This window comes from Tympanuchus pallidicinctus, unplaced genomic scaffold, assembly GCF_026119805.1.
Source record: "Tympanuchus pallidicinctus isolate F22 unplaced genomic scaffold, pur_lepc_1.0 scaffold6, whole genome shotgun sequence".
Lineage (NCBI taxonomy): Eukaryota > Metazoa > Chordata > Aves > Galliformes > Phasianidae > Tympanuchus > Tympanuchus pallidicinctus.
This window is the reverse complement of record NW_026294780.1, coordinates 15,654,950-15,777,285: the sequence shown is the minus strand read 5'-3', so window position 1 is coordinate 15,777,285 and position 122,336 is coordinate 15,654,950. Positions and strand designations below refer to the sequence as shown.

Below are 122,336 nucleotides of genomic sequence, written 5' to 3'. Positions count from 1 at the left end.
CTTGGGGTAAAGTTGCTGTTGCAAGCTATTGTCTCCAGAAAGAGAAATCAGAAAGTGCTGTCCCCGAGGGCTCCTTGTGTGTGTGCCATGATGATGGCTGCAAAGTGCTTGGCCCTTGAGAGAAGGGGTAGACAGATGAGCAAAAACTGGCACGTTAAGGTCTCCTTGCTCAAACAGCTCACATTTAAAAATACCTTATTAGCATTCTCCCACGGACGTAAAAGTGGCGCAGGGAATGGTTAAACATCAGCACGATACAGAGGTGCTTACCTCTGTACAGCTATGTGCTTTGACATTTCAAGAGCAACCAAAACATTTCCCAGTGCAAATGGAACAAGAAAGGTGGAAACAGGATCCCTTGCTAAAAGAAGTTATTAGAACTAATACCCTGCCAAGCAGGGAGGACAGCTAAGAGAAAGAGAACACAGCTAAGACAGCCTGCTTTCTGCCTTTCTTTGTAAGCACGATAACACTTTATACTTGCTTAATGCTTTGCTTTGATCAAATTAAACTGTTTTACTCCCATGTTGAGTCTGGCCTGATAATGAGCTGATCTTGCAGTGAGCTGGGAGGTGGTGGTGTTCCTTTCAGGAAGAGCAAACTGCAGGATGAGTGGCTCGAGGCATAGGAGCACTATGTGGCAGTCAGCATGGGTGTTGGAGACCATCAAGAGCAGCACACATGTTTTCATGGAGTTACTGTCTAAGAGTAAGAGCTAGTAATGCCAGGTAATGACCAGAGGAGAAATATTTCATCTGACAAAAACCTTTTTCTTTTTTCTTTGCTGGTTTCCCATGGCTGAGAAGAATACACTTGATGCTGAAAGGGAAAATAAATGGGTGCCTCTGCTGCTAGCAGTGAGAGTTCTAGGGAATGCTCCACTTGTCCAAGTGCACGTGTGTGCACTGCCTTCATCCGTGCACTCTGTGCAGCTGCTGCTTGACTCTATCCAGCCAAGGGGGGCTGGAGGCAACCTGCGACCCCTCCAGAAGTCTGATGGAGAGCGATGCACCAGGGTCGGATCATTTATCCTCTCCTCAAATCTGAACACGTTGGTTTTTATCACTAAAGGATTTGGACCATGCACATGCCTGAGAAGTGTTTGTAACACTCTGATGCGATGATGGTTAATGGTCTGACCTCACCGACATGGATATCCAATATTGACTGTGATGCATTCGAAGTATTTTCCTCAAACATTTTTCTTCATCCTTGTTTGTAGCTGTATTCAAAGCCCTGGAGACAGCTAAAATACCACGGCTTTGGATTTTCCTGCCTTATGTCAGATAGCTTTTTGCATGTCAGTGCTAACAAACTACTGCACTGTGACTTCTGAACCTCAGCTTTAAAAATGTGACAAATCAGACTGTTGTGGTTTTGCGTGGGATAGAGTTAGGTTTGGGATTTCTGATGAAAACAGCGGTGCTAGCATACCAGTGCTTTAGTTGTTGCAGAGAAGTGTTGCACAGACCACGAACTTCTCTACTTCTTGTAGCAAGGCCCCTTCCTTGCCAGCAAGGAGCTGAGGATGCCAAGCAGCAAGTGACAAAGCCAGGGCAGCTGGCCCAGGCTGGCCAAGGAGATATTTCATACCATATTCTGTTATGCTCGGCAATAAGGAATGTAGGGAAAGAAGAAGGAAAGAAGGAAGTTGGGGATGTCAGCAGTGATGGTGAAGAAATTGCTGTTCATGATGTACTGTTTCTTTAGAGATGGCTGAAGCAGTGAATTAATTCCTTGTTTGGCTTTGCTTGCATGCCTTGCTTTTGCTATACTAGTAAACTGCCTTCCTCTCATCCCACAAGTTGCCTTTCTGTCTCTCTTCTCATCCCACCTGGGAGGTGAGCGAGGAGCTGCTTGGAGCCGAGCGCTTGCAGACAAAACCTCAACTGTGTGGCTGCTTCTGGAGATGGACTCGTGTTACAATATTAGTGTCATGTAATTCTTTCTAGGTCAGCCTAGAATGGCATTTGTGCACTTGTAATATAGGAATGGCTGACTGAAAATGAAGTCCTGGGCTTTTGCACAACTTGGCACAGTCTTCTGGGCCTGAATGTCAAGTCTGGCTAAATAAGTCTTCAGGGATCAGAGCTGAGCTTTCAGTCATCAGAAACTTCTTCTAGTGTCAACATCCTGTAGGATTTCATTTCCTAGGTATTTTTGAATGATTGTGCTTTGCTAACGTGATCATTCTCCTCCCAAAGGTTTCTGAAGAGGTAATTCCATCACGACCAACATTGTTGGGTTTTTCAGTTTGATGACCTTTGACTCGCAAGCAGTGCTGGTTCACAGGTATGGGCCACACCACAAAGTACTTCAGGATCCACTTAAAATCCAACTCTAAGCCAACCTTGTAACTCCATCCAGCCTATTCAGATTAGAAAATCTTACTAATTCCTTCTGGATTGCAAATTCTGAATACATTTGGATATATTATGGTATATGTGACCACTTCCTAGGGGACACTGGGCTGGATGGCGTTATCTGATTTACTCACTGGGAATTGTGAACATATTCTGTCACATTCTTCCATGTCACTGTTCATTTCAAAACACCCTGAACTAGTGGCACTAGGAAGAGTAATTACTGTTCTGTGTTTCCAGGTGTGTTACATCAGTCTTAATAATTAGATGCTTGATTTAAGATTAACATATTGTGAAACACGCTTGTATTAAGATATCATTTGCAGCAAATGAGCTGTCAAGCGTGACAACACTTCTCCTCACAGTGTTGGAAGGCCAATCTTTTTTCTTCTCCAAGAAGGCTTGCTATATCACCATCTTCACCACCGCAGCACATTTTGGGTGGTCTCCTGTGCAGCCAGGAGTTGGATGTGATTATCCTTATGGGTTCCTTCCAGTTTGGGAAATTCTGTGATTCTGTGATTCAGCACTGAAGTTTTCTGACATTGTTGAAGGGTTGCATAAGGAAATGTGTAGGCTGAATGGAACAGATAGTAATGGGATGAGTAAAATCGGATAGAATGACTCTTCTTATAAAAAGGGATATGCCAGTGCCTGCATAGGTTTAACTTGGATTAAAAATAAAATAGCTGGGTTGGTCTCTCTTTTCAATGGGATCCCCAAGCACAGAGTTATTTTACTCGTAAGAATAAGTACATTTCAAAGATGGAGAACAGATTACTTGCTCTTTCTGTTTGGAGGAGAGTTTTCTATTTGCATGACTGAACTCGCAGCATCCACAGAAGCCTGCTGATCCAAAGGTGTGACAGTTTTGCATGGAGAGAGATGAGTACCTGCAAAAAGCAGAGAGCTGAACTGGAGGCTCACACACAGCTGAGCCAGCAGAGCTACTCACAGCTGGTCCTGGCTGCTGGTCATGCTGGCCTACTGCTGGCCTTGCATAGCCAGTGCAAGGGCCCTCTCCTGTGCCCATTTACCTCCCGAAAGGCTCTCAGAGGAGCCCAGCATGTGATGTAGTCAGCAGAGGTGATGGAAGGAGATGGGGAGGGAGCTGGCCCTGCCTGGCAGCAACTGGCTGTTATGCTGGCTCATGCCATCACATGAAACCTTACCCTAAGACAGCTGCAAGAGGAGAAACAGCACAGATGGGAACCTGGAGAGAAAAAGGCAAAGCAGCTCCTTCTGCCTCAGTATGATTTTTCTGATGTGGCAGTGGCAGTAGGAAGCCAGCTCTGGTGAGAAGAGAGCAGGAAGAACAGCAGCACCATGCCTTGGGTTGAGCACTGTACAGATGAAGCAGCAGAGTAACGGCCCACGTGACATCTCTAGCAGTGTATCTTTTCAAGAAGAAGCCTCTTAAATGGAGAAGGAAGTGCAAATAAGTCCTCTGGGCTACCAGACAACTCAGGAAAACAGCTCACAGGATATCACAAGAGTTCTGGGGCAGGTTCCCAGCTGCTCTGCAGGAAGTAACATTGCATAGGAACAAGTTTTGGTAGCAAGGGGTGCCTTGAAGGTGCCCAAGGAAGAGTCACCTTTTACCTCACTAAGTCATGTTTTTCATGGGAAGAGAGAAATGGGGCTCTCAAAGTAGCCTTTGACAAACTGCTTCACATCAGAAAGAGAACTACTTTACAGTTTCTTTTAAGCAAAACAAGTTAAGCCTTTCTGTCTCTCTCCTTATCCCACCTGGGAGGTGAGTGAGGAGCTGCTTGGAGCTGAGCGCTGGAAAAGGTGATGAAGAGAGAGAGTTTAACTTTTGTTTAAAAGCACCTGTGCTGAGTACATAGAACAGCAGTACACAGTACAACAGCATAGAATTCACCAGGGAGTCGAGGGCTGGCCAGTGACACTGTTAAAGTTGGGTTAAGGGACATAATCTTCGTCAGATCCAGAAATTCCTGACAGTTTGAGGCACAGTGATTCTCCACTGACTTCTTACACATTCACTCTCGGTCCCCATCCTCCTGGTATTTCTGCAGCTGATATTGATCTATTTAAGATATATAAAGCAAATAATTGTATTTAATAGCCCTGGTTGTGAGCTCCTAAAATGTCAGAATGTGAATCTACAATGTTACCTTCCCATGAACAATTTAAGATGTCTGTGTGCAATAGAACAGTGAGGGTAATTTTCAGCTGGAAGGGATCAATCTAACGGTGTATTCTACATCTCTGCACATTACAGAGATGGTTTTCCTCTGAGTAAATTCCAATTTATATACAGGGAGCTCTGAAAAATCTCAGCACTTTTTCTCCACGGCTCATTTAGAAAGTTTTCCTTAATCCTGGAAAGAGCCTTTATAACATGACCCAGGGCTTGCACACCTATCACTTACAGCCAAGTGCTGTTGTCTTGGCACGTGGGCCTGGAGCTCCTCCAGTGCCAAAGGCCTCAGTGTATGGAAAATTCACCAGGTGTGGCTGGCACTAGAACAACAAAAAGCAGCCTGACAGATGGGGCTGATGGGGGGAAAAAAGCACTTTTAACTGGATTTGTCTGAATGCAGCCTGCCTCAACAAAGATTATTATCGCTAACTAGGCAGAGCCACTAACAGTTCTCACATTTGGAAACACGGTTTCTCAATGAAAGGGGAAATTAAATGGGACTCCATCAGAGAGCTTCAGATAAACAGAAAAGAGGGCAGTCCAAAAACCAGCAAGTTATCATCAGAGAATAGATTAGTAGATTAGGTAATTTTATTATCTATTAATAGAACATTAATAAGTGTTACATAGCTCTGTAGTTTGCTCTTCCTCTAGAAGTCTCTGATCTACCCTTCTTGAGGACCTAGCTTTCCTCCTGCTTCCAGCTCTGTTTTCACATGGGAGATAAGGGTCTGCAACTACCAAACCCTTTCAGCCACCAGAGCTCCCCAGATGATGCTGAAACACATAAAGAAGGACGTGGGGGTCTTGTTGGCTGCAGTCCCTGTGGGAGGAGACAGTCTGGCCGAGCTCTCATGGGGGTTTATAGAATTGTAGGGTCACAGAATATCCTGAGTTGGAAGAACCCCACAGGGATCATCGAATCCAACTCCTGGTTCAATTCAGAACCACCCAACATTCAGACTCTGCGCCTGAGAGCAGTATCCAAACATTTCTTGAACTCAGGCACTGGGCTCCGTGCCCACAGCCCTGTGCATTCTGCTCCATGCCCACTGCCCTGTGTTGCAGCCCCTTTCCCTAACCCCAGCTCTCCTTCCCTGACAGCTCCATGCCATTTCCTTGGGCCCTGTTGCTGTCACACAGAGCAGGCACTGCATCTAGCTAGTGTTTAAAGACAACATGAACACTCAGCCCAGGATTTTAAAGCATGGCAGGATGCTTGAGCACAGCAAACTCAAGAGCAAACCGTAGAGAGGAGGTACAAGATGGATCTGGTGATCAGGCACAGCTAAGGCCCTGGTGGCTGTGGCACAGTTGTTGGCACTCTCTAGCAACTTGGAGCCACCCTGGCAACAGGGAGACACCTGAGGCAACCCAGAGCTTTAGTCTTGTGCTGCTTGGTCTGATAGCTCCAAGAGCTGTGGCTGTGCACATACTATCTATCCTGTGACCATGGGGATGGAGGTCTTCTCACACAGTTCTTCTCTACATCATCCTGCTGTACAAAAACTGAGAAGTGTGTTAAAAAGAGCTATCTTGAGTGGATTGTACATTTTTATAACTCACTGTTGACAGGACCCTCCGTAGAGATGTGAAGACAACCTTAGCGGAAGTGAGAATCAGGCAGCTTCAACAGCAGCAAGCTGCAATCAGTATTCACTTTACAGCCACGGGCTCCTGGGGTGTCTGGGCTCAAACACTGAACGCCTGCCCATTGCTGCTACCACAGAAAGCAGGGGATTGAAAAAAAGAAAAAAAAAAGCTGCTGATTACAGGTAATGCTGGGAGAAATCCCTCAGGTTGAATTCTGCACAGCTCAGCCTGAGGGATTCTACCAAGTGATCCCACACAAAATCACTGCACGCTTTCAGGCCAGGCACCCAGCTTTGAACAAGCTTTCAGGCAGTGACTTTCTTTCTCCAACTGGATGAAGGAACAAAGCCATAAACAGGCAGAGGAGAAAATTACTGCTCTGGCAATAGCCTCTCATGTAACGAAGCTGGTGGGAAGAAGTGAGGCAAAAAAAAATCTACCTGTAGTCGGAGATAACAGCTGCCAATAAAAGCTTCAGGCTTCTTTCATTTCAAGGCCCAGGACATCGAGTCTGCATACTGAGAATAATGACACGGAATTGCAGAATGATGTGGATTGGAAGAACTTTAAGATTGACCTGCTCCAACCCTCCTACCATGCGCAGGGACATATTTCAGCATATCTGGCTGCACAGAACCCCATCCAACCTGGCCTTGAATGCTTTCAGCCGTGGGGCATCTGAGTAAATAATTTCTTCCTCCTGTCTAAACCTGTCCTCTTTTAGTGGTATGACCCCTTGTCACACCATACATGCTCTGGTATGGTCCCTCCCCATCTTACCTGTGGGCCCCCTTTATGTGTCAGAAAGTCTCCCTGAAGCCTCCTTTTCTCCCGGCTACAGAATCCCACTTCTCTCAGCCTCTTCATAGGAGAGGTGCTCCAGCCATATGATCATCTTCATGCCCCTCCTCTGTACCTTTCCCAATAGCTCTACGTCTTTCATGTGCTGGGGGAACTTGCTCCATGAGTTTCCAAGGCAGTAAATTGTGGCTGACCCCCATGTAGTTCCCCGGATTGTCCTAATGGATTTCAAAAAATATTATTGTATGTTACAACCTGTTCCAAACCCTGCTACATACAAGCAGTTATCTGCATACCTGGCATAGTCCATGTACAGTCGTTCTACCTCTGTCCTATGGTCACCTTCTTGATCATCCCAGTTCACCTACAATTTGAGGGGCAGGATGATAACTGCCTATATCTCTGTGAAGGGCAATTCCCTTCAGATGTCTGCCTGCTGGGAATCCCAGTTCTTTGCACCTGTTGCAAAAACCAAGACCCGCTCCTGAAAACCTCTCCAGGTCTCAGCAACAATGATCAAGAAAAAGTGACTCTGTAGTTCCTGTCATTGCCTTCTCCTGAAAATAAGTATAGAATCTTTCAATCCTCAGTGTGAAAAAAATATTATTGGTTTTGTCACGGAAATTAATATTCATGGTGTTTTTTGGAGGAACTCACATAGCTTTGGTTTCACAGTGGGTTGAAGTCGAATGTAATTTCATCTGCTTCTGCTCTGACACAGTGAATGCATCCCTGCCTTGCCTCCGGCTTATGAAGACAAGGTTCTACAGCTTCCCTGGACACCTCTGCAGACATGGATGGTATCACCCAGTCAGCAACACGTCCTGTAAAATACAATCTGTAGGTGATATGACACCTTGGCAATCCACCTGTAGCAGTTCTTCAACATACTCCTGCACGGCATGCCATAGTTCTGGTTTTACAGGGTGTTGCTGCTGTCTCTGCTGATAATAGCCTCCAGACCTTTCATCAAAACCTGCAGAAGTCTCATGTATTTTGTATTTATCTTTTCAGGAAATGTGATGTTCTGTTTCTTTTGAACCTGTTTAGCTGTAACTTCTTTAAGTATTTTATGGCCCAGAAAGGATTACTGCTAATACATAAGTCCAGTTGTTTACTTTGCTGTTGTGCTCCATCTTCCACCCCTCACAAGGCCCTCTCTTCCCTTGGTAAAGGTTTCTTTGCATTGATTCCCAAGGCTCAGCACAACAGAGTTCTCATGACATCTTCTGTATCTCGAGATATATAAACGTGTTTAGGTATGTATGACAAAGACTGAGAGTAGTATCAGTAACTCCAGTTTAAAATATACTGCTTTTGCTTTCTTGAAGCTGTCTCCAGTCCAAGCAAAAGAGGTTCAGCAGATAAAAAGCTGAGACAAATTACAAAATAAATCAAATCCTGATAGAGCGTGGAAATCTCTGCATCTACGCAATCAAATTTCTGTCCTGTAGTGACAGTATGCCAAAAATGATATCACTGTGATCAAAGTTTTTAAGTAATTGTGACCACAGATTAGAATGGATTAAAGTTCAAGGTGTGCTACATTCATTTCCTTCCAATGGCCGTGTCCTTGGAGGGCAAACCAAACCAAACAAACCAAAGCATTAGAACTCAGGGGACCTTTCTGAAACAGTTACTCATTATCTTTTAGATGTTGAATAAAATCACCTTGCGGAACATGCATCTAACAACTCATCTTTCACTGATACGGCTCTCAATAAATTGTCTGCTCCCAGAGTTATAAGACTGAGGAAGTTATTATGAGAACGGAGCATTTCATTTCAGATGAGACCACGCGAATCTCAAGGAGAGTGGAGGCCAGCAGAAGGAGAAAGTCCCCTGATGTACATCTAATAATTAACACAGCAGAACATTCTTTCCCATGAGCAGGTAAATCACTTACACACAGTTCACTTGGGTTTCTCACCCTTATCTCCAAGGGTAGATGGAGATTTTTTTTTATTTTTATTTTTATTTTTTTTGCAAGTTTGATTTTTATTTTGGAAAAAAAAAAAATTGAATCAGTGAAGTGTATGATGTGGAGTGCAGGATGTATAGCACGGGAGGGACAACAGTCAGTGAAACTGCATTAATTCTCCCACAAAGTGAGAGCACAAGAGATGACTCCATCTGTCTCCACCAAGTTCTACACTTGAAAGATCCAAGTTTATTTTAAGCATATATATGTGTTTACATCTGCTGAGTCAGCAGCCCCTAGATGTGTTATTTGGGCCCTACCAGCCAAATGCTGCTGTCTTTGTATCATAATCCCTTTCCCAAGAAGTGGGGAGCAGAGGTTCAGGCCTACCTCATCCAGCACCCCTGTGGAGAGCATCTCACCAGTATGAAGCCAGCGGTATCTGCAGCTCCTGCAGCTCCACGGGTCTCCTGCAAGCCTTTTGCCCCAGCTGATGGCAGCATATGAAGGCTGAATTATTAAAGTCAGCTGTTGAAAATTAAAAGCAACATCTCTTCCAGCAGTGCTTCAATAAGGCCTGTAAAGCTGCCTATAGGGTGACCATGGTTATGGGCTGAAGGAGCAACGTGACACCCACCAAAAAGCAGAAGCCCTCCTGCTCTGGCCACCGATCCAGCTCCTCTGGTTCCAATGGGCTTGTCAGCTCTTTTTGACTACCACCACCAATGAATGCTTACCAGGAAATCTAGCCACTCTGAGCTGATGAGAAAGCCTCAGTCCTGCCTCTCAGCACTTCACAGAGATGCTTCGTCTCTATTGTGCCATTCCTTTTGCTTGCTAGATCTGGAACTTCAGTAGTACCTGGGAAAATAAACTAAGAAGCCACGTGTAGTGTTATGAGCTCACTTTGTTTCGATGTTGCACTGAGTGCAGGAAATTCTTAACTCTTTTGGACCGTGGCCAGCACAAGGAGCATTATTTCTAGAGACTGAATAGGCTATGAAGCAAGTAAGTGTCCTGTGTGTAGGCTGGATGTGGCTCTGGACAGCGTGGTCTGGTGACTGGTGACCATGCACACAGCAGGGGGGTTGAAACTTGATCATCTTTGAGGTCCTTTTCAACCCAGGCCATTCTATGAGTCTACATTTCTAAGCCTAACTCAAACAGAATGGATCCCAGTAATAATCACATTTTCTTTGAAACACTCCTGCTACTGTGAACTTTCTCATATCACAAACCATTCACAATATTTTGACAATTCTAAAAGATTAAGTAAAAATACTCTATGAAAAGTTAGACTAGTGGAGCAGTCCAATTCAATTGTACTCATTCTGTATGAAGACACAGTTAATAAGCAGCTGTGCTCAATTAGTAAGAAACCTATTTAAACCTAATGATATGCACGGCCAGGGTTGGTGCTGCTTAATGGAGACAGTGCTTAACTGAGAGGCTTTCAGGTGACAGAACGGTTGGAAGTGACACGTTGCTCTGCCTCATGTTTCAGCCTGACGGAGCCTGTATCTGTCCCACTAGGAGCATTCTGCAGCTGGCACTGTGCATGAAGTGCACCCTCGCTGCCTGCCTTCACCTTCCAGCTGTGCCTTCAGCACCAGCCCTCCCGCAGAACAAATCTGCTCCTCGAGGATGGAGACAACTCAAGTGTGAGGTCTGCTGCCATCTCCCTCTGCTGAAGTGTTGAAGTTGGGATTTTCATTAGTCAGAAGGATTTTATCACCAGCTCAAGTGCTCGGTAACACTATCTGGGCTTCCCTGAGACATCCATCCAGAGCAGCAGTGGATACAGCTGCATGAATGCTTTCAGCAAGAAGTTAAAAAAGTTTAGGATTCCTATTGCTATGACTTCCCCTTCAAGGAACAGCTGCTGTATTTTATATATTAGAAATTAATGCTGTAATACTGGTAGCTGAGGCAGAAGCCTCAGCTCAGTTCCTAGAAGCAAGTGTCCCTCCTGTTTGAGCCTTCTGCTGGCAGTCACAGTGAGAAATGGTCACTGAGAGCAGCCCCTGAATTGAACTACAGCAAGGAACTGTGCTCACAGATTGAAACCAGACCTCCAAATGGTACGGCGTGGGTCCTGTCAGCTATCGCGATCAAGGTTGTGGATGCCCCATCTCTGGAGGCATTCAAGGCCAGGCTGGATGGCTCTGGGCAGCCTGGTCCGGGGGTTGGACTCTGCACATAGCAGGGGGGTTGAAACTGGATGATCATCGTGATCCTTTTCAACCCAGGCCGTTCTATGATTCTATTATTATGGTTCTGTGAATGCAGCCTTTAATAAGGTCAGTCGTGGAGATGGAAAATGAGAAGGTTATCAGCAGATAACAGCAATCCTAAAGTGCATTGGAAACAGGAGATGGGCTGAGTGGTCGTTTGATCAATGCAAAGGTGACTGGGTCTGACAGACTGTAGTGTCCTGAGCCACGTATGTGTGCACACACCCCTAGTGTACCTAGTGAGAAATACAACATAACTTCTGCTCATCACTGCGAGTCTGCCTGCCAGCTGGGGGGTATCCATGAGGTGAACCTCTCATGATGGTACCTTTCCTGAACATCTTCAGAAAACACTCAGCCTCATCGAATGCTTTATGTCTGCCTGCGTCCAAAACTCTTTCTCCTGCTTCCAATAGGAAGCTCAGCTCGAATACATAAGGGAAAAAAAATATTACTTTAGCATTATGGTCTCAACATCCAGGAAGCAAAACAATTACGGATTTTAAGAAAGCATCGTGTTCCCAAAATCCCAACCCCAGTCTCTCACACTCTTACACAGCTGCATTCTGACCCGGTAGATGTCGCAGCCTCTCTGTCCGCGTTTTGCTGCCACTGCCTTTCCACCGTCGGCCCCTTCTGCACTTACAGCCAAGGCCCGCAGGGGGACGAAGAGCCGAGATCCTGCACAGAGGAAGCGGCGTGACAGCTCCGCCGCAAAGCTGCGGCACACACCAGGGCACCCATCCCACAGCGTCGCACCTTTATTACAGCTGATGGATTTTCACGGGAGGTGACGGTGAGAAATAAAAACACCTTCCCTGGAGCAGCTGCAACACTATTTTGAAAACGCTGTAATGCAAAAGAACTTTCTGCCAATAACACAAGCATGGCATAATTTACATCCACCGTGTAAAGGCATGAAAACAACTGAGCAAGACCAGCTCTGTGCAATTGATTTTCAGATAAATGGCCAGGTCTGGGAGCGACTGCAAGCACAAGAAAGAGTAGCTGAGCAGAAGGTTAAGCGCTGCTTTGACTCTCCAATGCTCTTGTTAGTCTGTAAAGATTGATTATCAGAACTGTAATTTGGTTACCACTACAACAGCTTCAGGTTTCCTAGCAGCAGCTTGCTGGAGCTGCGAAGGTTAAAGACAAATTATGCTTTTTTTTAATAAACTCTTCAAATGATAGTTAAACACGATTGCTAAGAAGCAAACTGTCAAAGTTGTTTCATTTATTTCTTAATATCACCGCTGTACAATTTTCATACATAACAGCAGGAAATGCACATTGGTTACACAATGGCATTTGGCTGCACTTCCAAGTATAATACATTAAGTGCAATTCCACTTAAAAATGTACATTTATACAACTTAAACAAATTAAGGATTGCTACACTACTATCGGTGACAGTATAAAGCTTCATTTATGTTAAGTCATTACTAAACCACTTCCTGGTTAAATATAAAACATATTCAATCATTTTAAAATTGTTCTCGTGGTACTCGGCCAGAATATAAAATATCTGCCGTGTAAAATTGAACCACTGGCTTTTCTTTTCAATAATCCCCTAAGCCTATTAAAATGTTTGCTGTCGAACTGTTATACTGGCACTTCGTAGCAGGAACCAAATTGTACCCTCCTTCAGTTTGACCTTGCACTGCTCATCACCGAAAGAAATGACATGTGTAATATACTGCAGCTTTATTCAGATACAACCAGAGGGCTCAACTATTTTAACAATTCTGCTCAAATGTTAAGTAACATTCTTCCATAAGGAAAAAGAAATTACATTTCAGAAATATTCGCCGTCAACATTGTAATGGTTGCTGTGCTACAAGCACTGGGAGGAAAAAAAAAAAAAAAAAAAAAAAAAGTGATTTATTCATTTATCTTTTAAGACCCACCTGGATATTTAGTTTGAACTCTTATAACTTCACTTTTGGAATACATTGGTCCACAGACCATATTCTTGTTACAGCTTACCAAGTGAAAAACAAAACTGCTTTTATTGCCGTCCCTGTAACAGGAATGGTTCAGTTTTAAACCTCCTTTAAAAATATACATTTTACAATCCTTTCACCTCAACAAAGGTGACACTGACAATAAATACACTGGTTTGGTGGTTTTCTTTTTCTTTTCCACGAAAAGTCTAGAAACTACCTGTTGTAGGCCCTTTCTTTTTTAGATTTCTCCAACGCCTTGTCCATAGTTTTCTCATTTTCTCCTCTACATTTGGGGCAGTACCACTTGCCCTTCGGTTTGTGATTGAGTCCCACACACGAAAAGTGAAACCACTCAATGGGGCACTCATCATTATCGCATCCTATCATTTCTCCATAAGAGACTTGGTTGCATAAGCAGTATGTTGGCTCGTTAGGATCAATGGGGAGGTCTGGGGGAGAAGCTTCCCGCTCCGCTTTAGCCTTGGATCGTTTCTTCTTCTTGGACGTTTTTGCTTTCTTCTCCTTTGGAGTTCCTGAAGTGATGTCATCGTGGTCATGATTATTTGAAGCATTTTCTCGATTCTCATTATTTCTTTGCCTCCTCGACCTCTTGTTGTTGGGCTTCTCAGATTGAGCGATTGTCTCATTCTTTGACTTATCCTGGCTGGCTTTCCCACTGTTTCCAGTGGTGTCATTAGTCTCTTGGCAAGTCTCAAACAGTTCCACATGGCTGTCCACTTGCCTGGATCTGTTCTCGACCAGCTCTACCATCTGACTGACGATTTGGATCTTCTCATCTCCCAGCTCCTGACTCCGAATCAGTGCCCTCTGAATGCAGTGCAGCATTCTTCTCTTCTGCACAGCGTCATTCTCTCGTTTGAACTTTTCATAGTAGTCATCCAAGTCCTTCAGAATCTCTGCAAAGAAAAAATAAAACCAGTAAGGATCTCAGATAAAGAATATGATGAAACAAAGCCTTCTTGTATTTTTCCTCCCATTCAGCAACACCTTTTCTAAAACACACAGCTGATCAGTTGAGAGCAGCCCTGCAGAGAAGGACCTGAGCGGTCCTGATGGATGAAAAACTTAACATGAGCCAGCAGTGTGCTCTTGCAGCTTGGAAAACAAATGGTATCCTGGGCTCCATCAGAAGAGGGGTGGCCAGCAGGGACAGGGAGGTGATTGTCCTTCTCTACCCTGCTCTTGTGAGGCCCCATCTGGAGTACTGTGTCCAGGTCTGGAGCCCCCAGTACAAGAAAGACAGAGAGCTGCTGGAGAAGGTCCAGAGGAGAGTCGCAAAGATGATCAGGGGACTGGAGCACCTCCCCTACGAAGACAGGCTGAGGGAGCTGGGCTTGTTCAGCCTGGAGAAAAGAAGGCTGCAGGGTGACCTCATTGCAGCCTTTCAGTACCTAAAGGGAGCCTACAGACAGGAGGGGAATCAACTCTTTGAAAGGGTGATAACTGCAGGACAAGGGGAAATGGTTTCAAGTTGAGGGAGGGAAGATTTAGGTTGGATGCTATGGGGAAGTTCTTTACAGAGAGAGTGGTGAGGTGCTGGAACAGGCTGCCCAGAGAGGTTGTGGATGCCCCGTCCCTGGAGGTGTTCAAGGCCAGGTTGGATGGGGCCCGGGGCAGTCTGGTTAAATGGGGAGGTTGATGGCCCTGCATGTGGCAGGGGGACTGGAGCTTCATGATCCTTGAGGTCCCTTCCAACCTCGGCCATTCTGTGATTCTGTGATCAGTGATGAATTCCCTGAAGATGAAATCTGCCCAAGGACTCATGACTCCTTTGGACTGCTTTTGTCCAGTAGGTCCCTCAGGAAGAGAATGCAAGTGTGGATTTAAGGAAAAAAAGAAAAAAAAGATGAAACAACCTAGTGCTTTTTGACAATTCTTTTCTTTAAGCTCATCAATAATTTAAGAAAATAATAATAATGACAGAAAGTATAGCAACAAAAATTCTGACATCAACTGCCGAATTGAAGGGGGAGGTAACAGAATACTTCCTAGGACATTTTCTGTATAATGACATATGTTTGTAGTGAGTGACTGAGAGTGGAACAGAGAGAAAGCATAAACCAGCACAGAAGTTAGCCCACGAGTTACTTAATAATTGCTATCTCACTTGACAGCTGATGCAGAACTCCAAATGCACCGAGCAAGGCATTCAGTTACAGCAAGCGCCATTCGATACTGCTCTGTTACTGCTGAGCATATGAGGCCAATTAGATGCTAATAATGACACAACAACTACAATAACCAAGAAGTCTAGGTTCTTTCAGCCCTGTGTATTCTGCAAAACACCTGTAACTTACTTTTCTAAACACAGAAACATATTTTTCACTAAATATTTACTGTAAAAAAAGAGACAAGAGTTAGGAGATCATTGTGACAATTTCTAGGGTATATCTACAAACTTGCTTTAAGCAGAGCTTTTGGAGTTCTGCTGTGGTACTCACACACACTCAGCCATCCTAACTCACGAGGACTTGGCTTCACAGACACCTCTGTCATCGTTCTGCTCACAGCTTTCCTTTTTCCCAGGTGAGTCCATTCTGGCTCAGATGAGCAAGATGCACACAAATATGGAATCTCACCCCAGCTCACTGAGTGGAAATCATCAACCCATACGCAAACGTCTTTGCTAAAGCTGTAGAGAATTATTTCTTAAAGTGTTTTGCTGTTGTTGGGGGTGGTGTTTTGGTTTAAGAGATCTCGATGCTGTCCATTTCTGCGCTGACATTGCCGTTTTGCCACCCCTGGGCACTTGAACAAATCCATTCCGAAGACGCATGCTGACACGTGAAGCACACACAGGCTTTATACGGCCCTGTTAGTCACCGGCGTGACTAGCACCGGCATCTCACGCTGTTACCAGCTACCTCCAACAAGGAGCTTGGCTCTCACTACTCCAGCTAACGCTCCGCCCCTCCCGAGCTCAACAAGTCGGAACGTGCAGCACTCTGCAAGCGGCGGAACCTAGCAGCACTAATTCCCAGCGGCTGCAGGTCCCCCAAACGCGTCCGTTCCCAGCGCCGGAGCCGCAGAGGCACCCCGGGATGAACGGCAGCGCTGTCCGCGCCCCGGATGTGACGGAGCAGCTATTGTTCTCCGGCAGGAAACCGGCGGCGGTTCCCCGGTTCGCAGCGCAACAGCCGGAGCAGAGGAAGCGGGGTAGGAGGAGCCCGGAGAGGAGCGGAGGCGGCCCTCCGGCCATTCCGCCTATCAGAGAGGGCGACGAGGAAAGCCCGCCCCTGCTGTCGCCCCGCGCCCAATTGAAAGCCGGAAGAATCAAAGAGTAAAAAAAGCACAGAGCCAATCACAGCGCGCAGAGCTGCCTCGCGCCCGCCCCTCCAGAGCTGCCGCGCCACTCACGAACGGGAGGAGGCGGGTCCAGCGCTTCCCCCTCCCGCGACGCCGCCGGCCTCCGGACGCCCAAGGTTGGCCTGCCCGCTGCTGGCGCTGCAGCCAATGGCAGCCCAGAGGCCGGGGCAGGTCGAGATATTCAAATCAACGCCACAGAAAAGTTGCTTCTCGAAACGTCACGCGGGGGCGGGGCGAAAGGCGGGATGACCCGCCCCGCGGCCCAATCAGGGAGAGGAGGCGAGCCGCGGACGGCCCGTGGGGAAGGCGCCCACCAATCAGCACGCCCGGGGGCGGGGCGAGCGGCGCTATGCTAACGAGGGATGGTTATAAAAGCCACACCGACGCCAAATCCCCACCACAGCGCGGAGGCACCCGCTGGTCGTACGGTTTCGGAGCGCGCCACAACCGCGCCGATCGCCTTGCCCCGCCACTGCCGTCTCCCCACCCGCTGCCCAGCCCCCGCGGAAGTTTCCCCCGTCCCTTTCCCTCCCGTGGGGCCGCCTGGCGATATGCCCGCCGAGCACCGCAGGGCTCGCTCCCCGCCTCCCCGGGAGCCTCGAGCAGCGGGGCACAAGGGCTGAGCGAGTGGGGTGCTCCCCACCCCGCGCCCCGGCTGTCAGCGCTGCCGGCTACGGCCTCCCCTCCCCCTTCCCTTCCCGAACGCACACCGGCGGGCGAGTGACAAAGCTACCCCCAGCTCAGCCCGGCCCGACCCTGCCCTCCCTCCGCCCGTGGGGCAGAGGCACAGCGTGCCCCAAGGGAAGGAGAGGGGTACCCCGGCGCTGAGCACATCCGTGAGCGTGGCCGCCCCCCCCCGTACACACACACACATACACACACGCATACACACCACGCACCCGCCGGTCCCAGCCCCCCCCCGCCCCGCTCAGCGGGGCCGCCTCACCGGGCGCAGCGAAGAAAGCACACCCTGCCCCCCGCTCTGCTTAACCCCCCTCCGCTCTCTCCCGCCCGCCCCCCCACGAGCCGCCTCTCTCCCCTAGTCCAGCCATCATGAATACTGTACATTCCTCTATGTTGTGCCGTAATCTCTCCCTCGCCGTCCGCGCGGCACTTTCCTCCGTAGCCCCGAAGCCTCCCCCCGACGCCCCGCGGCGGCGGAGGGCCCCCCTTTGTGCCCCGCACGCCCCGCTCCCTGCCCCCGCCTTCTCGGCCGGCGATTCGCACGGCGAAGCGGAGTCCTCGCTCCGTATGAGGAGCCGGGGACCTTTTGTTCCGCCCCGTGACAAGAGGCAGCGCTGCGGCTCGGCCCCCCGGCACACGGCTGCCATCCCCGCGGCGCGGGGGGCACGAACAGCCGAGCCCCGGCTGCGGGGAGAAGAAAGGCAGAGACAGCCCTCCCCCAGCTCCGCACCGCACACACGCACGCAGAGAGAGCGCTTACCTTGGTATTTGGCGTCGATTTCCCTCATCAAGGAGACATTTCTCTGCAGATCGAAGGGCAGAGACTCGATGGAGTCCAGATAATCCTCCACGTAGTTCACGAGGTGCAGCTGCTCTCCGTTTGCAGGACTCAACATTTTCATCCGGCAAAGAGGAGAGGAAAAAAAAAAAAAAAAAAAAAAAAAAAGGGGGAAAAAAAACCCTCCTCCTCCTTCCCCACGCCTCTCTCCGCCGCCGTCCGTGCCCCGTTCCCCCGGCAGCTACATGGGAGCCCGCTGCCAGGCACAGCCGAGCTCGCAGCCCCCTCCGGTCCCTACAGCCCAAGCAGCTGACTGAATGGCTGTCGCGGTGGGGAACTCACGGAGGAGGTGGTAGGAACAATCAGCGGGATTTGTGCGTGCGGAGGGAGGGGGGGAGGAGGAGAAGGAGGAGGAGGGAGGGGGCTCGGGCCAGCCCCTCCGAAACAAGCCGCCAGCAGAATGTGCCCCGCCGGGCGCTGTCAGAGCCAGCCCGGCCCGGCCCCCGTTCCGCCGCCCGAACGCAGCCTCCCCGCCGCCGCACGCCGTGCTCGATCCAACGTGGAGGAGCCGAATCCCAGTTTCAAACACTTGGGAAACACTCAGCCCCGCCACGAACAGCGCATGCGCGGCCCTCCCCGCGCTGTGTACACACACGGACGGACGGACACACGGACGCGGGCGCACACACCGCGCGCGCACGCTCCCCTCCCCCGCCCGGAACCGCGGCGGGGCTCGGCGCCGCCCCGCGCTCCTCGTCCCTCCTCCTCCTCCGCCCCTTACTCACGTTTGGGGGGAGGAAGGCGGTGTGGGCGCGGGGAGAGGGAGGCGGAGGCTCCGGAGAAGTCGTGCCCGGAGGAGAGCGGCTCCTCCTGGGCTCTGAGGGCGCGCGGGGCCTGAAGGGGAGCGGAGTGCTTTGGGGCACGGGCGGCGAGAACAGAGCCGAGGAGTGGCTCCGGCCGCCGGGGCGCCGGGAACCACGCGGCGCCACCGCCCCGCTCCGGGGGCAGGGCCGGGCCGGGCCCGGCGGAGGGCAGCGCGGCCTCCCGCCTCTCAGCGGGCGGGCGCATCGATCACCCCCGCGGCCGCGCCGGCCAATCGCGCGCTCCCTCGTGGCCCGCCCCGCGGCTGCTCGGCCAATCGGAGCCGAGTGGGAGGGAGGGCACAGCGGTGACAACACCGCCCTCCCGGGATACCGGAGGGGCGGGAACACGCGCAGAGGGGTGTGGAAGAAGGAAGGGGGAAAAAAAAAAAAGGAAAAAAAAAAGAAGCGGGGCGGAGTGCGCATGCGCAATGCCCGCTGCGCGAGTAGAAAATGGAGCCGCGTTGTGGCGGGGCAGGGCAGGACTATGTTTCCCGGCAGGCTCAGCGGCGAGAGAAGGGTCAGTGACAGGCGGTGGTATTCTGCTCCTCTCTGGGCCTGAGGCGCTGGCGTACAGCTGCCGTGTTCCACAGCCCTAGCGGGCTGAAGCGGTGGAAAGAGCCGGGAGCGAAGCACACTCCCGCCCGACGCGCCGCCGCCCTGGCCGAGACAGCCGAAAGAGCCGCGGGTGGCCGCGCGCATCCGGTGCCGCCCCTTCGAGGAGGGGCTCCGAGGTGCAGGGGCTGCGCCTCAGCGCTCCCGCCCTGTGAAATGCAGCGGCGCGGGGCCGTGCGCCTCGCTCTTCGCTAAGTACAGAACGCAACGCGCTTTTCTCACTGCGCGTGCCGCGGGACGACGTCACCGCCGCTGCGGAGCGCTTTAATCTCCTTTTTATTTCAGTGGTCACGGCCCGTTGCCAGGACGACGGCCTCGCTGCCAGGAGGAGGGCTGCGGGCGGGCGGGCGCTGAAGGGATGGATGGGAGGCGGCTGCGTCTCTGCTCGGGGGGGAATGTGCTCGTGTTTACCTGGAATTTCCTCTCGCGGCGTGCCCGCGGTCGCCCGAAGATCTCCGGTTTCTGTTTGGAGGGGCGGGGAGGGTCTGGAAAAACGAACCCGGCTCTCGCAAAGCAAAACAAACGCTCGCCGTCTTATTTTCTTAAAACGTCACCGGCAATCCCCTAATTGAGGGGACTGACTCATGGCTTCTAAGCCCGGACCTGCTGGTGCGGTTGTGCGTTAGGCGCTGCCGTTCTGCTGACTATCGTGTGGGGCACGGGAAGGGCCTCTTCGCTCGGCTGCCGTCGGCGCAGCGCCCAAGGATTGTGTTTCTAAGGTCTGTGAGGGTTGCAGACCGTGTACCCCTTCCTGCTGGCAGGCCTGCCCCGGCAGAGGTTGGAGCTGGGTGGTCTTTAAGGTCCCTCCCGACCCAAGTGCACTACGATTCTATTATTTCACGGGGCAGCTTCTTGTTTCCTGAAGATGCGTTTAAGTTCTTGGTTCTTCCCCTGGTTTTCTGTTTCTTTGAATTGCTGTGCTTGCTGTAGCAGACGTTGCTCATCTGAGCTCTTACGTAAGTTACTATGAGTACTACAGCATCCAGGCAGCGCTCCAAGCTGGCGCTCCTGGGCCAGCGTGTTCTGAGTTACAGCGGCATTGAGAGAGTGCAGTGGCAGCAGCAGCCTGCAGGCACCGCAGCTGAATCGCTGGCTCCACCTGGGCAGTCGCTCTTGCCTTGAAGAAGCTGAGCTGCTGTCAGCGATTAAAGGTGGTTAACAGACCCCGGTAGCATAAGAACCAGAGCAGATAGCTGTAACGTGCTAGAAACCAGACGTTTAACAAAAATATAGGTGAATCCCAAGGAGAGCCATTCTTACAAGAAGGGCCACAGCCATCCTAGACACACAGGACTAATTAGACATAGGTAGCTCTGAAAGTAATGTCTCCTGTTTATTTCCATGGAAACTACTACAGGTGCAAAGAGCACAATAACGCTATTTGATAGAGCAAATACTCAGCTACAAATCGCCGTTTGATTTTAACAATCACTACTGTTAGCTGTGCCCTTTTGCCGTACAAATAAGAAATCAGTTCATAAAAGTTACCTGTTAATTTGTTAAACAAGAAATTCTATCCCTTGTTATAGGGAGGTGTAACTTCCAAGTGTAGCTGTGGTCTGCCAAGCTTCAGTGACGTGCTCAAAAGCAGATGGGTGTGGATGTGTTGAGGATGGAGAACTGTCACCTGCTGCAGGGGTGCTGTTTGCTCAGTCTTCTTCCATTTGCCCTTTGGTGTGGGCCAGAAGAGTGACAGAAAAAGCATTGCTGGGCTTTGCACCAGTCTTGCAGCAAGGGTAGGGCTGAGTTCTGAGAGTGTTTAGTAACTCCTTTCACACTTCCTTCTCTATGTTTTACATTGGCCTTTTCTCTGTGAACTGAAGTAGGAAGATGAGATGGAGGACTTTGAGTGGAGTTTCAGTTCTTCTTTATTAGAGGCACGCTCCTTACAGTGACAGAGCACGCACAAGCATAGGGGATGACTGCCATGTGTCAGAGAAGGAAGAGAGTTGTGGGCTTTTGTGTTCTTCCTATTTTCTGTGCCTCATGGGAGGATGGTGTATCTAATGCTCTTGCTCCCAAGCTCCTCTGCTCTGATTGTACGAAGGCTTTTCCTATTTAGAAACCCGATTTTAAGTTTTTTGGAAGTTTATTGGAGCCGTGACCTCACTGAAGATCTGAGCTCTTTGCAATGAAAATCAGAGGAACATGTAACCAGATCAACAGCTCATACAGCTACCGTGTAACATACTTTGTGTATATGATTCATGTAACATGAATATTCCAGAAATTGTCTCTGGATCATCAGCATAACATTCTGAATTATTAATGTAAGTAGCATAAAATCTCAAACATTCAAACATGAATGTAGATATTGAGGATGTGTAAGGACTTCTACCTCTTTTCTCCACCTTAATTGAGTATTGCTGCATGAAATACTGTGCAATTGCTACAGCTGTGTCCCTTTTTATTAGAAAACAGTGTCTTCTGATCATTGGTCATCATACTTCATAGGCACAGACAATTCAGATGATTTATTCCTTCTGATGAACTGTTGTTTTTTCTCCATTTAATAGCTTTATCCCTTTCTTCTACAGTTACATATGGGTGTTTTTTGTTGTTTCATCTAGTCCGTTTTTTTAGGAGACTGAATTCATACTCACCTTGGAGGTTACAATGGCATTTTACAGCTCTATTATTTTTGCTTACAGCTGAAGGTTTGGAAACAAAACAGCAGAAGTTTAACATGCGAGATGAGCAGGGTTGAGTTTTGCAAGTATTAAGACCAACAGAGAAGTCACACTTCAGACTGTCATCCAATAGGTGCTGTCTGTGAGAGATATCTGCTTTCGTCAAGAAGTGGTGTGGAATTGATGGAACTGTAACATCTGGGTCACTGAGTCGGTCTCTCTGCTCTTTCCGGGAAGAACTGACCTAACCCAGGCCTTTTGTTCTTTAAAAAGTATTGTAATAGAAGAACAAGGATTAAGCCCTGCTTAGGAAGAAAGGTATTTCACTGGATGCAGCTGCTCATCTCTTTGCCCTGGGACTGTCAGTCTCACTGCCTCACATGCGTTTTCTGGCTGCTGCCATTCACATCTGCTGCGCTTTGTGAGCTCAAACAGCACTGCATGAAGGGTGCCCTGTGAATTCTGACTACAACCAGTGACTGCGCTGCAAGGTAGAAGAAAATTCAGATACAACATGGATCAAGGAGCTCCAGAATCCCATCATGATTTCCAGAGATGTACCTCAGCAGCTGGAAGCATCAGACAGACACCAATCTGTCCTCCGGCTGAGCTCATACACGCTCTTGGGAGATGGTGACTGCGGTTTACTACAGAGCTCTAAGCAGCTCAGCCCACTGCAGTGGATTTAACTCATCTTCCCCTATGGTTGGTAGTTTGTCTTCACAGCCTTTTCCCCCCCCTTTATTTTCTCAGGATCAGTTTCCTTACCAGGTTTCTGGGCTAGAATCATTCTAGAAGGGCCACAGATACCAGCAACGTGTTCCTGTGAACACATGCCAGAGAAACGCACCTTATTTAGTATTGATTTGGGCTCTCTGACTGTACAGAACAAAGCACACAACGGAGTTAATGACAGCTCCTAACAAGATGTGCTGAACGGTGAAGATGTCTAAACCAGCTTGCTATGGAAAATGAAATAAGGGGCTTTTGAAGCTTCTTGTGAAATGTACCAAGCAAACATTTCCAAGGTCCCTTTGAGCTTCATCCACCAAGATGCAAAACAGTAGGATAGGTTTCTTATTTGATCAAGAAGTTAGGATTGTTCAATGAGAAGTATTATGGAAAGGAATTGCATGTTAAAGAGAGAAACCATTTGTCTGTGGTAGGGCTCTGTATCTGATACTGTGTGACTAAGTGAGGTACGGGCGGACTGTATGAAGAGAGAAATCACTATGATAATTTAAAAAAAAAAATCATAGAATACTCTGAGTTGTAAGGAATGTACAGGGATCACCAAATCCAACCCCTGGCTCCATACAGGGCCACCCAGCAATCAGACCACATGTGTGAGAGAGGTGTCACCCTTTGAATTCCAGCAGCTCAAGGCTGTGCCCACAGCCCTGGGCATTCTGTTCCCTACCCACCGCCCTCTGGTACAGAACCTTCTCTTAACTCCCAGCTGCCCCTCTCCTGACAGCTCCGTGCCGTTCTCTCGGGAAAGCTGAATGCTGTTGTTAAACACGAGAAACACCCACGAAAGCCGTCCCCGACAGATTCAACAGGACGTGACGTCTGTGAGGCAGGCAGCTCACCAGAGCCAGTGCCCAGCGTGTTCATCCTGGCGGGCCCTTCAGGACGCTCCAGCAGGCAGCAGGTGGGGTAACCAGCTTCTACATTCAGCACGGACCGCCGGGACTCTTGAAAGCGGCAGCAGCCGAAGCAGCTCAGGGGCTGGAGAGCGGCAGGCAAAATGCGGCATACAGTTGCTAAGTTCTCCCTTGTTTCCCCGGTACCTGCGCGGTTAAAACAAGCAGTAGCTTAAAAAGTCTTCGAGCAACCGCGCGTGCGTTCCATCGAACTTTTATTCACTCCGATTCTGCAGTTCAGAACTTCCACAGCGGATCCGGGCGGTGTAAGCCCAGCCTCTCTCAGCTCTCAGACCCAAGAACGCCGGCAGCGGGACCGCCCCGCGAGGCGCGGCGCCGCTGGCCCCTCCTCTTCCTGCGCCGCGGCTGTGGCTGCCCAGCTCGCCGGCTGTCTCCCTGCACGGGGAGCGCGGCTGTCGCGGCTGTTCGTGGCCGTCTCCTCTCGCCCCCTCCCTCCCGTCCCCTCGGCGAGGCGGGGCAGGCGGTGCGGCCATGCTGCTCGGCGCGGCGTTCCGACGGTGCCGGGCCGGTGGCGTCGTGGCGCGGCGTCGGCGGAGCGGGGAGGCGCGGCGGAGGGAATGGGTGCCGCCGGCGGGCCGAGCGTGCGGCGTGGTGGCGTACAACAGCCGGAGCCGCAGCAAAGAGCCGCTGGTGCTGGCCAAGGACGGCGTGGCCACCTGGTAACGGGGCGCCCGGGGGCTGCGGGGTGCCGCCTTCGGCCCGGCGCGGCGTGACGGGCGCCGTGTGTGCTCTCTCGGCAGGTACAGCTGCGGGCCCACCGTGTACGACCACGCGCACCTCGGGCACGCCTGGTGAGTGCGGGGGGCTGCGGGTATCCTGGGCGGGTAGCGGAGGAGACCCTCCTTTTGTGTCGGTGTGATTTTGACAGAGTGGGTTGTTCGAGTCTCGATATGGCAGCTGTTAGTTCTTTCATCTTCGTCTTACTCTCTTCTGCTAGTACTGCTCGGGCGTGTGTGATGCTCCTTTAACGGAGTATCACTAATGAAACTTCGTTTTGAGGAAGGAGAGCTTGCACAGCAGGATGGTGGAGCAGCTAAGAATCATAGAATCACTCAGGTTGGAAAAGACCTTAAAGATCCAGACCAACCTCTACCTAACCATACTACCCTAACTCTAACAACCCTCTAAATCATGTCCCTGAGCACCACATCCAAACGGTTTTTAAACACACCCAGGGATGGTGGCTCAACCACCTCCCTGGGGAGCCTATTCACTTAGCAGGGCAGAGGACCACACGTTTTGGTCTCACATCATTCTGCCGGTTTTGGTCAGCGGTTCTCCATCTTATTCTGATTGAAGGCAAGCCCTACCCATATCTTTATATCCTGTGCCCAAACTACCACTTCCAAGCTTCAGTTACTGTTGTATGAAAGAACAGGTGGGGCTGAATGTCACACCCAAAGCAGTGTGTCATGCAGATAAGCAGCAGCGTTACTATTCTGTTGCTGCCTCTTTAGTGCCTTCATGGGTTGTTTCCTAGAGTGAGGTGCCTGCACTGAAGATCATCCTCTTTTTTGATCAGGTGAACCCTTCAATGAGAGAGGCATTAGCCATTCCTTCCAGTGTCTGCAGTCATGCATATGTCAGTTTTGGCATTTTGTTGCTCAGCTGCTTTGTTCTAGATGGCAGAACATACTTTATTATTATTACTATTATTATTGCTGCTATTGTTATTATCAGAGGGGCAGCTTTGCTCTCTATGACAGTGACAGGGCACAAGGGAATGGCATGGAGCTGTCAGGGGAGGGGCAGCTGGGGATTAGGAAAGCATTCTTCACCAGAGGTTGTGGGCATGGAACCAGGCTGCCCAGGGCAGTGGGCACGACTCCAAACTGCCAGAGTTCAAGGAGTGTTTGGACACTGTTCTCAGCCATGTGGTCTGATAGTTGAGTGGTCCTATGTAAAGCCAGACTTGATGATCCTTGTGGGTTCCTTACAACTCAGAATATTCTATGATTCTGTATTATATTTTTAATTTTTTTTTTTTTTTTTTTTTACCAATTGCTAGGCCCACCTGTAGAGCTGTAAGGATATTGCTTTGGTTGGCACAGCTGAGAGGAATGCTGCTGCTGAGAGTCTACAGATCAGGAAGCATACTGGGAATAAATATGAAGTCAAGTGGAGCGATAGCTCTTGCTGTGGTGTCCTTCCTACAGAAGTCCCTCATTGTGCTGCACCTTTGCAGCATCTTATCTCATCACAAGAATTCTAAAAGTGAAGGCATGAAGCCATCTGGACTTCTGCAAGGCCTTTGACAAGGTCCCCTCCACATCCTTATTTCTAAATTGGAGAGAAATTGATTTGAAGAGTGAACTGCTTGATGAATAAGGAATTGGTTGGAAGATCACAGCCATGGGATTGTGGTCATTGGCTCTATTTCTGGGTTGGGGCTGGTAACAAACATTGTTCCCCAGGGGTCTGTCCTGGGTCTGGTACTGCTTAACATCTTTATCAGTAACATAGATAATGGGATCAAGTTCACCATCAGCAAGTGTGAACGGATCACGCTGAGCTGTGCGGTTGATACAGCAGAAGGAAGGGATGCCATCCAGAAGGAACTTGATAAACTCAAAAGATGAGCCCTTGTGAACCTAATGAGGTTTAACAAAGTAAAGTGCAAGGTTTTGCATTTGGGTCGAGGTAGTTCCACATATGTATACGAGCTGGAAGAAGAGCTCCTTAAGAGTAGCCCTGCTGAGAAGAACTTTAAGGTTGTGGTTGAAGAAAAACTGAAAGTGAGCCGGCAGTGTGTGCTTGCAGCCCGGAAGGCCAATGGTGTTCTGGGTTTTATCAGAAGAGGAATGGTCAACAAGGACAGGAAGGTGATTGTCCTCATGAGGCCTCAGCTTTGGGAATACCACAAGGCTGGGACTCCCAACACAGGAAAGATGTGGAGCTTTTGGAGAGGGTCCAGAAGAGGGCCACGAGGATGATCCAAGGGCTGGAGCACCCCTCCTGTGAAGACAGGCTGAAGGAACTGGGCTTGTTCAGCCTGGAAAAGAGAAGGCTGAAAGGAGACCTCATTGTGACCTTCCAATTTTTAAAGGAAGTCTATGAACAGGAGGGAAATAAACTTTTTACACGTGTAGATAGTGATACGACAAGGGGGAATGGTTTTTAAACTAAAGGGAGATTTAGATTAGATGTCAGGAGGAAGTTCTTTACTGAGAGAGTTGTGAGGTGCTAGAACAGGTTTTCCAGAGAGACTGTGGGTGCCCCATCCCTGGAAGTGTTTAAGGCCAGGTTGGATGGAGGAGCCATGGGCCATCTGATCTAGTACTTGGTCGAGTGGCTGGCAGCCCTGCCTGTGGCAGGGGGGTTGGAACTCAATAATCCTTGAGGTGCCTTCCAACCGTTGCCACTGTATGATTCTATGATAAATCCTGCATGCTGTTCTTCCTGGTGTGGCACCCCCAAAAAATCATAGGGAATTGAAAGGGACTTGTAAGGTCATCTAGTCCAATTGATCAAGGTGCTCAGAGCTCCCTTTGGCCTGGCCTACAGTGTCTTCAGAGATGGAGTGTCCACTACATTTCTGGGCAACCTGTGCCAATGCCTTGCCACCCTTACTGTGAAAAAACTTCTTCCTTATCTGCCCTCTTTTATTCTGAAACTGTTTCCCTATGTCCTGTCATAACAGACCCCACTAAAGAGTCTGGCCCTAACTTTCTTTTAGCCTCCCTTTAGATACTGAAAGTCTGCCATTACATCTTCCCAGAGCCTTTTCTTCCCCAGCTCTCTCAGCCTGTCCTCATAGGGAAGGTGTTCTATCCCTTGGATCATTTTTGTGGCCTTCCTCTGCACACACTCCAACAGGTCCACGTCTGTCCTGTATTGAACTCCACATCTGAGTACCGTATTCCAGGCGAGGTCTCACCGGTGCAGAGTAGAGATGCAGGATCACCTCCCTCGACCTACTCACCATGCTTCTTCTGATACAGCCCACGGTGTGGTTAGCTTTCTGGGCTGCTGGAGCACCTACTTCATTTGAACTGCTTTCTTCTTTGCAGTTTGATGCTGAAGTTGCAAGGAGCCTGCTTTCTGAGATTTACTTGGGCTATTGCAGTGCTTCTTCCATCGATTAAGTTAGAAGATCAGAGGGGAGAGAACAGCACAGAGATTGTATGTGCTCTGGAAATTAAATCTGCAGCACTGTTAAATCTGATTTTAAGCTTTTTGATTCTGCTATTGTCCCTTTGAAAGAGATCCAAAGAATAATTTAATATTCTTCTGGAATAGTGTCATGACATGAGATGAATATTGCTCCCGGTGAGCTGGTATTCATTAATACCAGCTGTCTCCCTGGTAGCATGTGGCACATTCCAAAAGGCCTTTTTCTAATATGGACACTGTGCAAACAACATCAGAAATGTATTTTTCTTCATTAAGATACTGCACATGCTGAAATCATCACAGAATTGTTTGGCTTGGAAGGAACCTTAGAAGACCATCCCGTTCCAACCCCCATGAGCAGGGACACCTCTCCATCCAATTCTATGGTTTGAACACCTCTGGGGATGGGGCATCCACAGCTTCTCTACATAGCTTGTTCTGGTGCCTCATAACCCTAGTCTTGGAGAGTTTCTTCCTTGTATCTAATCTAAACCTACTGTCTGTTAGTTTAAAGCTCCTTGTCCTATCTTTACACTCCCTGATGCTCCCTCCCCATCTTTCCTGTAGGCTTTTTCTGGAAGGCTGCAGTGAAGTCTCCCTAGAGTCTTCTTCAGGCTGACCAACGCTAGCTCCCTCAACCTCTCTTTGTAGGAGAGGTGGTGCAGCCCTCTGATCAGGCTTTTTGTCCTCCTCTGGACCTACTCCAGCAGGTCCGTGTCTCTTAATGCTAACTGATCTCTGCAGCTGAGGAAAAGGGTACAGATCCACTGATGGTGTTTTCCTACATGTATTTGCTTTGACAGATGCTGGGGGTGCATCCCAGCCAGGGCAGTGGGTGCCATGGAGAGCTGCAGGTCTTGAGGTTTCCTTTACTCCATCCTGCAGGTGCAGTGCACTTGGGTTTCTTCAAAGCCAGAGGAGGCTGAGATTTCTCCTGGTCTCGCAGAATGGACTGAGAGCCTGCAGTCACCTTTTCTTATTTCTCACAGAAGCTGGGCTTTACCCAATTGAAATGTGTTTTGAGAATTCAGAATGCAGAGCCCATGACAACAGAAGGCACCACTTGTATGTGGGTCTGTCTGTCCACACTGAATATTCATTGTTGTCATGTAGAGCCTGAATGGTGCTGAAAATTTATTCTTGAGTCTAAATAAAATAACCTCCCAGAGCAACTCTTCTTTGCTGTCAGAAAAGATCTGTGGTGATGTGTTAATGAACTATAGCTGTGCTTGTATCTGTAGCTACCACTCATCTGTGAGCAATGTTGGAGTGAGTTGGTTTGTTTCCCCATACTGTGGGCTGCGGGCTTTGAGAAGCTGGTAGCATACAGACTAGGATGGTTTTCTTTTTAGGATCAGCTTATATGTCATGTTGTGTTCTTTGGAAGAGTCTCTTGCTTAAGAGGCAGTTTCAAAAGTACCCCGTTGTTATCATAAAAAGATGCAGGAGAATGGGGAAAATTTGCTGTAATGTGTCACTAATGCCAGAAGAGGGTAGAGCAGTTCAACTGAAATTTACTTGACTTCTGTGAGGATTGGAATTAATTTTGGAAAAGCATTTTATGTACTTGAGACCTTCTTTTGCAAGTATTTGGGGTATCTGTACAGCTGTCATTTTTTTCCAGCATTTTATTCATATTTACTGCATCTCTAAAAGCTCCTCTTTCTCTTTTCCAGCTCCTATGTTAGGTTTGATATAATCCGAAGGATATTGACTCGTTTTTTTGAAACTGAAGTTATCATGGTGATGGGGATTACAGACATAGATGACAAGATCATAAAAAGAGCCAATGAGGTAGGTATATAATGCTACAGCTTTAGACCCAAACGTTTGGTACGTCCTACTGCTAGTTATATAGGGAAATGTTCGACATTTGTTTGTTTGTTGTTTTAGTTTTTTAATTTAATTTTAATTTAGATAAGAAATTTTGGGATTTCTAGCCCTCTGTCTGCAGCTGAGGCAGTGGGCCTCACAGCCTCATGCCTTGTCTGGAAGGCAGTGGAAAATAAAAAGTCGTGATGTCCCTTTACTAGAATTGAAATGAACTGAAACTTTCAGCCAGCTGAGTTCTGTTTTCTGTGTCACTGATTGTTAAAGACAGCATGTAAGTGATGAACACAAGGTTGAGAGCAGTTCCTAAAAGGTGCCGAGCACCATCTAGCTACAAAGTCAGCACCTTCTTTGGGTAAGCCTTGACAAGGCTGGGGCTCGGTGGCAAGATCAATACAAAAATTGTGAATTAAAAAAATAAATCAACACAATCCAACTTTTCACTGAATTCTTAGTTATTGGCCTAATAAAAGGCTTTATGGCTGTAAGTAGCCCCTAGTTGGTTTTTAATCAGATCTTTTGTAACAGCTGAGCTTGTGAATGACTATTCCAATTTCTTTTTTTAATGTTTTTTGGACTGTAAAATGCCACAAATGTGTTCTGCTTTATAAACTTGTTTTAAATAAACATTATATTGGTTTTTGAAATCTGGATTGTGAATGAAGTGAACTGTAATTACAGTTGCAAGTCTTATGCTTCAGCCAGATAATTTGACAGGTATCACTTTATTTATTCCTTACATAAATGATTACTCTTGCAGTACTAAATTGAAAAGAATGCTAGCACTGCTCTCTTTTAAGAAATATATTTGTTCCCTTAGAAACTTCATTTGCAGGTTTTATTTTTAAGACCACTACTGTCTAACAACAACAAAAAGCCACAACCTTTTTAAATCTATATGCATGTATTTTACATTTTTTTTCTTTGTCAGAACCCTATGGGATTTTATTTTGAAGGTAATACGTTCAGTTATTCCATTCCTTGGCTCTATGAGGAAATCTTCTGTGTGGATATTTTTTCTTTTTGAAATACTTGCCCTTTTGTGCACATTTTGTTTGGGACCTCTGTATCTGAAACATTACGACACCAGAATCAGTGTATCTGACTGTGTTGTCCATCCTCTGGTGGGACTCATCTATACAGAATCTGAAAGTTGGGCATCTGCTCTGTGAGGAGAGTGCTCCGTTCCCCCCGTGGTCCTTTGAGGAAGAGATAAATTGGATGCCCATTTGGATGGGAGGGATTTCCTTGTCTCCCAGTGAATGTCTTTCTGTTGATCAAAGAAGCATCTGAGTTGCTTGTTGAGTTGAACCACATCACAGGAAGAGTTCTCTGTCTGGTCTGCAGGTAGAAGCATGGCTTTGCCTCAGTGCTGAAGCATCTTCCTCCTTCCATTGCTGGATGAGCATCATATCTGTCTTTTACCAGAACTCCCACCTAGACCAGCTTGTTCAGATATGATACCCACCCCTTAAAGATCCTCTAGTAAAAAGTTTGGATTTCTTGTGTTAATGATTTGATTATGTGTAAGCTGGAGAGAGTGGCAGTCTGTTGGCTCCTCCTTGGTAGGTTTTAGTCAGAGAAGATGTAAAAGCTTGGATTTGAGATGCTCTCATATAGAATCATAGAATGGTTTGGATTGGAAGGGACCTTTAAAATCATGTAGCTCCAACTCCCTGCTATAGGCAGGGACACCTCCCACTAGAACAGGTCACTCAAAGCCCCATCCAGCCTGGCCTTGAATGCTTCCAGGGAAGGCGAATCCACAGCCTCGCTGTCGCAGTGTGTCACGACCTGCCCAGTAAAGAATTTGTTCCTAATATCTACTCTAAATCCACCCTCTTCAAGTTTAAAACCATTTCCTCTGTGTTTTTTTTACTTACAAAAAGTCCCTCCTCAGCATTCCTGTAGGCCCCTTCAGGTACTGGAAATCTGCTGTGAGGTCCCCCCAGAGCCTTCTCATCTCCAGGCTGAAGAGCCCCAGCTCTCTTGGCATGTCCTTGTAGGTGAGGTGCTCCAGCCCTCTGATCATCTTCATGGCTCTCCTCTGGACCTGCTCCAACAGCTCCCTTACTTTCTTGCACTGGGGGTTCCAGAACTGGACGCAGTACTCCAGGTGGGGTCTCACGAGAGCATATATCCTATCATATCATGCTTTTGTTTGCTGGGACGGGATTTGCCATCACGTGTCTTTCAAGTCCGGGCCTATTCTGAACGTTTGAGACAAGTGTCTTGTCATGTTTAAATTGCCCCTTTCCTTTTGGATTGCGTTTCTGTGAGCACTCCTGTTTCTGTCAGTCAGTCCGTGAATGAGCAATGTGGAGGTGTTTGAGAAGTACCTGGAAAAATATGGAACTGGCTCTCAGTTAATTTTCCTGATTGTACTGAAATATGTGAGTAATGATCAGCTGAAATATCTTATTTTTCTTAATTGCTGCAAATTAATATCTTGACTCATCCTACAAGTCTCTGGTCTGCCTTTCTGACACGTTGGTGGTATCGGTGTCCCTTGACAATAGGTGGAATGCATTTTATATCCATGTGCTGTAGTATATCTTGTCACTGGAAATGGAAGATGACCCTCTTAAGAGGAGGGAAAGAATTAATTGTTTTAATATTTGGTTGCTTTCTCTTAAAAGACATCTTAATATTTTGGCAATTTGGAAGCCTAGATGAAACACTGCTCTTAAGTTATAAAAGCTGGCATCGCCTCCTCATGAATATTAGTTAGATTAATAAGCCTCTCTACCTCGTTACCTTGGGGGCTCTGCCAATTAGCTGTTAACTGTCTGATAAAAGATTGTGGTACTTTATGTTGTTATTTTGATTTACTGATCTTTTTTTTCAGATGAATATATCGCCAGTAGCTCTTGCTCGTATGTATGAAGAAGACTTTAAACAAGACATGGCATCGTTAAAGGTACAGATACGTGAGCTGCTGCATTTTAGAATCTTTCCAAGCACTTATTTTGGTCAGGAATCTGAATTTGACAGTTTGATCTGAGGGGAAAAAAAACAATTGGTTGCTTGTCTTATGAAGTGTTGTTCAGTGACTGGGTAGTGTTTTACTTTTTCATTCTTCTGAGAAGACAAAGGCTTTGTATTGCACATCTTTTGTGTTAAGAATGGGAAAGGAAGCAAACCTTGGGTATTCAGAGAGGGGGAATAAACAAGTTAAATTTATAAAGGAACACAGACTTTCTGCTCTGTGTAATAAGATATTGATTCATAGATAATATGTGTTTACTGTCATGCAGAAATATCCAGACCTAAAGTATATAAAGCATCTAATATTCATTCTTTGATTGCAGATGACTTTGCTTCTTGTCCAGAAGCAGGGAGTAAGCCTCTGGTGAAAGCTAGCAGATTTATTTATTTATTATATCTGTCTCTTCCTCAATTTCTTTTTAATATTATCTGCATCTTAAGTACTTCTTGTGACCTTCTTATGATATTCACAGGGGTTTTTTGTTTGTTTGTTTGTTTTGCTAAGATAAAGATTAGAACAGATGTTCTTTAAAGTCAGTTTCATAATTTGGAGTGGCTTGTCAGCAGTGCATTACGTGTGGGTTGATGAACTGTTACAATTTCTTTACTTAAGGTCCTTCCTCCGACAGTATATATGAGAGTGACTGAAAACATTCCTCAGATAATTTCCTTCATAAAGACAATAATTGCTAACGGGCAGGCTTATGCAACTTCACAAGGTAAGATTTGTAGCAAGGCAACTCGCATGCATGGAAAGCAAGCACTCAAAGGGATCCTGTTTTGGGGTCAGATGAGATATGCTGTACCAGATTTTCCTTATGTTGGTTATCGTGGTGTGAGCAACTTGCTCATTACAATGCAACTGTGCAGAACAACTCTTGAGTCAATATCTAAACAAGAAGTAATTCAATACTGAACATAAATGTTTATTGTAATAAGCTGCTGTTTCAGCTCCTGTGGGGAAGTCCTGGCCTAGGTTTTTGAGGGAGCTGGGGGTTAGTTCTGTTAGCTCTGAGCAGGATTTGGACATCTCCTATGTACTGTAAAAGTCATACCTGCAAACAGCATGTGGGAAATTTTTAGTAGAGCTGATGCTTGTAGAAGAGTGTTAAGTGTATTGTAACAGGAACAGTATAGGTAATGCTTCAGTTGTGGGATGGATCACTTGTCCTGGGAAGAACCCAGGAGGATCTCCAGAAAACAATGTTATCTTCAATGCAAAATGAGTAAATTAGGTTACTGGAAAGCTAATAATAGGGAGATGTGGGCTGCTACTGCTGTAGCATTTCTGAATTTCAAATGGAAGTCCAAGGGTGTTTTATTCTGCTTTTGTGGAAATGTTGTCTCCATTGTATCAACAGTGAACATTCCCCATCTTTACTGTGAAGCTAAATATTTCTTTTCTATTAGGCAATGTTTATTTTGATGTCAAGTCTTGGGGAGAAAGGTATGGAGTATTAACTGATGTTTCTGCTGATACACAAAGTGAAGCAGGTAAGTTCTTGGTAGCAATTTGTGTTAATGCTTTGTCTGAATTCATGATGTATTGATATATAAACCTTCATTCAACAGTCTGAAGCAGTTTTTTAACTTGTATATAGACAGCTTTTTCAGTTAATCAGAACATCATTGTTTTAGTAGTTACTTACTGGGGTGTTGCCAGTGGAAGAGGAAGCTTAGTGGTGTCTTTTTATGCTTGTTTTTCTCTCCATTTTTGTTCCAGTACCTTAAAACAATTGTGATTCTGAATTTTATTTAAATCCTTGGAGCAATACGTACAGACTGAGTAGTGAGGTGATGCTCTCAGCCCACACACTGGGCAGCAGTGAGGATTGGCAGGGAGAAACATCACCTGCCTTGTTACAGTTGTGCAGTTGCGTCCTACTGGTGTGCACTAACCAGATGCATCCACATCTTTCATTGCTTACCATCACTGTCAAGCAGAATGATTGTATGAGCTCTCTTGGTGGGCTGTGGTAACATACACCTGTACCCTTGGTTGTATTCTATTTTTGCTGCAGTTTTGCTGAGCAGGATTGCTGATCCTCTCTGTAGTTTCTGTAAATCAGCTATGGTCAAGTCTCTGTGTAGGAGAATTTAAGACAGATCTTCTGCATGCTTTGTGTGCTGAAGTTCACTGTGTCTTCATTGGAAATGTTCTGTTTGCAATTCCTGAGAATGCCCAGGAGGTGATATTCAAGTGAGCTGCAGCCGGAAGCTTTTTTACAGCTTTGCTTTGGAGTTGTATCATTAAAGCACACAAAGGGGTTGTGTTATAGAGCAGTTCCTGACAAGCTGAAAACATCTCCCTGACTAGCTGCAGGCACCTAGTAGCATAGGGGTCCCCAGTGAGTATGGCTAGGGACGTGCTGTGTTTCACTGCGCTGTTAAACCTGCTGCCTTCACAGGGTTTCTGCATACAGTATTAACAAGAGTGTAGTTGGGCAGAGGATACTAGCAGTAGGTTGTGGAGTTTCTTCCCTTGAGGGTGCTCACAGTTCCACAGGATGTGACCCTGAGTCTCCTGCACTGAGCAGGTGGTTGCACAAGACATTCTCCAGAGGTGCCCCTGAGCCTCAACCGCTCATGTTTTACCTTGTTTCCCTTCAATTCACTTGCTACTAAATTTACTCCAATCTCTGAAGATTCTGTGCCTGTTACTGAGTTTATAACCGAGTAGACAAAGAGTGATTTTTTTTTGGTAGAAATATACTGAAAAAAATCAAGAGAGACATGGAGTCAACAGGCACAAATCAGCCAGGGCTTGGCAAGATAGTGAAAGAGCCAAGGTGAAGATTCACTAGATAAAACTTGGGCTGTGTTTCTATCCTTTATTTCTTATCAATTTTGAATAATAAAGCAGGTGTAATGGATTTTTGTAAAGTGCTTTACTTAATATTGCATGACATTCTGAATTAAAACTGATTCTATGTAATATCAATAAAGTGCAATTAGAATAGATTGAGAAAAGTGAACATCTGAGCTCCAAAAATATATTGGTGCTGGAATGATACAGGGATGAGATTAGACCATGTCATGCACAGTGTTTTTGTTAGTGATCTGGTAGAAGCAGAGGAAAGAAGTAAATCTAACTTCTATCTGCTAATAAAACAGATGAACAATGTTGAGTATTGAAGGATTTTTTTTAATTCTGCTGCTGCAGTGTAACCTGTTTGTCCTAGGAAACTGGTTGATAAGTAAGCGAATGAGTGATACAAGAGTGGAGAAGGCCAAAAGGATTGGAAGGATTGGATGTATTGAAGACTCTTACATCCAGATGCTTATCCATCTTCTTAGCCTGCAGAAATCAGATTCAACATAATATATAATTTTTTTTTAAACAGGACGAGAAGACTGGAAACCCAGTATAAGCAGGAAAAGAAAAAAGATGGAGGAAAAGCTGGGCAAAGAGAATAAAATCTGAGTGGTTCTCTAAGCATGCAATTCTACTTTCATTTGTTCACTGTGTCTTTCTGAGGCATGTCCCATTAACCACTCTCTTTTCTGTGGCAGTTGATACGGATAAGCGGCACGATAGAGATTTTGCCCTGTGGAAAACTGCCAAACCTCAAGAGTTATCCTGGAGTTCTCCCTGGGGAAAGGGAAGACCTGGGTGGCACATTGAATGCTCCACGATATCAAGGTCAGATTTCTTGTATTTAAAATCCATTGTCGTTTCTTGTTTTCAGTTACAGTGCAATGGTAGCAGCAGTGCTGCTTTTTTCTTCTCATCAGTAGAAAGAAGCAATTTTAATCTATTTGCTGCAGTTTGGGGGATTTTGAGTGTGGCACAAATCTTCCTCCTCCACCTTGATGGAGCAGCATCTGGTTTTCTTTTGTCACTTTTCTCTCAAAAGCATTTAAAATAAGCCATGCAGGATCACATAATTGATTAGGGAGTCTTTTAGCTTCAACTGAGTAACCAGCATTTTCATAAAAGTTACAGTGTGTCTTTCATCTGTCTTCCACTTCTTGCAATCCATAGCGAACCTGGTCAAGTCTGTGGTGCAGTATGAGGAGGACAGGGCCTGGAATTCCATCCCAGCTCCACTGAACATAGAAGATTTTGCTGGCCTCGTCTTAGCAGCAGTTGTGGATGTGTGTGCTAATTACATCTCTCATTACACAGCTTTCTTTAAAAGTCAGCTGCAGTTTTACATATTCTGTTTTCTTTGTGGCAGTATATTCTGTGAGCATGATGCAAATTGTGCATGGTAGCAGTTTGTTTAGAGCTGGTTTAAATTAATTTGCTCTTAATTTGGAATTTTGCTTTATTTACTCCACAGGATAGTAGTACTTTGTTTAGTGCAGTTCTAATTTATGACCGATTAATTTGTGTTTAGAAAAGACTCTTTAACTCTTTTCATCCTGAAAGATTGATGATGGTACTTAGTTTTCATTACTCTCAAGTCTTCTTTGGAAGCTAATAAGAAATTATTGAGACCTGAGCTGGTTTCTCTTGAATGTTTGGAACCTAAGCTGAAAGCATGTGGAACAACTGCTTTAGTTTTCTCTTCCACAGGCTGTGCTGGTATACCTAAGGTTGTTAGTAATTACTGCTTGATAGTGAAAAGCATTTAGAAAAAGAGATTTTATGTCACTAAACAATTTCTGCACTATGGAACAGCGCTTAAAGCAACTGAAGTACACAGAAGTGTGCTGCATTTGAAGTGCAGCCTGTGACACAAGTGCACTCCAGATAAGAAATAACAACCCTTTACAAAATTGCGTATCTGCTATTGTGATGCTACTTAAAGTATCTGTCTCCTTCTGTAAAAACTTACCTTTGCTGTGTCTGGATGGAGCTCTCGCCGTGGAAATAGATGTAGAGTCATGCAGAGAGTGTAAGTGTAGTAATCTGGGACTGTGGAAAATGGGAAGCTTAGACTTTTAAGTTATGTAAAGTGTTTTGCTGTCACAGTCGGCTGTCAGGTTCTAATTTTAAGCAATAACTACTTGTCTGTTTTTGCCGAAGATCTCTAAGCACTTGGAGCTAGGTGAATTAATTTTGAAATATCTTTGACGTGCATGTGTAGGAAGGTGACAGAGGAGCAATGGTCACTGGTGTGGTCCTGCAGAAGGGAACCATCTGATGTGACTTTGATCTGGTCTCCTTTTTGGAGCTTCACTGACAATGGGATGCGCTGTGCTTCCACAGGCAAGATGAGGTCTCCAGAAGTCCGTGCTTAATCTGATTTTCAAGCAGGCAGAAAGAAGCAGAGAGGCACGGGCTTTCAAAATGGCTACAGGAACACTGTCTTCCTCTTCTGATTTTCTTACCTTCTTCTGCCCCAACTGAGGTGGTTTAAAAGTGTATCAAACTGTACAGATTTATGTCTATAAATCCCTGAAAGAACAGCGCACAGAGAACATAGCCAGGCTCCTTTCAGTGAGACCCCATGCCAAGACAAGAGGCTGTGGACACAAACTGGAATGTAGAGGCTCACTCTGAACACCAGGGGTACTTCTGCACTGTGCAGATGATGGAGTGCTGCAGAGGCTGCACAGAGGCTGTGATGTCTGCTCTGAGGGTCTCTAGCAGCCGCCTGGCCGTGGCCCTGGGCATCCTGCTCTGGATGGCCTGACAGGTACAAAATAGAAGAATGGTAATACCAAATCTGAGGAAGCAGTTGTCACTGCAGTTGTTTTGCCTGCAGATGAAGGCAGCTGTCTGATACCGTAGCAGGACAAGGAAAGGAGATGTCCTGCTTATCATTCTTTAATCTAAATTAGAAAAAATAATCATTCCTGCCGAGGAAAACTCACTGTGGGCAGATATGGTCGTGCTCATACACATAGTTCTGCTGCAATTTTGATTTCCAAGATCTGATCCAAGATCTATCCAAGAAAAGTTCTTTCTTGACATTACATTGCAGTCATTAAATAACATATTTATATTGCTTCATCTTTTTTTTTTCTTTTTTACCACAAGTTTTTGTAGTGTTCTACTTACCGATCAGGAAAATATTGTTACAGTGCAGTGTTTGGAAAGCAGCTGGACATCCATACCGGTGGGATAGATCTCGCATTTCCTCATCATGAAAATGAAATTGCGCAGTGCGAGGTGTATCATCAGTGTGAGCAGTGGGGGAATTATTTTTTGCATTCTGGTAAGTAAAGTATTCATCACCTGATGATATGGACATGAGGCATGTAGAGCTCTAGGGAACTTTATTTTATTTTTGTAGTTTTGCCATTTCTGTGGCATGAAACATGAGGGAAACTTTACAAATAGATGCTGTACTACAGTGGCCGGGTTCTGTCCTCACTAAACAAAGAAGCATAAATGAGAGTGAATCTTGGAATTGTACAGTGAACGCCTTTATTTATGAAATAGTTACGGTGAAATAGTGAAATATCATCCAAATCAGTCTCCAAGTTATAACAGTGTGTGCATTACCCACATACAGTATTTACTCCCAATGAAAAGTGTGGAAAGAGGAGTTCTTCCTGCAAAGTCTCTTTCATTTGAATTTCTCCAGAATTTTTATGCTTATGGTAGAGTTTCTTTTCAAATTTCATTTTGGTTATAACAGTCCTGCAGAAAGGGAGTGGAAATAATTGAGCTTTTCTGCATGTTCTTCTGAAAGTAGAAATTCCTGCTGTCTTAGAGATAGAACCTTCAGTATCTGGAGACGGATGAATGAAGGTGCCAGATAGACAGGTAACTGATCATAATATTTTAAAAGCTTTGAAACTGGAATAAACCACTCCAGTTCTCCAATCTGTCTCAGTACCAGTTGCTTGTGGGCGTGAAAGGAAGTTTTTAAGTAGAGTGCTGAGCTAAATAGTAAGTCTGGTAAAAGGCTTTAATAATGATAGGGAAAAGACATCGTACTACTGGAGGATGAGAACAGAGTGGATGCAAAGCTGCACGAACCAACGAACCAACCAAGCTCACAGCAGTGATCCTGCAGACAAGCATCTCGGTTGAGATGTTTTGCATGGTTTGAAATGTGGGGAAAACCTAACATATTCTCTAGTGACTAATAACTGCAAGTTTTGAACGTGTGATTCACATATCTGTAACTATGTAAATTATCCTGAGAAGCTCTTATAAATATATTCCTCTCTAAATACTCCAGTAGCATTATATTGAGTGATGAGTAAGACACAGAATTAATAATACTGAGGACTGAGTGAGTCAGACACTTTGGTTGAGTCTGCTCAGGCACAATTGAAGAAGTTGCTGCTGGGAAGGTAGAAGGAGGTATGTAACACTTATGGGCTACATCTAGACCGAGTCACTCACCCCTCCCAGAATCACAGAATGGCCTGGGATAGAAAGGACCTCAAGCATCATGAATCTCCAACCCCCCCACCACAGGGAGGGCCACCAACCTCCATCTACATTTATTACTAGACCAGGCTGCCCGGGGCCCCATCCAACCCAACCCATCCAGCCCTCGGTGTTGTGGAAGAGCAGAGGCAGTGAGGCATGTCACCGTAGTCCCTTAACCCTCCTCACTGGTGCCCAACTCTCTGCCTATCCTATAGAGAGTGACTGACTCAACTTGACCTTGGTCTTGGTGTATTCTCTACATATCTGTCGTCTTCCCCCAGAAGTGACCTCACTGCTCACACCTGACTAAATTATGCCAAATTGTCTTTTACTCACTCAATCTTTGGCATTATGATATTGCTTGGTGTTGTGTAAAACTGTTCCCTGCCACCTCATATGATGTCCTTCAGTGAAGATTCTGCTGCAAAGTGCTCTGAACTACATCATTTTATGATCATGCTGGTGTTGTTGTTCTGCTAGAAACCTTGAAGTTCATACTTCCTGTTGTAGTTGCAGTGGTTCTGGATGGTTTTCAAAGTACTGAAGGCAATAGAAAATCAACTGCAGTCTATGTTTTCTCTTCTTACTGAGCAATACTTTGTGCAACATCTCTTGTTGAAGTTTTTGGGTTACTTGTTTGAGCACAAGTTGTGCAGCCTATGGTACACTCTGGGAATTAGTCTGGCTTTTTTTTTTTGTGTGTGTGTGTGTGTGTGTGTGTGTGTGTGTGTAAATATGTATCTGTTTGTACAGTTTGGGATGAATTTTAAATTCTAGTTTCAGTTCCCAATGCAGAGCCTGTTACAAGTCAACAGAAATTGTCCAGAGGCTGGTGCATCCTCCAGGGTGTGCTTTACTCCTGCCGTGCTGGGGATTTCTCTGTGCTTCTACTGAGATGCACTGCCAGCTGAAGCCTTCTGCTAAACAAAGCAGTCAGTCCGAGTTGTTGAGCTTGGACTCATCACTACAGGGGGAGTATTCTTTGAAACACACTGAAGAGGATTGAAGATTTCTCAGAAAAGAAAAAACAGAAAACGTTGATTGCAAGAGCAGTTTGAATGCTGAGGTTCTGTAGGAGCTGACGGATTGCGTTCATTAATTCAAAAAAGTTTTGCTGGAGGACGATAGCATGAATTATTTAAGGCAAACGAACCAGCTTCAGAAACAGTTTATTCTGGTAACAGACTTCAGAATTTTAGCAGGCACAGAATTGGAGGAGCAATCCCCATTAGAGGCAGAAAATCCCCTGCACCGGGGATAAATCTTCTTATAAGGACTTTATTTTTAGACTGCTTGTACTCTGGGAAAAGCTCCAAGCCAAAGTTATGAAAATCCTTATATTTTGTGATTCTTTAATGAAATCATTCTCTTTAAGTACTGAAACACTTGAAGAGGAGTGTTATTTCAAATTCAGATGTTACTGATACTTTCCTAGGAAATCATGGCCAAGTCCTTTGAAATTTGGCTGCCAAAAGTTAAGTCAGTCAATATTTAGGCAGCTTTAGAGAAGGAAAAAAAAAAAAAAAAGAAAAATCACACCCAAGCTATTCCTTTTCCCTTCACAAAAGTGTCTGTTGATTTTTACTGGAGTCATTAGAGCTGCAGGTGTGCAGTATTTCTGGCAGTCCACATGTTTTTGCTTAGGGCCCTAAGTTGAACTGTGTAATGAAAATGCCCTCGCCTGGTAGCAGCCAGGGCAAACACGATGGAAATGAGGTTTTGATTGACTTGTGCATTTTTCTTGTAGCTGGTTCTGGATCTATGGATCCCCTGATCTTTTGCTACCCTTGACAGAGGGTATATTTCTCTTCTATCTGATGAACTCCCCAAGGCAGCAGACGAGGAGTCGGTTCTGATGGAAGGCCTTCATGGGGGCTGGTCAGAGTCATGCCTACATGAAGGTGTGGTGAGCAGCATTAGCATGCAGCCCTTGTTGCCATGCAGACGTGCTCCTTGTTGCCTGGAGTGCTCTGGAGATGCCAGACTTTGGAGGCTGTGGCTGACAGCCCTGTGTCCTTGGTGGGGGCACAGCTGAGAGCTGAACAGGGAAACACAATTTAAGGGTAGAAGATCTGGATGGCCACCTTGCGTTGCCCGGATGTTCCCCACAGCCTTCACTAGCTCCTCTTTGAGCAGACTCCCAGATAGCATTTTTGACTTTATTTCCCAAATACAATATTCCTCACAGGCTTTTTTTGTACGTCTTCAAGCTGCTGTCAGATTTTTAGATGTAAGTATTAGAAGGAACACTTGTGCTTTCAGAAAGCAGCTTCTGAGAAGCAACTTGTAAAAACTACCCTTTGCTTTTCAAAAACTTGCTCTGTGCTATCTTTTAAAACAGAACTTTAGGAAACGCAGATCTGAGTGTCTTCCTTATCCTGTCTAATCCATTGTGATGACCAGCTATTTGCACAGTTTTGGTAGATTAAGTTTTGGAATTGGCAATGTGCAGAAAATTGTACGCACAAGGTATTTTGTATCAATATAATACAGTTTTGGAATTTTAAAAAAAAAAAAGGTAGTGTGATAGCCACCAGCAATTATTACATATTAGAAAAATGTCTGGGTCTCCAGGGTATTGTGCTATCACTGGGCTACCTTTGAAAGCCTTAAAATGTTTCTGGAAAGTGAGGGGTGAGGTACTTTTCAGTGAAGAATGAAGGATTCTTCCTTGCTTGTTTTTTTGTGTTTTTTTAAAAAAATTTTTAAAAATCTATTATCAGTTCAATTAATGAGGACTTTGTTATTTCTTTATTAATGTTTCTATTCATACCCTGGTTCTTCATTGAATAACATTTTCTTCTGTTTTATACTCCACCCAGCTAGAGCTGAGAGTGGGGAGATGTGCAGGACTGCTAGCAACAGTTATGAACAATAACTTGTGCATTGCATTGAGATGGTTGGCATGCATCTGCTGCCTCCTGTGACTCCAGTGTCTCAGTGCAGAGATTTTTCTTGTTCAGTGTCCATTCAGAAGCACACTAACTTATCCTGATGCATTTGTTTTGTTCTAGGGCATTTACACGTTAAAGGAAGTCAAGAAAAAATGTCTAAGTCGTTAAAAAACTACATAACAATCAAGGTAATCTATATGTGTGTGTTGGAGAAATGTGTATCCATAATATCTAAATACTAACCACAGTCTTATTTTGAGAAAAGATGTGAGCATGTGCTTATACTGCAGGGAAAGTGAAGCAGAGTGGTTTTTTTTTCTAGTGCTAGTGCACCTATTTGAATGCAGGAAGCCTGCTCTCACAGAATCACAGAATCACCCGGGTTGGAAGGGACCTCAAGGATCATGTAGTTCCAACCCCCCTGCCTAGCAGGGCCACCAAACATACACATTCAGATCAGGTTGCCCAGGACCCCGTCCAACCTGGCCTTGAACACGTCCAAGGAGGGGCATCCACAACCTCCCTGGGCAGCCTGTTCCAGGGCCTAACCACTCTCCTTGTAAAGAACTTCCCCCTAACATCCAACCTAAATCTTCCCTCCTTCAACTTGGATCCATTTCCCCTAGTCCTGCTGTTATCAGCCCTTTTGAAGAGTTTACTCCCCTCCTGGGAGTTTAGTCCTGGTTTACTCCCCTCCTGCTCTCACTCAGGGATTGTTCCTAACTTGGATCTGGCTGAGCTGAGAGCACGTGGGACCATAAATACTGGTCTCCTGTCTCCTTTATTATATTTTTCTTGTTGTCGCTTCCTTGCTGATGCATGGAGAGCTTTAATTGCCACCGGGCCGCGTGACTATGTCCTCTTCTGGTGTGTCAGAGAGAGGGAACCCTTAACCAGAGAGAGTTCAGTGATTCAGCAGCTTCTGGGTTATCTTTTTTTCCATGAAAGTCCATGAAGAGGTTGAGCTCAAGTTTGTGGTGCAGCACGGAGCAGGGTTTCTGTGTCACCACATCTGTGATGCACTGTACGTAACACCAACATGGCTCCAGTAATAGCTGGCACCTATTGTTAGAAGCAGGTAATTTTCTTCCTTGAGACAAAGCTTTAGAGGCAGTTTCAGCACATATGTTCCCCTCTGGCCCTTGGAAAACTAGTTACAATCCTTTTAAATTGGCGTGAGCTGCTTTATTCTTAATTCTCCTCATCTTGTCTTGTCTATACAGTTAAGCCCTGTCTCCCCCAGCAATATTGTCCGTTGCTCACAGTTTTCACAGCACTTTCCTGTGTCTGAGCAGACGGTGTAGGCAGGACAGAGAAGTGACCATTAATGCAACACACACAATGAAAAAAAAGTATGGAAATGTTCCCCTCTATTTTTGCAGTGGCGTTTCTTTGCATAGAGGAAAGTGCTGTGCAGGAAGCAATTGTAGCAATGTGCTTCACAACAAAAAATTCAACATCAGCTCTCTTCCCATGCTGGTCTCGTCTTTTAATTTCACAATTAGACATGGTTAGCAAGTATTAATCCTCTCCCGCAAGTAACTTGCAGCCCAGCGAACCGCGTTTCTTCCCATGCGGCCTTCCTGCATCCTGGGCATTGAGCCCTGCGTGGAACTTTGTGAGTGTGCTCTGAACAATTCGCGGCCTCCGATGGTGCCGCCGGCTTTTCCTTTGTTGGGGTGGCAGAGGAGCACAGAGCACATTCCTGGCAGGCACTGAGGCATGGCTCGCCTTTCCTGCTGCCGCGCTGATGCTCTCTGTCCAGCTGCGCTATTTTTCTTCCCCCTTCTCCCTTTCTGTGTGTTTCTTTCTCGTGTTTTAGTCTTGTTTTCTTTAATGGCTGTTAATTCTGACCTTCAAAATCAAGTGCTTAGTGGTGATACACAGCCAAGCCACCCGCTTTGGGAGATCTATGGTACTTTCTCCATGTTCTGTTTTTAATGAAATACAGAACTGATTTCTAGAAATTCCCTCCCGAATTCAAAGTTTTCCTCATTAGAATTTATTTTCTTGTTTTAGTATTATTGTTTTCCTTCCACATATTAGCATTCAGGAGATTGAAGTGCTGGAGCAGATCCAAAGAAGGGCAATAAGGCTGCTGATGGGCTTGGAGAATATGCCTTATGAGACTGAAGGAACTGGGGCTGTTCAGTCTGGGGAAAAGGAGCTGAGGGGAGACTTTATTGCTCTCTTCCAATATCTGAAAGGTGCTTACAGAGAGAGCGGGGCTGGTCTCTTCTCACTGGTGACAGGACGAGGGGAAGTGGCCTCAAGTTGTGCCAGTAAGTTTAGATTGGATATCAGGAAAAACTTCTTTGCAGAAAGGGTTGTTAAGCACTGGAATTGGCTCCCCAGGGAGGTGGTGGAGTCACCATCTCTGGATGTGTTTAAAAACCATTTGGATGTGGTGCTCAGGGACATGATTTAGCAGAGGGCTGTTAGAGTTAGGGTAGGATGGTTAGCTTGTGGTTGGACTCCATGATCTTTAAGGTCTTTTCCAACCTGAGCGATTCTGTGATAAAGCTTCTGAGAGTGCCAAGCACATCAAGTTACACAGTTGATTTTAAAAACAGCCATTTACTATTGCAATCTGTTTCTTGATTTAGCTTGCCCTGATTGCCTCTGTTGCTTCTATTTCCACTTGAGAGATTGCACAGTGCTGATATGCTGCCCTCCATGCTCAGGCTTTTTGATGTTTGGGCTGCTAGCAGAAGCTAAATTTCAAAAACTACACCTTTAAGCAAATGGCATTTCCACATTTTCTTACTTGCACTGACTTCACCCTATGATTTTGTATTGGCAGTGGTGCTTCAGTGTTACAAACTTCCTATCACTGATTTTCAAATTAAAAATCAGGAAAGCAGTGGCAGTTAATCGTCCACCTTGTCCAACCTTCTTGCTGAGAGCGGAGCTGCTGAGTGATTGAATGTCTTATCAGTGTACCTTCCACGCATTTAAATAGCTCTTTGTAGGGGTAATAAATTATTTTTAAATAAGTAGATAAGCAGTAGGGTGAAATTAATGAGGTTTCGCAGCCAGCATAGATAAATTCCAGCAATATATATATGTATATTAAAAAAGAGTTATTTTTATTCACTCAGTTTTCTTTCACATGCTCCAGAAAAGTTGCCCTCTTGTTCCAGTCTTTCATAAGCTTTGCAAAACTTGGTAGCTGTCCTTTCCTGCGAGGTCACATCCTAGTTTTGGTCTGATAGCTTTGGTTTGTTTTCTGCAGAAGTCTTTATTTAATGCACAGTTGATCATAATTACAAAATATTTATCAATGCCGTATATTCATGCTTGGGATTTCATGTATATTGCTGTCTTCTACCTATGTATACTCATCTGTGTTACATGTACGTGGCAGTAGACTTCAGTTTAGACGTTAGACCAGATCACTAATTTAAAGTTTTAATCCTGTCTTCAAGTATGATTATGGGCTTTTTGTAAAGCCTGTCTGCCTGAAATGTGCTGTAAAACTAGTGTGACAGGATTGAATAGCAGACTGAGAAACGGGTTGCTGTGATGCTAATGATATCATCTTTTTAGGAATTTCTGAAGAAATTCTCCTCGGATCAGTTCAGGATGTTCTGTTTGCGCAGCAGATACAGCTCAGGTAAGAAGAAGGTGCGTGTGGTTCATCGCACTGCTCCCAGCCTGGATTTCCAGGGGTGTTTTGGAGCTCTCACCTTGTGGCTGGAAATGTTCCCTGCCCAGAGAAGCAATGGCAGCACAGTCCCTGGAAGTGTTCAAGGCCAGGTTGGGTGAGCCCCTGGGCAGCCTGATCTTGTGCCTTACATAATGGTTGGCTGCCATGCCCAGGGCAGGGAATTGGAAGTGGATGATCTTTGATGTTCCTTCCAACCCAAGCCCTTCTGTGATTCCCTGTGGGATTACTCCTAAGCCAACATTTAGAAAAGCATCTTTACCAAGGGCAGTGCTTAACTGTTTGTCTAAATACCTTCCTTCCTCATGGGAGGAAATAAAGTGTGCATGCTCCAGTGGTGCTGGGCTGCAGCTGGGGGCATGTGGGAGTCTCGTGTGAGTGTGTTACTGAAACAAAGGATGAAGGAAAAAGGCTTAGGACTTACAGCACTATCACACATGTATTTATTCTGTAAGCAGGAGCTGATGTCTGGGTTGCCTCCAAGGTGAAGAATGACACTGAGCCCTGGGAGGGCCCGCACATCCTTCTCTGCTGCTCCTGAACTGCTTGCATCTGGACGCGTATGAGAAGGATGTGACAATTCTAAGTGGTTAAATGTCTTCCTGTGATAAAAGCAGAGGGCTACCTTGTAAATCCAGGCAGATTTGATAACAGGAAGTGGTGGTGGTGTATTGGAATACAGTGCCAATATGCTGCTCGGTAGATAAGAATTGCTGGAAGGTCTGCAGTCCTTGTCAGGATATGATGCTGATGGCACGACCTATGTCAGATAAGCAGGCAGAGTCAGGTACTTGTTATGCAGTTCGTCAGCAAATGTCCATGCCATCAGCTCAGTTCTGCTCAAAGATAAGTTTACTTCGTTCCACCTTGTCTTGCTGTCTGCTTCCAGAGTGATTTTATCAGAAATGAGATCCCAAGCACCTCCTCTTTGTTCTTGAAAAGGTTTCTGTAGCCTAAACCTATTTGTGATGTTTCCTGCCATCCCAGACTTTGAAGGAGGATGTGTTATCCTTACTTGAGAATGGGCTTGGGGAGCTGGGTGCTATTAACAGTCTCATCAGGGTGAGCTCATGAAAGGCTTTTAGGAGCACTCTGGTGAGACCAGTGTCCAAGAGCACTTCTCTGGAACGTGGAGGTGGTGTCCACCAGAATAAAGCTCCTCTGTGGAGATCAGACTGTGTTCCCTGGGGCTGGGCAGGCACCTACACGGTGTCACTTTGTACTGCAGACATTGGCATTACTGAGCAGTAGAAGCACACAGCTTAGAGACGTGGCCAATGAAAATGGTTTGACATTGACGTGGCCTGTGGAAAGAATTGTGCTGCAGTTTGGTATTGCAGCAGTGGGCACATAAGTGGGGTTGGCTCCTCTTCTCAAGGGAACAGGTAGAAAATGCTGGGTGGCTCTTCCACGTGTGCTTCTTCCACATGTGCTCCCTGCCTCCATCTCACCCTGTGTATCGATTTCCGCAGCGTGTTGGGGAGAAACAAGAAACAAGAAACAAGATGTTTACAGAAGAGCCAATGTGCTCAGCTGCTGATGCTGCTTTCATCAATGGTTTCTGGCCTCTGTGCTGTACTTACTGATTTATTCATTCTGAGGGCATCAGTCGCCCGCTCAGTACCCTGTGTTGTGGCAGCATGAAGCTGGATGCCTCACCTGTGCAGGAAAGCTGGAAAAGTCAGATGGAAAGGGCCTTGGTGCTAGACTGTGCTCTCCTCCTGGTGCCTGTGGGTGTCCCCTTCTTGGCGTAAATCATAGTTGGGTCCACGTAAGGCTGTTGGGAAATGGCCTTTCCTGAATGCAGCACAGTAAAAGCGCGTGGTGCCCTCAGCTGCTGCTGGGTGCAGCTGGTGGGGAGAGATGCTGTCCCTGCAACCCTGAGTCACTGGGTTTCCTCTTGCGTTCCATCACGTGTGGCTTTGCTCTCACTGTTGCTCATGGGCTGTGAAGCTGCTGTAAGCATTGGGGTTTGACCTCCAAAACCCTCTGCTGTTCTCTGGAACAGGCTTAAGAGATTTTCTGAGCTTGAATGGTGGTGTGCAGTGTGTGTGCAGTGCGTGGCGGTTCAGGAGAATGCCCTGAATCAGCAAAGAAGAATGGATTTAATCAAAGCTTCATCAGAATAAACTTCCATCAAGTATTCCCCTCAGAGCCCTGTAACCAGGGCGATGGGTTGAGTAATCATAGCGGATATCAATGATCTCTTTCAGTACCTCACCGTTCTCTGAAAGTCAGTACCTCAGCCTTTTAGAAAGCTTCATAAAGCTGAATTTTAAGACCAGCGTTAGTGGGACAGTAATGCAGATTTTTAATTGCACACAAGTGGAAAATCTGACAAACGCAGCGCAGGGTTATGCCTCAGCTCTCCTGGGCTGAATCCCACGGGAAGTGGGTCCGAACAGCTATGCCCCCCCAGGTATGGAGAACTGAAGTGATGTTACACTGTTTATGGCCCCTCAGTGGAAGTGACTGATGCTGACGTGGTGCTGTTGGAAGGAGCACATTTAGCACACTCAGCTCCCACAAAGCCTGCTGAGCTGACTGGCATCAGGCAGTGTGCTAGCAGTCCAGGTCAGCAGGGCTTAAAGGTCGGTGTGTGAGCTGGGTGTGATGGATCCCAGCATCCCAGCACAGGTGGGCCCTCATGAGTGCCACCGGTCTGTATTTTCTTTGGGAGTCACTTTAGCAAATGGGTACAGCTGGCTCAGCTTCGGCACTGTAGTTGGATTCTGCACTAGATATTTGATCCAGATTGCCAAGTCCTAGATTTGTTGGTGCTGGTGAAGCAGTCCTCTAACTGTGAGTGCCTGTATCCCTCACAAGGTCTGTGGCTGAGGGTTAGGTGCCCTTGGAGATCTCCAAAGACAGGTCTTGTCTGCCTAATTAGAACAGGAGTTTGGGGGGAGATCAAAGCTGTGTCCTCCTGGCTTAAATCTGGGGGGGATGATCAGAAATACATCACATCCAACACTTCAGTAGAGGAAAACGCTTTAAATCAGGTCGCTTCCAATCAGTGAGCTTCCAAACAGTATTCAAAACAGTCTGATTCTTTTTCAGTATGTTATACGTTGTCATATATAGGAATTGTCTTTTATGTTGATCTACATAATTTACTTATTGCAACTTAAGGATGGTGTCTAATTAGAAGTGCAGGTAATTTTAAGAAAAGCTTGCTGTGACAAAGAGTAACAAACATTTTTGCTGGATTGACTGTGTCAGAATATTGTGCCTAGGTGTGACAGCTACATCCTCTGTGTCATAATGCTCAGAGGTTTTGTTTTTCTTTTCTTAGCTGTAGAATTTAGTGATGAGACCATGAATGATGCCAAGAACATTCTCCAGGCAATCTCCTCGTTTATTAGAGACGCAAATGCTTATATAAAAGGACAGCTGGTGTGTGACCCTGTTAGAGAAGATGTACTGTGGGAAAGGTAAGCGTGCTTCTTTTATCTGAAGACTGTGATTATTTGCAATGATTTGCAAATTGCTGACAGGCTTAGAGGGCTGAACTCTGTAGCTTACTGAGTTCTATCGAAGAAGCAGGACAAGATGAAGGACTGAGAAGCAATCTTCCCTGCCACCCCTCATCTGGCTTTTTTCCTTCTCTTCCTTGCCAGCTGTTTTTGCTTGTAGTTTTCTATGCTTGCTTTATTGTGTCTGTGAAATCCTTGTTACTTATCTAGTATGCCTGACCTAATGTAGGTGTTTTTGCACCTCCTGACTGATGTAGAAGGAAAATCTGTGACTGAAGTTGTAAGGCTACTCAGGATGTCAGAAGGAATGTGTGTTAGTGACTGGACAGCTGGGAAGTAATGTGCCTTGGGCACGTGAGCTTGTAGTCAGACGTGCTGACAGCTTGGTGTGGGGCAGAGGGCAGAAGGATTGCTCAGAAACTGGCCGAGACAGATGTCATAAGGAAAGAAGTTATGGTTGTTGGGACCCTGACAGTGACAAGGAGAATATCTTTGGAATCTCTTACGAAAACTGGATTATCTCCCAGGAGAGAAAGATGTGGTTTCTGCAGGGTGTGAAACTGAGGAGTGTGGTGCTCTGGAAGCAGAGTAGGAAAGGCAGTGAATGCTCTGAAGCGACACATGTACAGGCAGCTCTGAGGCATGTTTTGAGAGGGAAGGGTGGTCTGTGCTGTAGAAGGGAGAGAGCTTCTTGGTGGTGCATGCATGTAGTTATTGAAGAGCTTGTGGCTGCACTGTGGCTCACGGGAAGCACTGAAGCATGCTACAAGAAGGGGAGGCTGAATTAACTGCTTGTAGTGTTTGACAGCTTCAGCTGGAGGCTATGGGACACTTGGTGGGGGATAAGGCTTTGAGGTGTGAGGCATGTAAGGAAATCAGAATAGATTGTCAGTGGAAAACGTAAGAGGGCAACGCTTGTGTATTTTTAAATACAAAGCCAACCAAGGTGGTACAAGGTTCATACTTTTGGTAAGAGGTAGATACTGAACAGAGAAGGGCAAAGTCACAGGGAAGAGCTTAGGGTGGGATGGGTTTAGGGTAGCAGCAATCTGATACCTGAGAGAGGCAGGCACTCCAGGCAAAACCACCCTGCAACAGGCAAAACAGGGAAAAGAGGAACCTCAGAAGAGCTGGAGTAGCTGGAGGTCCCCAGGTAACTGTGCTCCTTGGGCATTATTGTGAAACGGCCCCTGGGGTCAGTGCCTATCAGTGTGCAGTTCATCTGGCTTCCTACCAGAGAAAGCTGCCAGCACTGTTTGCAGCCCTGGTTAAGCTCTCCTGTCAAGTGCTGGAGCGAGGCGTGGGACGGGGCTTTGGAAGGAAAATGTGCCAGTAGCACAAAAAGTGGGCTGCTGGGGGGAAAAAGGGCTTAGCAAATAGTTGATGTGCTTAATATCAAGTGAATTTTCCATGTGGTTTTAAATGATTAGGCAAGCATTGCTCTACTGTTGCTGATTCCTTTGGTTAGTGATGTGTTAACTGAACAGGTTTAACACTTTGGATTTTGACAGGCTTCAAGTTTCTCCCTTTGCAGATGCAGAATGTGCTCTTTCCTGACCAGTGCAGCATCTCCCAGAGCAGCAAAGAAGGAAATGGCAGTGTCCTTTCAGTGACTCCATCTGGCTGAATAGCTGATGAATTCAGCATACTGCTGGCATCTTGTTTGTCTTATCTTAAATGTTGCCTCTCCTCTTTGCAGGCTGGCCAGCACAAAGGTAAACGTGAAGGCTGCGTTTGCAGATGACTTTGACACCTCCAGGGCTGTTGCAGCAATTATGGACCTCATTCACCATGGCAACAGACAGCTTAAGGCTGTTACTAAGGTAACCCATTAGGATACAGAGATCAGAAAATGACAGCTGTCCACTGTCCCACTGTTTAACGCAGACAGATTAGTTTATCGTTCACATAAAAAAAAGGCAGAAACAAAGCTCCATAAATTGTTGACCTTAATGGTACCCATTTGTCCTGACCGTGTAGCAGGAATTGTATATGGCTGTTGTTTATGCCTCGCTGTGGACAAAGTGTGTCTCTTTTGCTGCCCTCTATTATTTATACCTGAGGTTTTTGAAAGGCCTGAAGCTGTGGTGCCACGCTGCTAATTGCAATGCAGGCTTTATGGCCTTACCGCGCTTCTTTGCCTACTGTCCGTGCATAGAAATTGACCTGAGGGGGAGCAGGAGGTGGCTGTTCTGGGGGGCTGTGGCAGGCAGGCACAGCGAGCTGCAGGTGCATGCTGGTGCTTGAGCTCAGCTCTGAGCCCTCTGGAACGAGTCTGGGAGCAGCCCCACTCCTGAGGCTTCGCCTCCTAGGCAAGGGGCGCGGGCACTTTTCCTCCTTAACAACTGGGAGTGAATTCATGTGAACGCAGCTCGTTCCTCTTTAATCTTCTTATAATCCTTATCTCAGTTGGTACATTCCTGCCCCTTTTCCTCAGCGCTTCACATCAGCTCCTTCCAGTTCAGATCCTTTGCAATTTTCAGTTTGTGGTTCATCTCAGATCCTCCTGGAGATCCTGGATAAAGCCCAGTATCAGCTACTAATTTGGTTGTTTGTGTCTTTATTCTTTTTCTAGGCAAGCGTTAGTCCCTTAAATCTCTTCTCAATCTGTCACTTAATCTTGATCTTTTTTTCTTGAAAACTGAAATAAATGTGGAGGAAATAAATGAAGACCTCTGTTCTTAAATACACTGCTGGTGCTAGCAGGGTATGGCACAGCACCACAAGCAATCTCAGAGCAGTCTTGTTTAGATCAGTAAGACACTCAGCGAAGGTGGTGTGGTGTTGGTTTTTTTTTTTTTGTCATCTATTTTTTAGAATGCCCTTGAACCTGTAGTTCTGTTTTCATTTGGTTCTCGTGCGTGGAGCCCTTTGCACAGAGCACGTTTTCAGGCCTCATTCACTGTGCACACACCACATGCTGTGGTTTCATGCATCTCTTCCTCACTGTGCCTGCTGGTAACAGCCCCCCTGCATCCATGTGCATCTTTCCCCTTGGTGTTGTGTTGGGAGGTGGCTGAAGGTGCTTTCAGAGCTGGGTGGGTTTTACTGGTAGGGGTGGGACTGTGCCATTAGCAGTGGTTTCCCCTGTGGGCTTGGCTGTCGAGAGCTGAGTTCTGTAATGAGTATTGACCAGGCAATCTCTTCTGAGTGTTTCCTAACAGGATGTTGGATCTCCCAGAAGCTCGGTTGTGTACGGGAGCATTACCTCCTATATAGAAAGCTTCTTTAATGCCCTTGGGATGTCCTTTGAAGAAAGGCAGGTACGAAAATCCTCTTTGGGATGTGCTGGTGTGTAGTAACAGTGTCAGCATTATGCTCTGTGGAGCACTTGCTAAAAGCCTCAGAGGTAGCAGAGCTGTTTATGGCTTCAGTAAGCCTTCCTGCATTGCTTGTGGTTTCTGCTGTGGTGTGTTAGGAAAGCATCTGAGCAGGCAGAAAAGGATGAAGCCCTGAGGGAGCCTGTTTCTTCCTGTGGGTGTCCCTGTGTGACTTCTGCAGCTGTTGTGCTGTAGTAACGCATGCTTGAGGAATGAAATGAGGAAGTGGGCACTTGAAAGCCTTTACCTGAAAGCCTGTTATGTATGTGTTATGTACCTGGCTCTTCCTCTTTTTCTGATGATTGCATCCAGGACCTTTGCTGGAAATACCTCACGTATCTCCTGGTGCTTGGAATGGAGAGGGAGAACGGCTCATTCCTTCAGACTGAGCTGTCTGTAAGCGAGTGTCGCTGGATGTTTATTTTCACTGAACTCAAAGCACCTTAATGCTTTCCTTCTTTGTGTGCTGCATTGGTTTCTCTGGGTATCAGGGCCAGCAGACAGAGTTGGTGTGAGGTCGCCAGGTAGAAGAGAGGGCTCCCTGAGGTGGCTGCTGCCATGCTGACAAATGAGTGGAGAGGGAGCAGCACTTGGGTTGGGGGACTTGCATGCAGCCTGGGGGTCTGTCCTGCTCTTCAGATGCAATTCATTGGAGCTGGTGAGCCATGTAGTCTAACATAACTCCCTGTGCTTCTGCAGTAATCCCATTTCATACAGTCATCTGGGTGCAAGCTACCTTTCTCTATGGGTTAGAGAAGGAGCCTGGACAGCCACAGGCAGGTAGGGTGAATGCATTTTTGCACTTACGATGGATTTGACCAGACAGAAGTCTCAGTAGATGTTTCTCTTAGGCAGCCCTCCCAGTTACTGCTGGGCTTCTGGCCCATGCATGGAAGGCATCATTGCCTGTTTGGAGCTTGTCATAGAACCACAGAATATCCTGAGTTGAAAGGGAACCACGAGGACCTTTGAGTCCAACTCCTGGTTCCACACAGGTCCACCCAAAAGTTCTCCCAAGGATTCAGTGTTCCAGGAGTAACAGCAGGAATCATCCTCCATATGGGCCCCTTGAATTGATTGGTACTACAGAAGAAGAAAATTAAGCTCGGCTCTCAGAGCTCATGTGATGTTTTACATGGAAGATGAACTGATCTGATATTCAGAGCTGTCCTCCTTGGGGAGGATCCTGCCTTTGTGCCATGGATCAGTGCTTCCATGAACATCGGCAGCAGTGCCTGTGGAAGCATGCTGCTCAGCCCCACTCACCATTCATCTTTACTCTCCTTCACTTCTGCATTCAAGCATTTACTGTGCTCTTCTCCGTGCCCTCGGTTCGTGGCTCTTAAATTTAAATTTTTCAGTCCCATAAACTTCTTCTTCAGAATGTTTATCAGGAAGAAATTCTTTACTGTGAGAGTGGCGAGACACTGGAACAGGCTGCCCAGAGAGGCTGTGGATGCCCCCTCCCTGGAAACATTCAAGGCCAGGCTGGATGGGGCTTTCAGCAACCTGTTCTAATAGGAGGAGTCCCTGCCTATAGCAGGAGGTTGGAACTAGGTGATCTTAAAGGTGCCTTCCAACCCAAATCACTCCATGATTCTATGTTTATTTCTTTTGAAAGTTTGCTGTCTTTCACAACAGTGCAGAGCACTGAACATTCAAGCTCCAGCCCTCAAATAGCTCTCTTCAATTCCTCCCCTCCAGTTGTTCCCAGCCTCTGTAGCACCTCCTCCTCATCCCACCCTGCTGCTCTTTGATGACATGCTGTCCCTTCTGGCTTTAATTACTCAGCTGCAGTCCTGCTCCCAGCCAAGTATCACTGCAGCCACCTTGCCCTCCGGCACTGCTATGCTGTACTAAGAGTAGAAGTAAAATGTAATAAAAAAATGTGACAGCAAAAGAGGGGGAGATTTAGATGGGTTATAAGGAAATTTCCTTACAATAAAGGTGGTGAGGCACTGGCACAGGTTGCCCAGAGAGATGGTGGATGCCCCATCATTGGACATTCATAGTCAGGCTGGACCAGGCCCTGAGCACCCTGATCAAGCTGTAGGTGTCCCTGTTCACTGTAGGGAGTTGGGTTGGATGGCCTTTAAGGCTCCTTTCCAACTCAAGTGTTTCTATGATTCTTTGATTTAAAAATGCCTCATTTTCCTTGGTTGTATTCCTTGAGGAAGGCTGGGGTTCATACGCAGGGTAGGAGGCTGGTGTGCGTGCTCACTCCCGGGGAGCTCATAGCTGTGGGGCTGGGCTTCTGTTGTGCTGAGAGTTGCTGCCAGGCCCTGCTGCTATTCATTGTTCAATGTCCTGTAAGAGATGCGTGCTTTGGGCAGCAAAAATTCCTGTGGCAAGGAGTTTTACAGCTGGGTTATGCAGCATGCTACATTCACACGGGTACCTCTGCTCCGAGAGGAACTCTTGCATGTTTGGGAACACATGGAGCTACTTGAAAGTATGACCGTGCCATAACTTTGGGCGGTGACGTGCTGGCACAGCTGCCCAGAGAAGCTGTGGTGCCCCATCCCTGGAGGCACTCAGGGCCAGGTTGGATGGGGCTCTGGGCAGCTGAGCTGGTGGGGGGCAGCCCTGCTCACAGCCCAGTGTTGGGGTGGATGTGCTGTGAGGTCCCTTCCAGCCCAAAGTGTTGGGTGACTGTGATTCTTTACACTTCTGTCCAGTGCGAGGAACGGGCTGCCGTGTTTCAGTTACATCACTGTAATGGAAGGCACACATCCAGGAGAGGTGGCGAGGCTGCTGAATTGTCATTGACTTTGAAATCGTTCTCAGGTGTTTTTAAAATGACACGCTTGGTTCGTAGGTGGCAGCGGGAGGAAGAAATACAGCTCTGCTCTCCAATGTGATGGATGAGCTTGTGAGCTTCCGCACAAAGGTTCGTAACTACGCTCTTGTGCTGCCGGAAGCCGCAGAGACTGTGCAAATGGAGGAAGGTGCCGTGGGAGCAAAAGGACCAAAACAAGGACAGAAAGAGAAGAGAAGGCAGTTGATGCAGGAGAGAAAACCCCTCCTGGAGGCCTGCGACAGCCTGCGTGGGGACCTGGCTGCCTTTGGAATCCACATCAAGGTAAAAGACAGCTGCTCCCCGCGTGAGATGGGCCTTGGTTTGTCAGGCAGCATCCGGTTGTGCCCTTTCACAGCTCCCATCGCCGTGCTACAGCAGCAGTAGCAGGAGGCAGCTAATGGCCTGTCCTGATCCTCAGTCGTGTGTCCCCGTGCAAGCTGTAGCTCCTTCTGCAGCTGCCAAGGGAGTGTTGTTCTGCTGCTGAAAATCCCAGTGTTCAGAAATCCTGAAATTGTCCCAGTTCAATGCAGCAGAAGGGCTGAGAGCGATGTGTGCTGTTTTAAAAAGACTGAAGAGGAACAGGAAAGTAAACTGAGGTGACTGGTGGAAATAGTGCCTTCCCTCTACCTACACACCCATATCAAAAGGGTAGGTCCTCACCGGAGGCTCTGTTCCTCACTCTTGAGTTGTACATACTTTCCCTGGTTCCTGTACCACTTCTCTCTCTGTGGTGCATTCTGTTCTTAGTCTGTTCCTAATACCAGTCTTCTCCTGTTGCATTACCCTGACTGTGCTCAAGAGAAGTCCCCTCATAGGGTTGCTACCTCCTCCTGGTTTCAAGATGCTGCATTGCTGCTTCAGGGGGTGCTGCTGCTTCCAGCTCTGTTCTCACCTCAGCTTCAGGCTTTTTATATGCAGAATCGTGCCTGCTTTGCTCAGCAGTTCACTCTGCTCCTTGCACATGAGCCGTGCTCAGTGTCCTTGCGTTGTTTTACCACTGGGCAGGTACAAAGCAGGATCACGTCAGGGGGTGACCACAGGCATCCCTGGTAATTGCTGAGCGTGAGAGGTGATGTCAGTGCTGCCATTAAAAGCAGGCGGGAGCTGTGGTCAGCTCAGCATCTCAGATGGAAGCCAGCGTGCTGCTAAGTGCTGGGCTGAGGGACAGGGCACCCCGGTGCTGAACTGCAGCTGTGAAAGCAGAGGGAGCTGTGGGAAGCTGGAATATTTGCTTCCCTGTATGTACACAACTGCCTTCTGCTGAACCTCCGTTCTGTAGGGCTCTTCCGAGACTGCTGGAGGTGCAGCACAAGGGGTTCCTCTGTGTGCTGAGACTGACCCAGCACCCCCTGAGGGGTTTGGGCAGGCAGGGAGGGCTCAGCTGCTGCAGGCTGTAGTAGCAGCTCAGGGGGTGCTTATAAGTGAATTCAGTGAAAGTCAGATTTGAAGAAAGGGCGATTTCTTCAACTGATCGAGTTTATGATTTCTGCATGCTGTCTTTCATGTCGCTCAGTGCACGTGAGGTTTGTCTGAATTACAGAGCTTCAAGCAACCAGATGGAAATATCCATCAACCTGCTGCTACCGAGGGCGTTCCTGGGGGATGGCACCACCACCTCTGTTCCCTGTTTGATTAATGGCTTTGCTGCACAAGGGCGATGTAGTAAAATAAATAAGGAAATAAATTTGAACCCTCTCAGAACTGCACATGGTGCATTGTGTGGCACCCAGACCGAGTGTGAGGCAGATACAGACCCTTTGTGATCCCAGCTGCTAGGCCTGACCCACTGCTTGTTCTTGCAGGACAGAAGCACAGCTTCGACGTGGGAAATGGCAGAAGGCGGGCGAGCAGAGCAGCAGGCTGAGGAGAAAAGCTGAGCCTTCAGCGCTGGGCTTGCGCTTTAACTGCTGCGTTGTGAATGCTGCTACTATCCTAATAAAGTAGAAGGCGTCATCTTTTCAGTTGGCACAGTGTGATTTCCGGGGCTCAGGGTGCGTCTGTCAGCACTGGAAAGAGGGAGGTGGTGCATGCAGTGCACTCCTGGTCCCATTAGTGAGCCCCCACAGAGCAAGCAGCCGGCACGCAGCGCAGGGGGGAGTGGGAGGCGCTGTGGCAGCCTCACCCAGGGCTGCAGGGTGGCTCTGTGCAGGGCAGCTTGGATCAGCATTCAGTACTGAAACCCAAGGGGCTGTCAGGCGTGGTTTGACGACAGCCATAGAGGCAGTTACTGTGTGAGAGAGAGCAAATGCCTCTTTCCTTTGGCTGCGTGTGCTTTAAAGATAGGGGTGAGGCGGCTGTCGCTCTGTGCTGCCATGACCTGGAAGCAACAGCTTTGGGGGGAGACAAAGGTGCTCAGAACACAGGGAAGCACACAGCGTGAAGTTGCTATATTTTTATTTCCTACTGAAAGGAATTGCTACATTTCCAGAATGTTTAAAAATTGTAACAATCGTTATTTGAGTACATCGGTGAATAACAAAGTTACAGCTCTTGTGAAGACTTAAAAACCAACATGGCAGGTTGAGGTCTGTACTGACGGAGGTCCATCGGCTTGGCCTACAAATGCCATTTTGCTATAATGCCATTTTGCTATAATGCCATTTTGATACCCTGCCACTGATGTTCTAGATAAAACCTTTTGCTCAGTGTTCTACAGGAAATCCAGTAGCTGTTTTAAATCAGTTTGCTGATTATTATTATTTTTTTTTTAAAGGAGTTGGGCTTCTCCACTGAAGGGGAAAAATCATGGTACCTTGGTTTCCCCCAGCGTGGTGGGAGGGTAGAAAACTGCTTAAAGTGAACACCAGAAATCCATCTCTTGTGAGTAGACAGGCTCTAATTTAAGAAGTTCTGTGAACCCTCATAGACCAAAGAGAGCAAACATTTAAAAACCCATTTTACAAAATAGGTAACTGGGTTAAAAAGAAAAACAACACATTGGGGTGAGGTAGTAGTCACAGTGCATACAGAAGTAGTAATGCTAAGGGCCAGAGGGGCGACAGGCAGAGCAGCCAGGTGCTTTCTGTGGGAAGCTATTGCAAGCTATGAGGACACGATCTGCCCCGTGTGCGTGTCACTGTGCTCCACTCCAGAGCTGGAAAACAGTGGTTGCAATGAATATTTAACACCTGTTTTAACTACAAGGCACACCACTGTGTGCTTGTTCCTGCGTTTCAGTGAGTATATACAGCTGGAGCTGGAGTGGAGGTTCAGTGGTAGCACCATTCCCTGCCAGCTCTCTGCGAGTGCTCAGGATGAACTTGCTCCTCTCTCCATATCGGGGCAATCCTCGCAAGCTTTGACTGAATACTCCAACAATATGAAAAATGATTGTTATGCAGAATGCCATTCAACTTCCCCTTTATATCCAACACTGAATACCTCAAATGGGAAGGAACCCACAGGGATCATCAAGTCCAACTCCTGGCGCCACGCAGGAGTTTCCAGCATTCAAACCCTATGTCAGAGCGGAACTGTTGTGCCACTGAGCCAGCCAGGCATGTCCCTAACAAACAGGGGCAGACCCAGCTTGGCCATGTCTCTGCACAGCTGCCTCACACAGAGCTTTGGCCCCTGCCAGCAATTTTCTGTTCCTGTGGCTCCCAGTGCACACAGCTGCCTGCCTTAGCTCTGACATGCAGGGACATACAGGTTCGTATTCCTGTTGGCTGACAGACACTGGCCTACATGGTACATCTGTGCTCACGTTCTCAGAGCTCCAGTGCAGCAGCACTTGGGGTCCTACAAAGCTTTGCCATTACACCCAAGAGCCTGAGCCACGTCGGTTCACGGCACGGCGTTCCTCCCCTGCGTAGCACCTCTCTGAATGAGAACGTGGCACAATTCTTCGTGCCCAGTTCCGGATGACTGAGACCAGCTAAAGGACTAGAAAGGAGTTCCTCTCTCAGGTAAGCATAAATGCTGTTTAATACTAACATACCTACAGTATATCCTTACTGTGCAATGGGGGAATCTTCCCAAAGCCCAGACCTTGAAGGAAGGATGTCCAGTCAAAATGAATGCTGCCTCTGGGACTGGGAATGGAAAAGGCAACTAGTTACATTCAACATCTAAAGCAACGCTCATGCATTCCCTTTCCAAGGAGGCTGACTTTCTGCTTCTTAAAGTGACTATACTACATGGCAAAACATGAAGTGCAATCGTTAGAGTCCAGACAGAGGGTCTAAGGATGAACTCAGGACAACCGTGGTGCAATCTAGGAAATTCGGTTGAGCTGGTGGAAGAATTTCATTCTTACCTAAGTCTTAAGTGCATTGTTTTGCTGTTCATATTTCAGTTATTGCTCAATAACTATCAAAAAGAACAGAGGAATACTTTCAGCTTAGTTTTATTATATTATAACAGATCTGCAACTACAGCTTATTTCAGCCAAAACATTTCTGTATTCCAAACTCTTAAAAAATATCTACATTAATCATATTTTTCTATTCTGAAAAATAAAAAAAAAATCTACCTAGCATACCGATGCTGCTACAGCACTTGCAGGGTGCATTACTTAAATTCTACTGTAAATGCAATGATTCTTGCAGTCGTCGGTCTTCCTTCTCTTCTCGGCTGCTCTGACCTCAGGTTTCAAAAAGTTTGCTAAAAGCTGTTCCAACTTCTGAAACCATGTCAGAGGCTGTCATTGAACGTCCGAATTTTTGGAAGGCCTGGTTGTTGCACTGCCTCGTCAGAGAGCAAGCTCCAAATGCAGCCACGAGGAAGGGATTTTGACTAAAAGGAAAGAAATCAAATTACAAACCATAGCTGAACGTTCTGCTTCTAAAGCAGTCTTGTGTAAGACTGATCCGGCCAGCGCAAGTAACCCTATAATGGACCAGGGAGCTCCTCAGTGATGGAGCTAGAGCACAACAAGCCCTTATGCAGCCACACTGGTGTAAAAAAGTGCTTAAAAATGAGATGGCAACCCAGCCCTCACCTTAGCTGGCCCCTAAAAAATACCATACTTTTATTTCTCGCCCTTGGGTGTAACACTGGAGTTCCTTTCCCCATTAGCAGAGGGGACTCTGCTCTCAGGGACAGCGTTGGGGTCATGGACAATCAGGTGGCAGTCAGTGAGAAGATGTATAAATGCCTCATGAACTGCACAGAAGGTCATTATGTATCATTAGATCAGCTTAACAAGAGCTCTCTAACACCTGAAAGCCCCAACAGAAACTCTCTTGAAGCTCCCTATGTTGATGAGCTACCTAACAGTGTATCTGTGCCTGCCACTCAAGCACTGATCCTCCCCCAAAGAAGGCAGCACAGATATGAGGCCCAGCAGCCTGCACACAGTTCTTATGTTCCCTAGCACCAGGTTCATGCCTATGGTATTCCAAAGCCATCACCTCTTACTTACTAGAACCCTGTGTGCTGTACCAGAGTGTCTGCAGAACATGTGCTGGCTGTGCTCATCTCCCCAACAATCCGGTGCATGGCACGCACACAAATGAACTCATCCTTTTCATTATGTAAAATGAAGTTACTCTTTTACTGACAGCTGCAACTTCAGACACACCAACAACCCTGGTTTTGTTCTCCATTCTGGATATGTTACGATTTATGTGATGGAAACAAGGAGGTGATGCTCATTACATTTGATATTTAGCACACTAACTAGAAAAGATGAAAAGTGGAGCAGGGATCTGGCATTTGCTGCAGTCAGCCACGCTCAGTGGGGCACCCAGCAAGGCAGAATTCAGCCTTAAGCTTCAAAACTGTGCTCAGCCCTGAATACCCTTTCTCCAAATACCCGAGACTGAAAAAATACAGAAAGAACTGGAAAGATACCTAGAAAATGAGAGAGACTGCTGTGTGAGGACATGCTGCAAATACAATCTTTGCAAGAGATGATAAGATGGTAATACCAACATTTGCTCAGCAAATTAAGTGAAACACTCCACATCTTTTTCTCATGCAAGCTACCATTTCATATACTACCAAAGGGTACATTACTACTGCTGCTACAACACCAGATGGGATGTACAATCACACTAACGACATATTTGAGAAGTACTTGGGGAAATCTTTTTGCTTAGTGGATTAACAAACACAATAAATTATTGAAAATAAGGGTGAACTAAGCGTTTTTTTTTTAAACGAGTATTTAGACTAAGAAAAAGCCTGATGCTTCATTACTTCAGACTGCAGTCTACATTCTTAGCTCACTACATTCTGGGAAGAAGCACTGTTGTTCCCTAACAACTGCTTGTCATCCTTTACATTTCACTTAGAGCAGCTTCTTTCACAGACCCCAAAACTCTACACACCAAGCAGTCAGATGGGAATTGATGCAACTCAGCAGACAAACCAGCAGCCAGCTGCAGGTGAACGTCTGCTTTATGTATGAGCAAACAGGGCAGCTGCTTGGCCTTAAAGCTGTCACCCTCTTGGAACCTGTATTTTGTTTTTGAGTTTCAACCCACCTGCTCCACTACCTTACTTTAGTGAATGCAAGGTAATTCACCAAGTTACAAAAGCAAAACTACATCAAGCTTAGCTCTGAGCTACACAGATGTTACTGAGAGTGACCACTACTTGCTTACCCTTCACACTTCCTGCTTACATTCAGCTGTTTTGGAAACACACCCTCCATATGTAAGTGTCTGTGGGAACTGAGCCAAGATCACACTCTTCTTCTGCCTCCAACTTGGGACATGCTTGTCTTGTGATGTACCTCAGCTCCACAGCACACTTGCAAAACTGCATGGATGCTTCAGACCCGGTGACTCCTCCAATTTTATTTGGACATGTCTAGAGCAGGACTACAGCAGCGGCCACAGGGGAACGCAGACTCACAACAGTGAAGACATTATTAACAACATCCATACCCGTTTGTTTTTTCTGCTCCAGCCAGAAATGCCCAGTGCGCTAAGACTCCGAGGGAACCAGAAAGGAGGTCTCCTTGTCCTCCACATCTCCGGCTGCTTCCTTCGTGACTGCACACAAGCACTGTGAACGAGCAAACCCAAACCAGTCAGGTGCATTTCTTCTTCTATACACCGTGATATTGCTGCGGCTGTGGGAGCGAAGCTCTGGGGGAACTCACAGGCAGCAGCGTACGCTGAAATACGCTATTTGTTAACAACAACAAAATGAAATTGTGTTAATATTTAAAAACAACAACAACAAACCACTTTCCAGTTACTTTTCACTCCTTGGCAGTGACGTGGCACAACGCTGTTGCTGTTTCCATTCCGCTCAGCCTGCAGAGAACGCTGCCGCCCAGCAGTTTAGTGCTCCATGTTTCCATACACACCAATGCCACCATTATATGCACACACACCCCACAGTGGCCCAGATCTCCCCACTGCATGTGTGCATCTCTGCAGAGCCTCAGCCCTTCAGAGTTCACAACAGTAAACCAAGGCGTTTCACATGGAGTAAGTGCAAAATGGAACTCAATGCTGAAGCCACCTGCGCACATCAGAAAGCAAGTTTACTGTAAACAGTCTTTTCTTTAGGCTTTGCAGAAATCAAAGGCAAAAAGAGATCTCTGCCGGTCAGCAGCGTCCTGAGAGTCCATGCATGTCTCTGTCAGCAGCGTCGCTGTGGGTAGGTCTGTCAGATAGCAGCTGCTGCCTTTCTGGTCTTGGTACACCAAGGTCCTTGGTCAAGCTGATCTCTGTGGAGCTTTAACTAGGAGGGACACGCAGATGGTTTCACTGAATGTAAGACCCTTGCTCTCCACTCTCAGCAAGTCCAAAAGTAGGAAGCCAGTTATTAGCATACTCCTAGGCAAGCAAAGCACACAAGGCAATACGAAGCAAGGCACGGCTTGTGCCAACAGCTTTCACCTTGGGATTCTCCAAGGTGTGTGACAGAGCAGCCTAGGAGTTTTGAAGGGATTACCATTCCTATTTTTTGGAGTAACCGTGTCTTTCAGATAATGGGAAAAATCTGCCTGCGCACAAACCGAAGGCCTTGCAGGTAAACCTTAAACAGCAAGATTAAAAAAAACCTACTTAACACAAGCAAACCTTCCCAGTTCATTTGCACAGCTCATTTCTTTGTTACTCAGTGCAGCGGAGAATTGTACTTCGCTTCCATTGCTTCCCAACTCTTCCAGCAGTAATTGCTGGGCTCACGAGGCCGGGCAGCTGTGCGTTTTTGCTGCCACTGGGAGGGCAAAGATTCATTAGTCACCACCAACACAGCAGACACTGCTGCAGCGCTCCCAGCACTTAATTTTCCCAATTGCTCTTCTCCCTCCCTTTCCCTGGCCCCCAAATTAAGATTCCGGAGGTGTTTCTCAGTGAGCAGTAGTTAATGTCAAATTTCACAAGTGTAATACTCTTCTGAGGGTGGTATTTGAAAAAGGTATGCCCTCTTAGGTGGATTTTTTTATTTATTTTTTTTTTAAATGCAGTGCTTTGGAGAAATTACCTCTAATTCTGTTACTTTGAAGATGGTATCTCACAGGATTTTCACTTTGAGGTCTTGAACTCCTGGCAGGAGGCAGGATGGAAATCCTCTGTTCAAAAGCTTTGAGGCCTTCTGACTGACAGCTGAGCACAAGCCCCTGCTTATTAGCTGTATGTCACCATCTGCCACTATTCTGCAGCCCCACAACCTTACAGTCAGTTTTGAGCTGTGCAGGGAAGTAAGATCTGCTCAAACTAGGCCAATTATAATACCCCGCTACAAAAAAAGAAGTGCTCTTTTGTTTGTAAGTCTCAAATATGTGCAGAGTACCTCACAGGCAGCAACAAAGGCAGACCTTTGTACTCTGCACAGAGATGGTGGAAAACAAATCCAAGCGATAGCTTCAAAGCAGCAGAATTACAGGAAATTCACTGAGTGAGGGGGAAAGGTATAACGCCCGGCCAGTTCTCGCACAGAGGCTCCACTCCTCAAAGAACATCCCTAAATAAAAGGACGATGAACATTACAACAGGCAGTGTGAAAAGGAATGAAAAGCTCCTGTGAACAACAGTCGCTGTTGAGAGCTTTTGAAACAAAAGAAGGAATCCCACAGCAGCGATGTGACAGCCTGGCGTGCCGCCCAACCCGCACAGGACAAAGTCTTCCAGATGCTTTTCTCAATCTTCTCCTACCACAGTAAGAACACCCTGCTGCCTTCCTCACCCCTGCCAACCCAACACCCCAACTGAATGTGCCCCACTGCCTGCACAGAGCAGCTCTTCAGCCACCACGTGGGTGCCCTCCTGACACCGCCGCACCGAGCCGTGCCAAGTGGTGCTGATGCTACCAGAGCTCTGTTAGATCACGAGGAGTGGTGTGGGTTGGAAGGGAGCTTTAAGATCACCCAGTTCCAACCCCACTGCTGCAGGCAGGGACGCCTCCCACTAGACCAGGTTGCTCAAAGCCCCATCCAGCCTGGATGGACACGAGTGGACGAGGTAAATAGAAAAACAAGACCTTCAGAGGCAAAAACAGGCAGCCGAAGTCAGCTGGATCGAGGTGCCCTGCTCTGTTTTTGAATAGCTCCTGGCAACCAGATCTGATGTCATTATTTCACAGGGCGATGATCTGAAAAACTAACTCAGTATAATTAATGGCAGACTTTTAATGAAAACCAATTTATGCCAGGCAACCTTCCGAAAAAAAAAGTCAACCTGACTCCCTAGCACTACGGAGCACACAGACTCGTAGTAAGCAGCTGAAATAAAAATGCTGTAACTGACAAAATCTCTGAGTGAAATAAGGCAAGAAAGATCGACTACAGCCAGAACAACCACAGCCCCGCTGCAACAATTTCAACACCATTTCAACAATTAAACAGCACGTAAACATTGCCACAGCTGCATGCAGCAAATACAACACCCTGGCACACAGAGTCACACAGGTTTCTTGCCTACAGAAGTCCATTAAAACAATTTGTAACAACAGGAACAAGAAATGAAGGCTGTCACACTGACAGAATATTGGAAAGTAGAAATTCTCAAGCTTTATGTACTAAACAATTCAACACTGAGCCCCACATTTCCTGGACAAGTACAGGAAAATTATTTAGTGGCTCTCTGCCTAACATATATCAGGCCATGGAATAAGTTACCCTCAGTCCCTTTTCAGCATGCCTTGAAGATGAACAATAGCATTTTGGGAAGCATTCAGACCATGGCCTCATGCTACCTTTATCTCTACCAGCAAGCTTTGAACCAAAGGAGCTCACAGCCCAAACTGTGCAGGCAGATCAAAACCCAAAAGCATGACACATTTATTGCTATTCTATGTTTAATTCAAAACAAAACAACGAACACACAAACAAACAAACAGTCTGTGCTGTAAATGAAAATAGCTGTCATGACAGCTTAAAAAAGAAAACAAAACTAGAATTTAGTAGCTTTGCTGATATCAAGCACTGTGGGCTGAGTGGGAGGCATGAACTTTGATATAGCTATCTATACACAAGCAGCTTCTAATTCCCTCCAGGCATGAGGCACCTACAGCATCTCCACAATCTCCACAATGCCAGCACCTCACCACCCTCTGAGCAAAATATTTCTTCCTAACATCTAAACTAAAACTCCCTTCTTCTAGTCTAAAGCCATTCCTCCTTATCCTATCACTATCAGACCATGCAAAGTTGGTCCCCTCCCTCCTGCTTATAAGCTCCCTTAAACCCCTCAACTGATGTGGAAAAATGTAAGTTGGCTTTTATATAAAGGGTGCTTATACTTTCATATTCACTAATCACACTGCTAAAACTTAGCTAGGTCCTTGAGTGTGAGATATTAGGTACTACAGGTAACGTGTGTTAAAAGAAAACAAATTTTGTATTTCTTTCCTTGGATGGGTGCAGGAGCCAGGGAATGGATGTTATAATAGACAAGTAATGACAGGGAGGCAGCAGGCTGAGCTGAGCATGTAGTTGACAACAGAGTGGGACCATGGATGGTAACCAAGAGCCCTGTTTTGCCTGGACTGCAGAAGCAGGAGTGGAGTTGAAGGCAGTGCCTTTCAGTTACAATCTAGGCAGAATCTACTGGGCAGCCAGAGACTGACAGGCACCAAACAGCTTCTTTTCTAGCCATGTAGGGAATAAATGGCAGAAACTCTTAAGTAGTGTTTGGGGATTCAGGGCAAGAGATATTTTTCACCCCATATCAGTAAACCTTACTCCCTGTCACATGCTCTGCTTTTCTTGTCCATGCTGTTGGGCAACAGGAGAGTTTTGGTATAGGCTCCAGGTAGGAGAAGACAAGAGGCAGCAACTGGCTGGTTACAGTGAGCCCTGCTTTGGGAAAGGAGGAGAGAACACACGCAGGTGCTGGCAAAAGTATAGGAAAAACTCATCACAGCATTAAATCAGAATGAAACAAAAACCAAAAATCCCCAAACAATCAACAAAATAAATTCTCTACTTCAAGGACCCAGCCAAATTTTAAACTTGCTAGGAAATAAGATGGGTATAACCACACTTTATTATTGCCCAGTTCTCCAGTGAATAATAAAAAGAAAGCCTTAGAGAGCTGTGCCATAGTGAATAAAAGCTGACTTACCTTTTCCCCATAGGCTGAGTACTCATTCCTACCCTGGTCAGTGATGGCACTGATATCACCTACTAAGAGCATGGTGAAGCTCATCTTTGTAGAGCAGGGAATCAACAAGTGTAGACCAAGCTATAATGTGAAATTGCAAAAGGAAAGAGAAAAAGAGTATATAAAACTTAATTTAAAATCTTGCCAATTACGTTTACAGGGCAGTTGGCAGCTCACAACTGAAACTGAGACATTTTAGGAGAGCCTCATTTGTAGTGGAGGATCGTTACTGATTTTACAGAGGCCACAGTATGTGATTCAGTTCTGATTTTAAGGCTTCAAAGAACCTCTTGAATCATCTGATGTGATTTGTATAAAACAACCTTAAAGGTGTCCTGACATTTTACAGTTTGGGAATCTATCAGCATTCTTGATATGCTATGCTATTCCCATAGCTAATTTCTTTGACTCTTAATAAAATCTGCCTTACTTGTGAGTTTGTTTAAACTTCAGCTTCCAATCAGAGCTTATTGTGCTGGTTTGTTCTGATTACAGTTATCTGCTAACAGCAACCCTTCACCAACAACGCCTGTACTTCCAGCTCACTATCAAAGCACTTTATGACAAAGGTAAATTGTCAAATGTATTTCCTACAGACACATGAATAAAAGTACACTGAAAAAAAAACACTACAGTCAGATCTAAGCTAAAAAGTATTCACCAAGCCCTTGTTTTCCATGCTGCAAAGCCCTGCCTCCTCAAAAAGCTTTCCTTCCACACCAGCCAAGCACTGCACACCACAGTTACATGCCTAAGTTTGCAATTTCTACTTTTTCTGGAGAGCAGTGGCACTTAATTCTTCAGAAAGTATGCATGCATTATCTGCCCAAAGGAGCACGTTTAAAAGTGATGCTAGACATCACAGTATTGGTGTGCTAGGCACAGGAGCTCAAGCACGAAAGGCCTAAAAACAGATAAGGCTGAAGCATGATAGACAGAAGATGATATGAAAAATAAAAGGCAAAAGGAGAACACAGATGTTTTCATAATATTTGGTTGTGCTCAGGGGACACTGCCTGATCCAGTGGTCTGCATTTCCCTCACACTGGAATCATCACGTATGTCGTCTCAGCTGAAAAATAACGACATCAGATCAAAAGGACAGACAGATGAAAAAAGCAGTGAGTTAAGAATGGAAAACCTGGGAGAGCATTCGAGGTCAGCGACACAACAGCATGCCCTGTGCTGCATTGGAGGAGCCCTTCAGAAATCAACCAACGGCATTTCTCACACCCAGAGAACGTTTTTGTTAAAAGGAAGCTGAAGTCTTTTCTGCAAAATTCTCAGGAGCTCTTTACCAGCAACACAAAACCTAAACACAGTGTTTGCAGTAGACACTATAATCTGTATTCAACTTGACAACTGCTTTCTCGTGGCTCAGCAGTGCTACCTGTGACGTCTGCAATTCAGGAGAGAGAAAGCCATCAATCATACAACCAGTGTAAGAACACGAACGCGGCCTATAGCTGCAAAGGCACAGAGTTGTTTTTATTTCAAATTAAAAAGCTGCTTTGCTAAGAGAAATAAAATCAGAATGTTAGACAAAGGAAAAGGTGGGGGGAAAAATAACAGTGAAAGCCTCAAAAAGACATGAGACACCAGATTTGTGCCAAGCCTGACCATTCAAAATTGAAATTGCAGACTTTTAGTTGCTTCCTCCCTTTTTTGAACCTTGCACGACAAGAGACAACAGATACTGAGTGTCTCCTCTCTGCAGCAAGCGCTGAGAATATACTTCTCTCAAGAAGAGCAACTCAAAAGATCAGAGACGTACGAGGCAGTGGGCTTCGTCAAAAGCGTCACCCAGTTTTCCCAACAGTCATCACAAAAGCAACAAGCCTGCACAAAAAGTAACATGGTTGACAGAAAAACCACAGGAAGATTTGCTGCAGTACTCTAAAGGTCTCTAACTGACCTAAACTGGAGCCATGGTATTTCTTCCTCTGGCATGGATCATTCTCCCTTAGGCGTGGACTGATAGTCCAAGGCTGCAAATCAAGTCTGCCGTTGGTGCAAATATGACAGCAGACCTTATGTAAGGCAGTTTGGGTGCTGCATGACCCAAAGTCCTTCACCACACAGCCATAACTACACTATTTCCAATCTCAGCTTGCTTCAAAGTCTGCTACAGTACCTGTGCTAATGGGGCTATGTGGAAGGTGGCTCTGCACAAACCAACTGTGGTACTATGCGTGTTTTTCTGGTTATAAAAGACTCCCATTGCTCCTAATAATAAAAAAGGATATGCAAAAAGATTCTGAAAACATCAGTATTTATCAGAGTTCATTTATCAGCATTTCAAGTAATTAGGGGCAGGGCTGCTGCTTGTTATGTATGTGAAATAATGCCATGCATTCAAAATGGGATGAAGACACTCATGAATTCATTTTACACTTATCCCAGTAAACAATCTTAACATAAGACAAGCAGCTAATTTTATTAAGTACACTTAAACTGTATTAGTAAGTGACAGTTTTCAAAAGTTGTAATGATGATCTAGAGCTAAATTAAAGAAAAGTTGTCAGGGCTAATATATAACTCATACAGGTACATACTAATCTACAACCCCACAGAGGACAATAACAAGCAACTAAGCAGTCCATGAACCTCAGGACATCCTCTTTTCAGACACATCAATACATGGTGTAACAGCATTATTCTGCATGGATTTAGCAGTGACACCTGCACTTAGACCATCCCAGTGAAGGACTTTTAAACAGCTTATAAAAATAATGAACGGGGGGTTGAAACTTGGTGATCCTTGGGGTCCTTTCCAACCCAAGCCTTTCTATGATTCTGTGAATGAGTTTCTTAATATGCATTTAATGTAAGACACTGGTTACAGCATTTACATTCAAAATAATATCAGCAACTTTTTTTCAGCAAGTAAATTGCTCTTTTTAAAACACCAACTTACATAAGGCACCTAAAGGTAATCTGCAAAGACAGCCTTTCCCTCCTTTCTCAATTGTCAGAATACAACCAACCAGTTATTATACAGTCAGCCACTGGCCTTCAACTGAAAACAAACGAACAAAAATCACACTGCTGAGAGCAAAAGGTTTCACTTACCTTTCTCTCCATCTGAAATAAGATCTCGTTCTCCCTTTTGAACAACTGTCAAATTCCCCAAGGCTTGGCTGAGTCTTAAAACACATCCATGATGATCACTACTGTCTACGGGGTCTCTAAGCTATAACACAAGAATTCCACACACAGTACGTATTTTATTACTAGAACAAAACATTCTAACACACACGCTAGCTACTTCAGCATGTGTGGGGAAAAGAAAAAGCATCATCATCAGTCTTTCCAGGTATTTTTACTCCATACCCATTGCAGTGCCAGAAATACCTAAGAAATGGTCTCCCGTGAAGGAGAGCTCTGTTTAAGAATATGTATTGCTGATGCAATTATGCCCCAGAATGAAAACCCAGACAATGCTTATCTTGCATATAAAACCAGCATGGGATGTTTAGCCCAGTAATTGGGTGCTTAAAGCCTTTGAGACTAAACTTGTGTGTACTTAAGTATCAAAGAAGGGAAATAGCTCACCATGGCCTCATACAGTCTGCTAAACTCCATATAGTTAGGAGTAAGAATAGCTCGCTGGTACCCTTGAATAAGAGAAGGCTGCTGGGAAATAAGCCACAATCCATCCTGCAAGAAACAGCAAGAAAAACATTTTCTGAATGGATTCTTAAATGTCAAAGCCACTGAATCGATCAAAAATATACTTACAGCATCGATAATGATAGGAATTCCTTTCAGTTTTGATTTTTCTATAATAGCCTGCAAAAAAAAAAAAATGCAGGTAACTTTAAGACACTTGCATTTTCTTCCTGTCTAAAAGGTAGGTGCTGTACTGTAAGTCTGGTCATATAACATGCTTTTTAACAGCAAAATAAATTTTATTATGTTCTTTAAAGTAAAAGAAGGCATTTTCATATCCCTTGGTAATTTTACAGTGGCATCATTCCCTCCCTAGTTCAAGCAGTACAAGAAGGCTCCTACACACAACTGACACAGCGGTACTGATAAGCAAAGAACACAATGCCTAACTCACTCCTCTGATGTAGGAGACTCAGGATGCCAACTTAAGTCACATATAGGAAATGTACACCTCCAAGTAACAAAGGAGAGAAAAAACCAAATGAGTAACGTCAATTAATTAATTTCCAGGGTACTATATGTACCTCTGTTCTTACAGTCAAAATAAACACAGCCCACAGTGCTTCCTGTAAATTGCTAATGATGGAATACACATAGCCTCATTCACTCCTACACAATTCTAATTTTTCCAGTTGCAGTAGCAATGTTTCCCTTCTGTATTTAAATAGATGACCAGAACACAGCAGCGTGCTTCCAACCAACGTTACTTCTGCTCGTTTGGGCACAGTTTTCATGTAAGCGTGAGACTGAAACACGACCCACTGCAACAAGCCTGAGGGCTTCTCTCAGTACACAGCTGCAGCTGCGTTAGGAGCCACTACAGAATATAAACCTCTCCATTACATGTACACACTTGCACAGGTCTCAGCTTGGGCTGCATTTCACAGACTACCAGCTGTAACCCCCTCCTGGGATTCCAGGAGAATGCCACAGGTCCTCTTTTATATTCAGCTGCTTGTATAACTCTGAATAGCAAATTTCATGCAACTCATATCATGCAGCTACTACAAAAATATTCAAATTTACAAATAAGTGTATTCAGCAGCTGTGTGAGGAACACACAGCATAGCTGTGGCATAACTGAACACGAGGTAGACTCTCTCAGAAAGATTTAAAAAAACTTACGAGATAAAAGAATCACAGAATGGCCTGGGCTGAAAAGGACCACAGTGATCATCTAGTTTCAACCCCCTGCTACGTGCAGGGTCACCAACCAGCAGACCAGGCTGCCCAGAGCCACATCCAGCCTGGCCTTGAATGCCTCCAGGGATGGGGCATCCACAACCTCACTGGGCACTCAAAGCCAGGATGGATTGGACTTTGAGCAACCTATAGTGGGAGGTGTCTCTGCCTATAGCAAAGGGTTGGAACTAGGTGATCTTTAAGGTCCCTTCCAACCCAAACCATTCTATGATTCTTTATTCATTAAAATTATCCCATCACAGAAACTGTACTGCTTTGTGCCTGCTGTTTTAACTTAATTTAAATTACATTTGATTTGACTCAATGGTTACATTAAGGCAGTGCTGCAGATCTAGCACCCAGGTTTGTATTTTCTTCTGTGTAAATGAATGTTACACATCCACAAGTCCAATTACCTTTGAACTATAGGCTCTTCTTAGTAGATATTATATAGCACTGAACTCCAAGAGGTTAATAAGATAATGTGTAAGAAGAAACATCCCCCAGAATTTTTGATGACATGGATACCATTCACTGAAACCTCATTTTTTTAACCAGTTTTAATTAGAAAGAATATTTTTTGTTCATTAGCAGCTTCCTCAAATTTCTTCAGTACACTTAAAATGACTAGTGTCTCACTTCCAATTAAGATGAATCCTCAGTTTATTCTGGTTTCAGCATACCAATCTTTCTTAATGCTTCATTTTTCAGAATAGAATAAACATTTCTCCTAACCAAGTCTGATGGAAGACATCACACCTCAGAAGTCAGTACCTTTCCAAACAATTCTCTTAACTTTATTTTCATTAATCCAATGAATTAATTTTGCCAAAGTGTTTTCTGCTTCTGAAACAATTAAGGTTTGGCTGTTGCTGTTACTGTCTGGTCCCCTGACTACTAGCTAGAATTTCTCTTTACTATATATATATAACAACAGGTTAAATCAATGAATTCTTAAGGTTCACTGTTCACCTCAAGAATTTACGCTTAAGGGAAAAAAAAGGTGGAATTTACAAGCACAGGAGGTACAGGTAAATAGCTTCTGGAAGGCCAGGTCACTGGCACACCCCAGAGAAATAAGACATTTCTTTCTAACAACATTTTGAACTCCCATTTCTCTAACATGCTCTCCACAATCTAAGTGAGGCATTTGACCTCTGCTCTGAAGAAAAATTCCATCTTGTTAAGTAAAATCTACTGGCCAAGCAACTTCTGCTGTGTACTGAGCCTCTGAGGGATCAATTTCTGATCTTACATTGAAGCAATCTTTGTTTTCTCTTTCTCCCTTTATAAATCAAACAGGGGATACAAAGTCCATTCCCTTATTTAGAAAGCTTTTTTTAATTCAAAAAAGAAGAAAAATCCAAAAGTAATTATTTTCCTTTCTTCCTGTTCCATAAATCCAGCCAGAAGCTGCCTGTTGACAGACACAGAACCTCACAGAGGAAGCTGTGGGGAGAAAAGGGATAATGTGGTAACCATAAAAATCAGAAATAAGAGAGCTCTCATAACATAATCACCTCCTGAAGGGCACGATATTCATTGGAGAACCTCTGCTTCTTATCGATTGTGGACGGGATTCATCTCACCTGCTGCCATTTAAAGGTCAAAAGGCTCAGTACAGGAGTGCATCTGGCTTAGACATTGCATTTAGGGTGGTATGGATCACCTGCAGATGTATCTGTCCCTCCTCAGTTCTCATAGAGAGAGCAGAGAAAACTTACTACTGTATTTTCAGGAATCAAGAATTAAGTGAGACGACCCCCCCCTCCACCTTTTCAACACTCCATTACTGCAAATGCAGCATACAAGAGTTATTTTAATAAGAGGTGCTTACAGCAACAATGGCTACATCCTCTATGGGGAGTGTTTTATTTCTGGAAGCAGAAAAATGAATTTTCATCTGAAAATGCACCTCCATGTTAAGCATGGGCTTTCCTGTGTTAATACTTAGAGTGATGAGAAGAACCTTCATTGTGATTGTATAATAAATACAGCTCAGGATAACTTCACTTTCCACCAAAATCTATTTAATGTTGTCTAGTAGGACTCCTCCTAAGAGCAAGAACTAGCTGCTCATTTCTGTCCCAAGCAATAATCACTTACATGGGAAAGGACTTAGAATATTGCTAATTAAAACAACTAAGAAATTTTGCTAATAAAACACCCAAATTCCAAACTTAAGGTAGGTCTGCACACAATTAGACACCAGCACATACAGCTATGAATGATGAAACTAAACACTGCCTTTTGAAACGACCCGAGATTCACACACCTCCTGAAGGTGCTGTAAGGGACAATCTTCCACACGGTTAGCATTTGCTAGTGGCCAGAAATACCTGACATTTAGGAATGCCTAAAATAGTGTCCTTTGGTGAGTACAATTTTTAGTGGAGGTCCTAAAAGGAAGGGAACCAGAGAGGATAAAATTATACTCAATCTACTCCCACTCTACTCTTGAAACACACAATTCCCTGAAAAATCTTTCTCCTGTGACTAGCCATCTGGGACTTGTATGCCAGCAACCTACTCAGTAAGAACTGAGAAACAAGCTGTGTTACAGCAGGAGCCAGTGCTCTACCTGGATAAAGGTAACCCCTTACTGTAACTGGGAAAATCTACAGAGTAAGGGCAAAGAATCTCCATGTTTATCCCCTGAAACACAACGCATTAATTTCAGTAGAAATCTCTGTTCTCTGTTCCAGCTTTCAAATGGCAACTATAAAACAGACTGCCAACAGAAATAGAAAGCCAAATTTCAATTCTTTGTTGAAAAACGGAACAAAACTCACTGAAACAGGACAAGGGGAAATGGCTTTAAGCTGGAAGAGGGTAGATTTAAACTAGATATTAGGAAGAAATTCTTTACTGTGAGGGTGGTAGCACACTGGAACAGGTTGCCCAGGGAGGCTGTGGAAGCCTCCACCCTGGAGGTGTTCAATGCCAGACTGGAGGGGGCTTTGAGCAACCTGGTCTAATGGGAGGTGTCCCTGCCTATAGCAGGGGATTGAAACCAGGTGATCTTAAAGGTTTCTTCCAACCCAAACCATTCCATGATTCTGTGAAAACCAGAACCAAAAATACATGAAATCAAGATCATCCATGCTGGAAAGGACCCAATGAGGAAGAAGCTTGGAGAAACAAATGGGCAGGATACTACTGAAAGAAGAGAAGGTAAAAAAAGGAAAAAACCCAGCCCACTGAATGATTTATCCAGTCTACAGCCTGTGACCTTTGCATTGAAACACGATGGTCACCAATGTCTCAGTAATAAAGACATGCAGGACTCTTGCACAGATTCACCATTCTAATCAAAAAAAGGGAGTGGACTGATATGAATGAGTATAAGACACTGTCTGCAAGAAACAAGAACTAGGAGCAGAATGGAGGGAACATTTCCATTCCCTCCATGGGGAAGGAATGGACTGCTGTGGAGCTCCTGGGGACAACTGGAGGACCAGACTGCCAAGGAAGTCTTCAGAGAGCATGAATCCCAAGGCACAAGGAACAGACACCAGGCAGCATGCTCAAGGGAACATCCACAGCTTCTTACAGCCGGTCAGAACACCTCCCACCTGCTTCATGGATCAGCAATAGCACACGTGTTCTACTTACTCTGCCTTTGTTCAACAACCTGGCTCTCAATGGGATCACAGAAAAGACCATCACGTACTGTTCTGCCCACATCTGACTTAAGTGTACTTTCCTGCTTTTTAAATTAGATGTGCATGGGCAGAAAGAATATCTGCAATGATATTTGAAATATTAGTAGTAGTAAACTTGTGGTTTTCCTGATGAACTGGTTTAGCTACACAATAACCTTGGCGTTCAGTATTTGAAAGGGAAAAATAAGGAAATTGAGGTCAATGGTTTCAATAAAAGATTAAATCTTAATGAAACAAACAGAAAACCACTGTAGCAGCATATGAAGCAGCAACATTTATCTCACAATTGTAATTAATTTTCTCTAAAGATACATCACACTCTCATCGTTTTACCTTGCAAAGGAAAGATACTGTGGGCAAGGTTTCCTTTACTGACACCAGCAATAAACAGTGCATTTGTTAGGTCCCTTAAAAAGAGCCATGTCCCAGACCATTCCTGGCAAAATTCCTTAACCTGTGTGTTTGAAGACAGTTCAAAACTCAGCATACCATAATACTGGATAGCACTGACCACAAAATCATCCTAACACCCCAGTAAGCAGTATACCCTTGCTATAATCTCTATAAAAAGTGCATTCTATTTCAATCTGAAAATGCCAAGTATGCAACTAAATTTTCTGCTAGATATTCCAAAGTAAAGACAAAATATCTTCAGTGGGCTACTGAGCAGATGAGGTCTTTTAAACAACAGTTTGCATGTCTACAACTCGTCAGCAACCAGACTTCTGTGAATAAAGTCTTCACTTGTCCAAATAGGTAACTGTCAGATTCCCTTGGCATCTGGGCACTACGTACCTTGCAACCAAGTCTATTTTCATGTACCTGGAAATCCAGTCAGCTGAGGCCTGCAAAGTTCATCAGCATTACAGAATTATTTGAGTTGGAAGGGACCTTTAAAGCTCATCTAATCCAACTCCCCTGCAATGAACAAGGGCATCTACACACCCACAGCTCAATCAGGTTGCTCAGAGCCCTGCCCAGCCTGACCGTGGATGCCTCCAAGGATGAGGCACCCAGATTTCTGGGCAACCTGTTCCAGTGCCTCACCAACCTTATTGTAATAAACCTTCTTCTCATATTCAGTTTAAACATCCTTTCTTTTAGTTGGAAATCATTTTCTTTTGTCCTATCACCAGAGACCATGCTTTAACAGTCCCCTTCCTTATAGCCCCTCTCTAGATACTGAAAGGCAATTATCAGGTCTCCCTGGAGCCTTCTCCAGCCTGAGCAGCCCCAGCTCTCTCAGCCTGTCCTCACAGGGGAGGTGTTCCATTCCACAGATCATTTCTGTGTCCTCATCTAGATGTGCCCCAATAGGTCTGTGCTGAGGACTCCACATCCAGATGCAGTACTCTGGGTGAGGTTTCAGCACAGAGTAGAGGAGCAGGTTCACCTCCCTTATCCTGCTGGCCATGCTTCTTTTGTATATGGTTGGCTTTCTGGGCTGTGAGGGCACATTGCTGGGTTGTGTCCAGCTTGCCACCCTCTAGTATCCCTAAGTCCTTTTCAGCAGGGCTGTGCTCTATCCTCACATCCCCCAGCTTGCACTGATTTGGAGAGTGGGGGTGAGTTCCCACAATCCAGGTGCAAGACCTTGCACTTAGATTTGTTGAACCTCATGAAATTCTCCTGGGCCCACTGTTTAAGCCTGTCTAGATCTCTCTGGATGGCATCCCATCCCTCAGGCTTGTCGACTGCATTGCACAGCTTGGTGTCATTCGGGAACTTGCTGTACTCGATTCCCGCTGTCGATGTCATTGACAAAAATATTAAAGAGCATTGGTCCCAGTACTGACCCGAGGGTCAGTTATTCTACCCTGCAGTTCTCTGGCAGGGTAATCAAAGAGGCTGATAGAATCATTCTCCAAAAGCACAGATACTAGTTCAGAAATATTGGCGACACCGAGGTGACTGACATTACAGTTAAGCTCCACTGTTCATCATGTGCTACTAACCCAAAAACAGTGGGCTGACCTGGGCTCTCATCTGACTAAGCTGGAGTAGCCAGACTTGAGGCAGCACACTCCCTACCAGCTCCTGCAGATGGGCACTAAAACCATTAGGAAGTATTTCTGTGTTCCTTGCTTTGAGTCTGGAAAAATGCAGAGTTAGCACAGACTCAGCTTCATAGAGGTCAGGAGGCAGCTCTGTGGTAGAGATGCTTGGAAAATGGGCTTAGCAAGCACAAGTTTGTTGTCTTAAACAGCTTCAGGCAGGCAAATATTCCAAGTCCAGGCTGTGCTCAAGGCTACAGCCACAGCTGCTGGGGATGGCGGGGTAGGCAAGGAAAGGAACATCCCTAAACAGCATAGCTTTCACAGAATCACAGAATGGCCAGGGTTGGAAAGGACCTCAAGGATCATGAATCTCCAACCCCCTTCCACAGGCAGGGCCACCAACCTCCCCATTTAATTCTAGACCAGGCTGCCCAGGGCCCCATCCAATCTGGCCTTGAACACCTCCAGGGACGGGGCATCCACAGCCTCTCTGTTCAGCCTGTTCCAGCACCTCACCACTCTCTCTGTAAAGAACTTCCCTCTGACGTCCAACCAAAATCTCCCCTCCCTTAACTTAAAACCATTTCCCCTCGTCCTGCAGTTATCAACCCTTTCATAGCTTTAATACAGAAGGTTTAAAAAATATGTGAAAACTGAAGTTCCACTGCTTCGCATCGGAGCCACCTTCCAAGTTAACTGCTTTTTTAAGCTACTAGTGGAAACATGCAGTTAACTTCAAAAGGTCCTGCTCTGGTCTCTGTTAGTTCCCACACAGTAATCCAAGAACTCGCCCTCCTTCCAAAATTGAGCAATGTCAATCGAAGTCTTGCTTTGTGGGCAATTTATATATATCAGCTGCCCAACTGCCTCAGTTTTACTTATATACTCCTGTATGCATAACTATAATTAGCTCATTAATCACTCCCAGCTCTCGAACCTTACATATGAGATGATTAACTACTGATTACCACTCACACTACCTGAATGAAATAAACATTTAACAGAGAAAAATATCCCTTCCCTGACACAAATAGCATCTTTATCCATACTTTATGTGGCATTGAATGTACCTGGGTCTTTTGTCTTTTAATGATACTATAATGATACTAATGATGGATAATGATACTAATCATGTGCTGGGCCCTTCTATCCAAAACTGCAGGTACACAGGAAAATATTTTATTTAAACCAGGCAGATGGTGAGAACAACTTTCCTAAAGAGTACCCTGCTACCTCATCTAATGCTTTGGGAAATGTTAGAAGCTGCTGTTCAAACTAACAGGACTGAAAGTGCCGTAGATGGCAGTTATCAAAACAGTTCTGTTCTACATAAAGAGAAAAATAAGAAACAATGATCTACTTGTAGGTTCTCTGTTTGAATTTATAGCAGATCATCTGCTGACTTGGAGGAGGAACTGCAGCTTAATGTTTGCCTCAATCATATGCTAAAGTTTAAAAGCGATGTAATTGAAAATAACATCTGAACAGAAGAAGCAAAAGCCTCCAAAATGCTATTCCAGTTATGCAGAAAAAAGAACACTCCTTTTTAATCACCTCCCCCCCCATCAAATTGATGCACAACTAGAAACCACTTGGGATGCTATACTTAAGTATTCCCATCCCTAAACTCATACAAATCCGGCTTAAACGATAATCTTGTTTACTCCAATCTTAAGTAAGAATTCTGAATCAGAATGAACAAATGTACTAAGTTTTCACATGCTGTCTCACCCACTGAACACTTACAGTCAGAAAGCAAACTCCATAAGGTTTCCAACTTACGGTTGGTTATGTTAATGTTCAATTTGGCTTAAGATATTCCTGGTGAGTTGCTGGCATTTTGCCTTAAAATGAAACAAATAGACTTAATTTGAACTCCGTAAGTTATCACTGCCAATTTCCATTTTTTGGAAATTCCAATTTTTCTTTTACAGTTTCTTGCTGAATACTGCTCAGAAAGAGCTGAGAAGGCATTCAATGCCAACGCTTTCCTTATGAACATCTTAAGCTTCAAAATCAAGTTAGACAACAATATAAGCCTGCACACAGAAAGCAAATAAACAACCCACTTAACCGTGAATGACTTTCATCAAGACCCATTACATATATTAGAGAATAAATCCTGCTTTCAAGCTGCATAAACCTGTATTTAAGGTTCTGTTAGCATATTTTCAAACACTGTTCTTCTAATCAAGACATCTGTGTTGAAGCTACTGAATACTAATAGTTCTGAGCATAAGCAGCAATACTGCTTAGCATAACCAACAGCATTTATCTGCCTAGGGCTGGTGTTCCCAAGTTGTACCTGCACCAGTATAACTCCCACAGAAACACAACTCTATCATATCCCTGCACCTGTCTCATCCTAAGTGAAGATCTCCTCAGTCTAAATCCTGAAGCTGCGGGGCCTGAGGCGGGAAATGAATCCCACCAACAAAACAGAAAGGCAGAAAGGCTGATACTTCATTTGAGGTGGGACTGGGAATCCACTAAAAGAAATGGGATCTATGGAGGTGATCCGTGACAATGGCCCAAACTTCAGTTACTCCCAGCAAGAGGTACTTAAAGCCAAGAAAATTCCATGCAACCTTAACTAAAGATTCAAGAGAAAATGAGTTTTCTGAAGTGTATATTCCAGCAGATAGAGATCTTCAGTAGAAAAAGCTCTTTGAATAACTGGTGTGGGAGCCTCAGGAGGGTAGCATTGGGGAAGGTGAGAAGGCTGGTGTTAACTATCAACACCAGCGGTCAGAAATGGCAGCCAGGAAAGGCCTCAGTCAGGAGAAGAACCTCAGCTGGTATTCCACACATTTTATTGGAACTAAAACAAAGCTTGAGCATTGAGTAAGAGGAATGAGCGTGCAGTTTGAGAACCCAGTCGATTTTACCTTGTAACGTGAGTTACACAGAGCTACTTTGCTATCAGCCATTACCTCTCATACAGAATGAAAGTAAGCCTGCTCTGCTGAGAACAGCAATTTAGCTTTGCTGCTGTAAGATGAAACACAGAAAGGCTGAGTCCAGGATTCAGTGCTACTAGTTCAGGAAAAGAGGCAATGAGCCCAGTGACAACAGAAAATGATTTTAACATCAGACATGCTTCAATTAGGATAAGGCTCTTCATAAGGACGAATGCTTTTCTCTACCTGATACCAACAATAACTGCTATTCCAACAGCAATTCTGTATCAGTCCACTTGAGAACAGAGCCAGTAACTACCCAATAAGAGATTCACCAAACTCAGAAGCAGAAAATTTGTCAGGAATATCACTCTCATGACAGAATGAGAAAGGGAAAGATACAAAAAGAGGCTGGAAAGTGATAAGCACATAGCGAAGCCCATAAACACGTAACTGCCAGGCAGCAGGCAGATGCAGAACATCCGAAAGCATGAGGAATCATTGATTGCTCTTCCCAAGGACTACACAAGGAAGATAAAACTCCTTTCCAAAGTCTTCTTAGGAGCTGCATTCATCATCCTGCAGCATAGGAACTTGGTTCTCTCACAAATCTGAGGAACTGCTCTTCAGGTGGGAATTGCCCTGGTTCAATTCAACTCATGCTACAAGAAAAACCAGATCACTGTAAGAGCAGAAGTGCAAACATCCCTGAAATGGTTGAATGAAAGTCCTTGTGGTGGGCAGATAAGATAGGGGCACAGTACTCCATGTGAAATAAAAGGAAAATAGCCAATAACTTTAGAAACATGCTGCCTTTAAGCATTGACAGGCAACAGTATGAGCAACCTTGGCCTTGCTTGAAAGACAGCTAAACTGTCTCAACAGAGTCTAAACCAGCACCAGCTGCATACCAAGGGCAGTGAACACAAGGAAGCAGTGGTACTTTTGTCTCCAGCCTATATCAGAGACATTGAAGGGGAAAAAGAGATAGCCTGATGTTGCCTACAAGGAAGCTGGCTGCGGAAGACAAGCTCTACAAAGGATGTGACAAAGGCACTTTGGAAGACTGAAGCAGAACAGGGAACAGAGACAATTCAATCTGCATGCTCCAGAGCTGAGAAGTGGAGGAGAAATGATCCTTTGTTCCTTCCTCTTTCAGTGGAATAGCTTGGACTGCTTATTTGCTCCAGGAGTCAGAGGTCAAGTCTAGAGCTTCTATATCTGCATGGAATCCAGCTTGACAAGTATTTGGACCCAACAAAAGATTTAACTGCTACATTTTTTTTTGTGAAACTGCAGACTGATCCTGCAAACCCATACCTAGGAAGCATGAGATCTCACTCAGGCAGCTGAGGAGTAGTATGTAAAAGTTTTAGCACAGGCTCATAAAAGAGAGTGGGATATAACTTTTTGAGTAGCTTCTCGTAACAGGTCTTGTAAATAGAACTATAACCAAAATCAGTCAACAGTAGGAAAAAAAAACTAGGAGTATGCCTTCAAAGAGTATCACTACACTCAGGAAAAGCATAAAAGAAAACTGATCATAAAATGCTCCTTTTCCAAAAGGTTGTTGAAAGGACTTGAAACACCATGCCCATTGAGGGCATTAACACAGTAGCCTTTCTGTGTCAGAAAGGAGACTGAGAAAGGAGGGGACAAACTTGTTAGTAGTCTGTTATGATAGAACAAGTGGAAATAGTTTCAAACTAAAGCAGGGGAAATTTAGACTGGATATAAAAACAAAACTTTTTACAATAAGTGTTGCAAAGCATTGGAACAGGTTGCCCAGAGACATGGTCAATGCACTCCCCCTAGGCCAGGCTGGACCAGGCCCTGAGCAACTTGATCAAGCTGTAGGTGTCCCTGTTCACTGCAGGGGAGTAGGAAAAGATCTTTAAAGTCCCTTTAATCTCAAACAGTTCCATGATTCCATAAGTGAGAAGGAAGTAGGTATATCATAAAGATACAGAATCACAGAATGGCCCAGGTTGGAAAGGACCTCAAGGATCATGAAGCTCCAACCCCCTGCCACATGCAGGGCCACCAACCTCCCCATTTAATACTAGACCAGGCTGCCCAGGGCCCCATCCAATCTGGCCTTGAGCACCTCCAGCATCCACAACCTCTCTGGGCAGCCTGTTCCAGCACCTCTCTGTAAAGAATTTCCCCCTGACATCCCACCTAAATCTTCCCTCACTCAACTTGAAACCATTTCCCCTTGTCCTGCTGTTATCACCCTTCCCAAGAGTTGATTCCCCTCCTGTTTGTAGGCTCCCTTTAGCTACTGAAAGGCTGCAATGAGGTCACCCTGCAGCCCTCTTTTCTCCAGGCTGAACAAGCCCAGCTCCCTCAGCCTGTCTTCGTAGGGGAGGTGCTCCAGTCCTCTGATCATCTTTGCGGCTCTCCTCTGGACTACCTCCAACAGCCCTCTGTTTTCCTTGTACTGGTGGCTCCAGACCTAGATGCAGTACTCCAGATGGGGCCTCGCAAGAGCAGAGTAGAGAAGGACAATCACCTCCCTGTCCCTGCTGGCCAGTTCAGAGGTCCACCTTTCAAGTCTGTTGAGGTCCCTTTGAATGGCATCCCTTCTTTCCACCATGTCAACGTGATCCTCGTGGTTCCCTTCCAACTCAGGATATTCCATGGTGCTGTGATTACAAAGGCCTGCTGTGCTGTGGCCATTCACCTGTATGAATGAACCGCCAAGTGGTTCTGAACTGCAGCTCTTCCCCTCTGAAAGCACCCCTCTTCTATTGGAGCCCAGGATACCATTTGCTTTCCAAGCTGCAAAAGCACACTGCTGGCTCATGCTGAATTTTTCATCCACCAGGACCCCAGATTCTCTGCAGGGTGCCTCTCAAGGGCTGCTCCTTCCAGCCTGTATAAATGCCTGGGATTCCTCTGGCCCAAGTACAAAACCTTGTACTTTGCTGTGTTCATCCTCATCAGGTTCACCCAGGCCCACCTTTCAAGTTCATTGAGGTCAACCTGTGTCCAGATCTGGGGCCCCCACAAAAGAAGGATGCAGAGCTGTTGGAGCAAGTCCAGAGAAGGGCCATTAATGTGATCAAAGGGCTCTCTTACAATGAAAGATTGTGGGAGTTGTGTTTGTTTAACTTGAAGAAGAGAAGGCTCAAGGAAGACCTCATTGCAGCCTTCCAGTACTTAAAGGGAGCTTATGAGCAGGAAGGGAAGAGACATTTTATACAGTCTAAGTGATAGAACAAGGGGGAATGGCTTTAAACTAAAAGAGGGGAAAAACAGATTAACTATTAGGTGGAAATTCTTTACTCAGAGTGCAGTGAGGCACTGCCACAGCTGCCCAGAGAAGCTGTGGTGTCTGAAGGCACTCAAGGCCAGGTTGGATGGGGCCCTGGGCAGCCTGAGCTGGTGGGGGGCAGCTCTTCCACAATGGGGGGTATGGAGCTTGTCAAGGAAGGCAATCCTCCCCCTCTACTCTGCCCTGGTCAGGCCTCACCTGGAGTACTGTATCTAGTTTCGGAATTCCCAGTACAAAAAGTGACGGGGATCTCCCGGAGAGAGTCCAGCAGAGGGCCAGAAAGATGTTAAAGGGCCTGTAGCATCTCCCCTATGATGAACGGCTGAGCAACCTGGGTCTGTTTAGCATTTAGAAAAGACTCAGAGGTGACCTTATTAATGTTAATAAATATCTTAAGAGTGAGCATCAAAGGGACATGGCCAACCTCTTTTCAGCGCTCTGTGGGGACAGGACAAGGGGAAATGGCCATAAACTGGAGCATAGGAAGTTCCACAGCAACATGCAAAGGAACTTCTTCACAGAGAGGGTGATGGAGCACTGGAACACACTACCCAGGGCGGCTGTGGATTTTCCTCTGGAGATATTCAAGACCCAGATAGAAACAGCATCAGTCAGCTGATGGACCACTAAGCCTCATCACTTCAATGAAGAAAGAGGAATAGAGGAAACCTCTCATTGTCACTGCCACTCTGATACAATACCCTGAAACAAAAGCAGACACTAATCTACATCTCAGCAATGTACTCAAATGACAGCATGCTGAGGTTAGCTTAAAGGAAGAGAGAGAACTACACTTTCAGCCAGCGTCTTAGAAAAGTTTAATATAGCAATGCTATCATCACTTGCTTGGTTTTTGGAAGGTGAAGAGTGATACAAAGCTTAACACTCACTGCAGAAACAAGAGGGAGACAGCCTTTCCTCAGCACAGAGAAACACTAGTCTTTCTTAAGCACACAACCAGTGTTCATTTGCCCCCAGTTATACACATCTACTAAAGCTTTTGGTTGAATGAAGAATTTAGGAGATAATGGTTGTGGGATTCAAACAAGCAAAAAAAAACCAGACGTAACTGGATAACTAACAAACATTTACATAATTAAAGCAAAGACAAAGAAGTTGAGCTTCAATGTGGCTTGAAATCAACAAGGTCAGACCTACAGCTCACAAAAACATGACCCTAGATTTCAGTATGAAGGAACTTCCAAATGGCCGGTCTTCATCAGCTGTATTTGTTTTGTTGACTGCAAGTAAGCTCAAGAAGCATACTCAAGCTGAAGTAAAAGCATGACTATAATTTACTAAGAAAGTAAAAATTGTTTTTAGCAATAGGGAAGAACATCTTTAATAAAGAAAAGGAATCTTCCAGATACTTCTGTAATGCAGATAAGAACATGACAGATGTTTTTAAAATCCGGATGGAATTTTTACACTGAAGAAACTTAAGTATTTTAGATATTCTAAACAAAGTGTTATTTTCTTTTATTTAAAGTCACTTTTCTTTAGAAAGAAAAGTAAAAATAAAAAATGAAAAACATCGCTCAAATCTTTTTGCTGGAGAAAGAATTCCTCATAAAGTTCTAAAAATCTCTGATGAAAGTTTTCATGTAGGATCAAATTTGCTTCATTGTCAGCTGTATTAAATTCCTTTATTGCCACTCTGAATCCATGTTTTTTATTAGTTTTGTACCTGTGTCATACAAGACATACTTTTTGAAAGGAGAAGGTTAAAAGGAGTGAAGAACATTCAAAGGCAACTTTCTCTAACATAAGCTTAGCAAAAATGACCTCCTCTACTGTAAGGGATTCTACATGTCTTGGATAGCTTGGATTTACAGCTTCTTACGCTTTGTAAATCCACTGTTTAACTTCCAACACTTCTGTAAATTCTATTAATTCCACTTGTTAGTACCACTGATTAATTCAGTGTAACGTCTCAGACTTTTTAAAATTAATATCAACCTTATTTTGTTTGAACTGAAACATGCAAAGATGTGTTGGGAGTAGCACAGGACATCTGGAAGGCTGTGTGGGTGCCTACTGCTTAATGCACAGAGCTATCTAAGCTCCTGTTTTCAGTCCAACATGAAGACTTGAGAGAAAATAGGATTACTTCTTTATCCAGAGTAGAACTCTGAAACATTTTATAATTAAGACTATTATTTCTTATTGCAAGGGGACACAATCTCTGTTCTCTGGTACTCCTCCTAGCACATGCTGCCAAATATAGCTCCTAAAATTAGGAACTCAAATTCATACTGAGGTTCTTACAGTAACAGGTGCTCAGCACCTAAGGAAACACAGAGCCCTTAACCTAGAGATCCCAATATCTATTCCTAATTAGAAACTTTAACAATGAAAACAAAAGCAAATCAAAACAACCACATGGGTCTCTGAACTTAAAACTTCCCTCTGAATTTTAATAATGCAGACCATAATTAACAGCTGCAATTTTCCGTCAACAATACCCAGTTAAACTCTTTCTTTTAAATTATAATTGCTACAATAAATACTAACCATTCATTTACAAACAAACAAACAAAAACCAACAACACAAAAATAAAAATCAAACAAAAGGAACCAATTTTATGTCGATTTCTTAAGAAAGTGGGTGAGAATGAACTGTGGAAAATATTACAGAGACTCCTTTCAATTATGGAAATATATTGCAACAATTTTGTTTAACCTGTGAGTTAGTAGCCTTGATCACAAACATCGGTGTAATCAAGCAAAAGATGCAAAATTGGTTAATAAAATTCAACAGGAAGACAAAGTATAAAAACTCAGTAAACACATTACCTTAGCATTCTCAAGTAAAGCTTCGTCTCTGCCTAAGCCAGGTCCTATGACAACTGAGTGCAGTCGTGGTAACCACTTATCCACCTCATGCACAGCGTTGGGACTATCACTAAACAGAATTAGGAAGAAAAAAAAAGAAGATATGTTAAAAAAAAAAAAAAAAACACCTCCATTTTAGTATTCTCAGAATCTGAATTCCAGGTGCAAAACAGAAAGAGAGATCTCTTGTCCTGAGCATCAAGCAACTGTATCCTCCAAACTACCAAATATTTGTTGCCCAGGAAATATGGAACGATTGTCCAAATAGCTAAAATGAAACATTAGTTCCTTCTCAATTCGTTCCTTAAGGGATACCACCTAAAAATGAGGAAATAATTACAAGTGTTCCCTATAGCTATTACAAAACAGAAAAAAAAGGCAGGAAACTGACATTTCCTACAGTCTGACACAGTTTCACGCTTCCTACTTAACACTCCTTCAAGGAGATTACACCTCGCAGAGAAGATCCACAATATTTGTAGATACATTCTGTAAATTGCTGGAAATTATGCAATTATTGATTATTCTGCATGGTAGAATGATGAAGCTACTCATAAGCTTTTTTTGTCAGTTGCTTTATGAGCATTTGTTCCAACTGAGCAACCAAACTGTCCCAGAAGAAACAAGCTACTCACTGACAGTTGATACTGAAGGTTTCGGCAGCATTTTGATTTTGTCTATGTATGAAAAAATGAAGAGAACACCCACTGCCAAATGCCACTGTTATAATACAGCGTTCAGTATTTCATCAGAACCATTTATTTTGTTCTGATCGGTTCTGTTGTGTAAATAGGTCAGAATATTATGAAAGCACAGCTGGGCAGTGCCAGTTAACTCTCACCAGCAATACGGAGGGGAAGTTTAGCCTCCCCTTCCACCTCTGACCAATGATAGATGACAATTTTAACCGAAGCACGAGAGGCAAAAGCTTGCTGTAAGCTAAGCAAGGAGGTACTCCACGACAGCATGACTCCGACCATCTTGAGCTCACAATAATCTGACGAAGCTCAATTACTAGGGATAAAAGCCCTCGCATGTTTTTCATAACCGGCAGCTGTACCGATGGGCCATACCACTTGGGAACAAGTGTTTAGCTCCGCTCTGGCAGAATCAGCAAATTCCACAGCGATTTCTGCAAGTGCCAGGCAGGAGCCCAGAGCGGCCGCAGCTGCGGTGGGCGAGGCGGCGCGCTCAAGGCCGCAGGGCTGTGGTGCCTCGCGCCTGGCCGCGGCCCAGCAGCCCCTTCACCAACAATAGCCGTCTCAGAAATGCCGGCCGTGCCGCCTCCCCAGAGGCACCCGGTGCTGACACCACAGAACAGCTCTGTCAAAACAATGCTGCTGGCTGGAACTGATGGCCCACCGCAGGGGCGACGGGGATGGCGGGGCACGTGATGACAGCCGTGTCCATGAAGCAGCTTCCCCGCTATGGGAAGTTGGATTTCTGATGGAGCCACGCAGCTCCTCCTTCTCCAAGGGCCGAGGGAACAGCAGCAGTACAGCACATCCCTACAGCCACCTATCAGCTTACAATCTCAGTATGGGCTGGAAGTAACGTTTTTCTACACGTGTTAGAGCATTAAAACCAAATTAAACCCAATTCTAATAAACTGTCACCATTTCTGAATGCAGACACGATTTTCACATATTAAATGTGAACAGAAAATGATCATAGCTGTAGAAAAAGACCTGATCTGTGGCAAAACGCTGCTTCGCTGATAAGGATGTTTAAAAGGATTGGATTCGAAATACATTTGGGTAGCAGAAGCCAAATACACCAAATAAATGTTATTTCAAACAGAGCCGAGATTGCACCAAAACTTCCCCTGCTCTTTCACAGACCTCTCATGCAAATAATCTCAAGGTAGAAAGTTTGCTGATTGTTTATATTCCAACTTGAAATAAAAGCATTCTGACTCCAGCCCAGTGGATTACATACACTCTTCAAAACAAAGCCATCTCTTGGGAAATGAACAGTCCAACATTAAGCTGCTCCTGTTCACTTTGCCTCTGGTAATAATAAAAACCTACTGTAGAGCTTTTCATCTTCAAAGCATTTTACAAACATTACGTTTCACATAACTCCTTTGCAATTTCACATCAAGAGGCAACCCACGGCATACAAAGGGCCAAAAGATTTAAAATGGTGATAATGACTATTGCATTGCAAAATCAGCTATAAAAACATACTGAAAAACAGCTGATGGATTTCTATTCTTTATAAAAGAAAGCAGAACAAAAATTGCCTCTTAGTAGCATCACACCAACTTCACTTTAAGATCCAAGATGTTCACAACAGCTGCAATTATGCAGCTAAGGACACCCTGTACACTATCATGTCTCTATGGCTTTTCTCAAAGCAGAGGGGCTTATCATGCCAGCTTGTAGGAACTGCTTGTTCCTACACACAGGCATCAAAGCAGCAACATTTTCAAGCTGATACAGTAAAAATGATCAGCATTCTTGATCATTTTTCTTTGGGAAGATAATGAAGAAGTATCCTCTCCAGCTTTCCTGACCATGGGATTTAGCACAAACAGAAACTCTTTTTACTCTTAACAGCTACAATCTACACACAAAATTCAGACATGCCCCAGTTGGGGCATACAGAAGTCAACTGGCCTCTGCATTGCAAGGCTTCAGAGCAGTGTGAACACCCAAAGCTGCCTACTATGGTGTCTGGACTGTAGTAATTCCTCAGAGTGCAAGAAGTTGTTTAGGAGAGGATGTTTGGCATAGGGCAGAACCTTGCCTCATATTGTTCAGATAATTTGACAGTACAGGTAATAATTTTCAGGTCTCTGGGAATACATATGCTTTGGCCCTGTTCAGTTTACTACTAGAGACAAAGCCAATGTGTACTCTTCAACAACAACAACAGAAATATCAAAGGCATCAAAATATTTGCAGACATACCAGCACACAAGTCAGGTTCTCAGCTGTTCTCTATGCACTTTGCTCACACAAATAACTGTTCGCTTCCCTTGTCTCTTCATGCCAATTTTTCTGCCTGATTACTAACCTGATTTCAAACTGCTCTATTTCATTATCGCCCCCACTGCCAAAGATGTGCACACACAAATTAGCACCATATTTTTTTAAAGTATCTAAAAAGGTATGAGGTATGAAGGTGATGTCCTCTTGATCAAAAGAGATGTGATCTTCAAAATTGGATAGACCAAGATCCAGTAAACAAGAATCAGAGTTGTTTTCAGAAGCACAGAGCCATAAGATAAAGTAACACAGCTTTCTTACAAAACAGGAATCACAAATGCAATACCTCTACTTTGAAGAACAAAGCTAATATTAATATAAAATGGAGTCAGAAGATCTTTTACAAGGTCACAAGAAAATAGTATTTGCATTTTTTACAAGTGTAAAAAAACTTGGAAAAAGAGATGTTACCTTCCCAGATCAAGACTCTGATTGACCAGAAATTAGGGATATCAAAGAATCACAAAATGGTGGAGGTAGGAAGAGACCTAAGGAGGTCATTTAGTCCACCCCCCTGCTCTAGAAGGACCACCCAGTACAGGATACCCATGTCCATATCCAAACACTTTCTGGAGATTACCCTGGGAGATTCCACAAACTCTGTGGGTAATCAATGCCAGTCACTCACACAGCACAGAAAACTTTCCTGGTGTTTACATGGAACCACTTGTGTTCCAGTTTGTGCCCATTGCCTCCTGTCCTGTTTATTTTCCAGTTTTCTCTTGCTCTTTATTTTCCAAAGTAAAGTAAGATTTTTTTGGAAGGAGATGGGGTAGGAGATTGGGAAACAATCTGGCTTTCCCATGATTTAAAAATATACTCTCACACCATGGATATACACAATGGGAATAATTTGTGAAGCTGAATGCAAGCAATAACACTTGTAAACATGAAAAATGAACAACAGTACCATTGTGCAGATGTGTGCAATAAAGATTATTGTGAGAGACCACAGTTATAGATTTGGAGGCAATGACTGCATCTTTAAAGAATTACTTAATTTGCAGCTAACCAGTGTTAAGTGAAATATTATCAGACACTATTTTACAGGAAATCTAGATGATGACAGCTCATTGTTGCTCAACCAAGAAACTAACCAACGCCCTCCTAAAACCCATAAAGCTTCCTCAAAGTTTTAGCTTGCATGGAAAGCAGCTGATAAAGCTTTGCCTGCATATGGAAAAGGACAACTATAGAATAAACAAGTAAATAAGTGTATGCAACAAAAGAAGCTTGCTTAAGCCTCCCAATTCCTGTTAAGTCTAGTAGGAAGGGAAGAGTCTAAAGTTAACGTCAAATCCTATCCCATTTAATATCTTTATTGATGACATGGACAAGGGAAATGAGTGCACCCTCAGTAAGTTTGCAGATGACATCAAGTAGGCAGGAAGTGTTGACCAACCTGGGGACAGGATGGCCCTACAGAGAGATATCAACAGGCTGGATCAATGGGCTGAGGCCAACGGGATGAAGTTCAACAAGACCAAGTGCTGGCTCCTGCACTTTGGCCATAACAGTCCCAAGCAAAGCTACACAGTAGTGCAAAGACTGTATGGAAGAAATGGACCTGAGGGTGTTGGTCAATGCTTGGCTAAACATGAGCTAGCAGTGTGCCCAGACAGCCAAGAAAGCTAACAGCATCCTGGCTTGTACCAGAATTACTGTAGTCAGCAGGAACAGGGAAGTGATCGTCCCTCTGTACCCGGCACTGGTGAAGATGCACCTCAAGTACTGTTCAATTGTACAATTCAATTGCACCTCAAGTTCAATTTTTGGCCTCTCCTTACAAGAAAGACATTGAGGCCCTGGAGCATGTCCAGAGAACGGCAATGAAACTGGTGAGGGGTCTGGAGCACAAGTCTTTCAGGGAACGGCTGAGGGAGCTGGGATTAGTTTAGTCTGGAAAAGAGGACGCTCACGGTAGACCTTATGGCTCTGCACAAATGCCTGAAAGAAGGTTGAGGAGAGGTGGAGGTCGGCCTCTTCTGCCACATATCTAGCAACAGGACTAGAGGGAATGGCCTCAAGTTGTGCCAGGTTGGATGTTAGGAAAAATTTCTTCTGCAAGACATAGGTCAAGCACTGGAATGGGCTGGCCAGAGAGGTGTTTGAGTCACTGTCCCTGGAGGTGTGTTCAAGTAACATCTGGATGTTGTACTAAACGACGTGGTTTAGTATGGAAACACTGGTGGTAGGAGAATAGTTGGACTAGATGACCTTGGAAGTCTTTTCCAATCTTGGTGATTCTATGATTCTAAGTGTCAGAAAGATAACCTCCTATCAAACAATCAACTTTACAACATTGTCTATTAGTCAAAGCAGAGGTAAAGAAGCAAATACGCAGTTTCACAGTGGAACACTGAAAAAGGACTTCAAGCATGTTTCTCTGATCAAACTTCCCTGGCTATTAGTGACATGTAGGAGAGAGAGACAGAGCCTTGCTCACTGAGAAGAGACTGCAAAGAGACAAAACAGCTTTACTCTTTGCCTTCCTTGAACATTACGTAGACAGGTCCCAGGCACAGGTTTAAGAATAATATATGTTTCACTCATTTATCTGTCTTTCAGAATGTAATTTTAATGGAAAACTCTGAAAAAACAATAGTTTCTCTTCAAATTAAACAATACCTAATCTCTGAAGAAGCAAGGACAAATTTTCTTTGTGAATTATTGGTAACTTTAGATAACTTCTGTCAAACCAATATTAGTACATGCTGACAGAAATCCTCTTGGCTTTCCACACAAGCTATTTTTATGTACAAGAACAGCAGAGGTTTAGTTGCTGTGCTTATGACAGTAATTGCTGGATTTGGCAGTGCATAGTCTCAGTGTTATCTCCTGTCTGGATGCACAGCAATACAACTTTCTATACTGCTTAGTTTTGAACTCTAGTAAGCAGAACAACTGCTTTAAGTCAAGATTTCTGCCCTTCAGAACTGTTCTACATTTCACTATCACACAATAAAAACTGATATAAGACAGTTTTATAGATCTTTATCTTTGTGAAGCCTCGATGTAGACATTTCCAAAAAATACCCATAGAGCTTGAAAACAGATGGTGACTATAGACCTAAGATTCCCCACAGTTTTTAAACATCTTCCACAGCAGTCTGTAATCAATATTCAGTAGTCACTATCTATGTGAAAGTCTGCTCTAAGCTGGTCACTGTCCAGAACTGAACACTTGACAGCTTGAGCCTGAAACATAACTCTGCTCCCCAGCTGCCAAAACAAACAAAATTCTGCCGTATGCCATATTTTACTCAAAGAGTGGCTTTCAGCAAATGATCAAAAGCCATCATGGCAATAGCTTTAAATTATCACAGAAAGCTCTAAACACAGCAGCATTTCCTAACCGACAAGAAGGACAGTTACTGTCATTGCTTTCTAGAAGCGGGAAAAGGAACAACATGAAAAGCTGCAGCCTTGTCAGATTTTACACAGAAACAAGAAACTGTGTAGCAAATTCAGCACAGGTGTAAGTGGGAGCTATGGAAGTAATAGATAACTAGGAATGACAGCACAGACAGAGACAGCAGGACTGCAGCTCTTCACTTTTGTTTCAGGCAGGTGGAAGCACCTCGTTAATCAGAGATCTGCTTCCGACTTCATAAAAACACACATAATCTCCTACTAGAGAAGGCCAAGGGATACAAACAAAATTTCTGCAAACTGATCAATACAGCACCTGAATGGAGAACACATTTTTAAAAACCTTCTTCTTATCAGCACGCAGGTATAGCGATTGAGGCCAACTCCAAATCCATTAAAATGCATCACTGCAAAAGTCAGTCAGGTAAACTCAAAGACATTTTAAGTGGGCAGTTTCAAAAGCCAATCTAGAATCTTATCTTCAAAGATGAGAACAAGTCTCTGATCTGAGGATGGAAATTTTTGGTTTTGCTTGTCCAACCGCTGCAGGTAGTTATATTAATGTGAATCAAACACTAGACCTGCTGACATTTAGATCCTGTCATGTTATATAGTACATCAAAAGAGTGAAAGACAGGACACAATGTGTAGCTCTAGAATGTAGGCAGTTCTCTCAGAGAGCTAATTATTAACTATTGTGGTAAACTTTGGGTGAGGTGAGGCCATTACTAGAAAATAGGCAAATAAGACAGGGATAGAGATTATTCCACAAAGGTTAGGTCAAAGAATTATAGGCAAAACCAAAGAGAGCATAACATTAATTCCATACTCATAGAGTATACGATCATAAGCCTTTGTCAATGCTTAAATCGTTGTTCTTGTAAATTTACTCCAAAATTCCAGAAGTCCAAACTTTACATGTAGCAACTCTTAGTCCCTTGAGTACAGCTAAAAATAACAGCTCGTTCTAGAAAATCTTGTTGATCCATGGCCAACTCATAGCTTTCCCCCCAAGCACCTCAATGAGGTGGAGCAAATCTCAGAGATGACAGCATCGTGAAGTTGGCTGGATGCATTTTGAGACAAAAAAAGATATTTAGTGAATTAAATACATTAAAATTCCAAAAAGAAACTTTAGAAGACAAAACTATCATTTTCACCTACCAGGCTGCTGAAGGATACTTACACAGTGTTTAATCTGCAAGTATTGCACAGACGGTAGTTATTTTCTTGCCACATTCTGACTAAATGACAGGGAACAAAATGGAAAAAAAAAATCCCTCCTAACGAGGGAGGGATTGAATCATAATAAAATTAATTATTCCTCTTCAGTCATCGGATAAACTAACTTAGACACCAAAATGTACATATGACAGGTTTCATTAGAACATCAGCAACATAGCAGCAAGAACAGCAATCCAGCAGCCAGAAGGAGCAGGGCCTCCCACACTCATGGCAAAAGAATGCTCTCAATCTGCATATTCCACAGCCTTGCTCCATGTTCCACCTTCAAGGTAGAGAGAGTGTGAATGACCTATCAATGTACGCATTTGCAAAAAATGCATTAGTTACCATATCATACTATTCTTATTGATAAAACCCCAAACGTATTCCACAGCTGCTACTCAGTCACCAAAGACTCTCATACAGGCACGAGATCTTCCACTTCACCAGGTATATTGTCAGTGCACTATAGGCAACAGACCCAACCACAGCCTCCTTTTTTAGGAACCTCAACTCACTACACAAACGGGGTCGCTTCTCTTATTCAGACCAGAGCATCTCAGATCCTGTGAGAAAGAGCCCCAGAGGAGAAGAAGCTATCACTTAAATCTGCTTCTGGAGATTTCTCACACAGACATGGCAACGGCACTCAAGGGCAACCCTCCAGCCTTGTAAAGATACCACAGTTATTTTACAATCTTCTTTTAGATGTATCCTAATCTTCAAAGCAGTTATAGTATGTTCTGGTCTAGATCACATACCAGTGTGTGTTACAGCAGTCCCCCTCAAAAGTAAATAACAACCAAATGTCTTGACTCAGCTGTTTTCACATTTTAGAGTTCACAGAAGCAGTCCTGACATATTAATATTTCCTTAACTGCCTTTGTAAGTAGAATCTGTCAAAATCTCTCCCAAATGGAATGACTGCCATCCAATCAAATCTGTGATTTTATAAGTCACAGCATGCAGCTGAGTTGACAAGGTAACCTTCCTCAAAACGAAACAACATTGCCCCTAGAAAAACAAATACACACTTTTTTTTCCTTTCCTTTTTTTTTTTTTTTTTAATGTTGGCTGATAAAGTGCCAAGTTTCTATCACTTTGATATCACTCTTTAGTTTACATTTGAATGCTAAGGTACAGATTATAGTTGAACCAACACCTAGAAGGCTAGAGTACTTCAAATCAGCTGTGGACACACAAGAGAACAAGTCTCAGTCAAAACATGTTTTGGTAACTGTCAGATAGAAAAATGAATAAGACCCTAAAAGCTTCCAATAATAAATAAAGAAAATGCCAGGCATACCTTTCTTCACTCAAACTCAAGGAAGACTGAATACCAAAGAAATCTAATGCTGATGTCAAATCACAGCAGCATGGCAAGCATTCAGAAGGATGATTGTATTCCAGGACCTAACTGGAATATAATCTGTCTACACAAGTATGCTTCTCTTTTTTATTTATGAAGAAGCAGCAAGAATAGAGTCACCACAGTGACACCACAAATCTTTAACTTCACCTCTATCTGTAAGTTTTCACCTAGGATGAGAATCCTTGCAACAATAGTGAAGAAAGAGACAGAGTATGAGGTGAACTCATCTCCTTTCTTCTATTCACTTGGCAGCGTAAAGGAAAGAAGCAGCAGCTTTTCTTCCCAGGAACACTGGACAGAAAACACAGGTCTGTAAACAAGTTTTGTTCACAGTGCTGCATGACATGATTAGAAGCAGCTTAAGTATACTCCTCTGAGTCAGCATACATGAAAACTGACCTTTATCTCACCCTAAGTGCTTTGGAAAGAAAAAACAAACAAACAAACAAATACACAACTTTCTCATGTGATTCCTAGCCAGGCTGCTGTCTAAATGTGGTTTCAGATAAACATCACACAGTTTATGCATGCTTTTATCACTGCAGGTATGTAAGGATCCAGCAACCAAGACATTCAGGAGGAGTCTTTCTGGTAATCAGAGCAACCTGTGCTCTCTCTCTGACTTGCTTCAGTGACAAAAACCCTTTTGCTTCTTCCAGCAGACTACTCAAAATTGAGTTTAGCCCCACTGTGTTTAATAGCTATTCTTAACTAACAAAACTGAAAGCTATGAGCCTCCTTCCACAAACAAACAATGTTTTTGACTCTCCTTTCCACATTTTGAATGAGAAAGGGCCAAAGAAAAACTCTGTACAATTACAAAAAAGTTTTCCTAAGAGGCAATCTAACAGAACAGATTTATTTCATCTTTTCAAATATAGCCAACTGGGTTCATATAGCTCATTCAACTCGGTGATCACTGGCCTATCAAGAGAGGGAAAGCTAACTCAAGACAAGTATTGAAGAAGTCTCCTCAACATGAACTAAGCCAAAGAATCGACACGCCTGCAATAAACCTTGGCTTTCATATTTCAGTATTATCTTGTCTTTGCATAAAGTTCATAGTAAGAGTGTGATTAAAACAAAAACAAAACAAACAGAATAATGTAGCACAAAATATGGGTGGTAGTAGGAAGAACAAGGTAGGTACGATTAAAACACAGTACAGTCCATTCTCCAAAGGACCTTCACACCTTTCTAATTTTTAGTTCTCCACATGTAAGCAAAAAGTCAGACAGCAAAAAAACTGAACTGGATAGCTGGTTAAATTGTTATTGATGCCTTTGATAGAATCCCTGAATAAGAAGGAAATATCACTGTAGATAATATTGACAATTCACTGCTCCTAGAAACACAGCGAACATTAATCAACTCAGGCAGTGAGGACACACAGAGCCAGGTGTTAAAGCTTTATCTTCCCAAATCCCAGGCTGCAAAGTGCAGTTCTGGCTCTTTCACCTTCACACGCAGGAACACTAAATGAAGTCACAAGATAAATTACAAGACAAACTTGCATCATAGGGTGTCTCTAGCACAAGACGTTACACTTTAAATGAATCTGGGATGATCCACAGCCGTGGCCACAGGGAATTACCCTGGCAATTCTGCAGGAGGGATGGTTATTTTCATAACTCTCCTTCTACAATCCTACTCAATCCTTCACACATAATGTTCTTGACATCCTTGAAGTGACAGGCATTTGCCAAGGACCTGAAACAGACTAGCACAACATCTAGCTCTCACACACCTCTGCTAGTCCTGCCACCAGAGATCAGCTGCAGCAGCTCTAATGAGCCAGAAGAGCCTCTACATTCAGGGGGCAGCAAGAAAAAGATGTTCCTTCCTGAAGTTGATCCCCCTTGAGGTGATGGCTGTACAGAAAGGTAGCAGCAGCCGGGTTGCCGAGGAGATGATAAAATGTCAGACTTCTGGCTGTACAAAATGGCAGTTGAACCCTGGCAAAATGCCAAGCTGTTCAAACAGTGAATTGCGAAGTACACGGGGCCATCATTACCATTAGCATAAGAAGAGAGTGGTACAACAGCCACCTAGCTACTCTGGAGGGTCACGGAGAAATTATAACAAAGCAAAGTTTTAGGGAAGGACACAAAAGAAAACAATGTCATAGCTCAGTGGTTTTTACCCAGAGTTTCTCACTGCATGAAGCGTGGCTCCGGAGAAAGTACAAAGACTTGATTAGGCTCTGAATCAAGAGCGGCCAGCAATGCTAGCAGGACTCAAACTGCTTCTCTACATCGAAAAGATCATATAAAAACGTGACACCAGAGACAAAGTATTTTACAGGAAAAACAAGCTGTACTGTAAGTTTGACTAACGCCTGGGTTCAGCACAGTTAGTCAAGATCTCTTCCTTTCTCGCTGAAGAAGACTGCTTTCAAAAGAGATTAAAAAAAAGAGATGTTTTAACAAATAAATTCTGAACATTCTGATATTTGGGTTTTTTTTTTCATTTTCAATATCGTATAAGCAAAGTTTACAGAGCCACAGATTCACACAATTAACCAGCTGCCAGGGTGAAATTAATCTGAGTTGCAATAAAAGTAAAACACATTATCATTGATTTTCAGTCTTAATACAATATGGATATGAAAATTGCAAGATTCATCATAGTTTGTACAGCTTTTCTATGAATTCCTGTAGATGAAGTTTAACTCAGAAGTTCTCTTTGCAAATAGAAGGATTAAAGTCTACACTGGAATCTGAATTCCACAGACAACACAGAGAACCTACATAGTAAAAAATCTCCATTCAGTAGGCACAATTCAGTTCCCCATGAACAGAAATTTTGCTGTTCAGATATTTCTACTGTTCATGGTCACATCTGTTTATGATTACGCTTTCTCTTCTTCATATAAAACTCTTCTATTACCACAGATATCAAGAACCCTAAAACTGCTCCCCTGAAGGCAAGATCAACCCTTTCCATAGAACGCAGCCATATGTTGTACTCCAAGTGGCACTCACCAAGACAAGCAAAGTGAAAAGCTAAGACTCCCATGGAGATTTTCTGTCTTTTTGTTAATCTACGGTATCAGACAAAACACCACGTTATGTAACCACTGTAACACCTCACTGAAACAATTCATCCACTTCAAGTTCATCCATTCCAGACACATTTCAAAACTCAAAGTCAGGGGAGCACAAATGGATCTTCCCTATTAAGACAGTTGGTTATTAAACTTTTCACCTTCTTGTTAATAAATCTTTTCCCTCTACTCCCAGCATCAGCTGTGTATCTAATAATGCAAGACACTTAAGAAGAGAAGTGAGTAAGTGTAAACTAATGTAAACTAATCAAGTGTCAGACTGAAATGTTCAAACCACTACTCCTGACTCATTTAAACAAAACAGAAGTCACTTACAGAACTGGATGAACAATCAGCTCGGGACTATATGATTTGATTACTGTTGCTGCATCTTTGGTACAAAACACATGGGATAAATCTGCACCCTAAAAAGAAAAATTGCAAAAATAATTATCAATTATACAGCAACAACTTCAGAATTCCAACGCTTAGTCAGCAAATAATTCTCCTCTTTTTCTATTTCTCAGTAAAGGGAACTTTTCTCATTTTTTCTACTTTGACTTAGCATAACATGCAACATTTTAGAGAAAACTTATATTTGCATCTAAACTCCAAAATATTTTCTTCTGTTTCTCACCAGTAGGATGACTGATTATGAATCTTTGCTCACCCAAACAATAGTTCTCATTTGCAGATTAGTAAAGATTAAAACATCACACACACAATCAGAAAAAAAGGCAAGAGAACAGAGTTGAACAAGAGACAAGCTACACTAAGAAAGGAAAATAATAAGGTACTATACTTGCAAAACACAGCTATGACAATCTCTGAGTACTATTCCAGTCCTACCATTTTCACTCAATGGGCCCAATCCATACCAGATAAAGTCTGGCACAATTTCAACAACTTCCCTTCAGCTAAACGAAGCCAAGGGGCTTAGTCTCAAGCTTCCATTAACAACTCAAAAAAGTCACAAATACACTTTAAAAATATGTAAATGTGTAGGAAACCTAATCTGCTATGTCTTCCATGTTGAAATTTCCCAAGGTTAATATAGCGTCTCCTCTGCTTTACTGCTTGTACATTTAACATTAAAAGCTACTAAGCAATTCATAAATATGATCCTATGATTCCTTATGTGAAGCTGCAATGAGCTGAGACCAAGTTACTCAAAGAGAGGACTCCCATAATGTACTTCTGCATCTGCACATAGAATAAAGGCTGAGTAGATTCTAATATTTCATAGAAGATTAATAAATGCTATAATTTCAGTTACAATTTTTGAGAGACTGCAAGTCTGGGGGCGGGGGGATGTAGATTGTGGTAGGAAGAAATACCAAGTAAGTACTGAATTGGTACTTATTCAAACAAACCTACAAAAGGAGCACAGTGAATGGAAAGTACTGATCACAGAGCTCTGAAAAATACACATATTATGTAAGCGTGTTTCGGGTACATTTGAATAATCACCACAGTATTCATGTAGTGTGCAGCAAGTTTATATCTTTAGTCGTTTAATTTGTCACTAAAATAAGGAAGTTGACACTTCTAGGAAAAAAGCCTGGAAAATACTTCTGCTAAAGATTATTAATTTACAATGTAAATTAAGTTGATATGTTGAATTCAACCAACAATGTTTAGACTTTCAGCACCAAAGAATTTTACAAGCCTAAAGCTGCACATTGCCCCATCCCTGGAGGCATTCAAGGCCAGGCTGGATGTGGCTCTGGGCAGCCTGGTCTGGTGGTTGGTGACCCTGCACATAGCAGGGGAGTTGAAACTAGATGATCTCTGAGGTTCTTTTCAACCCAGGCCATTCTATGATTCTATGATTTCAAAAGAAGGTTACTTCATTCAATGCTTACCAAGAATTCTGACTGCAACACTGAAAATGCAGCTGTAAACACTAACCTAAAGTTATTTGAGAAACTACTTCAGCAAGTTTTCAGATTTGCTATCCAAGCTTCTGATAAAACAGTTTTCTCTCTAAAACCTTCCATTTTCTTGTGTATCTCTACCTATACGTTACACAGAGAAAATATTTACAGGAAACAGCAAATGACACATCCATACCAAGTACTTCTACAAATCCAAAACAGAGGATTTTCTTTGTTAAATAGAAGACCTTTTAGAACTCCAATTTCAAGCACAGCACAGACCGAATGCTTTTACAAAATGGCACTTAGCCAACATAAATGATGAGAAGTTCATTTTGTATTGATATAGAAGAAGAACACATACCACTTTGAGAGCTGTAATGGCAGCAAAATATGGTGCTCCTGTGTATCTAGAATGAAATGAAAAACAATTTAGATTACGAAACACATTCATGATGTTAGACAAACTGGAAATCAGTCTGCTTTAAAGAAGACTCAAATGTGAGGGCAAATTAAAAAGCTTTCTCTTATGTTTGCTTTCAAAGACAGATAAAAATCCTGCTATGCTGAACCCAATCTCAAACTCTGCTTTAATTTCAAAGAAGCTACTTCAGTCACCTGATCTCTTCACAGAAATATTGATAAAGACCACGATGTAAAAAAGCAAATTCTTTTCAGACAATCCACTTAAAAAGTTTGAAAACAGACAAATAAAAGAGAACAATAATCAAGCATTGTTTGCAAGCCAAGCCTGAGATCCATGACCTAGATCACTCCCATCTGGTTTCAGATGCTTAACCAAATTGCCTAAACCTGATTCCAGTTGACCTGAATTCTCTTTATGAAGACTGAAGAGCAAGGTACAGGCAGACTCACTCTAAGAGGTGTCTGCTTTGGCCAAGAGGTAAGAACCCAAGCCTAGCAGACCAAAAGGAAAATGAATTCCAATCTAGCCAATGCAGCACCTTCTGCTCTTTATATAATGGCAGATCTTCAAGGGCAGATCTCTTTCACAGAAGAAAGATGCCACCTCTATTTTGAAAGGGGAAAATTAACAACAGGAAGGCATAGTAGCTTGTTCAGAGTATTGTACACATTACTGAAAGTGGCCAAGAAGCAGAACAGAGGTTTTATTTCTAGATCAATATAACCGATTTTTTTTTTTTCCTGAAGCATGCTATTTCTATTGCTCGAGAACATAAATCAGGATATTAATAAAATCTAGTAAACAACATAATTCATCAAAATAATAAGCACATAGTAAGATGATCTCAGCAACCTTCTATTCCTGACTTGAGAGATCTAGTTCCCAAGATACCAAAATACAACAAAGACCAACTGTCTTATTCTAGTCCATTTACTTGTATAACCTCGTCATGCAATGGGCAAAGACATTAATATTGAATGCCGTGTTACCACAGTCAAAAATGACTGAGAAGGTAGAAACAGGCACAAACTGCACTCTAAATTTCAGCCACGTTCACAACTGAAAGTTTGTGTCATAACCTCTGGACAACATGACCATTCACAAGAAAGATCATGATGATGGACTAGTAAACTATATTCGTGTTTTAAATAAAAGGCAAGCTTAAATGGCTTCCACAAGTTGTAATGACATCTTCAAGCTCTTGGAAACAACACTCCAATTTCTGATTAACTTACTCTCTACATCCTCCAACAATGCCTATACGTCCATCTTGACCTTTATGCCTCTTCCCAGTTAGAGGAGGAATAACGTTGCGCACCAGTTGAAAAATATTCTCCATATCCTTTAGAGTGTGATTTCGATGCAGTGAAAAAGATCTCTCTATAACTGAAAAAAGAAGTATTACTTTAAAATATGCTCTTTCTTAAGCATCAGCATTTAAGTACTCAAACAGTAACAAAGTCACTCAAAGATTCACAAACTGACATCCTTGTAAAAACCCAAAGATTCACCACCTAAAGGCCTTTAAAACACCGAGCAACTAGGGAAGGTGATCATTTTTTTACATGCATTTCAAGTCTGATGCAGTGAGTATTCCCACCGCTCACAGTCTTAGGGCTCAAGAACAGAAAGAAACAACCCCCCCAGTAAGCTGCAGAACATTCACAAGGCTACCTTCTTAGTTCAGTCTCAGATCATTTCCACAATTCAGCTCAACTGAAACAGGTACACTTGGTGAGCACTTAACACACCTGGACATGAGACGAGTACTCAACAACCAAACCCTCATCCCATATAGATACCCTAGTTTATTTCCATTTCCCCTCACAGACTTCCACCTCTTCGCAGATTTGGGGCCTATCTCACTGCTTTATTTTGGCAGGTGGATACGGAGCATAACAGAAGCCATTCTGCAAAACTCTAATTCAATTGCACTAGCTGCAAGCATTACAAAACCCACAATTTTTAGCTAGAATGCAGCTATTGATCTCTGATGCAAAGTTACATGTGAAACTACATACTAAACCAACCACACATTCAGAAGGCTGTGCATTCAAATTGCTGTTTCAGTAGACTGCAAAAATACAGAAGAAAAACATATTTCAACAATTCTACTACATAACTAAAGAGTATTAAACAGTCAACCCAAGGCACGGCAAATTCAAAGACCAGTACTTAAATGGACAATATATTAGCCATAAACTGAAAAAATAAAATTCTTGTATTTTGACACAACTCCCCATATCTGCACGAAGTCTGCTCAGAATTGCTGTTCATATGATTGGAAAGCTGCTCCTACACTTTAGTCAGGTTTCTTTTCTCACAAAACCTCTAAGAAGCTTTCAAGGAACTGCTAAATATTAACAGAGAATTAAGTAATAATAACTTGCACTATAGTCCACAGCTTCCAGCTGTGTAACATTTTGTAAGCCCAGCCCCAAAAACTGGAGAAGAAAAAAACTGTACCAGAAAATGAAAGAACAATGTACTAAGCAAGAAAAACTGCATCTGCGCACTATGAGCAGAAAGCATCTTTTCCTCCATCCTCTGGAGAATCTAAACCTAAACCAGACAAGCTAATCTTCAGTAATAGAATGCTTTAGTGTTCCACAACGATAAATACTCCTGGCTGATCTTTTGCTTCTAAAATCCTTCTATAATACAGGCATTCCTCTCCTATTGAGATAAAAAAAACAAAAAATTAAATCCACCCTGTTTTGGACCACGGCCAAAATAGCATTGCAGCAGCCCAGAGTAAAACAAAACACTCATCTCCTCTGGAAATAGGGCAGATTATTTTCTTTGAATCACGCTTCATACATTAACTGGCTTTCAACCACACGAGAAACATACCTATCTTCCACCTCAGGAGGACTTCACAAAGTCCTCTGTTTGTTTCCTGCTGGTTCTTGTAAACGCAAGCAATGTAACAAACAGACAGAAAACAAAATTGCCAGAAAGGAATTTTCAATAGAGTCCCACTTACACACTGAGGCACACTTAGCTATAAACAACTGAAACCCTAATTCCTTAAAGGATGTACTGCCTGAAGTGCTTCATTTTTAGCACTCCACTGCAAACACTTTGTTACACCCTCAACGTTCAAAAAGATTCAAAGTTTCTCTTAATAGAGTGGGATATATGCAATGCAAGTAAGCAATGCACAGTGCAGTATAGCTGTACACCCACATAAGGAAATCCAGTAAAAGACACTAAATTGTAGTTTCAAGCCTTTACAGATAATAAAACTCCTCCAACTTCTGGCAAAAAGCATTTCTTAAAAACAGAGGTAAACCCCTGCAGATACACACCAGTGTAGAACGTCCAATGATTCCCTCAGAGATTTTCTAAAGCACTTCAGGTTTCCTTCCACAGGAAACATTTACACACAGAATCCATACACTTGCTGTAATTTATCTAGAAAAGCCTTCAGACATTGAGAAATTCTGCAAACCACCTATCTAATCAGAAAACACCTACCCTAACCCCCTAGGAGGCCTGAACATTCAGTTCCCAACCCACCTACAAGGACACACAGCATATTTAACACAGAACGGTAAAGGTTCCAAGATCCTCTCAGGAATCAGTGTGCACCTTTTAGGATCCAAAGCATGGGGTTATTATTCAATGCTGTGAGTTTGGGTGTTGTACAGTGTCTCCGTCAAGCGGTGTGAAGTTCAGAATTAAACCCAAAGAGACCTGTTTTCACACAGCAAGCTACAACCACCGAGCCCAAGGCTCACTCTGGTTTCAGCATCAGCCAAATATCAGCCTTCCTCCTGCCCACACAGCATACCTCCACATAAGGAGACTACATAAATGACACAGAGCCACGGCTCTAGGAAGTCTGGTAATAAACGCTAGGATCTGATTGTCAACTTCTGGCCCACGCGTGTTACAGAAGAAAAGGTCTGTGCAATTAATTCAAGAGCGTTTGCTTTGTCTTTCTCTATAAAATCAATTTCAGACCCCCAAAGAATTTATAAGTGAACTGATAAGAGAATAAAAGGCAATGCCAACGTTTCCATATCATGCCACATCTGCTGCAGTAACGTGATATTTACTGAGGAGACCGGTAATTTTTATTTAATGAAATTAGTTTTCAAGAAGCTGGATTTTAACATTTGACTTTTTTGGAGTGCAGGCAAAATGCCACTCCATTCCCAACGTGGACAAAACGTACGCACATCCTTAACTTCACACACTGAGTCAGGCCTGTTAGCTTCAGCAACAGCAGAACTTCTGCTACAACACACTTCCCCTTCCCACCTGCCTTCTATACATAAAACTTCCTTAACTTCATTTCACGAAGATGTGAACGTAGAAAGAGCCCAACATTTATGGAGTTTGAAAAGCATTAATTCAGTCGAGGAAATCTGTTGTAATAACTAACATACCTATATTAAAAAAATCAGTACAATGATACAAACAACGTTTTAATTGCATTTGACATCAGACAGACACCTTCACCACAATATTAAATAATTCCAACTACCTTTTATTTGCAAAAGCTACTTACTAACAGGGCTTTCACACAGAACTTTAAAAAAGACTCGCTTTTATTTATGCTATAGAAGGAAGTACCTATCGGCGGAGAAAGTGCTGCTGTCATAGCATTATAATTAAAGTTATCCCCATAAGAACGATGGTTTGCTCTCTGAGGTGGACTCGTTGGTATAGACTGTGCCCTTTGTGATACCGTCGAAGAAATTCCTGACAACATCTGTCCCAACATCTGCAGCATCTGGAGCTCTCGAGCGTGCTCAGCTTCACGACGTTTGTCCTCAATTTTGAGCCTCTGCTCTTCGTATCTATAAAATTTTTCTTCTGTATCCACGCTCTGCTGCAGGAATTTCTCCATCATTTTATCCAACGTTAAATTTGCATGGCGCTTTTTTGATCTTTTGGGCTGACTGAGAGGCGGGGTAACCGTCGGAGCGCTCATTTCTTTAAAGCCTGAAACAAGAGGAGAGAGAATTATTTTTCTGAAGGACTAAGAAGAAAGAAGCAAAAAAATCTCCTTATGAAACGTAGACCTAATTTGCCACAAGGTTATTACTCTTTCAATGCAAACTGCCATTATTTCAGACGTTTTTATTTCAGAGTACCTGAGCAAAAATACCCACGGCCTTCTATAAAGTTACAAAGGCAGCACAAAAATCATGCAGACATCTTTTAATTGTTGTAGTACTGAACTTCAACAATAGCAGCCTTTTTGATCTTCTAAAAAGGTTTAAGTGAAGGCTATTAAATAGTATAGGCTCATTTGTGTATTGCAGGTAATTACATTAATCTAAATTGAGTTTCAGTCTGTTGGCATTCTGGATTTGCATTTCAAAAGCACACGAGTGTAAACAACTCTTTGATGGGGTTTATGTGTAAAAAGAAGGTTGGTTAAACGTCAACCAATTGGCTGATGCCTCAGTGATGTCAACCACCAAAGACAGGTTCATGTTTGTATTAAAGCCCAGCGTTAATCTAGATTTAAAACAAACAAACAGCGCTCCCGCCCCCCCCCCAACGCCCCCTCCCTGAACAAGGATCTGCGGGGAAAGGACAAGGAGGAAGAGGCAGGCACTGCTTAAAGGCTGATGGCTGCGCGCCTGCTGAAGTTGGAGCAGCGCTGATAGAAGAACTCAAGCAATTCGTTACATAAAAGCTCCCCCCTTGCCTTCTGCCCCATCTGCAACAATAAGCAGATTTTTCAGTGGGATCTCCATCATCACCGTAACCCAAAGGGAACGGGGAAAACCCTTGGGTGAGAAGGACAGCCGCGTCCACGCACAGCGCTACCAGCAGCGTCCTCAGCTCTGCGCCAGCGTTCCCTCGGTTCCCCGCCGCTGAACACCAATAGAACCTCCCGGCACTGCCTCCTTCCCCTCCCCTCCCCTCCCGCGGGGCCGAGGCTGCCGAGGACGTGCAAGGTGCAGGGCCGGGGCCGCACCGATAGGGCTGAGGGGGGGGCCGCTCGCTACTCACCGTCTCCGGGAGGCACCGGGATGGCGAAGGGGGGGCACTCCACCTTGATGGGGCGCTCGGCGTACGAGGAGCACTCCCCGGAGTCCTCGGCGAAGTTGTCGCGGGGGGACTCGAGCCCGGCGTCCTCGTCCGCCTCGGGGTCGTTCTCGCGGCCGTTGTGCAGCGCGCCCGGGCTGGGCGGCCCTCCGAGGGGCTGCGGACCGTCGGGCAGAGGGGGCGGCGGCTCGGGTGCTCCGTCGGGCCCCCCCCGGCAGCTGAGGATTCGGTCCATCTCGTCGTAGTACTTGCAAATCTTGCGGGCGTGCCCGTTCTTCTTCAGCCCGTCCCGGGCCTGGTAGTACTGCCGTTTGAGGCCCTTGATGCGGATGCGGCACTGCTCCGGGGTGCGCTCGAAGCCCAGCTCGGCCAGGCGGCACGCCACGTCCCGGTACACATGGCTGTTCCGAAAGTTGCCGTCCAGCGCCGACTGCACGTCCGCCTCGCCCCAGATCTCCAGCAGCGCCCGCGTCTCCAGGTCCGACCACAAGAAGCCCCGCGTGTTCGTGATCATCCTCGGCCGGCCGGGGTCACTGCAATGGCCGCGCACCGGGAAAGGAGGAGGAGGAGGAGGGAGGGACGGAGAGAGGAGGTGCCGGGGGGGCGGCGGGAGGGAGCGGGAGGGGAGGTTAATACCCGCGCTGCGCGCTCCCAGGGGGCGCCTACGGCAGCCCCGGCCGCGGTGCGGCGGGAGGCGGCGGGGAGCCGGGCCCCGGGCCCCGCATCCCAGCGCGGGCCGCCCGCCCGCCAAACTTTCCAGCGGGCACCTGCAGAAATGGAACGGAAAAAAAAAAAAAAAAAAAAGAGCCACCAACCAACCGAGCCCGACACGCACAAAGCCTCCCCCGCAGCTCTCGCCCTGCCTCGGCGAGAAGACGAAGATGCGGGCACGACCCGCCGCCCCCCGGGCAGGACGAGCCGCCCCGCTCGGCGCTCAGCTCCGCGCGGCCGCTCCCCTGCCGCGGGCAGCCCTGGGGGCGGCAGGACGGCGGCGCGGGCGGCACGCGGAGGCCCGGCTCATGGCAGCGCCCTCCTCCTTCCCTCCTTCCTCCCCCTCCTCCTCCCCTCCCTCCCGCCGCAGTGGAGCGCGATCCCTACACACACACACACACACACACACGCACGGCGCTGCAGCTCGGCGGCCGGAGAGGCCCTGCGGAACGAGGCAGCCCCTCGCTGGGGCTCGGCGCCCCTCGCGGCAGGTGCGAGCGGGGGGACACGCGGGGTCTGCTGCGCCGCGCCCTTTCCGCCCGCTTCCCTGGCGCGCACCGGCGGAAGGCTCCGCTCCCCCCCGGGCTCTCCCAGGCCCCGGCCCCCGCCTCGCGGGCGGGTCCCACCCCCTCCTCGCTGGAGCTCCGCCGCGGAGATGTCTGTACCTTCGTCACTCCGCAGCCAGAGAGCTGCGGCCAAAGCCAGCGCGGCCGCCGCGCCGACCGCGGCCCGTCCGCACATCCCGCCGTGGGAGGCCCCTCCGCTTACCTGGCCGCAACGCGAGGCTCACGCCACCCCCAGCCGAGCGCGCGGCCCAACGCCGCACCCAGCTCATCGGCGCGGCTTCCGGCTCCGCGCCGCGGCGGGGCCGGGCCGGACCGGGCAGGGCAGCGCGGGGCCGGCCTACGCGGGCGCGGCAGCCCGGCTCCGCTCCGCGCCTCCCCGCGGCGCCCCGCGGCCATGCTCCCCCTCCCCCCCGGCGGCAGCCAATGGCGGCCGCGCTGAGAGACGGGGCTCCCCGCGCCGCCGGCGGCCTGCGCCTCCGCAGCCCTGACGCGGGAGAGGTGCCCGGCGATGCGCCCGGCCCGGCCCGGCGGCCCTCGGGTTGCCTCTGCGGCCCTTGTAATTGAATTTAAAAGGTTTAGAAATTACCATTCGTATTTATTGCTCCCAGCTTTTAAAAGCGCTTCTCATCCCTCATCTCACCCTGCTTTTTGGAGCAAACCTCTGATTTAGGAGCGTGATTAATCTCTGAGGTGCTATTTATATCTCAAATACATCACTTTAAAGCAGTGTTCTTGTACCATTTTTCTTTAAAACACACCAGAGGCAGTGGGAATGCCAGCTAGTGTTCATCAGTGGTCCTGCAACACCTGCTTTATCTACGCAGAAAATCAAAACACAAGAAAAACTGATGGGATTGTATGCATGAGACACCTGAAAGCTCAAAACAATTCTAATCTCTGCCTGATGGTTCTGGGTAATTTGAGCAAGACTTGTTAATAACTCAGAAAAGCTTCTAGCATAGTTAGAAACGTGGAATCATTGAATCATTAGGGTTGGAAAAGACCTCTCAGATGATCAAATTCAATCACTACCCCATCCCTGCCATGCCCACTAACCATGTCTCTTTGCCACGTCCGCATAGTTCTTCAATACCTCCGGGGATGGTGACTAGACTACCCACCCACCTCCTTGGGCAGCCTGTGCCAGTGCATCACCACTCCTGAGAAGAAATTCTTGATGTCCAACATGAACCAATCGTGGTTCAACTTAGGACCCTTTCTTCTCATCCTGTCACTGTTACCTGAGAGGAAAGGCTGACCCCTATCTCACTACAACCTCCTTTCAGGCTGCTGCTTTTTTTTTAATAAGCTGAAAACAGACAACATTTCATAGAATTGTATCATATCACAAATGGCTTGGGCTGGAAGGGACCTTGGAGCCCACCAGAGCAGGCTGCCCAAACAACATTGTCCTTTGCATTATTATTTACATATACATGATGTGGTCAAACAGATCTTGTCAGGTTTACTTGGACCAAACTTGAGCAGTAGTGATTTGTACCCTTAAGTTTTGGAGGCATCACTCACAAAAGCCACGCTGTCTGCAAACTGCAAGACAGACAACCTGAGCTTTAGTTGCCCATACTGAACAGTAACTCGGGGACCAGGGCAGCAGCGTGGCTGCCTGACAAGCGCACTGTCAAGTATTAATTTGTCTGCTGAAAAGTTTCTCTTCATTAGGTCCTGCTTATCTGATATGATTTTGAAAGCAACACCAGGTCAGTGAAATTTGCTTTGTATGCAGTCAACACAAGTAATTGGTTATCTGGCTGTATGGCAGCCCAGAAGATGTATGTTTAGCATCTGCAAAAATTCTAGCCTAGAAAAGAATTACCAGATTGTAGAACACCACATTACTTACACTCATGTTTGGATTCCAACTGGAAGGAGGAAGTCCATGTCAATTTCCAGTAACTCTAGCACTGATTCAAAGGCTGGTAGAACAGTGGTATGAACAGTGCAGATGGGTTTTGATCCCACCAAGTATCAGAATTTCCATCAAAAATGTATTTTGTGCCCCACAAAAGAGAGAGAAAATGTAATGGTGTACTTTTTACTGAGCTTGCTGTTCTGACAGATCTGTCCCTTTGTCTCCTCTCATATGGAGGGAGGGAATGACTGTGCAGTTTCCTCTCATACGTGGACAAAATCATTGCTCTGCTGCATGTTCCATTGCTGGTCCCTACCTGTTGTTGAGTATTGTGCCTTCTTCTCTAGCTCTGGATGTCAGCTTTCAGTTCTAGCATTTAACCCCTTTTCTAGCACACTGTCAACACAGGAGATCCTCCTCATTAATGGAATAATTACTGCAAAGAAAGCCTGCCCATCAATGGCTTACCTGAGAGTTTCCTGCTGCTGTCAAGGTAGGCAGACAATTGGAGGCTTGACTTAGTAGTGGATGGCTGCAGTTACTGACAGCACATGCTTGCTGGGAACAGGATGTTCACACGTAGAGGAGGTGAGGAGTGGGCTGTAATCTAGATGTAGAAACCCCAAAAGAGTGACTGCTCTGGACCACTGTTCTTTCTCTTCTATGGTTTCCTGCTGAATCTTCACTCATTCATTACTTTCTACTTCTGATCACTTTGTACACACTCAGTGCTTACGTTTTGGTCTTTGCCATTCACTTGGGTTGTGCAATCCTGCCTGTCCCAGCCATTCCAAGGGGAACGTGAACAGCAGGTGGCAACAGCAGAGCTTGCTACATCCTTTTATTGCATTCTCCCTTCAAATAATTGTCAACCCTCACTGGAATCACCATTTTAGATCAGAAAACATATCCTCATTAGAAACTGCTACAGAAGGTTTAAACTTTCCTGTGGGGTGAGGGAATGGAAGAATACTCAGAAGTAGCTTGAAGCTGCCCGTGAAATATAACCTGAGACATTTTTGTTGTTGTTGGAACGGGAATGTGGGAACACTTTTCAGCTTAAAAAGATGAAAAAGTCAGAAATCCTACTTTCATTTGAACGCTTACCTAGTTACATAGCAGGAGTTGGAATTACTAGTAGTAGTAGAGAAGACAGTAGTAGGATAGGTGTTAAAATTAAAAAATACAGGGCCAATCCTGCAGACGTTATGATCAGTACAGCTTATTGCCATTAAAGTGGGTGGGATTAGCGTGTTTTATACCAAATACTGCATTTGTCTTACTACAGGACAAAACAGGTTTTTATACCATGCGAATTATTTAGTCTGTTATTTTTTATGTCTGTCTGAGCTGCAAAGAAACTACACATTTTTGATTAGTAAGACAGCCTCAAGCTATAATAGTTCTTCTTGTCATGACACTTCTGTGCATTATTATATTCAGTAGAAATGACAGCAGCAGTGAATTAATGACAAGCTGGTACAAAAAAACCCAAAACATCAATATGCTTTGGCTTCCCTATAACATTTACTGAATAGGAAAGTCAAATGAAGAAGGGAAAGGAAATGGTAACAGGTACACCCACACCCAATTAAATCACAGATATCACTCCTTTAATGTTCAATAGCTATGTGTGATGTTTCATTTCAGTTGTGTTAGAGCTGAGCATAGAAGCTTTGCCTCCTCTTGTCAATTGTAGATACATGATAGTCAGCTCCTTGCATAAAACACAGCTTTTTGTGCATGTAAGAAAGATACAGATGCTCAAAATGATGGGCAGATTTGTAAAGTATACATTGGTTTTACCATAACTGACACATTTCATGTCAGTCCAGGAAAAACACAGTATGTATTGGACATGACAGCTAGAAGAAGACTACATGCTCTATCCACAAATGCATTTGAACAGTGAAAAAATGCTTTGCTCAAATACTTTGCTTTCTTTCTTTTTGTGTAATGTATTGTTAGTCATCACGCAGATCCATCATATCAGCTATTTCAGTTGTGTCCCCAGGTGTTTCTAGAGACTTTGTAGTAGCTTTCCCCATAGCCATCTAAACCTAGCATTTGTTTTCAGTCTCAGATTGCTGCATGCCGTGGGTGATGCCTTTGCCTCCAGCTGCTTCTAGAGTTCTGCATAATTTTGTTGCTCAAAGGGGAAAGTTGCAGTTCTCTTTTCTCCCTCTGAGAGCTGCTTATGTTACTTCTTTTTTCCTTTTTTTTTTTTTTTTTCTGAGATCTCATACATGGAAAATACACTCTAGTCCTTAATGTGCTTGCTGTTCAGTATACAGGTGTAATTTAGCACACATACCTGAGTTTCATTTCAGTATCCGCTAGCTGAAAGTCAGTGTATAAGCATATATATTATTGCTTCCTGTTGTTACTTCTGCTGTGTAAATGCATGAGTAGCAACAATTCATGTTCTCAATGTCGAGGCCAGCCCTACAAATTTTACTGGTGTAATTAATCGTACTTGGGGAAAAGAAATGTCATTTAAAAACAAAAGCCAAAATAAGGTAAGAGTTCTACGGTGCATGTAACTGTCATTATAAAGATGAGACATCAGAATGATGATTTTCCTTGCAATATGGAAATAACTATACCAGTATGAAGCACCTTTATGTAACTATAATTATGGGCATACTAAGAAGTTGAGATGGCAGGGGAATTTTATTACTTTAGTCCTATAATGATAATTAAAATGGTACGTATTTCTGACTGACAAATCCCAAATAACCTATGACAACTTTAAATTACTTCATTTGGCCAATGATTTTCCACAGAGAAGCTCATCCCTTCTGGAGCGATAATGAGCTGAGAACTCAGATGCAGAGCTGGAATAAGTGGACAGTACTACCATATAGAAGTATCATCTTCAGTTTGCAGTGTCAGGTGAACTCCTACTATGTTCACACACCTCTTTAACCTCACACTCACTTCCTCAGAGAGGAAGAAGGTTAAAAACCCTTTTCAGGTACATCCACTCTGACATCTCACCCACTCTATTCTGTAGTTACACGTCCCTCTTCTTCAGACTCTTCCCCTCTCTGCATTTTCTTCTGGAAATGAAGCGAATCTCAGCTCTATGTTGACTGCAAGAGCAGTCATTGAGCAAGAGCTCCACAGCATCTCATTGCTGTGGAGCAGGCAGCACAGCCGGGCTCATGCGTTTTCAGCATTACTGTGTATTTTCACACAATACACCAAATGTGCCACAGGTGGGCAGTTTCTGCAGGCCACAGCAGAGATGGAAAGAAATAGCCTGTGAGATGCCTTCATCTCAATTGCCAGACAGCAAATTACTTGCTGTAAAGAAGTCTTTAAAAACACTGCCTTCCAAGTGGCCACAAAGGCTTCCACCTGCTATACAGAAAGCTTTTTTTTTTTGCTTTTTTTTTTTTTTTTTTCCTGAACTTATTTGATTCACTCCTAGGGAGGAATAAAAGCCACCTTTCTGTCAGTAAAAATTCTATCTGGTTTCTGAAATACAATGATATGTCAAGCTCCCACCTTCAATTGTCATACGCAATCCCTATTTGGTTACTTATCAGCTCATCTGTCACAAGAAGCAGAAAGATTCCCCCTGCAAAAGGGGCAAAAAAATTACCTCCTGAGGCCTCTAGTCACCAGTCCTGTGTCTATTTAGGCAACTGAAGTGGCACAAGTTTTTAAGGTCACAGAAACATAAAAGGATTTAACAAGCTGCCCATTCTGTTCAGACATTCAGAACTGTCTCTAATAAGAAGCTGTTTAATGGGGAGAGAAATCATTGGAAAGAAAATTTAATCACCTTTGTTTTTTCTCTGGGAGTGCTCTTTTGTAATGCTTCAGTGCAGATGGGCTAGTTAGGAAAATCACCAAATGGAATGCCATTCTTTTGAGATAAAATTTGATGCCTTTCATTTGCAGCTGTGCACACACAGTCTTAATCCACCCTGTGTTTATCGGGCTCAGAAGTAGTTTTATGAAAATCAGTGAAGAAAAAGAAGTGCTACGAGTCTAGACTTAACTGTACTTCTGATACCTGTAGGGCAAATTGGAGACCTCAGGTCTTTCCTTCCCTCTCTGAGTTTATTAAAGCTGCTGACTGATTACAATTCATTATGGTAACACAAGAAACAGTCACCTTTTGAAAGTATCATGTCATTTCAAGATAAAAACATTAAAGAATGCCATTACACACAAACACAGAGAATTGTTCAGGCTGTCAGGGCCCTCTGTGTCCATCTGGCCCACCCCTTCTCCAGCAGGGCTACCCAGAGCAGGGTGCCCCATGCCCATGGCCAAGCAGCTGGTAGAGATTCCCAAGGAATCCTGACAGCCTCTGAGGCAGCCTGTGCCAGTGCTGCTCAGTCACCCACACAGTGCAGAAAATTTTCCTCATATTCATACGGAATTCCCTGTTCTTCTGCTTCTGTCCAGTGCCTCTTATCCTGCCACTGGGCACCACTGAAAAGAGTTTGGCCTCAATTATGGAAAACATTTGATGGAAAAAGAATAACTTATCAGGTTTAACAGGTGCTTCAGGTTATTAGTTGTTCTGCCAAGTGTGTGTTCCTGCATATGCTTCCTCGACTCTCTTCAGGGGTTTCCTGTCAATGCCCTTCTCCCTCTGTTGTTCTTTTTCTTTTTTTTTTTTCTTTTTTTTTTTTTTTTTTGTCCTGTTGAGCCAAGATTCACTGGTATAGTCCTTTTCTTGAGGGCAGAAGGCTTCTCAGACTCTTATCAGCCATAAGATTAATGTTAACTACTCTGTAATGATTCTATGATCTCAAAGACCGATAGGACACCTACTGATGCATTAATCTACAAACATCTCATGTGTGCACAGTCTGGAGATACAGTCTTTCATTTTCTGGGTTTCCAAAGTTCCAAAAGGCTTTTAGCCTATTCAGTGTGAGTGAAAAGACTCAGAATTAGAGGTCAAAGTGACAAGGATGACCTAATTGTGGAGGTGTGTGAGACCTGTTTCAAAGTAGTGGAAAAAAAGTGGGAATAAAGGAGGTCAAACAGTTTCAGAAGATGCTTCTGGCTGAATATTTTTGCCAGGTCGTGAGCTGTGACAGGAAACATGGAGTGCAACTCAGCTCCAGATTGTAGACATCTAAATTTAGCTGTTAAATGTAGGTAACTGCCTGTGAGCTGCATACCTCAACTTTCATTTTAAGGAATGGAGATCAAGTCCTTAGAGCTACTGGGGCCTGGAGAGCTACTGTCCTCATCTTAAATTAGATATCTATCTGGCCAGTCAGTCAAAGTCCCACTCCTGCTGCCACTGAGGTACTTCTTAAACTTTGGCAAATCTGTTTGGCATGTATCCAGACATCTAGGGTACCTGAGGATAACTCTGGTTTCCCCGAAGACAGAGGAGCCACATGTATCTCTCTGGTAACTTTTTTTGGTAAGGGGAAATTATGTACCCTTTTGCCCATACAGAAACATGCTAGATGGTTGGAACAGCTGAGTGTAATGCATCCTTCAGTGCAAGTCTTCTTGAATGTCCCGAAAGGGCATGTCCCCAGAGCTGCTCATTTGCTTGCTTGTTTTATGTGGTAGACATGAGAAGAAATACACATGGCATCAGCTGCCCCTGGGACCTTCCTCTGTTCAGAATCTCTCATCTAGGCTGGCTGATATGGGTACAGCCTTGATGATGTGGCTGTGGACTAAGCTGTAGGACTTACGGCTGCATGACAAGGGTAACTAGATATATAGCCACTCTTATCTACAGTAAAGTGTATGAATTTAAAAGACATGGCACTGTATAGATATGGAATATAAGTAGAATGTGTAGAGGAGGCTAGAAAGAAATATTATAGTGCCAGTGAGTGTATGTATAGCTCACTCCTGTAACAAGAGAAAGGGCACTTTCCTCATGTATTTCTCTTTTATCCTAACCTCTGCTCAGCCTAGAAGTTAAAAAACAAATCCAAACAAAGCAAAAAACAAACATCCTAAAGAAATCACGGAATCACAGAATGGCCAGAGTTGGAAGGGACCTCAAGGATCATGAATCTCCAACCCCCTGCCACAGGCAGGGCCACCAATCTCCCCATTTAACACTAGACCAGGCTGCCCAAGGCCCCATCCAATTTGGCCTTGAACACCTCCAGGGACAGAGCATCCACAACCTCTCTGGGCAGCCTGTTCCAGCACCTCACCAATCTCTCTGTAAAGAACTTCCCCCTGACACCCAACCAAAATCTCCTCTCCCTCAACTTGAAACCATTTCCCCTTGTCCTGCTGTTATCAACCCTTTCAAAGAGTTGATTCTCCTCTTCTTTGTAGGTTCCCTTTAGGTACTGAAAGGCTGCAATGAGGTCACCCTGCAGCCCTCTTTTTTCCAGGCTGAACAAGCCCAGCTCCCTCAGCCTGTCTTCGTAGGGGAGGTGCTCCAGTCCCCTGATCATCTTTGTGACTTTCCTCTGGACCCTCTCCAACAGCTCTCTGTCTTTCTTGTACTGGGGGCTCCAGACCTAGACCATTACTCCAGATGTGTCCTCACAAGAGCAGAATAGAGAGGCACAATCACCTCCCTGTCCCTGCTGGCCACCCCTCTTCTGATGGAGCCCAGGATACCATTTGCCTTCCCAGCCACAAGGCACACTGCTGGCTCATGTTAAGCTTTTCATCTATCAAGACCCCCAGGTCCTTCTGTGCAGGGCTGCTCTCAAGGGCTGCTCCTTCCAGCCTGTATAAATGCCTGGGATTCCTCCGGCCCAAGTGCAAAACTCTGCACTTTGCCGTGTTGAGCCTCATCAGGTTCACCTGGGCCCACCTTTCAAGCCTGTTGAGGTCCCTCTGAATGGCATCCCTTCCTTCTACTGTGTCAACTGCACCACTCAGCTTGGTGTCATCAGCAAACTTGCTGAGGGTGCCCTCGATTCCATCATTAATGTCATTGATAAAGATGTTAAAGAGCACCACTCCCAAGATAGACCCCTGAGAGATGCCGCTCATTACCGGCCTCCACCTGGACATAGAGCCACTGATGACCACCTTCTGTCTGCGGCCTCTCAACCAGTTTCTTATCCATCAAATTGTCCACTCATCAAATCCACATCCCTCCAATTTGGAGATAAGGATGTGGTGGGGGACCATGTCAAAAGCCTTGCTCAATTCCAGGTAAATGACATCAGTAGTCTAGGCAAATGACATTGGTAATCCCAATGACATTACCACAACTTATTCTTAACTCTTTCTTTGCTGACTTTACTAACAAGGTTAAAAACTGTCTTGGTATATTGCACAAGGGTGCAAGAATTTAACTACTGATTAATTTTTACAGGTGAACATGAGTACAGAGCACTTCTGGAAATACAGTATGATCGTGCAGATCAACATAAAATATGCGCACATGAATCCTCAACAGCAGTGACTAAGAGTAGATGCGATCAGCTAACACAAGAGTATCTGTATGCACAGATAATTCTCTTTCCCTTCACAAGAAAGCATTTGGTCCCCCACTGCTCATTGCACGTTCCTTTCACAAGGTGTTGCTGGTGCACGCCTGCTTTGAAAGCATTATCAGCTTTGTCTGTGCTGCTGTTTATATACACAGTCATGTCCTTTTTGCTGCTGTTAGGCTTCTGTTTGCAACTAAAGGCTGTTATATCCATCTGTTCTGGGCAAAATTCTGCTTCTGAAAGACTCTCATTGTCCTTTGGCAGTGTGCCAGAGAAATGTTTATTTACAAAAACACTAGCTGGGTTAACAGGGACTGCAGGATCACCTTCAGCTCACAACAGCAACATCTTTCAATTAGTTACTATTATGTCCCTCCAGGAAGTGAATTTTCTGGGCCACTTTTCCAGATGGAGAAAAAACTACCATACAACTCACTGCTCATGCAGACACAGAGCAGCCCAGTTAAGTGTCAGTGCTGTGAATCTACTCCTTCTTTTTCTTGATTTATTTCTTTTTAGGCAAGAATGCTGGAAAGAGCAGTGATTCTCTCCTGTAACCCATGTGTATCACTGTGCTCTGCTGTCCACCTGACAAAAGATTTGCTCTGCCCTTTGTAATCACTACTGACAGCACAACTCTTCTGGTTGACTTATAACTCATCACTTTCAGGTTGGAACTTGTCTTGAGTTCTTTGCATTCAAACTGTGCTTAAATCTTGCAGGTAATTTTTGCCCACGGTTGAAAGCGATCCTTCCTATCTACTCACACAGCATAAAGCTTGTTGCACAGAGACACTGCAATATCAGGAGGATGGGAAGAACTGCTGAGCTTTGTTAAAATCCTCATTCATAACTACTGTTGTGCTTAGAAGTCCTACTTACTAACGAGGACAACACTGCACTAGGAATTGTGTAAAGCAAGGAAAAAGAACTGGAAGTTAGAAATTTCTAGCTTTTTATTTTCTGCACTGAGCTTCTATAGGACTGAGCAGCTGATTTCAAGGAGTGTGAGGGAAGGTAAATATGAAAGATTAGTCTTGCAGGCATTTGAACAGGGAGATGTGTTGGAAATGTTGCTCTGAAACGATCTCTTATTTTACCTAAATATACCTAACAACCAAAAGTAGGTCATGAATATAGATGCTATGCTTTTGCTGTCAGGACAGAAGATTGAAGGACACATCAGATGTAGGGGTATACACCAGAAACAAGTATGTATATTGCTGTTACAAATTTCTTAGCTGTATTCAGCTGACTAGACACAGACTACGAGGCCTGATTTTACTATCCAAACAAGTGTGATCAGTGTATAGTTCACATTAGATTATTCCCAGCTTTAAAAAGTGTCTCCTATTTTTAATTATTTTTTTTTTTTGTGAGTTTTCCCTCAAACCACTTTCACCCTCTGCAGTACAATCCTTTATCCCTAGAACATCTCTGCCTTCACAGCTGCTCAGCTCATTTCAATCCTTTTAGGCTGCTCATTGGAGCACCACAGAATCACAGAATTATTTGTTATCCTCAGCACAAGTTAGAAAGGGAATTGCCAAGGTCTTGGTATTTTTGCATGTTTGGAACTTTTCTGCTTTGAAATAGAATAAAACCTGGGGTTTGAAATCCAAGGAAAATACTGAAAACAATTGTTATGGGTCATTTTGTGGATGTCAATTTCCAACTGCAACCTTTCCCTTCCTTAATATAAAATTAAAGAACTTTTGAACCAATTATTGCTTACAGCAAAATCCTTTTCACCTAGTCCTTGCCATTTAAAAGTTAGTCTCTTCATCTACATGTCAGTCTACTCAGCTCTGGATGAATGAATACCACGAGTGGTTCATTTCATCCTTTAAAAATAAATATTTACATTTTCTAAGATCAGATTCTAATTCCTTTACAATAGGACTTCAATTATTCTTGACTTTGATATCAAAACTGTGGCTTAGATGCTCTGCAAGGTATATTTGGATTTCTGGACTCTTGATTTCCCACACTGGGGAACCAGTTTGAGTATATCACTGCCACTTCATTCTCATGTATCTAGCTTTCCTTGGAAGGAAAAGAGTCTCCAGGGAAGTAAAGAAGGACAAACACCTGGCTTTCCCTATTGTATGCAGTCAAGGTAGAGTCAGAAAGAATATATGGACCCAGGTACTCTTTGACAAATGACACCAAAAACTTAATATATGACATATCATGCTAAATAACCTCTTTTTATATTTCTTGTATAATAGTAGTTTGGTTTTTTAGAGCTGTCAGATATGACACACAAATTTGAAACTATTTTACAAAGCAGGTCAGAAAATCCAGGAAGGGAAAGAACTCAAAGGCCTTTGGCTGCCACTTCTGTCTAGTTTCTGTGTCTAATACTGATCTCTTGAAATTTTATGATGTTGCTTTCATATGTGTTTTTCCCTCTTATTGTTAGGAAATATTTATATTACTATTGAGTTGTTTATGGCTCTGTGGCAAGCCTTAGGATTTTTCTCATTTTTTCTAAATGCTCAGTAATACCATTGTTTCAGAAAAAAATAAGCATGCCCAATAATTCATAGGCACAGCAAACTTCAGAAAAGCCATTCAAGTTTCTGAGCTCTCAGTTTTAGTGCTGTCTGTCCCTTTAATGTCAGCTGAACACTTAACACTGATGAGAAGACAGCTGGTTGCTCAGACATGGACGTACAACATCTGTGGGCTGCTGTATAAGCATTAGACTTGGAACAGCTTCCACTCACCATGCACCTGACTTTTTTGAAAATGGTCCAGTTTTGTGTTTGTGAACTGATTTGGTATCTTTATTCATGATAGCACATCTCCTCATCCCTTCTTTATCTATTTTTGAACCCGTGCCACACCATCTGAAAATAAAAGATTGAAGGATAGCACTTGTTTTTTAGCTTTTACATGGTTCTCCCAACATTTCTTCTAGTTTGAACAAAAATACATAATTTTTGGAGTGCCTGGAAGTCTGTGAGACTCTTTGTCTCACAGGTGGCAGAAGTGAGAAAACAAAGCATCCAAATGCTCACAAGCTTGGAGCTACAGGAAGACAGCTGCTAAAGAATCTATGTAGGGCTGAAATGTCTCTGGTTCTGAGCAGCTGAACTATGAAGTCTCAAATCATTAATAAGGGAAAGCCTGTGACTAGTGAGTGTGTCAGGGAGATGCATTAAAATATCGCACTGGAATCCACTCAATAAATCTAAAGAGCATCTAGTTGTAGTTGTAGTTCAGTGAGCATCCTGCAAGGAGAAAACTCGCCAGGGCTTTAACCAGCACTAAGAATAGTACCTGTCTTTCTTTAAGCATAAAGCCATAGGACAGTTTACATTGTACTGGAAATGCAAATGTGCAGATGGTGGCTTTCTAATTCTGTAAATGCTTTCTTTCCGACATATAATTCATGCATGTCATGCTGTGCTGGTGTGATTGTGCTTAGACAGTTTGCTAAAATCATCCTTTACACCAATGGGAAAAGTGGGAATATAGGAGCTCTATTTGCCATCAACACGAAAATATGAAGGAATGTATTCCGTTGCCTCTTTCTGCTTTAGCTTGGTCACTTCTTCATAGCAAGACCTGCAAAAATGCATGCATTCACCAGAGGAATGTTAGGCCCTAGAACAGGCTCCCCAGGGCAGTGGTCATGGCCCCAAGCTGCTGGAGTTCAAGAAGCATCTGGGCAGTGCTCGCTGCTGGAGTTCAAGAAGCATCTGGGCAGTGCTCGCAGACAAAGGGTTTGATTTTGGGGTGGTCTAGTGTGGAGCCAGGAGTTTGACTTAATGATCTTCACGGGACTTTCCCACCTCAGGATATTCTGTGATTCTGTGTCTAACTTCAAGTGTGCAGACCAGTTTCCATGATGGGAGAGAAGACGTTGATAAGCTCAAAGTTGTCCCCATGCTTAAGAATTTGCAGACCCAAAGCTGTCCTCCTAGGCAGGTGGATATATACAGAATCACAGAATCACAGGGTTTGGAAGGGACCTCAAGGGATCATGGAGACTAACTCCCCTGCCAGAGCAGGTACCCTACAATATGTTGCACAAGTAGGCATCCAGTTGGGTCTTGAATATCTCTGTAGAAGGAGACTCCACAACCTTTCTGGGCAACCTGTTTCAGTGTTCCATCACCCTTACTGTGTAGAAGTTCTGTATGTTAGCATGGAACCGGCCCGTAAACCATTGACACTACGTTCAAGTTTTAGGCCACTACTCCTTGTCCTATCACAATGCACCACCAAAAAGAGCCTGCCTCTTACTAAGGCACCCACCTCATTTAGTAGGGGACCCACATTTTCCCTCGTCTTCCTTTCACTGTTGACATACTTAATAACACCTTTATTGTTTTCCTTTACCTCCTTTGCAAGCTTTAATTTCAAAAGGGTCTTAGCCTTCCTCGTTGCATCCCTACAGGCCCTGAAAACGTTCCTATATTATTCTCAGGTGGACAGGCCCT

At 44.6% G+C, this 122,336-nt stretch overlaps 3 protein-coding genes across 14 annotated transcripts; 1 reads left to right on the top strand and 2 right to left on the bottom strand.

Moving 5' to 3' along the window:
- Window positions 1-12,283: 12,283 nt before the first annotated feature.
- Window positions 12,284-18,261, bottom strand: ING1 (inhibitor of growth family member 1). 3 transcript variants are annotated; one of them, XM_052664464.1, is made up of 2 exons: window positions 17,800-18,261; window positions 12,284-13,945 (listed from the first exon to the last, which is right to left on the bottom strand). In XM_052664464.1, the coding sequence occupies exons 1-2, from the start codon at window positions 17,939-17,941 to the stop codon at window positions 13,242-13,244; spliced, it is 846 nt and encodes a 281-aa protein (XP_052520424.1). In that variant the 5' UTR covers window positions 17,942-18,261; the 3' UTR covers window positions 12,284-13,241. The 3 variants fall into 3 exon arrangements, with proteins under 3 accessions (XP_052520424.1, XP_052520427.1, XP_052520425.1); XM_052664467.1 differs by lacking the exon at window positions 17,800-18,261 and adding an exon at window positions 17,422-17,446; XM_052664465.1 differs by lacking the exon at window positions 17,800-18,261 and adding an exon at window positions 15,491-16,492.
- Window positions 18,262-19,118: 857 nt separating this feature from the next.
- CARS2 (cysteinyl-tRNA synthetase 2, mitochondrial) lies at window positions 19,119-57,920 on the top strand. 8 transcript variants are annotated; one of them, XM_052705924.1, is made up of 15 exons: window positions 19,119-19,197; window positions 21,944-22,627; window positions 29,379-29,496; window positions 32,381-32,452; window positions 33,134-33,239; window positions 33,931-34,014; window positions 36,034-36,163; window positions 38,497-38,630; window positions 42,817-42,884; window positions 46,246-46,312; window positions 49,659-49,797; window positions 51,539-51,662; window positions 53,004-53,102; window positions 55,978-56,241; window positions 57,762-57,920. In XM_052705924.1, the coding sequence occupies exons 3-15, from the start codon at window positions 29,443-29,445 to the stop codon at window positions 57,834-57,836; spliced, it is 1,416 nt and encodes a 471-aa protein (XP_052561884.1). In that variant the 5' UTR covers window positions 19,119-19,197; window positions 21,944-22,627; window positions 29,379-29,442; the 3' UTR covers window positions 57,837-57,920. The 8 variants fall into 8 exon arrangements, 7 of the variants coding, with proteins under 7 accessions (XP_052561884.1, XP_052561883.1, XP_052561882.1 ...); XM_052705923.1 differs by lacking the exon at window positions 19,119-19,197 and adding an exon at window positions 19,660-21,028; XR_008211689.1 differs by lacking the exons at window positions 19,119-19,197; window positions 21,944-22,627 and adding exons at window positions 24,057-24,248; window positions 24,330-24,380 and having other exon boundaries at window positions 55,978-56,607.
- A 416-nt stretch (window positions 57,921-58,336) lies between these two features.
- Window positions 58,337-108,932, bottom strand: NAXD (NAD(P)HX dehydratase). 3 transcript variants are annotated; one of them, XM_052705915.1, is made up of 12 exons: window positions 108,806-108,902; window positions 107,291-107,859; window positions 105,896-106,267; window positions 102,547-102,697; window positions 101,249-101,294; window positions 99,344-99,432; window positions 86,962-87,070; window positions 71,211-71,261; window positions 71,025-71,129; window positions 70,542-70,662; window positions 62,796-62,916; window positions 58,337-60,696 (listed from the first exon to the last, which is right to left on the bottom strand). In XM_052705915.1, the coding sequence occupies exons 2-12, from the start codon at window positions 107,838-107,840 to the stop codon at window positions 60,546-60,548; spliced, it is 1,866 nt and encodes a 621-aa protein (XP_052561875.1). In that variant the 5' UTR covers window positions 107,841-107,859; window positions 108,806-108,902; the 3' UTR covers window positions 58,337-60,545. The 3 variants fall into 3 exon arrangements, with proteins under 3 accessions (XP_052561875.1, XP_052561878.1, XP_052561877.1); XM_052705918.1 differs by lacking the exons at window positions 105,896-106,267; window positions 107,291-107,859 and having other exon boundaries at window positions 108,806-108,932; XM_052705917.1 differs by lacking the exons at window positions 105,896-106,267; window positions 107,291-107,859 and having other exon boundaries at window positions 108,703-108,815.
- Window positions 108,933-122,336: the final 13,404 nt, after the last annotated feature.

Coding starts and splice junctions, on each gene's coding strand:
- ING1 (XM_052664464.1), bottom strand. CDS start 17,941: ATGAAAATGTTGAGTCCTGCAAACGGAGAGCAGCTGCACCTCGTGAAC. Junction 13,946..17,799: donor AATCGACGCCAAATACCAAG/GTAAGCGCTCTC, acceptor TTTTCTTTGCAG/AGATTCTGAAGGACTTGGAT.
- CARS2 (XM_052705919.1), top strand. CDS start 24,061: ATGCTGCTCGGCGCGGCGTTCCGACGGTGCCGGGCCGGTGGCGTCGTG. Junction 34,015..36,033: donor TGATACACAAAGTGAAGCAG/GTAAGTTCTTGG, acceptor TTTCTGTGGCAG/TTGATACGGATAAGCGGCAC. Junction 49,798..51,538: donor GAAGATGTACTGTGGGAAAG/GTAAGCGTGCTT, acceptor TCCTCTTTGCAG/GCTGGCCAGCACAAAGGTAA.
- NAXD (XM_052705915.1), bottom strand. CDS start 107,840: ATGATCACGAACACGCGGGGCTTCTTGTGGTCGGACCTGGAGACGCGG. Junction 87,071..99,343: donor CTGATTGTTCATCCAGTTCT/GTAAGTGACTTC, acceptor AATTCTGTTTAG/TGATAGTCCCAACGCTGTGC. Junction 62,917..70,541: donor TATTTCAGATGGAGAGAAAG/GTAAGTGAAACC, acceptor GCTCGTTCACAG/TGCTTGTGTGCAGTCACGAA.